General features: G+C 38.4%; 8 protein-coding genes across 15 annotated transcripts; 5 read left to right on the forward strand and 3 right to left on the reverse strand.

Moving 5' to 3' along the window:
• Positions 1–33,053: 33,053 nt before the first annotated feature.
• LOC131262521 (transcription factor Ken 1) lies at positions 33,054–41,830 on the forward strand. The gene is made up of 6 exons (XM_058264545.1): positions 33,054–33,063; positions 38,370–38,535; positions 38,616–38,827; positions 38,912–39,663; positions 39,733–39,994; positions 41,055–41,830. The coding sequence occupies exons 1-6, from the start codon at positions 33,054–33,056 to the stop codon at positions 41,828–41,830; spliced, it is 2,178 nt and encodes a 725-aa protein (XP_058120528.1).
• A 7,826-nt stretch (positions 41,831–49,656) lies between these two features.
• Positions 49,657–75,875, reverse strand: LOC131262528 (endophilin-A). 6 transcript variants are annotated; one of them, XM_058264557.1, is made up of 13 exons: positions 75,428–75,875; positions 61,428–61,752; positions 60,951–61,019; positions 60,778–60,880; positions 60,664–60,726; positions 59,384–59,517; positions 57,326–57,392; positions 56,712–56,812; positions 56,508–56,611; positions 55,795–56,444; positions 52,595–52,687; positions 51,179–51,303; positions 49,657–51,069 (listed from the first exon to the last, which is right to left on the reverse strand). In XM_058264557.1, the coding sequence occupies exons 2-13, from the start codon at positions 61,470–61,472 to the stop codon at positions 50,944–50,946; spliced, it is 1,680 nt and encodes a 559-aa protein (XP_058120540.1). In that variant the 5' UTR covers positions 61,473–61,752; positions 75,428–75,875; the 3' UTR covers positions 49,657–50,943. The 6 variants fall into 6 exon arrangements, with proteins under 6 accessions (XP_058120540.1, XP_058120539.1, XP_058120542.1 ...); XM_058264556.1 differs by having other exon boundaries at positions 60,664–60,880; positions 61,428–61,727; XM_058264559.1 differs by having other exon boundaries at positions 56,347–56,444; positions 60,664–60,880.
• Positions 75,876–81,508: 5,633 nt separating this feature from the next.
• Positions 81,509–83,910, forward strand: LOC131262522 (ATP-dependent RNA helicase Ddx1). Its single transcript, XM_058264546.1, has 2 exons — positions 81,509–81,638; positions 81,696–83,910. The coding sequence occupies exons 1-2, from the start codon at positions 81,623–81,625 to the stop codon at positions 83,747–83,749; spliced, it is 2,070 nt and encodes a 689-aa protein (XP_058120529.1). The 5' UTR covers positions 81,509–81,622; the 3' UTR covers positions 83,750–83,910.
• Positions 83,911–89,991: 6,081 nt separating this feature from the next.
• On the forward strand, positions 89,992–92,067 carry LOC131262530 (zinc finger protein 551-like). Its single transcript, XM_058264562.1, has 2 exons — positions 89,992–90,429; positions 90,511–92,067. The coding sequence occupies exons 1-2, from the start codon at positions 90,039–90,041 to the stop codon at positions 91,722–91,724; spliced, it is 1,605 nt and encodes a 534-aa protein (XP_058120545.1). The 5' UTR covers positions 89,992–90,038; the 3' UTR covers positions 91,725–92,067.
• On the forward strand, positions 90,183–93,924 carry LOC131262546 (alpha-tocopherol transfer protein-like). 2 transcript variants are annotated; one of them, XM_058264582.1, is made up of 4 exons: positions 90,183–90,324; positions 92,812–93,077; positions 93,143–93,518; positions 93,590–93,924. In XM_058264582.1, the coding sequence occupies exons 1-4, from the start codon at positions 90,316–90,318 to the stop codon at positions 93,857–93,859; spliced, it is 921 nt and encodes a 306-aa protein (XP_058120565.1). In that variant the 5' UTR covers positions 90,183–90,315; the 3' UTR covers positions 93,860–93,924. The 2 variants fall into 2 exon arrangements, with proteins under 2 accessions (XP_058120565.1, XP_058120564.1); XM_058264581.1 differs by having other exon boundaries at positions 90,209–90,324; positions 92,666–93,077.
• Positions 93,925–94,478: 554 nt separating this feature from the next.
• On the reverse strand, positions 94,479–96,072 carry LOC131262547 (alpha-tocopherol transfer protein-like). The gene is made up of 3 exons (XM_058264583.1): positions 95,746–96,072; positions 95,428–95,667; positions 94,479–95,175 (listed from the first exon to the last, which is right to left on the reverse strand). The coding sequence occupies exons 1-3, from the start codon at positions 96,045–96,047 to the stop codon at positions 94,791–94,793; spliced, it is 927 nt and encodes a 308-aa protein (XP_058120566.1). The 5' UTR covers positions 96,048–96,072; the 3' UTR covers positions 94,479–94,790.
• A 1,638-nt stretch (positions 96,073–97,710) lies between these two features.
• Positions 97,711–118,584, reverse strand: LOC131262517 (uncharacterized). Of its 2 annotated transcripts, none has more exons than XM_058264540.1 (7): positions 118,485–118,584; positions 117,718–117,865; positions 101,287–101,404; positions 101,000–101,190; positions 100,801–100,914; positions 100,185–100,364; positions 97,711–100,099 (listed from the first exon to the last, which is right to left on the reverse strand). In XM_058264540.1, the coding sequence occupies exons 2-7, from the start codon at positions 117,738–117,740 to the stop codon at positions 98,101–98,103; spliced, it is 2,625 nt and encodes an 874-aa protein (XP_058120523.1). In that variant the 5' UTR covers positions 117,741–117,865; positions 118,485–118,584; the 3' UTR covers positions 97,711–98,100. The 2 variants fall into 2 exon arrangements, with proteins under 2 accessions (XP_058120523.1, XP_058120522.1); XM_058264539.1 differs by having other exon boundaries at positions 101,000–101,193.
• A 4,638-nt stretch (positions 118,585–123,222) lies between these two features.
• LOC131264456 (uncharacterized) lies at positions 123,223–127,621 on the forward strand. Its single transcript, XM_058266757.1, has 5 exons — positions 123,223–123,325; positions 126,314–126,316; positions 126,391–126,540; positions 126,600–126,872; positions 126,936–127,621. The coding sequence occupies exons 1-5, from the start codon at positions 123,223–123,225 to the stop codon at positions 127,619–127,621; spliced, it is 1,215 nt and encodes a 404-aa protein (XP_058122740.1).
• Positions 127,622–141,409: the final 13,788 nt, after the last annotated feature.

The following is a 141,409-nucleotide window of genomic DNA, read 5'->3' on the forward strand; positions in this document are numbered from 1 at the left end:
GCCTACTTTGAAGGCCAGTTATTGTCGTGAGACTGTTTACTAAATAGTCCTACCTTTTTTCTTACGCGCTCTAGCTATGCCACCTACATGCGGACACGCATGATGGCCATGTGTCGCATAAGATCACGATTTCCATGAAGGCAAACATACCAGTAGTAACATTTCACGCAGTTCTCTCTCTCTCTCTCTCTCTCTCTCTCTCTCTCTCCCTCTCTCTCTCTCTCTCTCTCTCTCTCTCTCTCTCTCTCTCTCTCTTCTGCTGTCTTACATTATCACTATTTACCGACTTCCATCCACCGCTGCTAGGTGACCCTGAACGTTCCAATGAGGTTTATTGGGAAATCGCCCAACAACTAATCATTAACACACAGGGAAACTACTGTTACGATTCAGTTTTGTGTGTTTTTTTTCTTCATTTCATCGCGGCGATGAAAGCTGTGTTTAGGCCATTCAAGGTAACTATGTTGTCGTCTAGAGCTGCATGCTGTACTAAGCGAATAGCATAGGAGAAATAATACTGATCAAAATATGTGTCCTTTGGGTTGCACTATAATTGATCCTGGTCGTTTACTAAAGCCAAAAAACGGCTGCTTCCTTCCAATATAGTCGTCTGTAAGATGAACGGAATAAGAAGAGTAACCGGAAGGAGAAAGGGCTTGTGAGAAAAAAAGCGTTAGTAGGGGGACTGACAACTTAACGTACGCAGTGGAAGTTGATGTCGCAACGCCCCGATATTATTTGACGATGACTTCACACCGTTTCGTGGCTGACTAGCCTTGGTGGACATACTCTCCCTGCTAGCTTAAAGAAGAAGGATGGCACCGTTATCCGCAACATTCCCGAATGTAGTTAGTGATAACATAAGAAAGCACCAGTTCGACCAACGCCTTATCTAGCGCCATCGTTGTACGGGACGTTTATGCCTTCTCTGCTCCGTAAAATACTTACCCTACGGCTCGCGTACGCACTATCATCTTACGATGTGGAGGTGAGTTGTAGGTTATGTCTTTCAACTGGATCGTTGCTTGTTGCGTTTGCTCCCAAATATTTTACGCAAGACTTACGAGTAATCAGTATATCGTAGATAGGGACGTTGGTTTCACAAGGAAGGTGCTTGTGACGCCGTTTCGAATCACATAGGAAAACGTTGTTCTTTTATGATATGTACGTGGCCCATGGCCTTGGTTTTTCTAGAATTTTTTTTTATGTTGGTAACGTATTTCCAGACATACATATGTCTTTTAAGTGAGTTGTCGCCATTTCGTATAAAAAAGTGGATTACTAGAATATTGTGCATTGTGATTTAATTTCTTCTTTAACTTTTAAAAACTAATTAATGTGTTTTTTACATTGTCGTCCGATACCTCAGAAAAGGTCGGCGTCATTTAAATCACCCTTGTGTGAATAAATATTTCTCTAGCGACGTCGACGATTGTAAAACAGTTACGATTATGTAAACGTTTAACATAACCAATGTCGGTTGATTGTTACAATGAAGCAATGGGAAAATCTTTGTTCTTGTTTCTATTTTCCCCACCTGCTGGATTTGATCGCGCACTTTCGCACGATACGATTCCCAAGAAAAGGAGATGCTTTCCACTGAGATGTAATGGGCAATAATGCATCGAGATAGAGAGAGCGAGAGAGACATCATTGGAGGGTTTTGCAGCGATACGGGGCAGAAGAGCTACGTAGTGTGAAAGTGAAAACTACGATGCGCCACCGAAACCTGCTACAAATTATGTAACAAATTCCGAGTGCTACCTAACCGAGTCTATTCGTCGAACACCACGAACAGTTGTGATGTGCAACGCAAAGTGACAACTGGCCGTTTTCTTTCCATGCATCATCGCCGTCGTCGTCATCGTCGTGGCTGTCGTAATATCTCATTTTGCTCAGATGTGGTTTGGGACAGCTGTAAAGGACCATCGAAAAATTCAACATATGAAAGCGTACACTTGTTGGAGGCTTGTGCTGGTGTTCCATTTCACTTCGCTACGTAGTAGAGAATGCTTCATGCCAAACCTTGGAAAGCGGGATAATTTCTTATCGATATTTTTAGTATGTCACCCCTCGATTGATTAGGTCGACCACACATACCACGCATGAAGAAAGTGCTTCACACCTTCTTTGCCACGAACTCCCAACAACGCGGAACCGCCAGCATATTGTTATCAATGTAGAGCAGAAAGGCCAGACCTTTTTGTACTGGTTGACTTTGATCGAATGCATTTTTTTGGCCGTGCTTGGCATGTGATTAGGACCAATGATATGAAATTTCATTGTCTAGAAGAAAGTATTCACTAGCAGTGCATTGAAATGCGCACTCCTCTATAAGGTCTTTTTAACCATCGTAGGAATTAAAGCGGGTCCAACAACGGCAAAGCAACACAGCTAAGGCACCAACGCTTACACCACCAACACAGCTGTTGGTGAGTTGACCAACCGTCGACAACAACGACGCGAGGAGGATGGCAACGGTCACACCACAGTTGGCCATGTGGCGTAAAGTTGATGAATCGAAAGTGAAGCGATTATGCAACGAGCATAAATTTCAAGAGGGGTCTGCTTCCCTCCGTACAATACCATGATCTTCTCCCTTCATCCCCCATACAGTTGCACCCACCACCAGCATCAGCGCCGCTGGGAGACAGCGCCATCGTCGGTCTCCCTGGTCTCCTCCACCCGCTGCCCTCCTAACTGAATCACGCCTGAACTCCCACCCCCCGCATACTTTCCTCCAACCGTCCTCCATGTACCAAACAGCATCAGTGTCGATCGTTTGTCCACAGAAAACTATCACTTTTGCGCTCGCCGTCGATCTCACTATCGCTTGTTTCATTCCAACGATTGTCGCTTGTGTTCACTTACTCATCAACGATCGGCGATAAACCTTCCAACCCTACTCCATATTTCCCCTCGAGTATTCCATACCTTCATATTTGTGCCCTTCGATGGATTATACAAATGGTTCTCTCTCTTTCTCTCTCTCTCTCTCTTGCTCTCTCTCTCTCTCTCTCTCTCTCTCTCCCTTTCTCTCTATTGCTCTGTTGCTATCTGTTGCGCAGCTCTCATTCTCTCTGTGTTCGCTTGCTCTTACTTCCTCCTTTCACCACTTACTTCACGATCATGCTCGCGAGGAACGATCGCAACTCTCGACCGCAGCAGCAACAGCAGCAGCGCGTGTAGTGTTGCGCGATCGTCATCAATTCCACTAGTTTTCCCGTCAACCCAGAGGACAGAATGGAGCAGTGAAGTAATGCTTGTTGGAGCCTACAAGCTATTTGAAAGGCAGAGTGCAGGGTCGCCGTTTCGATTCAACTAGGTTAAACCATATTTGCTTGACTTCGTTTAGTCCAGCGTCCTGGGGTTGGCAAACTCGCCTCATGACGCAAATTCAACTCTTACCTGTTGTATTAAAATGGTATTTATGATTGGACTCCCTAGTTTGTTTGTTAAAAACCGGAACACTCAGTTTATTCAGTTGATATTCTGTTTACGCCGGTTTGTTATTCCTCTAAAGGGAACATAAAACAGAAATCAGTGGTAACATTCACAATTTTTTCATGTTCGGAAAAATAGGTGTAACGACGCGAAAGAACACGATCAATACATTTTGGCATGCTGCCTGTGTGTATTTTAAAAATTTTAAAATTAGGTAGTTTGCCTTAAAAATGAGGTTTTATATTGTTTTTATCAAACCTAAAAGAAATAGTAAGATTGTCAACCCCGTCAGTTTTTAATTATCTTTCTTTGGCTTTATACCCGTCGTAAGTTATTTTGTCCAAATAGTATTTCATAATATTTTCAAACTGGATTATTTTATTGTAATAAGGGCTGTAGAATTTGTAGTTAGCAAACCCTTTCTTTTTTCTCTAAAATTAGACCCTTGGTGATGTATGTTTTTTCTCCAATACGATGGCTTTTGCCGACCCCTGCACTATGGGTTGCTTTAGGATTTTAGACTTGGATCTATTTTGTGGTGTAAGTGTGTGTGTGTAGATTTTTTTCATCAAACAACTCAAACAATTGTTACAAGTCGCAATGGTGGCTTTTCTGTCCTCAATCCACCGCACTGTTTTGCTCTCACCCCCTCTACCGCTGGAACTAACCCAACATATTCAGCCTAGCAGCACGTGGGAGAGCTTGGGAAAGCAACGTTCAGCTTGTACGCGCACATCCCTAAGATACTTACCATGTTCCATTTATTCATTAGATCGTTCATTTAGCTTTTTGTCATAGGGAAAAAACTGTCAAACTTTGCATTTCTGTTGGCACCAGTGGAAACTCTACGGCTAACAAATATTTTTAATTTTTCATTCCTTTCGGTTTGTGAAGAATTTGAAATGCTGTCAAAAGACTCAATTTTCTTGCAACTATTTGAAAGCTTTCACCCATAGCGGCTTAGTTGTGAAACTGCTTGGACTGGGATGTTTATGTGTATGCGTTTGTGAGTGTGAAAGAGCAAGAACAAAGAAAGAGAGAGGTAGGAGAAGTGCGATTTCGTTTGCGCGTTTCTTTCGAAACGATCGCTCGTGTCGATTGCCGACCTTTCCGCCTTCTTGCTTCTAGCTGGCGTATGGTCCAGTCGGTCACGCATGACTGTTAGGGATGCGACTGGGCCCGTCAACTTTGTGTTCCTCTCCTTCGCGGTTTTCTTTGCCGATTCGTGACGATATTGCGGAATGTTTTCTTCTTTTTTTTCACTCTCGCTTTCACTCGAGAGCAGCCCCCATGGTCGCCAATGGCTAGTGTCGGCGCATGACTTCGCTCACACCGCATAATAGTATAAGGGTAACAGTAATAACGAAAGACATACAAACCCCTTCCGCGTGCGAGCCCACGACTTTCTGAAGGAAAAGCCTTGCGTAATCGAAATACATTTACGGTAGCGGTAGCGCCGGTTAGAAAATCGTCCCATGAGCGCCGGGGCTCACCACCTCGACGGCGTGGGTTCGAATCCCAACCGAGACCGGACCCTCCCCTGTACGAGAGGACTGACTATCCACGTACAACAGGGAAACAAGTCACGTAAGCCCTTAACGGGCAGTCATGACCAAGAGGTCGTTACGCCAAAAAGAAGAAGAAGAAGAAGAATCGAATACATCTTGGCAACTGTTTTACAGTCGACATCTCATCAAAGGCGTGCTTCTTATATTTATCCACTTAAAGCAGCAACTTGTTAAGCGATTGGAGAAAGAATCGCCTCCGGAAACATTGCCGAGTGTAAACATATTAATATTTGTGGCCAACATTAGCAGTACCACTTAAACTTTGGGAAACTTAAAAGTGGTCCACATAATTCCCTTCCACATGCAAACTTAAATGTGTTCCACATAAATCCATTGTACTTTTAAACCTTCGACGGTTAAGGTTGGGAATAGAACATGCACTAGTGTTCTATTATTGAATACGCATTATGTTTCAGCTGCTATAGAACCTTAAAATGCAAGCTGTGCATACATCGGTTCAAACATTTTCACTACCCGCGTTCGGTTGTTCAATTGCCGGCAGATATTTGTTCGTTAATGTTATCATATACCTTTGGCCAGTTGTACGTTAAAAGCATTTCTTCTATTGATAAGCCCCTAAAGCAACAGGATGAAGGTTCACTTGTGGCATCAGATAAGATAAATAATGGATGCCAACGACTACTCATTTCTTTTCGTTCCACAACAATACTACTGTTACCATTAAGTATGATTTAGGAAATAAGAATGTCAAAAGAATAAGCAAGGGTTAAATAAGTCAACCACCAATGGTCCTGCCCAGGAAAGCAGCGCGTGTTTCAGAAGTAGCCTGGTGTGCTTCAAATCCAATAAGCAGTCAACAGGCGCCAAATTTCATCTTGTGCAGTTGCTATTCTGTGTTTGCCCCGTTATTAATATTTAAAATTAAATTTCGCAAGTTGTTCACGGTTCAAAACTATCGCATAATCCGTGGCGAGAATTTCAGTCAAACCAGCGACATAAAACCCCACAGAAATTCGGTATGCTGCGAGGTAAGTAAGAAGAAATTGACCGATATTGTCGACGCAGACCTTGCGAACGTGCTTGTTTGTACTGTCAGGTTGGTGATCGGGAGCTCTGTTGGACATCTGTTGCACCAGCGGCTGATGGTTATATGTAGTTTATGCCGATGCACTGGGATAGTCTCGACCGAGAGATGATGCAACGCACGTGCAGCACGACAGGATGCGGTCAGAGGACAAATGTGGTCGTTTCGGTTGCGCATTCGAAAGTCGATGCATTTGTCATTTTTACCAACACTGCTTAGTGCACTAGTCCAATCCGGTACCTTGTCTGGCACCAGTAGTGCCAAGTTTGTACACAAAAAAAAGATATAATTATAATTTATATCTGGTGACGAATTCGTCCGTCAGCACTAGCATAAAGAATCAGTGAACGCATACGTGTAGACATACTTAAGAGATGTGGGGTTCGAGCCATAGGAACTACTTGAACGTTAGAACAGACACAGTGTTCCTTTTTACTTTTGGGCATAGCACTCCATTCCTTCTGTATATTACAATTATATAGCAGCATTTGTTCTACAATTAGATTTTTATCGAACACAGATTTAGTTGATCGAATAATATACAAGTTTATTATCTAAACCTGCCAAACTATTTCGTAAACAAAAACCATTGAATGCCTCGCACATTGTCATTGCATTGACATATAAGAACGTTCGTAGGGGTCCGCGACAGGCGAGCGGTAGCACCGTTTAGAAAATTGATCCATGAGCGGGGGCTCACCCCCTTGACGGCGTGGGTTCGAATCCCAACCGAGACCGGACCCTCCCCTGTACGAGAGGACTGACTATTCACGAACACATATAGGGTAAAAGGTCAGGAAAGCCCTTAACGGGGCCTGGCGTTCTTCTTGGCGTAATGACCAACAAGGTCGTACAAGAAGCATGTTTTTGTCTAAATAACTCTAAGTGGAAACGGGACTCGAACACGGGTTTACCAAGAGCGAAACCGTAGTCTTGCCGAGGAACAATGGCACAAGTTGAAAGTCGTAAGGAAATATCGCTACTTGAATGGTAAACGTTGATTTCGAAGAAAACTTTTATTTCGTACAATAATAGATTTTTTCCGAACGGGATTCGAACTCCAAACCCCTGATATCACTACGAGTACACCATTAATGAGGAGCGCTATGGCTATGTAAAAAAACTGAACCACCAACCTTTTTTATTGGTTATGATTACCGTAGAAGCACCATACTTGGCGCACTTTCTAATATTTTCTTCGATATTAGACTATTTCCAAAACATTTCAGCGTAAACTATGCAGTCAAATATTTGTTTATGTTTATACAATACATCCGCATCAAAACATGTTATCGGTTTTTAGTTATTGAATGTATATATGATTAAATGAAAAATTCCATCTCATAAGTGCGCCATTTTTTACCCGCGTTAGCAACGCTGCTAAGGAGTGTGTTCAACTGTTTCCAATAATTTATACGCAAAGGAAAAATTATTAGGGATTTCTTTTTATCAGAAACTGTTAGAATGTAAGTGTTTCCAATGAATCGTGGTTAGATTCGGCGCTTTTTGAGACATGTGTGCTAATTTGAAGCGAAAATATTTTGCGCCAAGTTTGGCTCACAGTGTTCCTAATTATTCAGCGTGGAGACTATGAATGTTTGCGCTGCTAGATATTTTTGAATCATAGAAGGCTTTGATGAATGAGATTATAAAAGTTCGCGATGAGATAGTTTTATTTCCACGAGAGAAGCCAAAGTCCGCTGCAAAAAAAGCGAGATTGTCTTTTTAATTGCTGTTGAAAAATGTTTCTATTATTTTAAGTTGACTTTTGAATAAAACTGTTGAAATTCATGAACTGCATCCAATTTGTTTTAAGTGCGCCAAGTTAGGAACACATCGCGCCAAGTAAGGAACATTGCAAAAACCATGCGTCAAGTTAGGAACATAATGTGCCACACAAAAATTTTCTGAAACTTGAAGAAATATCAATTTAAGAGTTTCTTACTTATTTTTCTTATATTCTATGGTAGTTAGGTAGTATTATTTGATCAAACATTGATTTTGTTATTCAACTTTTTATGCAGAATTTCCTTAACCGCGCCAAATATGGTACATCTACGGTATTTGAAATCTACGTATCAAAGTATGTTCAAATTAAAAATATTTCATAATATCTTTAAAATCAAGGATGAAAAAAAACTTTTCGAACTCCGGACCTGCGGAATAGCAACCATGCGTTCCGTGCAACTTTGCCCCCTAGACTATTGATAATAGTGGATTTTTGCGAAAAATTACAGCTATTTGTATGTTTGAAGGCAAACTGAATTTACCATAGTATTCTATGGAATCAAAATTAAACACTTTAGTGGCATTAATGTTGTCTCTCCCCGAACTTCGCCGGGGTATTTACATGAAAATGCCTCGTCGCTCAGGGAATCAAGTTACTTTTTTACGTATCTAGCCAAAGGATTAGTGGTGAGGGTATCAACAGTTTGTTGATGTGACCATTCTTTAAAAATACTAGCTCGAAACCCCGGCGAAGCTCGGGGAGGAAAAATGTGACTAAAGTTTTTATTCTTGGTTCATTTTCTATGCTACATTCAGATTGCCTACAGACATATAAGTAGCTGTGATATCACACGGTAATTTTCTTTCATCAATAGTCTAGGGGGCAAAGTGCATGGGTGTTGTTCCGGAGGATCGGAGTTCGAATCTAGGCTAAGAAAAACTTTTTTGTTGACGGTTGTAAAAAATTTTTTTCATAATTTTTTTTAGATATTTAAATTACTTTTTCAAATCTGATCATATTTTGTTACATAGATTTCAAATTATCATAACCATTATTAAATTAACAGCTTGGTGGTTCAATTTATTCACATAGCCATATATACCTGTATTTTCCCTATGCTATCCACTTGTACAACTGGTATACTGGTAGTGGTGCTCGAGCCTTGTATCAGAGGTTTGGTGTTCGAATCCCGAATGGGGAAATCTTTTATAGTACGAAATAAAATTTTTCTTCAAAATCTACGTTTGCCATTCAAGTAGCGATATTTCCTCACAATTTTTAACTTGTGCTATGGTTCCTCGGCAAGACTACGGCTTCGCTCTTGGTAAACCCGTGTTCGAGTCCCGTTTCCACTTAGAGTCAGATTGTAAAAAGCATGCTTCACGTGCACTGTAAAAATGTAGGGTTTATTGCCTCATCTCTTCACGGGACTTTGAAACTGAGATTTATAAAAATAAAGATTGAAAATGTTTGAACTATGTTCGTGTCGCTCCGATGACGTATTTTTATCATTTCACAATAATATTTCTGTTGCGGTTGCTCCTGCACAGGTTGTCTAGGATACGCACTACGATTTAGTCGCTGGGACCAACAAAACTGCCGAGGTGTGCAGTCTCTCGGTTGGTTTGTGATGCTGTTCATCATAACCGTCACTCATGTGCAGCTGGTGCAATGGATCGAAGCGACGTCCACAGCCTGTATCGCACACAATTTGAGAATTTAGGTCGAACGAGTTAGCAAACGATCGAATGGTAGCATACCCGATCGAATGGTAGCATACTATATATTTCAAGTTATGTTTTTAGTAAAAATTGAGAAATTTAACGTTATGTCTAAAACAATGTTTTTCTGCAGTTAATCTACTACATAGTTTAGCTTTTTTTATGTATGGAGTTCGGTGTACACTAAAAACTCGACCAATACTGAACCGTCGCTTCTGAAACTTTTCACACATTAAGTTTAAGTACTGCAGATGTTGTTGAAGGTTTGTTTGATCACTAGTTTTTGATTAAATTATCTAAATTTTACAATTTAAACTCAGTTTTAATAACACAAACAAAACAAGCATGTAAACAAATGTCAAGGTGTATCCAACATAGTTACCCTAAGGTTTATACATCACGGGGAAATTCATGAAATTTCATACATTTAAATATGCCGTTTTAAAACATTTTCAAAACTTCTCTTAATTTTGGTTGGTGCCTGCAAGCTTCTTCTTCTTCTTCTTCGCGTAACGACCTCTTTGGTCATGCCTGCCCGTTAAGGGCTTACGAGACTTGTTTCCCTGTTGTACGTGGATAGTCAGTCCTCTAGTACAGGGGAGGGTCCGGTCTCGGTTGGGATTCGAACCCACACCGTCGAGGTGGTGAGCCCCGGCGCTCATGGCCCGATTTTCTAACCAGCGCTACCGCTCGGCTAGAACCGCTACCTGCAAGCTACTTACAGTTGACACAAATTATTACCTACTTCTACAAAACTTACTCGAGAACCGGGCGATTTCCTCTAGATTGAATGTTTTTGAAGGTGTATTTCATCGTCGTTCTATTCGAGAATTCAACTGAGTAATCATATACCAACTAGTTTGGGTACAATACTTTTTTACGCGAAAGTGTAAGGTGTAAAGCTTACCAAAAAACCTCCAAGGTGAAATGTATATGCCTTCAAATAATCGCCTTATCAAAATTGGGCAAGGTGCGATAAGCGATTGAGGTTGTCATCTACAGTTTCGCAACTGGTTTTATTCATTTTTCTTTTTACGTTATTCTTTTTTCCTTTTACGATTACTATATTTTGTCCTTCATTGCCCTCCGTACCCCGTAATAGAATTCCGTAGTGAAAGAGTATGTCGATTGTCTAGCCAGATTGAACAGAGATCTCAATGCTGCTTTTTGGAAGAATGAAAAAAAAACGCTATTCAAAATTCAAATGTCAATGTTAAGATATTTATATAAATTTGGATGATCAAACCGCATGATAAAATAATTCAACAGGCACCGCTCGTTAAGTCTCGCAACTCATTCAAGAAAAGTTTCCCTAATTCGATCACTCTGTTCCACGCATTTCCATTTGATATAATACGATGAAGTGACTCTAACCGTGGGTCAAATTTACTACGTTAGAAATTGTTTGATCTGCGCCATTTATAGAATTGATCTATGACTTTTGAAAAAAAATTAGAAACTGCTATTTGCCTTTACCACTGTGTCGTGTGTGTTGCCACACTTTACTGTGCTGTATGTGTTGGGTAGCACAGTAACACATGACCCAACACTAGTCACAACGCTTTACGACCGGCGCGTTTGCAAAAGTTCCTCCGTATCTGCCCGCCCTGTTTAATCATTCTCTTTCAATCTTTTTCGAATTTACATACGAACAACGCGCCCTGTGAAAGCCAGATTTCCTTGCATCTATTTTGGCCCATCTTTCTGTATGGTCTGTTTATTAACAAAAATTATGGAAAACTACATCAAACTTATGATTGTTGTTGTGTTGTATAGGTGTGGGGCAATATGGCCCAAACACTTGATATGAAACACTTACATTACATAAAAATTTCCCAAATTTCGTATCAAGACTATTCGTTTCGGTTTTAGTTCGAATATTCGTTTCTATGAAACTGACATCATATGTTCAACATACGACATGTTGAAATCAACAATGCGTGGAGTATGAAGACGACATACGTCCAATTTTGATTTGCTTTATTTTTACTGTGCATCATGCCCCATGGACATTTTGAATGCTGGGGCATCTTACCGCCCCTGGGCCGGTGCATCTTGTCCTAATCTGTAGACCGTTCATTTTTTTTAAACATTTTGTAACATGTTAAGATTATTAAAACAGTTTTTCTTCGGGATTCGCTAAATAACATATTCACGAACTATAAAAATGCAAGGTTGATAGAAAAATATAATTTCGTCACGCAATGTATAAATAGTTGATTAAATAAATTAATAAACAATAGTTACAAAATTACACTAATTAGAGTAAATTTGTTTCCGCATTCCATTACTTAATTTATTTTTAAACGGCTTAATTCTGCTTAAAACAAGCCAGTGCATCTTAGCCCACCGGGGCAATCTGTACCACTTTCCCTTTCTAACGGAAAGAAATATTTTAGGGCGACGAATGTGTTGAAAACGAGAATGCCTAATTGTATGAACAATTCATTGAAGAATTAATACCAGTTCTATTCCCCTTCATTAACTATTACCGCTTGACTTCGTTGTGATTCCTTCGTACTGAAGGAAACGATTGGCTGAGCGTTTTGATTAGTAGACAGAAAACCCTCGTTTTTATTGTGAAACAAAAGCATCCATTGATCGTAGCAGGGAGGCAGAATATACCAAAGAGCATTGAATATCATTATATCTATTTGATCGTGATTTGCAAGATGCGGAAATATTCCTTAGCGTCAAAATTATACTACTATAGGGTTGTTTCTTATTAGCGTCCCGCCATCTTCTTCTTCTTCTTCTTGGCGTAACGACCTCTTGGTCATGCCTGCCCGTTAAGGGCTTACGAGACTTGTTTCCCTTTTGTACGTGGATAGTCAGTCCTCTCGTACAGGGGAGGGTCCGGTCTCGGTTGGGATTCGAACCCACGCCGTCGAGGTGGTGAGCCCCGGCGCTCATGGGCCGATGTTCTAACCGGCGCTACCGCTCGGCTGTCGCGGACCCCCGTCCCGCCATCGTTTTATGTGAATAAAAAAAATCCAAAGACGACGACGACACGTGCTTAGTGCGTACTAATCTTTTCATTGGCTCCTGTTGTTTAATTACAGTAAAAAAAAGGAATTTAATTTAAAAATAACATCTCTTATGAACGGTTTAAAGTTGCACGCAATAGCACACGTACGCATTAATATACATTCAGGAAAGGATTTGTTAGTAAACAAACATATGAGGCGCACACTTCAGGCGCGGTCATCACTAAATCGACCTTATTTTGGCTTTTTTAGATGCACAGAGAGAAGCCACGCATTCACGTCTCCTCAACAACTGTATGACACGGAAAACTGTACGTGTGTTTTGGAGGATCCCCCTATCGCTATCATTCCGAGAGTGTTAAGAATTTCGCAAAACATTACGCGCTTCCTCAAAAGATGGTCAGTCGTATTGATTACATATACCAGGATAAGCAGGAGTTTTTCTTCGATTACATGAGTATTTCTTTCAGCAGAGACACTTTAGTCAGCTTGTAATAAACTTAAACCTGTTCTAATGAACTACGACCATATTTCTGTGGGAAACATACGGTTTAAGGAAAAAGGGTGTTACACTAGGATTTGATCTGATACATCGAGCAGGAATGGTGTTCTATGAAAAAAATCTCATTGGTCATACACAAGTCACTGCTTTTATAAAATATACGTGAAGGAAAATTGATAACTGAATCATATAACTATTAGGTACTAGCGGATTTACCCGATTACAACCGGGAAGGAAATAACTGTAGACGAAAGACAGTTTCGTTCAGTATCTTTAGTTTTACGCTGTTAAGTTTTACTATTGTTGAATTCAGCAAAAAATTTAAATTTTTAGTATTTACTTAAGTCGACAGGTATTCATTTTTACATACAATTTGGATTAACTATCCAACTTTGCTTCTCCCTTAGTGTTTCCTTTTAAAATTATTCAGTTGAAGCAAGTATTAGAGATTTTTGATTTTTGATTTGATTGATTTTTGCCAATATTACTAAGTAAATAATTAAATGATTCATTTTAAAAATGTTAAAATTTATTAAACAAACTTATTTAGACTCAAAGTTCTTTTAAAAACAATTTTCCTAGTCTGGAATTCGTGGAAAAATGTCAACACGGTTCTGAAACTATCAATTTTATTTTATTATAATTGCCCACGAATTATCCGCCTAACGGTTAATCTGTTCCCTTAGCTTAATCGCTTTTCCTTAGCTTAATCGCGTAGAGATGATATCAATAAAACTGGCTTCAACAACAAATAACTACCCTTAAATTTAGTTTGTTGCACACCAGATCGGAAGATTTCGCGTGATGTAATAGTATGTAATGTCATTAAAATTACATATTGGAAGTGAGATCATTCGATTCAGAGACCATAAGAGCTACGAAATTAATACTCATTTAGTACTAAAATGACTTACAACAATAACAATTGTTAAAATTTGGTGTTGTACGAAAGCCAGGGTACCGTAACCTCATGATACGTACTCTTGTGCATGTGCACTCTTTTTTATTGCTGAAAATCTGTCTCATAACAGTAAGGTGGAAACATTTATTTTTTTCATGTATTATGTCGTGCTGGAGATCTGAAGTTTTAGGAAGGAAGAGAACCATAAGAATATTGAACATTTCACGCTTGAAAAATCTTCTCTTTTACATTAATGCATGACGTAAATTGGTTAGACGAATTTTGTGTGATTCGATGACATATCATAAAAATTTACGCTTTACATCACAGGCATTGGTTTGTTAAAAAAGGGAGAAAAAAAGAAATCTGAAATGAGATTGACCTGTCAAACTGTGACCATTCAATTAAATGACCCCTAATACTTCTAAAATGATACCCATATTGCAGTTTAACCATTGCTGAGGTAGGGGGGAGCCCCGCTTACCCCTTTTCATAGATAGATGAAATTTTATTACATGGTGGCTACATATTTAAGTAGCATGTACACACATTTTTGAGGTCCGCGACAGCCGAGCGGTATCGCCGGTTATAAAATCGGCCCATGAGCGCCGGGGCTCACCACCTCGACGGCGTGGGTTCGAATCCCAACCGAGACCGGACCCTCCCCTGTACTAGAGGACTGACTATGCACGTACAACAGGGAAACAAGTCTCGTAAGCCCCTAACGGGGCAGGCATGACCAAGAGGTCGTTACGCCAAGAAGAAGAAGAAGAAGTACACAAATTTTTATAAAATCCCGTTCCATAACTGTTGAATCGTTTTTATTTTTCATCAATTTAAGCGGTAGGTGTTGGAAAGGGGAGAGTGAAGTAGTAAACCAGCATAAGATGTTCGAAAGAATAAAAAAATAGCTACACTCCAGCCAAGTTTGGTACTGATCTACTTTTTTGATTTTGCATAATGCTGTTGCGTACATGTGCTAAGAAATAACACTTTTCGTTTTATCAATAGCTTTGCTATTGTTTTACTGAAGCGGAGGAAAGTTAAGGGAGTCTGGGGTCACATATAACATTACGAATATGGCCATTCGATTTAGAGATGACAAATACTGCGAAATTGATTCTCATATTTTCTCTTTGCATGTTAGATAGGGGGTGCCCATGGCGCAGCGGTAGCGCGAGGAAACACTACACCACAGGTGTGGTATCGAATCTCGAGTCTGGCACCCTCTGGTATTACGAACTGCTGACCACCGATCTATAATATACCGTCTTTTCGGTCACACAAAAAGTCTCTTCGGAGAGAGGCCTTGTCCCACTAGGGGATGTCTTGCCACAAAAAAAAGTTAGATAGGGGGGGAGGACTTCCGCTTCCCCTAGATAGATGAAATATTAACCCATCACATTTCCCTATGTAAGGAGTATCTGTATCAACTTTTGTGAAGATGCATTCAGTAATCGTTGAGCTATAATTGTTTTTCATTAATTTTAGAGGGATGGTGTTCAGGAAGAGTAGCGGAGTATGGATATATCAACAAACTAAGTTAAAAAAATCATCTTTGGAAAATTAGCTACCTTTCAGTCATGCTTGGTGCGACCCGGCCAAGTAAATTTTGCGTGATGCTATCACATACATATATATTTATACATATTTATATACAGACAACATATACATATAGAGGGTCCGCGACAGCCGAGCGGTAGCGCCGGTTAGAAAATCGGCCCATGAGCCCCGGGGCTCACCATCTCGACGGCGTGGGTTCGAATCCCAACCGAGACCGGACCCTCTCCCCTGTACTAGAGGACTGACTATCCACGTACAACAGGGAAACAAGTCTCGTAAGCCCTTAACGGGCAGGCATGACCAAGAGGTACAGACAACGTTAACTTTTATAATTATTAGATATTTCTCTTTATCAATAGAGCAATGATGTTTTTCAAACAGTTGAAATGATGACGGTTTTGACAGTATAAACAAACCAATATTATTTTCTTGATGACGCGTGATTTTTGGCGCAGCAATCAAAGGTTATAACCATAGTTATGCCATTTTGCTATAGGCAGTTTTTTTTGCTATCGATGGCGCAAGTACGTTTCAATGCGATGCTGTTGTCACATTGAGTTTTTTCACTTAACACGTTGACTGCCATGTCACCCAAAAGTGGGTGACAACAGAAATAAGTTCTAAAAAGTGTTTGGCCTATGCCCTATAGCCTAATGAAAATGTAACACAAATACCATTATAAGATAAATAACAAGTTTTTTGGGAAGCTAACTCTTTGCTTGACCTTCGATAACCGTCGGTTTAACAAATTTTATTAACAAATTTTATTATAAAAGATTGTACTAAAAAAGTGTGCTAAAAATGCTTGGCAGTTATCGAGTTAAGTGTCGTGATCTCCACGAATCATTACTCTTTTCCAATATATTTCAACTTCCAAATTCGACAATTTTTCCTCTCTTAATTCTTACAATCTCCAACCACTCTCGTCAAAATCAATCACAAGACTGATGGTTCAATCCATTTCGTTTTCCAATGTCTACTTTGTTCCATCTTTTTCAATATGCAGATCCATCTCGGTTCAGTAGTAGGCCATCGCTCTTCCAATTTTCATTGCCAACTATATAGCGAATGATTTCATTTTTAATTTTTTTTTCGTTTCCTCGCATTCGAAATTCGCTTGTTTATAATTTCGATTAATTCGTTCACTATTATTATACAATATATTCATCTAGCTCGGCTCAATCCCTACATTAAGGAATTGTAATTTTAACACGTTGCGTAATAAGCGTTTTTCGCACAATTTTTAGTACAATCTTTTTACTTAAAATTTGTTTATAATATTTGTTAAACCGATTGTTTTCTAAGGCCAAGTAAAAACTTAGCTTCCCAAATAACTTATTTTTAATATAACTATTATTTTTATGATGCATTTTCATTTATTTATGGGTCAAAAACTTTTTAGAACTAGTTACTGCTGTCACCCATATTTGGGTGACGCGGTACGGAACGTGTTAAATAAATAAACCTGTCTAAGGAGACTATAACATTTTTAGTTTGTTTTGCTAAAAACGCTTTGTACGCAACGTGTTAAGTAATTCTAAGTCTAAATATTAAGTTACTGAATTTGTGTTAACTGTGTATGGACGATTGTAGCAAACGTCGATACCGTAATTGCGTTGAATTTGATGCAACCTTACTTAGATTGTGATTGAGGAAGTGTAGTTATTCATGTTAGTGTCTACCTCTCAGATTTCAAGGCATTTTCTGTCCGTAAAAAAAGTACAACGCTAGGGGAAATCAATTGATCTCGTTTGAATACTGCTTGCGCATTGTTACCTTTTCATATGTTCCCTATAAAAAGAGATTTAGAAGGGGCAGAGTACCGACCGGAGTTGTTGACGGTTCCGTCGGTATTTTAGGGCAGTGGGGCAGCACTATTCACACCATAGTCGCTTACATAATGTCCACATGATAGGGCAGATGGTCGACAATTTAGGGAGAGGACCGCACCTTTACGGAAGCCGATGGATGGTAGCCATCTTGGCCTCTTCCTGCAACATCGTTCAGTATGTCAGCTTGCTCCAGCGCCGCGCCCTGCTTTATTTGCTAACGGGTGAGAACAATGAAACAAAAGACCCGCTCACAAAATATTCTAGTCCGTTTATGTGTGCTTCTAATCGCGAGATGATATATATTTTGTGCACATTCAAAGTTTTGCAATGGAATGAGCATTTCCTCCCGATGTGCCGAAAACAGTTGCAAAAGGGAGTTTTTACCGACATAGAGGCAACCAAATTTAAAGTGAACCAGAACGTAACACATTTTGCTTCTTCCAGGTAACAATTTGACCATGGGTATTTTGCTTTCCACGTCACTAGATACTAACAATCGAAGTTTACTAGTACTTGAAATGGTGTCGTCAAGATCATTGTAGGAATACAAACAAAGCAAATTGTATTTGGAACTGTTGATTTCCCTTCGAGTGAAATTGATGATTTGAAATTTGAAAATCTGGACCGAGAAAGCAAAATAATATTATTATGAAAAAGGACATCAATTATCATATTTCACAGAAAAAGGCTCTTTTACCATTTTTATTGTGTTAATATTAATTTATTCTAGTTGAATGTCAAGTCTGTGAGCGATTATATCAATATTTATTGAGCAATAAATCTACGAAGTTAAAATCTACGAAGCTGTCACTTTTTCAACCCAGAATGCTGAGAGCAGATAGTTCCTTCACATTGAAATATAAGGTTTATATTATTATGCTTTGTTCTATACTCATACGATTTGATGCAGTTTGTATGACAGAAGATTTTAGCATGCATTATTAAACGTCTTGGTGCAGGTTTACGTTATTTATGTACATACAGCTCATCTGAATTTCCAGCGGTAGATATGATGGTCTTCTTCAAATAGAAACAAAGTTTTGTATGTTTTGCCATTAAATCAATCACCATCAATCGTTTTATATGTATTTCATGTAAAAATTGTTCCAACCCAAAGTTTTTTCTAGACTGTAAATAGTTCCGAGCAGCAAAAGAGGGAAACAGGCAGTATTATTTTGAAAACGAAAAAATTGCCATTAAAAAAATTCCTCCTGTAAATGATTTTATTTTTTGCATTCAATCGAATAGAAACTTTGTGGTCCTTATTTAATCGTTTCTTTTTTTCCTTTTTCAGCATGAATCGCATCGAAGAAACATCCATTGCAAATGAATGCGCTAGCCTATCTATTACATGCCAAGCATATGCAGAGCATTAAACATCTCTGGCTGACTAGGTTATTTTTCTCCTGACTCCTGACAAAATTTCTACGACTGAATTGACATCTACATTCCCACCACCAATATTAGTTTTTGTGCGAAAAATTTGCAATATATGCAAGTAGGTATACAAACGTTCAAACCTAATCTCATAGATACAAAATATGAATATAATTCGGCGATGTTTTGCATTTTGTTCAGGGCGCTACAACCAAATAAGCTGATAGTGAGATTCAAGATCTTATACAATTCAACGCTTGTCACCGGAGCAGGAAAAACGGATATAAATGCTTGGAGGTACGTAATGTCATGTTTCATCCCGATGAACGGGTTTAAGGGTTTACTAGATTATTTTATGCCTTGGTATTGTACTATCTGAAAAATTATTGCTAGGTATCCTCACTGTTTCTCCTCAACATACATTGAAAATATTGACTCGATTGATTGATATGTTTATAAATAAGAAGATTTAAATAAACTTGTTGCTGTAAATGTTGCTACAACAAATATTGTTAGGAGAAACTGGACCTTTTCCTGTATTTCTCTGGTCTAGTATTCTTGGATGTCAATGCCAGACCTTGGGTATGGAACTAATTCGCGTCATTTTCTCTGCTTGTGCTGCTTAGACTATGAACTTCTGTTAGATTGCTTGGAAGCTCAGAAGAAATAGCTACATTATAAATAAAATAAAATAAATAAATTGCTCAGCTGAAATGGCAGAAAACATATGCCACGAATGAGTTTACGAGTACAAATGCTGTTAATGAAAGTGATCGTATGGTAGTGTAAAAGGATAAAACATACGTTTACAACAGTGTCATACGTGCTTAATAAAGAGCTAGAACTGCCAACCATTTCCTTAAACTGTTGACCCGCAGTTTAAGACAGATTGTGCAAACCGGAATTAAAAGTGCGAAACAAAAATTGAATTTCAGTTGTCAGTATTTGTATGAGAAAGGGTGACGATACAGGGAGTGAAAGAGACGATGCAGAAAATACTAGCATTCTTACCATGCCTTTCACATTCGTTCCCTGCATCATCGCCACGCTACCGAAAGCGTCTGTGGTGACGAGTTTGTTCCATTTGAACGATCTGTTCCCCCGCCAATGCCTCAACCAAGCACGAATGACAACGACGGCAACGGCACGAGCAACTACTCTCTACTCTGGTCACCTGGCGTCTCCACTGCAAACGCCACGGGACTTTATTCGAGTATTTCTTTTGCTAGAACCTCGTACCGGGTAACTAGTACATAAGCGAAGCGTACTAAGGTATTCAACCCATCCATGTCGTACCCTTCGCGCCTACTTCAGGTTCCAATTTTGTAATCGCAATTTCCTTTCTCTTTTCGATTGCGCTCGAAATCGCTCATGCACCCTTACACCCAAGCTCCTAATGTTCATGACCTTCTTGAAGCCTGCCACGCTCCTGTAGACTTTCCGTAGATCACGGGTGCTCTGTGCACAGGCACAAGTTGCTTACAAATGTTGATTGCAGGCTAATCAGCATCCAAATTCACTAATATAGGTGGACTGACGTGAAAAGTCCAAAGGAATCATACAGAGTGATTTGTGTGCACAAGAAGTGAGAATGTGTCACACAGACTGTGACATATTTTTGAAACACTGCGAAAACTGTTAAGGTGGATCCGAAATAGTTTTATCCAGACAAACAACAAAACCGTGGAATATTTTTGGTATCAGATATGAAATAGTAAAAATTTGGTATCAGATATGGAATATGAAAATCCTTGGTTGGATTAAAAAGAAAAGCTTATTTGTGTTTCCCTACGGCCGTATCCATCTTAATGAAAATAATACAGGTCGACCTTACGAATGGGGAATTAAAATTTTTACTCTTTGAAATCCGTGTCATCGGGGTTCATGTGATAGTCGTTCGTAGACACATGTTGGACGCCGCCACTAATTTAATAGTTAGCCAATAATCAACACAACATGAAAGACATGAACCTTTGCTTCAAGTTGTGCGATCAAACGTCGACACATTTCCGGTCTTACAATTTGACTGCACTCCTTCCATTACGCCTCGTTATCGAGCCTTGGTACAAGGCTAACATACAATCTGATACATTTTATTTCTTTAAAGTGGAAAAAACCGGAAGTGCACCAAAACAATTATTTTGGCTTGCTATCTGCTTCAGAGGCGTGGCATTTCGACGGAACATTCGCTCACGAGACGTCAAATGTCCTGAAGTTTTTCGAAAGTTTTCTAAATCACTTCAAATGTTCTATACCAGAAATACAGGTTTTGTAGCTATACTTTCGTTCGTTCGTGGACTTAGTTTGGCTTATGCACGTAGATACCGTTTCTAGTTTCTTCTTAGTTTCTAATAAATAAATACTGTTCTTCCACTATCCGATTTATGTTTTTTTTTTGTTAAACATATTTATGTTTCTCATACATTTAGATAAAACAAAACAAGCTGTTGTTTGTTATTTACAAATGTATGTTTTTTAATATGCTAGTATTAGGTGATTCACCCGATATCATCCGGGAAGACAACAAAATAGTCGAGAGAGTGTTTTCACTCAGTTGGGTGTAACCAAGTAAATTGCTTGGAGAAATGGAGAAAGCAATGTATAAGCAACTTGTTTATATCGTTCTCCTAAATATACGGATTAAACACAACAATCATAAAAATAATATCGTAACAATAACATCGTATTGCAAGCCAAGTAAATTGTCTTGTTTGCAGTACCAAATGAGATGTCATCACACCATATGGTATGATTGGCTGTCAATTTATTCGTTTTTTAACGCACACCACAGTGTTAATATGTTAATATGTATTGTTATTGGTAGGTTCACCCATGTTGTAAGTTCAACTGTCCTGCCTGCTGTATCTCACTGTCGACTTTTAGTTTTTATTAGCATTTCACGGCTGCACAGGTTTTGCTGCCTTCTGCTTTTATATATCTGTACATTCAACTTTTACTTTCAATCCGAAACCAGTTTGCGTGAGAAGTCAATTTATTCTGTTGCCTTTCATTTATTCTCATCGTTTCTGTTATTCTGTTATGTTTTTTCGTGTTATACAGTCCTACCAGTTTTTACATTTACCGTATGGTTCAGAGCCTAGTATAGTTTTGGAAATTTCAAAATGTTGAATAGTGGTGCTTATACCAATAGTGGTTGTATTGGAAAATATATATAATAGCTCTACGATGTAGTCAAAACAATAACGATCTTTGTGCTTGTGCGACATCTTCCTTGTTCTTCTACGGAGTGTTAAAAGATAAAACTTCTAAATCACTACAAAAACATTGCTCTATGAGACCAATACTTTGGTCTATGACTTACCAAACTTAACATTAACTTTGCTATTCTGTTTGTAATATGCTTCAAAAATAAATTAGAGTAAAAATATATTCAGTTTTGTTTTCTTTTTTTCTGTACTACCACCACTATGAGCACATGGTACCACAATTATAGGAACCATACTACTATTATAGGAACAACCGGCTAGAAAGAAAAAAAAAGTTTTTTTCGTATGTATTTTAATATACACTGTGAAAATGTATGCTTTCAGAAGAAAAATTGTCTTCTTCTTCTTGGCGTAACGACCTCTTGGTCATGCCTGCCCCCGTTAAGGGCTTACGAGACTTGTTTCCCTATTGTACGTGGATAGTCAGTCCTCTCGTACAGGGGAGGGTCCGGTACGTTTTTCGCATATACCGTACTTATATGTGGAACTCTAATATCTTCCCTGTATCTTAGGGGCCGCAAAGAGGCAGAAACATTTAGTTTTTCTAACAGTAATGGAGCGTCAATCTCGTTATTCAATTCTTTTGTTACGAACGAATTGATACTTTATACTTGCTAGTTACCTACCAACTTTATAATGTCAACTGTTACGATTCTGATTTCAACTGACAAAATTATAATAGACATGATCGCGTTATAAAATCAACTGATGCAGTTGGAATATCTTGTGCTGCAGTTAGAATAAATACTGCTACTGTTATGATACCATCTGAAAACCCCTGTAATATTGAATAACGATCAAGATAATATTTATTTTCGAATTTAGTGAACCCGATTGGTGAACCCGATACGCCGATTTGTCTATAGTGTATCTATTAAAACTACGGAAAATGGCGCCCCAGTAACAAAGATTAATTCTAGTATCGAGCGAAAGAGTAAGAGTTTGGATATTAAACACAGTTTGAAAATATTTATTGGGGAATCTTGGTCATTGTCAAAGTAAGAAACGAAGGCATGAATTTTTATATTTCGATTGAGGCCCGCGTAAGCGGCAATTAACATGAACGAGTTGTGCCTGAAGAACTGCTATGGATAAATCTTAAATAATCTATAAACACACGTGTTCATCGATATCTTACCAATTACTACTCCACGCTCATTAAAATGTTTCCTTTAATAAGAACTATTCAATTCGATAGTTACAAACTACAAGGAACAATCCGAGATTATTAATGTATTTTAAATAGATAGATTTGCTGATAAAGAAGTTCCTTTGATGAAGCTGATGTGTTTTACTTGTTTTGTATGTGCATCTCCGAGGCTGCCTTGTGATTGCCAACATAAACTCTAAACCACTGTTGAGCTTAGATACAACGTTTCGTTTTAATGAGATGAAATAATTTCTGTAAAATAAAAGATCGCCGATCATGCCCCCTTGTGTAACAACTGTATTAGGTCATACTCACCCTAAGGTTTTGGTAAATATTTGAATTCGTATTGCTCGCGAGTGGAAATTACACTTTTATGAACATTATAGTGTACATAAACAAACAATTAATTAATACTGTTAATAATCCAATAGGTTTCTCTTTATAGATCGACTATGACTTTACCAGCCCAATTTATAAACATATCTCCCGATTCATTTTGCTTAAAATTAATTCAGTGAAATAAAAGTGCCTCGGCTTACTGTAACGCATCTTTGATTTAATCGTTTACGTTTAACCGTTGACATAACAGTAAAAACTTACTTCTCATATTTGTTTTGATGATGTCGTTGACAGGATTAATTACTAATAGAGTTGTGTAATTCAGAATCAAATTTTTGAATCTAAATGATTTTTTGCGTTTTAGAGATTCATGAATCTTTCAATGAGAGATTTATGAATCCTACAGATTTATCAACTAATGAAAATTGATGTGCAAAAAATGAGTAGAGAGACTCCTCTTTTTTGTCGTATGATCCACGCCAATGCAAGAATCATGGAGATTCGTGAAAGATACATGAAAGATTTGTGAATATTCATTTAGGTTTCGAAATATACATTAACATATCCAGTTTCGATTCATGATTCCATCTGAATGAATCTTAGGTGAAAGATTCATATGAATAAATCCCGCCAAAAGATTCATAAGGCACAACGCAATTTACTACCAAACAGCATCCAGGAATTAATTCCGAACTTCTAATACTTGCACTCTGTTCATAGCTAGCGAAGGCAGAATATTTCTGTTTGAAAACTTGTCCTCTGCTAGGTAATTTCGACCTACCCTATATTTTCCAATGAATTTACCCACCCCTGTAGGGCTGCCAGTACCTTCCTTGGCGTTATTGTTGTAGGTCGTTCTCTGTTACATAACGCACGCCACCTCTCCAGGGAAGCATGCATGCAACGCGCACTCGGTAAATGGCAACTTGTTTTTTCCCCTCCAGCAGCACATTCACTCACTGGCGTACAAGCTTGCTCCCGCATTTGTGGGTCGCATGGACGACGAAGGGGGTGCGGCCTCGGTCGACGGGGTATCCGAAGGCAACAAGGGAGTGTAAGACTCCACAGTTGGGAGATGTAGGGAATGCGAGAAAATCAGAGAGTTGGCAGTCGAGTTCAAGAGAAGCCGGCCGAGATGAAATGCTAAGGGTTGCTGCAGTATATGTTACTAGTTGGTAACGGCACATAGTACAACCAGTGTAGGTTGGCACTCCTACGTACCAAAACTAATGCCTAATGGATGCAACTTTTGTCATTTTTTTTTAAAGTTTTTTTTTCGTTACGATTCTTTGAGCGGGTGTACTGTATCTCGGTTGCCTCTGATTAACTTAAGGCTGCTTTCGTCTTTTTAATTCCCTTTTATGTGGAATCGAATGGCATCACGTCGCTTCACGAGCGAACAGCTGAATATATGCAAGACATAGAGATAGAATAGGAACGGAGGAAAGAGGTAAAGAAACAAATAAATTTCCGCTATAGTCATTTCAACCACTGGTGTGATTACGCTTCGATGCAATGCTATTGGAAACGGCTTCGATTCCTTCCACTAAAAAATCGGTTTGAAATTCTAATTAATTTTCAACTTCGTGTCACGTTCGACGACTTGTTGTTGCGCGAAAAAGGCGCGAGATGCGAATCTGAAAGTTCATTTTTTGAATATAGACGGGAAGGAATCAAACGACAAAGAATATTGAATAGCTAATGCGGCTGGGGGTGGCAAAAACAATTCTCTATGCGCAACAGCATCCCGCCCGAGTGAGTGGCTTTTTTCGAATTGACAATTCAATGAGTTTTGCAAATGATTGCTGAATGTTTTATTTTTTATTTTTTATAGGTCCGGTAGTTAAATACCGAGATTGAACTTCGAAACTACCCTGGAAGTTGAAATGGTTCATTAGCATTTCTACTATTGTGCTCTTTTCGTTTGTCGTAACTTTAGATTATTTAGAAACAATTTCTTAGATCAGTAGTCTCGAAAGGGTGGTTTTCGATCGCACTTACTACTGATTAACTGAGAAAAAGTTTATTACGGGTACATGCAGGTGTGCCATTGGAGATGCACCAAATATCGCATTGTTCTGTGACTCATGTGCTATAAAGTTACTAAAAACTGATGCCAGGCATAAACAAACAGTCATAGAACATAACAGAAATAACATCAAATACCAAAAACTTTTGAAAATTTGTTTATTTGTTTATTTAGAGTGTAAACTCAACGGACAGATAAAGTCCCAATGAGTAATTAAATCTATCTTAAACGCGACAAAACAAAATACATACTTCTTATACAAAATTTGGGTCCGTTGTCAGGCGCATCTTAAAAGTATTAATGTTATCACAAAAATTGAAGGCGTAGTAAGCTCTATTGAAAGTGTAGCTCATAGCGGTCATTGGAGCGAACTGGCCATAGCGCGTACTATTGGCGGTTGTTCTTAGGACTTCCGAGGTGCGGAGCTGTCTAGAGGGAGCATTAAAGTTAATTAGTTCCAGAAGATTGGGGGCGTCAATCTCACCCTGAATCAGTTTGCCAATAAAAACTGCCTGTTGTACTAGTCGTCGTTTTTTTGAAGTTTGTAGTCCTAGAAGTAGGCAGCGCGAGTTATAAGAAGGTATTGAATCTGAATCTCGCCAAGGGAGCGATCGTATTGCCAACCTTGTGAACCTTTTCTGAATCATTTCAATTCTATCGTGCCAATAGTTAAAGTGCGGGAACCAAATTACACTATTGAATTCTAGACTAGAGCGAACTAAGCTAACATATAACGTTTTGAGACACATTGGGTCATCGAACTCTTTGGCGTTCCTAATGACAATAGTTCAGCAAACCACGTATTGAACCTGGAATAAGTGTTGCTTGGCCGACAAAATTATGACCGATTTTAAAACTCTCTTTTTGCACAAGCTTCGTAGAAAGATAAACAAAGAAGATGTGATAAGCCAAATTCATTGGCTATTCTAAATACTCTAAAATTGACCGCAAAGGCAGACAAGTGTTCTTTTTTCAGGTGTGGTACTTACCGATTTGCACACTGTATATTTAAAATCGTCCAGATTATTCTAAAAAGTGCTCAAGACAAAGTGGCACTCAGGAGTGTTTGGTGAATTTAGCATTTAAAGTAGCATTGAACCAAACAATCAAATGTGGATTGGAAATAGTTTTCATTAATACCTTGTTGTCTGTATATGTGTTTGCTTTGAAAAAAGTATGAAAAGCGACAAAAATATTAAGAATCAGAAGACTGTGGCGAATGGTCGTTATTATGTGAATTATGTGAAATATTTGCCCCAACGTTACTTCTTTGAATCCAAAACATCTAACAACATTTCGAATCCGCTATACAAACTCCAGTAACTGAGTGGTTCCATTAGACAGTACGATTGAGTGAAGCGAGCGCGAAAGCGAGATGCACTGTTCTGATGCTTTTCTGATGCTAGGCTTAGATAGCAATATACGTAGCAGCAAATGCGAAAGCGAGATGCACTGTTCTGACACTTTTCTTACACTTAGATAGCAATATAGCAACGAACGAGCGAAGCGAGCGCGAAAGCGAGATGCACTGCAGCATATCGGTTTTCCCACGCGTTCTGCTTTTGCTAAGAATACTAAGGATGAAGGGGAAATTTTTGTTGCGCTCTGATCGGGTGAACGATTTGATGATCGAGTTTTTGGTAGTCGAGAGGTTACTTTGATTAACGATGGTTACTTTGCCGGAAAATAAAACAAAGCAAAGCGGAAATCTGCAGTCATAGTTCGATTCAAAGTTTGTAATAGGGTGGAAATGAAACGATTTCGTGATTATGGAACCATTTTTTTTCAAACATTGCATTTACTTTTGGGAAAGGTGGTGCTTCAACGTGATGAAAATAACAAGCGCAGAATAAAATTAAATTAATTAAATTAATAAAAATAAAACTACATCCATAAGGTTGGGCCCTGTAAATTGGCCGTGTTACCGGGCCCTGTAAACGGAACCTGTCAACGGGCCGTATTACCGGGCCATGTAAACGGGTCCTGTAACCGGGCCCTGTAAACTTGCGGTGTTACCGGGCCATGTAAACGGGCCCTGTAAACATACACTGTAACCGGGTCCTGTAACTGGATCGTGAAACCGGGCCGTTTTACCTAGTCTTATTATAAAAAATCCTTAACGTCACGCTGCAAATCCTAACGCTGCTCCTACTTGGATAAAGTGACGCACTAAAATCGATGCAAAACCACATATTTGTATGGAAATTCTCTAAACGCTCATCCCATTGCATTGCATTGATCGCCATAGCAATCAGTTTGCTTGGGGAAAATGGAAGGATCGCTATAGCAACCACACTTGACCTGGGGAAACGCGCTCTATATTTTGGAAAATAAAAAGAATAACCACGGAAAATGAAAAGAATGTGTTCTATTGATCAGACATATCAAGGAAACACCGGATGAATCTTTCAACATGATTCTAAAAAATGTGCACCAAATCCGTGTTCAATATGCACGGGCAACCTGGTTCAGCTCGATTCAATCACTTTTGCTGTGTTTTCGAAAGGTTCAAACAAGCGCGAAAGGTCACAAAAAAGAAGAAAAAACACTTAAAAATAAGCACATATGACATAGATTTCGCACAAAACACTATCACTGAAACAAAAACACAGTCACAAAAAACTCACCAAACACTAATTCTATTGCATTATATTTTTAAATTCAACGGTTTTTAAATTGAGATCGTTAAAAGAGCACAATTGCACAGGTCCAATGACGGGAATTTTAAATCGCGTTCAATTGAACATGCGTTCCACAGTGGCCTGGAACTTTACACGAACGAATGAAAGAAAGTGGTATTTGGTAGGCACTTTGAAGCAAATATATTTTTTTTATTCAGTTGGTTTGTTATGGGACAGTGGGACAACCATTCTGTCCGTATGGCTTGATTAGTACCATTTTATCAACAGCGGGAGTCAGAAAATCACAGGAGAACATTATATTTCTCGCCTGATTTTAAAGTTGATCACATTTTTCCTTGAAATGATTGTACATAATTTTTTCAAACAAAATTAAGCACGGTATTTAAAATATGCAATGGTCTGCAGATTATCTTACTCATACCGCATTTACAAAATGGGCGAAATTAGTAGGAATCGATAACATATCCTTCATTGAAAGAAGAGGGTCTCATACTTCATTGAAATAGGTTACATTAGACTGTTACGTATGGCTTGGTGACAGCTTCTGAGTTTTAACCGGGTTACAACACAATCCTTAGGTCAAGCTTCTAATGCCATAAGCCCATGGAGCAAAGCTTCCTATTGGGACAATGCTCTTCCAACCGGCATGAGGTTTTGAGGAGATGCAGCGTTTGATCTATTGAATCTACCATGTTCACTTTATTAGATCTTCTAAATTATGCAAAATTAAAATTGTTCCTTTGCAATTAACCTGTATTTCCCGGGTACCCCATATCTACCGGGACTATTTGTCGACACATTAGACAATTCATGGTGCTTGGCAAATAACAGGCATTGGCCTGTTATTTTTCTTTGACTGAATTTGGCTGTATGATAGTCAGAAAATTATTGTATCCGGACAATGTAAAACACATCCCTCAAGTAAAGTCTGCAGTGATCAAAAATTCTTCTGTTTGGCCCGATAAATGTTTCATTACCATTCGGCCATGCCGGGATTTAGATTAGCCTCTCATAGTTTAATACAGGTTAAATCTTCTAACTGAGTTAAGGCTTTGATTTACTGAATTTGCCACAATTTTACCAGATTCTAATGCAAATTCTTTCATCAACATGGGCCCGTGTAACCGGGCCTTTATACCTTTTTTTTATGTGACACGATATCCTCTAGTGGGACAAGGCCTCTCTCCAAAGAGAGTTTGTGTGCCCGAAAGACGGTATATTATAGATCGGTGGTCAGCCGTTCGTAATACCGGAGGGTGCCAGACTCGAGATTCGATCCCACACCTGTGGTGTGGTGTTTCCTCGCGCTACCGCTGCGCCATGGGCCTTTATACCTAGTATCATATAAAATTTCCTGCAAGTGATCAGCGATACGAGCCGTATCATCAGCCGAACGAGGACAATTTTGTCTCCATTGTGGTCCAGAAAGTAAGTTTCCTAAATTCCCGTCTTGGACGTTAAGCATTCATGAAGTCGAAAGAGTCATGAAAACAGAAGGCAAGAAAGATGGCTAGATTCGAAGTAGAACGCAAACATACTGATGAAGAAAAGGAAAAAGCCCAGACGAGAGTTAGACCAGACCAGTCAGAAAAAAAGACTCGCAAGGAACTAATTTTTCGCATATAAAAAAAGGAATCAAGAAGAGGGAAAGGAAAAGGATTTAAATTTGAGGTTGGCGAACATGAAAAAGAAAGAACCGATTGGAGAAGCGAAAGATAATTGAAGAAAACCGAAAAAAAACGTTTGAAAGTGATCACCGACAGTGAGGATTCGTACGGCGCACGGTCCTGAGGATTGAGAGCCGCGCGAGGACGGCCTTAGTCGGTCGTTTCGTTCGGATCTGTCAACCAGGTCACTGTCTGCAGCGATGGTGCGAGGCATTCTTTGCGCAATGAAACCAAAGCAGCGAATGAAGAAAGGGGGGAAGAAAAACAAAGAAAAACGGCAGCCACATAGAGAATGTATGACCTTGAAAAGTTTATGTATACCGCGAAAGTCTGGTGCAGATTTCAACGTGCGTGCGTATATATGACTATGTGTGTGTTGATTTTTGCATGAACAAGAGAAGACGGACGAGGAGGATCGATCTGATGGATAGGGGTTTGTGTACGTTGCACGTTGCAGCCTTAATGCCTGCACGTTGGAGTTCTTGGGATGGAGAACATGCGAAAGGATCAGCTTGCTGTCGAAATGGTGATGAAAATAAAGAATCCGTGACAGAATAAAGTAATCACCGAATGCGATTGTTATGTCAAACTATTTAAAATTGTTTTAACGGGTAAAATACAAACGTATTGTTGTTTTATGTGTTTAAAGCCTTCTTTAATCATACTATTTTTTGTAGTAAGTGGTTGTATGCCATTGCCTTCGACGTATGACTACGATGACTTATCAATTTGATCATATGTTTAGGTTAGCCGGTGGAACTCTATCGTACCCGAAAACTTACCTTTTAGCATGAGTTTTTTTATATATTCGATTAATATGTTGCTTTCAATCGAAATATGACAATATCTTTTAATACATTAAGGTTAAAAAATGTTGATAAAAATGTGCTCAGCAAAAGTCAGGATCTAAATATTCTGTGGTGTCTTATATTCTGTGGTGTCTTATATTCTGTGGTGTCTTATCAAAGGCTTTAAAAGAACAGAAAATAAAGAATGCAGAGATTGCAAGTGATAACTGTGGTGGTAAAACGAAGCAATGGTATGTTTTTTGGCGCTCAGAATCTCCAGTCTGGGTTGAGCGAATTTCATAGTCTGGCAAGTTTCAATCATAAGAACACAAGGGTCCACCGTAACTAATCGCATTGAATGCTATCCCGAAAAAATGATGCATGGCTTGTTGTACAAAAAAGAAAACCGCGAACGAGCGAAAGCCAGCGATGGAGCTGGATGGTCAAGAAGGGTGAAGAAGCGAGGAAACCAGAGATGAAAAGATGATCGTGTGTGTAATGAACGTATAAACCGGTTAATAGGTTACCACAGGATTGACTTGCATTCGACCTGATGACGATTTCTCCGCCGCGCCTACAGACTCCTTGGGACAGACGAGGCTGTCTAATCGCAGCACGGAATCGAAGGAAAACTCTATTCCCTTCCCTTCGTCAGCTGAAGTGGTCCATTTCAAGGGCCCACACTGGTGTGCGTGATAAAACCATAAGAAAGGAAATCGCAAATTCACGCGGTCCAGGGAAATGCGCTAGCCGATAAAAAAGTGGTGCCCTTTTCCTGTCCCGTGTGAGACGTCACGTGTGTGTGTGAGTATGTGTGTGCACGCGCGCGCGTATGTGTGTGTAAGCGTGTGCGCGACTTTGTGTGTGCGACTGTGTGTATCGATACTTCACTAAAGGGGTACGCGGTAGCCGTATTCGGCGAGTGTGACCTTGAACGATTCACTTTGCAATGTAGGTTTACGAGCATCAAAACCAATCTGGTTTGCTTTCGGTTGCCTGTTGGTGAAAAAAGAAATGACTCCGTTAAAAGGGAGCATAAATAAAAAAGGAAAGCTTCCAACAGTTCATGCAGATCTCATCACTCACACACGAAACAACGTCACAGTAAACGGTGGACGGTTTGTTAGAAAGAGTTCGGTTAGCCGAAAATTAAGGTGAAAGGACGTCGTTTACGAAGCCGCAAGCAAAGCCAGGATACGGAAAAGAGCCGTGAGCTGTTTCCGATGGAGCTTGGTCAAGGCAAGGTTATAGCGCCATTTAAAACAAAAATGTGCAAAACGTTTCAATTTATTTACAAATGAATAGTTCAAATTCAATACATAATATATCAAGTCAAAAAGTAGTTGTAGAGTCTTAAATTAACCTCTTTTAAATTCGGGGAAAAGTGTTAGGTTTTGATACGAGGTTTTACAATGACTGACGAAGACAGTTAATAAACAATTTAACAAATAAACAATCACGCCTAGCAATCTCGCCTGTCTTTCGTGATAATTTTACATGGATCTTGGACAATGGATTTAAAAATTTAAAATTTGATAGGTTTTACAAACAAAGTTAAACGGTGTTTCTAATACTATGCACCAAAAAAGCTGATATTAGATACTCACACATCTTTCAAGATTATCGTGCGAAAGCTTTGTGCTTTTCTCTAGTATGCGTATGCGTATTTTTATCAATCCTGATTTGCGGCTTAAACTACTGTTTATAAAATTCAATTTAGTTAGTTGTCCTCAATATGCAGAATGTAGCTTCAATCCTCCTTTATTGACACCTAATCAATAATTATGTCAACGTTTCTAGGTTACCACAGAAAATAAAATCTACATTTGTACACCACCACCATTATTTGTGTTCTGAATGATTTAAATGTTTATGTCGGTCATATCTAATTATTTTTAAAAAAAACGTTAGTTCAGTCGGATGATTTTCTTATCATCGCTGTTTTTCCAGCTGGGAGTTGGTAATGAGTTTGCATCGTCATACAATCCACGAATCGTTTTTTAAATGTCTGTACCTTTCATTCGTTTCTGTAAAAATGATTGCTCATCAAAACAACATTTTAACTTAAGCTCCCCACAGAGTACAGGGCAAAACTGTAACTGGAAAGGCACTCAAATAGGTTTATAGAAAGCTAAGTTTGCATACTCATCAAAAATAGTCAACAGTTCCTTCACCTTTGGACAAACTGTTGTGGAGCAAAACTGTGTGATTGTTTTTCATTGTGTTAGCTTTAATTTTTCCCGCCTACCAGAATGACGCCGCATGGGTGCAGCATTACATATTAAATAATTATGTAGAAAATAGTTCAGAATGAAAAAAAATTAGAAGTTAAAAATTAAATGTGCAAACTTGTACAAATAAAACGTTCATATACATAATGTGTTCGTCAATCGTAGACATACTATTAATGGATATTCGTGATATTTGTTATTTTTGTAATGGGCCTTTCAATTAACACAACATATGATTAATAAAGACAGTAAAGAGCGAAAACAAATGTCTACACCTGACAAAAGGTGAGGTAAGAGCTATTAATCTAGAAATGGTTGGTAGTGTTGTATCACAGTTCGGATGACCCATCTGGAACTGGACAGAAGAATGATAGATGCCCGAAACAAGCTGAAAATATTCGTTACGCAGAAATGCATTTCCCTCTTCTTCAAAGGGCAGATTGGTGTGATGTACTCAACGCAGGCATGGGGCTTAACTCTATGCGACATGGGATTGAGTGAATCGCTCCGCGGAGGATCGTGGAAGCAGACACACACGAATAGAAGCATGACACAGACGCCGAAAAAAGCGCAATATCGGCCGTCTCGTTTTGATCAATTTCGTCTTACGAGGGTACAATATGACCTTGGACTTGACTCGGCGGTCCGTGCACACATAGGCGTTTGTATATGTGTGCCCCTCTTGCGTTTCACCCTTCACTGATTCTTTTCCTATCCCCGTTGTCCGCAAACAGGCTTAGAGATGGCCAAAAGCCGGTTACGTGTTCGAAGACATTACGATTTCCACTTTCATTTCCAGTCACTGGCTGCAGTGCGTCAACTGCTTACTCCTTTTTTTTGCTAGTTCGTGTAACGCCATTATCTTAATTTTCAATTTTTTCTCTCTAGCTCTTTTCTCACAAATTGATTAATAAATCTTTGAAGATTCGAATCATACACGAATCTTTCGAAACATTAATAAATCTTTCATGTATCTTTATAATTTTTGCATGGTATTGGATCGAGCGACAACAAAACTGGGGGATCTTCCCTTAGAATTTCAGTGACCCTTCTTGGCGCAACGCCTGTCTCCGTTAAGGGCTTACAGCTATTTCCTTTTGTGTACGTTGATAGTCAGTCCTCTCGTTCAGGGGAGGATTCGGTCTCGGTTGGGATTTGAACCCACGTCGCGAATCCGTTGTTTTTTAACATTATAATTTTGAGCTACGGTTTTGAGTTATGTTTCTCTCAAGTTACCCGGTTTAAATGGCGGTATTGTCAATAAACCACAGTAACTGTCCTACGAGAAAAGCCTAGTACCTCTAAAAATGGCCGGGTCCATCTAAAAAAATTAGCAGGTTTGATCTTTATTTTCTTGTTAACACGTTAATGGGAAAGCTCTATTCGAAATGCAACCTAACGAATACATTATACAAAATTGTATAACAATAAATAAATCAATAAACATGCATCAAATGTATGTGGGGTTGAAGTGTGTTGAATTACTATTACTCAGTATGTCTGGTCAGGACAATTAATACACTACAAAGAAAAAACCAAAAAAACAAAAACCAAGACATTAACGCACAGATCTGCCTAGCTGTAGTACGGCGTTATTCCCAGGTCTAATACAAAATTTAATTGCGAATAAATAGACCAACTGTTAAATTAATGTTTTTCAAATACTTTTGCTTAACCGTGTAAATTGAGTTTTAAGGGGAAGTTGGTTGATTTTCGGGGGAAATTTTCGTATACCGGAACATGGGCAACATCGAATTGATTGATGGCAGGTTTAAGTTTGATATACCCAATCTCGATGTTAAATGGGAATGAAACATAGGTTCTAGGGGTGGTATTACACTATACGTATCCATGCTTCTAAACAGTCTGTTTTCGAGAGCTTTAAACATGGTGGAGTGACGAACTTTGCGTTTCGCCCCTATGTCCAACGGTGATTTAAAAAAATTAACATTCATGGTAAAAATATCATGGCAACTGAAGAACTGGAAACAGGAAGTCAACTGGCTATGAAAAATATATTTTAAAATGAAAGTAACTTGATTCATGTGATGTATATTTTTCCATTTTTAAATATCAAACGTCTGTCATCTTTTGATACAACATTTCTCAGAGTAAATCAATTAAACCCCTTTTTTTAAATCAAATTTGGACCACCAAAGTTTGTGAGCCATGCCAACTACCTTTGCATACAGTCAATCGCAATATTGAGCATGCATCCAAATGAGCACTGGATTTTCTTCTCCAACTCGCTCAAACATTGACCTAATTTATTTTTTAAACGTAGTTTTTAGCAAATTTTTTGTTTTTCTATTACTTGTTTGAAATTTTTATAATAAAATGATAAGTGAAGAAGGGCTATCTTCATCATCGCAAAATTGAGCATACAGCTCTGTGTACATCACAACCTAAGGGCCAAATTGGGATCAAATAAAAAATAAACACATTTAGTTAGTATTTTGTATGACTATCTTTGGGACCCAATACTGCCTGCATCCGTTCTGGCATCGATTCCACTAATCTAACTACTCCATATGCCCTGCAAAGCCATTTTCAGTTCTCTTTTGTACCTTGGCGTTAGTCGATCGTTGTTTTTCGACTGATGCTTTGATAAGCATCCTAAATGTGCCATGGGGTTGAAGCCCATTGATCTGGGGAAGTGATTTGAGTCAGTTAGGCATTATACGACACCAGTACCACACGACGTATCAACTGAAGTTTGTATCGTTGTCTTATTGGAGACAGTGCTTACAAAGTAAGATGATTTTTTACGATAGGCTAATGTACGATGGGGGACCCAAAAGTAACGGGAATCGAGTTGTAGGGAGAAGAGGGAGGAAAGGGGATCGGGTTCAATTTTTTTTTTTAAATCTTAACATGTTCTTGATCAGTATGCAAAGTTTAGTTTCTGTGAGTGCATCCGCTAGTCTTTGAGATTTTTTGCAGTGTAACGGTTTTAGTGTTTTCGGCGATTTTGTGAGATGGCCAAGTGGAACTGAGGCCAACCTCGTTCTGGGCGCCCCCCAATTTCAAAAACGGACGAAAATGTTCCAAAAATCAACAATCTTGTTCAGAATTTGTTCCTCCACGATGGAAAAATCGGTGACATGTCATTTTTGGTCAAAAACTGCCTCACGGACAGCGCTTTGTGGGCAGGTGCTGTTTTCCCTCAACATCTTCAAATCTGCCGGGTGGATTTTTTAAGTTTATCCTCCATTATCGATAAACAAATTCTAAATAAGATTGTTGATTTTTGGAACATTTTCGTCCGTTTTTGAAGTTGTTTCAGAATGTTTCAGATTGTTTAAATAACCCATTTTGTCCACGATGGTTTCGCTAAATTACATTGTTTAAGTTCTACCAACTGCCATTGAACTTTATAGTACAACAACGCTTCCTTCAGTGTGATTGACTGTTAGGGCCAAATCGTGAATCTCTGGCATCGAATCAGAACTATTTTGACGTCACAATATGCTTCATTTACAAAACACAGTTTCTTCATCATGTTCACTTTTCGAAAAACAGGTTTTTTTGAAGTAATACAACCCAGCAAAGTGTTCATGTGAGCAATTCCCCAGTTGATGTTAGGACTGACGTGCCTTCTAAGAGTGTCAAGTAATTTCTAGACCTGTTTTTGAATTCTTTGCAAGGATTCATTCTTAGTTTTCAAGGTATTCCTCGTTCGTCGACTGTTATAAAAATAAATTTCGTCCTTTGTTGGTAAGGTTTTTAAGTGTCCCTTCATTTTTCACTTTTCCTCCTCTAGCAGTATTGTACATTGTATTGTTCATTTTACCGCTAGTTCTAATCCCCATAACAACTTTCTGAGGGAAAACATATCAATATCCTTGGTACCAGTTGTAATGACCATTTAGGTCCCATTTGGGTCAAAAAACATGCCAAAGTGCTTAATTTGTAGACTGTTCAGTCTCCTAGATGCGCATACTACTGAACAAGTATTGTTTGGCACATTCTTAAGTTCCCGAAACCTTAAGTTGTTAAAACCTGTCTTTTTTTACATATTATTTTTTTATAAAAAAATTTAGGAACAAACAGTAAAAAAGCAATTTGTAATCTTCATTTATACAACCAATAAGCTACAAAGGTGAATTTAAAAGACTTAAGAAGATCCAATTTTCCTTAGATGCATGCTCAATTTTGCGGCCGACTATATTTGACAGTTCTGGTAGCAGCAACATGGCGCTGCCAAACGCATTTCATCAGCCGTCCTCACGTAGGTCCATGGTCACATCCATGGCCATGGCTTTTGACTCAATAACTACATTTTGAAAGCGTAAATCAGTTCCCGTCGAAGTAAGGGCACCATGCGGCCATGACTTGAACGTGATTTTGAAAGTCTGTGACATTCATAAATACGATTTTCTCGTCATCATGGACATCCCTACATTAGTTTGTTGGCCTATTTTCACCTCAAAATTCAAGTGGAATTGCATAGGTTTGGTGTCTCGGTGTATAATGGGAATCAAAGAACTATTAAATTATTCTCAAATCCTTGACGACGAGCACACAAAGGTTTTCTTTTAGCGAAGGTTAGCTCCTCCACTTCGTTCACAAGAGGGCTTCCAATTCCGTAAGCGGTCGTAAGCCAAATGTGAACGACACGTTGAATTTCAATTCCTGTCGCCAAAAAACGCACCACCCGCACCCACTTTCCAAAAACGAAGCTTGGGTTGTTCAATCATGCGACCTTGGTTGCGAGGGCAAGGATTACGATAAACATACCCTACCACCTGCTCATTGCACTAGGAAATAGCACTATGTTACAATGTTGGAATCATCCTGATACGTCTTTTTGATTTTGTTATTTTGTTTTTTTTCCTTTCGTTTCCCTACGATCACATCGAATGCGTTTAGTTGGTGAGTGATAATATATCAGGATACTCTAACGATGGAAGGTGTCAAATGCATAGATGTGTACGCTATGTACTCCACAAGGGAGAATGCATTCATTTGTCTGGAGACATCAACGACGTAGTGAAGGAATCTCTTTAAATCTCACACAATTGTTTCTTCGTTGCATTTATTAACACAAAAAAATTTCTACAGCGTTATGTCGTTTGAAAATAAGTTTTGTTCAATTGTCAAAATTGAAAGTATGTTTCAAAGGTAGACTGACCTAATAAAACATTTCTCTATCTAATACGATCGATCCAAATGAACTGATAAAGTCCCTTTTTTGTATTCAGACCCAATCTTAAACTTAACAAAAAATTAGCATAGATTTTTACTTCTATCAGTCAGAAACTTCTGGAACATCAATATTAATGCCTTTTCTTCATTTCAATACTCGTAAGAGATGGATATGGCTTGAATGTTAAAATTAATTTATTATCCCTTCTTATTAGTGCAGATCACTTTGGTTCCACCTAAAATAATTAGTGTAGAGGACCATTCTACTACCATTCTTCATATCTAACTACGTCTATTTGGTGTTCGTTGTTGCAAGTCGAACACTAAAAGCCTTCACGAGGGGTAAATTATAATATCTCTTTAATGTTGACAGGACATTGTCGAGTGTAGAATATTCCTATTACAAGGACATTAACCTGTGCGATATGAGGCTTCAATTTCACGACTAATGAAGTACAATTTCTCTTGTCGTCCTACAGTTAGGATGCTGATGCTGCACTATAGCAAACATGGCGAGTGTATACTCCAAGAGATCGGTGCAGCATTTCGCGGGGAGCATGCGACAGATCTTTTACTCATCTGTGATGGCAAGGAGACGGTACGAGCCCACAAATTGGTACTGGCTGCTGCCAGCCCTCTGATAAGGTAATGTATAGTCGCGATTCCCTTAACTTTTCTTCAAGCACAGCACCATTGTAATTCAAGCTACCCTTTTGTAATTGTAGAATGATATTGGAAGAGACACCTGTACTGGAAGGTGAAACCACGGTGTACTTTCCGGACGTGCAGGTGTGTTATTTTCGGCTCCTGCTGGACTTCCTGTACTCCGGACAAGTATATGTGCCGGCCAACGAAGTACACCACTTACAAGATCTCCTAGCTCTACTTCAAATCAAGCCCAGCATTTGGAAGAATAGCGATTGCAGCAATGATTCCGGTAAACAGTTGCCTTTAGATAGTTCATTTCTATTTCTATATTTCTGTAGTATCTATGTGTAACGTACCATGTTTGCCGTTTTAGAGTCGCAAAAATCAGAACCCCTCGTTGATATCAACCGAAATGAGGGTATCACTGCATTGGATCACCGGCGAAGGCGTGCGAGTAGTCAGGAGGGTCTGGTTCAAACGAGGAGCGACAGTCCGACAAGCCGATCGAAAGTGAGTGTCAAAAGCGAGCGTAATTCGGCGGGTAGCTCGGATGATGGAGGTGACCGCGAGGACACCGACTATATGGACGAAGTCGAGGAAGCCATCATCAAAAGCAACAACAACTTGCAACATGTTGGGCACCCGGACCAAGATGAAGGCGATGGAGGGGGAAGTACTGAAGGGGGAAGAGGTGATATAGCTAGTGGCGAAACGAGTGCATCTAGAGGCATCGCAGAGGAAGCAGGCAGTACGACTGGTGAAGCACGGAGTGAGTCAAGTAGTAGAGGTGGCGGAGATGCTACTCTACAATCGTCCCGAACGGCTGGCGTTGATCGCAAAAGTCCTTCAACGAGGCATAGCAGTGGAAGTGTATGCGAGCCGTACGCGGACGACGACGAAGACTTTGAGCTGGATGTAGAAGATCGCGAGTTAGTCGACGAGGCCTGCAGTACGGAAGTGACCAGTCGAACACCAACCAGTGGAGGTGGTACAGAATCGTTACAAAGTCGCAGGCGCAGCTCTTCCGATCCGGTCAATTTATCCATTGTGAAGCAACAACAGCAAGAAGTCGACTCAGACGATGCTAATATCGACGTTGAAACGATAGGCAATGCACCAACAAAGGTAAGGTCAAGCAATTTGAACAGCTAAATCGTCAGCTCATCTAATACTTTCTGTTTGACACGCAACCAGAATCTTCTTCCACCGCGGTATTTGGATCCATTTCGTACCAAGCGGAAAGCGTATTACATACAATCAGATAGTGAATCGCTGAAGCCACTGGACCACGAACTACTGCACGGCTCTCCGGACAACTATGTCGTGACACCCCATAGAAAACGACGGCCCGGATTTCACAACTCGCCGGCCCAAAACCCGCCCTTCGTTCCAAGCTACCTCGAGGACCTGCGCTCACGCAAATGCTTCTTGGCGGCACCACCATCGTTCTTGGCAGGTAAGTAACACGGGACGACCACCATCCGGCCATGATATACATTTTGTTTCGATAGAATACCAAATTTTGGGTAGAAATCGTTGTTGTACCAATTTTTTTTCATATCCTAAAGTAAATAAGTTTATCATTTTATATCCCTTACGTAAGCCCGTAATTAGGCATACACGAAATACCTTAAGATTTAAAAAATCTGTCTATGCATTTTGGTACTGTCCATACGACATGACGACCCATGTTGTCAAATAAACGCACAACTAAAATAGATCATGATATTTTCTAAAGAATTTTTAAAACTCCTGTTTCCTCAAAATAGTATAAATTTATTTTATTATTTAAAATTTGGTCGTATATATTCAGCGATTCCCACACGAAACGCAAACACTTCATAAAAAGAAGAAAAAGTAACAGCTTCGAGGCGAACAACGTGAGGTTTCACTTTGTGTTTTTGGTACACATGTATGGTTCGCTCGAAGGGTATAAACTAATATTTAGTTTACTGTTTGAAAACTTCACTTTTGATATGGTTTTTTTTGCTCGATAATAAATAGTTTAATATTGTTGGAAGGAAAGGAAGCGAAACTTTTTCTAAGCTATAAAACAGATAACAGAGATCATAAAAGATTTGAAAAAATCTTTTAACTTTAAATATATTTCAAATTTCATAAACATCCTGGGCCAAGAAAACATAAAATCCAGCCAATATCAATCGTAACAGAATTTCAAAGGAAGAAGCACTGCAGACGCTTATGATCAATATGATGATTGATCTTCCTTGGAGAATATTTTATACTCTTTTACTTTGCTTAAACTTATCACGGAAATGATAACAATAATTCAAAGTTTTCTGCCAAAACTACGGATCTTAATAAACCTAGTATTGAATCAGTTTTATGTTTTTTGTTTTTTTTTTCTACAAAAAAACTCCACTAAAATTATCGTAACTATCAAATTCTTATCTTTTGGATAAGGATCAACTATGAAAATTATTGGATACAATGCATAACTAGTTTTCCGCGACGGAATTTTCGCTTTTAAATTAGGATTCGTTTTTTTTTGTCAGAAACAAGACCCGGATCGCCTGGATCGACAAGACCCACCGATATTACGGCGCTCGGCAACAGCCTGTCGTCCAGTACCAATAACAACAATAACAATACCAGCAGCACCAATAACAACCGGATACGTCCTCCTAGCGTGGATAATAAATTGGCAGTGGCGCCGTTTGTTTACCCATGGGCACCAGCGGCTTTAGCCGGGCTACCGAGCGGTCCATCGGACTTGTTGGCTGTTCCATATCTGCATGCCGCCAGCGCCAATACGGACACCAGTCCGGCCGAATTGATTCAACAAATGAAGAACTTCGAGAGCACTCAGGCTGAGGCGGTCTTGAGTGCACGATCAGGTGGTGGAAGTGGAGCTTGTGGTGGCAGCGGGGGAAGTGCGACTAGTGGATTAGGTGGTTCAGGATCGAGTTCGGCCAGCACGGGCGTCGGTAGTGGCGGTGGATTGGGGAGTGGTAATGCACCGGTGCGCGAGTATCGGTGTGAGTATTGCGGCAAGCAGTTCGGAATGTCCTGGAACTTGAAGACGCACTTGCGAGTCCATACGGGTGAAAAGCCGTTCGCTTGTAGGCTTTGTGTGGCCATGTTCAAACAGAAGGCGCACCTACTGAAGCATCTTTGTTCGGTACACCGGAACATCATCAACTCACCGGAGGCAGGTGGACGCTACACTTGTTGTTTCTGTACCTTATATTTTGAGACGCTGCAAGAACTGGTGCGCCATCTTTCTGGTCACCACAACAACCTGCTACTTAGTAAAAACCTCCATGAATGATACGCGGTGCTGCCACCTAACCTCGATAGTCTTCCAGGACAGGCCACGATCGAGTCGGAAGAAAGCTTTCTGCTGCAATACTACCAGCAACATCAACACCGGCTTGAGCTGTTTGCTTCACTTTAACCATCCACCCATTATAACTCACGGAATAAATCACCATTACCATAGTACAGTTTCATAGCTTTAGGATCTTATCCTTCACGTTGACGAGATACTATTAAAGGAGGGGGAGGAGTTCCAAATCCCTTTAGAGCAGACGCAGGAGTATTAAACAAGCGCAAATACTTATACAATCCCCGATAAAGTCCATAACTAACGTATTTACTCCGCTTAAGCCGAAACGTCCTGATCAGTGACTGATGATGTCGAGTTTTGCTTTGATTTTCCACAGGAAAATTGAACTTTACAAAACTTGCAATCGTTCGTCAAAACATTAGGAGCGTTCTGATACGTTCTTTTATTCTTCCTCGTTCTTAGAAATCGTCTAAAACTTAATATGCATCAATCATTTTCTACACATGAACAAACTCCCATATTGCTACTCATCAATGTCGTGGTTAAATTGTAGAATCATATAACGAAGCGGTCCTGACCACCTCCGTTTGTGTGCCAACTAGGTATACCCGGAGCGACCGTTTGTTAAATATTTGGGATACTAGTGTATACGCTCCGTCTGTTGTACTTGAGAATATAAGCTAGAAGAAAATGAAAACTCGATACTTAATACTCACTTACTTGTGCCAAATTTGTCCCATTTTGCACCCACTGCGTGTGTCTTCCTTGTGCAGCAGCATAATCACGGAAGCAAAGTAATGAAAAAGCGTCAAACACATGTGGTCTGTTTCACCGATAAGTTCCTTTTGTTGTTTTATTCATGTCTTGATTGCATTCTTGTACTTTTTTTTTAAAAGTTCTGTCATCTTGTAAAGGGGTTGCATTTAATAAATTGTAAGTGCTTTTAGTTGGCTTTCAGACTGTCATTAAATACATGACTACAGCTATCAGCGCAGTCTATAGGAGAGTATTTGCCATGCTTCGCCTGGACCAAAATAGCTAGATATTGGTGGTGCTCACTTTTACAGCAGGGGCAGTGTCATATAGGACTCGTCCATGTATCTTTTCTTTTGCAGAACAAGCAATTCTATTTACAAAACCATATAAGGCCCATCGGTGTCCAACGGTGGTCCTTTCAAGAAGCACACATGTTCATATTAAAATTGCCACTTATTGGTCAAATTTGTGTTTAAATTTGAAACACATTAACCCATAATAAATGAAAGCAACTTTCATTCCAACAGCTAATAATTGATTTTTGTATGTTTCATCAGTCTCTCTATTTACCCCTGCTTGTTCATATCGCTTCTGGATCATTTTCCGAGGTTTTCGGGCATAGTTATTTAACAAGTACTTACTGTTTGTACAATTGTGTTGTAAGCAGAAAAAATAAAAGAGAAGCACAAAAAAGGAAATCCACATTACTAAACAACAATTTGATACACTGTACTAATTTTTGACACAAATCACATGTGTTTGGGTCCGAAATAAGCAGTCCAGACAGTTTTTGACAGCAGGCAGAGCTAAGTGATATGCCGTTCGATCTAAGATAGCTAAGTACAATTATAGTTAGCAATAAGCACAACGTTCATAAAAAAAGTCCCGAAAATGGAAATAATTATTTTGAACATATAAAAAAAAACGGAAATGAAAAAGCACATTGTACTGTTCAATGTCTAGACAATGAACAAACAGCAATACTTAAAATACCAATTGAAAGCACATTTGCGAAGGAGAATGGTTAATGAATGATTTGTTGTTAGTTAACAGATGGTACAAATTAAAAATGTAGGGCAATTAATAAACACTAGTAAATGAATCCTTTAGCAGAACAGTGCTATGAATTCGCTGCATTGAGATCGTACCGAAGACAACCATAAAAAATCTCATACACTATCATTCCACTCTTAAGTGTGAAACAAGACAAGGGAAGATATGCTTTGAAAAGCTGGTGAAATCCGTCTGTTGAAAAGGAAAAAGGAAGCGAATTACTTCTCGAGAAACATTACAACAAGAGCACATCGTGCTACGGATATACTCTAAGTCGTGTGGATGGAAAACAAGACAAACTAAAGACAACAACTGCGTGTTAAACCAGCACAGTTATAATATTTCTTTCCTTCTGCTGCACTGTTAAACCGATGGTTTGATTGAATCGATATTAGATAAATAGTTGAATAAAAAAGACATGGTCCTCCCTGAGGACTTAATGGAGAACGCAAGTTATGAAAATCGTAAGATGAGTGATGAATGCGTACTCTACTTATTTTATGTTATTTTTACTGTCACATAAAACTAGGAAAATTAATTAATTTCTGGTAGCTTTGACAATAGCATTGCGTGTACTTAAGTTGTAACATAATAATTAATACTAAATTAATTAAAAATACTTTCCAATAATTTTAACTTCCCTACATCAATGTAAAATGAGGAGGGTTTTCTTATAGGAACATTCTTACAACTGCAAATTGTGCAACATTTTGTAGTCAGTAAAGAGACCGAAACTGTTTCATTATTATGTCCAAGTTAGTTACATAGCAGTAGAATTGAATTAGTAGATGGGTTGAACACAAAACTCTATCACATGAGTTAAACAAGACACTCCTGTAAGACAATAACATTAATTTTGATCCAACCGACTCAACGTCATTGAATGTCCTGCAACTGAATTAGCAAGAGACGCGGGAAGCTTGAAGCCAAAAAACAGAAAAAAAACATTATGGAACGCCATGAACTAAGTAAATGAGTTCATGATATTTAGATACCTAACATGATTGAAAATGACATTAAAATGAAATACTTCATCAAACACTCTTACGAGCACCATGGTGCGCTGCAGATGATGAATTCTCCACTGCCTCACAAAAGAAATTCACTTTTCACTTTGACCTAGAGATGCATAGTAGCGCGTAAGCAATTCCCGTCATTCCTTAACGCACTAACATGGTACTGTGAAAGATACTGTAAAAGGATAAATAAATAACATTATAAACTTAGAAAGCAAACAAAGCACAAGAGAAACCGCTTGAAAAAATAAATTGTAATATATAAATATACATACAAATATACATATAGAATGTAATTCACCGTCCCAATAATGGTGAAATGAACGGAACAGTAATTTTACTATTCATTGCAAGGATGTGTTCAGTATAGTATATACCTAACTATATGTCAGACGATAGTTTTCGCTAAATTCTGCTTATATTACTGTACACTTTGGACTCTTTGTTCCCTTGATTGGAAAACCTTAGTACACCTATAATAATTTTCTCGCTTTTAAATCAAATTTTCATTTTATATCTTAATTATGAGAGATCCACACAAACAAACCATTGTCTATAGTTGAAATAGGCCGTTGCTGTAAATATTAAGATACAAACGAGAAGGAAAACATGCCGGATGTGTAGAAATGTATTATTTAATAAATGCTTAATGAATCAAGATACTACCCGTTTTTAATTGACCGTAATTTTGTGGAATAAAACGAAGGAAGAATAAACAATGCAAAAACAAAAGCGTGGAACCGTATACGGAACTGTTTCGTTAAATGATGGATAAAAAAAAAAGATCGACAAGGATCATGAATGCAGCTCATTTTAAATTTTTTCGATATTCATAAAGACGAACGTACCAGCTCAAATCTCTTTAATTAATTGAAAAATAAATGTTTTCTTAAAGTGCACTCTGGTTGTTGCTTTTGGGCATCAATTGTAAATTTTATTTTTATTTAAATTCTTAACTGAGTAAAACACTTGGGCTCGTTTAAAGACTCCGTGTTAGCTTTTCAACGTCTTCGACATTTTCAACATCTTTAGACTGTGCTCTAGGCGGTGTAAGAGTGTCAAGTGTATCTTCCTTTGCGTGTCTTATAATTCCTATACTTGCCACATGCCCAGAATATTACGTCATCTCCTTCAGTAACAAGAAACAAGATTTTCTCTTCAAGCATTACAGGGGCCATTCCTGTTGCACTCCTAGACGCCATTTGCTATGACGTGTCGATCTAATTTATGTACTGTGAAGTAAATATTGGATCTATTTATTATTTCCACGACTGGACAGGAATTCAGGGACATGAATGGCCACACACCACCGACTTACAACTACACACAGAAGTAATTATCATGGATTTATCGCAACCCCACTTTAGATATTGGATACCCACTTTGTTCTTTAACCGGACATCAAGCCATCGTACATGGAGAGAAGAATATACTGTATATATCATCTAAATACAATTTTGCATGCAGGATATTTTTAAAATCATTTTTAAATCTGCATTAAAACCTATGGTTTGAATGGCAGGCTTTTGACCGTAATTCCTTTTGTATACTCTTTTTTGGAGAAAATCAAATGCGGCTAGTTTTGTAGACGATCGTTTACCATATTGAATAAAACTATCTTGTTTGAAACACTATAAACTAGACTTTGTATGGAGAAATTTGAAGCACATTTAATGTTGTGATGTTAATCTGTGTGTATAATGAAAGATTATCTGCCTGTTATGCAAAATTGTACTGTGTTCGTTTACAGTTGTGGTTTTTCATTTCCCATTGCAATTTATTAGTGTACCCTAACTCTCGCATTGTTAAACACATTTACTGTTATGTGTATTTATCTGACTAGAATTTCGAATGAAGTTTCTTGGGTTCTGCTATAGTATATATTTATTTTATGATTACATTAATAAACTTTTTTTTTGTTTATTTTAGTTTAGCTTTTTATTCATTACTTTGCATTCATTTGATTTAACAACTATGTATTGTCATTTAAGATATTTGAAAGAATTTCAAATTTTGTATGATTCCTCACAAGAATTTAATAAGGGAAATTTTGTAACTCAAATAATGAAAACATCTTTTCAAATGATAATTAAACGTAAACGTAATCAAACGCAAACAAATTAAACGCATTCCGAGAACTTTGTTGTATTGAAATGTATATGTACAAGGCTTTAAGTTCTCATCTTTCAACAAAGCTGCACGTTTTTAAAATACCTTTCTGTTAAATTGAATCAAATAGGAAATAGTTCTGGAGCTTGGAAATTTAATGGCATCTGTTTCCAGGTATAATGTGCCTTGCCTAGGCCAGTGTATAATGCCACCGAACTACGGTAGAGTCACGATATTTTGCTAAGCCAATAGGCCGATTTGCTTACAAAGCTTTAAGGTATCCGGATCATCTGTAGTGTGTATTAGTGTTAGTGGTTTAGGACCAAAAATAATTTATCTTGTTTGTTTTTATTTTGATAACAAACGTAAATGAACTAATGTACGAGGGGGACCCAAAAGTAACGGGAATCGGGTTGTAGGGAGAAGAGGGGGGAAAGGAGATCGGGTTCAATATTTTTTTTTTAAATCTTAACATGTTCTTGATCAGTATGCAAAGTTTAGTTTCTGTGAGTGCATCCGCTAGTCTTTGAGATTTTTTTCAGTGTAACGGTTTTAGTGTTTTCGGCGATTTTGTGAGATGGCCAAGTGGAACTGAGGGCAACCTCGTTCTGGGCGCCCCGTGAGATGGCCAAGTGGAACTGAGGGCAACCTCGTTTCTGGGGAACGAACTTCAAAACGGACGAAAATGTTATAAAAATCAATAATCTTAGTTAGAATTTGTTTATCCATAATGGAGGATAAACTTAAAAAATCCACCCGGCAGATTTGAAGATGTTGAGGGAAAACAGCAGGAAGAAAACGGCGGATACGTGGCGAGACTGGTTCTTCCACGGAACTGAGACCACGACACGCACCTGCCCACAAAGCGCTGTCCGTGAGGCAGTTTTTGACCAAAAATGACATGACACTGATTTTTCCATCGTGGAGGAACAAATTCTGAACAAGATTGTTGATTTTTGGAACATTTTCGTCCGTTTTTGAAGTTGGGGGGCGCCCAGAACGAGGTTGGCCTCAGTTCCACTTGGCCATCTGACAAAATCGCCGAAAACACTAAAACCGTTACACTGCAAAAAATCTCAAAGACTAGCGTATGCACTCACACAAACTAAACTTTGCATACTGATCAAGAACATGTTAAGATTTAAAAAAAAATATTGAACCCGATCCCCTTTCCCCCCTCTTCTCCCTACAACACAATTCCCGTTACTTTTGGGTCCCCCCTCGTATTTGCTTCAATGGCTAATTACTCTAATTTAAATACGCAGGTGCATTGTACTCCACCGGTTCACGTTGACCCACTTTCTCGCAAGATACAAACGATTTAACAAGCCAAACTTAACATGTTGATCAAGTATTAGTAAAACTATCTAAAAAGTATGTAAATGTTCCTTCATTTCGTTTGATTCTGTCGTACCATGATAATAAAATGGATTGTTCATGCGGTAAGTACATGTTTTATAGGCAAGGGGGTGTGTGATTTGATAGGGATGCAACACGCAAAATAATTAAAACTGTGTATATGAAAAGCCTATATGCAAACTAGTTATTTTGCAGTTGTTTGATAATACTAATTTTCGTTCCAACAAAACCATCCTAATATCCAAACACAATTCCAAAATAACTGATAATCATGTTTACCTAAAGCATTCTTGTTTCCTTCCTGTTAACTGGTGACTGAGGACTGTCATTTAAGTAGAAATAATGACTGCAAAGTGGAATATATGGACATGTTTGTAAAAAATGGGTAACAAATAGTGCACCACTGGCAAATTAAATAATTATAAGAAACAGTAAAACGATTACAAATTATGCACGAAACCGATTGCAAATAGTGAGATGCGTTAAAGAATATGTAAGTACTGGTTGTACAATACATACTAACACAGAATATCTTGCGACGGTCATGTACGGGACTCGACGAGTGCATCTTTTATTTTAAAACGTAGATAAATTCTGTTTTTACTGATTGTGATAATGCTGCAACGTATTAGTATTTGAAGCTACAAACCGTCCAACCTATTTAAACTTAATTAAAAACTATTATAGCATCGTTGGTAAAAACCTGATATATAGCTATCTATGTATAGACATGTTATCAGATTAACCTAATTAAAAATAACAAACACGAAAACGCAGACTGAAATTCAGGCGCTATGGTGAGGCTGTGTTTTGCTTATTGCTCGTAAATGAATCGTAAAATATATCCCAATATACATTTCTGCTCACCGTCTCTATGTTCATCAATTTTTCATGCTGTTTTTTACACTTCCGTACCGTACTTTTACGTACTTCTTATTCCACTGCAAGTGGTACAATTGCTAGGCACAATCCATCTAATTGTTAGAAATTCGAATGTTTGTACCTTGCAACAATCAAAATCGTTGATTTCATGAATGACCGTGTTCTAAAGATAGTCTAATAATGAACCAAATGACATAAAGTTAGCTTGTGTTGTGAAACAAATGAATGAAATATCTCCAAAATTATATCTGCTAGTCAGATGGGGAACCTGAAGCAATATGTACCCGACTAACTAACATAGCAAAATAACCAATTCCTATGATAATTTCTTTAGTATGTGTTGTATGTGGGACAAAACAGGTCTTTTAACATTACATTAATGTCCAACGACTTTTATTACTCTTTTGGAAGCTTTTTAAACTTTGTAGAATCATTTTCATTTTGATCATTATACCCTGACAAAGATTTTCCGAAATATTTATTATTTCAACATAATACACAGGTATTTTTGTTTCATGAAATAGACAGTTTTTACACAAATGGATTCGCAATGTTGTGCACTGAGACTCCGGTGTAAGATAAGATGGAGTAAACACGGAAAAATAAATTATTCATTTCATTTCAAATTCAAGGTAAACTTTAGTTCCAATTTGGCCTGGATTGTATTGCAGTTTTATTGTATTGTATTATAACAAGTAGTAAACTACATACTTTACAGCATCGAAATTTATTGGCAATTTGCCCAAGTCTGAAACATGAACGAGACGCAAAAATGCATAATACAAAAAGTTTGTTGAAGGTAACAAATTGACGTGCTTGCATATGAAACAGTGAAAGTGCATATTACCCCAAGCTTCGCTGTACTTAAATATGGCAACATGAGTTATTCGGCCTGATAAAGACTGATAATATCGAAACTCTCAAACAAAGATGTACCGAATGTTTCAAATATGCAAACGATATCGTTTTCTGATATACTACTCAGTTATTCTACGCTCTGTCATATCGCACTATTTCAGTCTCAGACACTGCCCCTTTTTGTGTGTCTAGGATAATTCAGGTAGAGGAAAATTAGAGTTTATCAGAAATATCGCCAAAAGAATATTTAAAAAGGAGAAACAGGTTTTTTGTTTTTTTTTGCAGAGTTTTTGTGAAACACAAGAAGCTAAACTGTGAGACTTATTAGTGAAAAAACATTTTTTTCATGCCATCTACGTCGAGAATAAGCTACAATTATTAAATTTATGAATTTAAGAATGTAGAACAACGACCGTTGCTAAAACCTACTAAAGTTACAATCAGTCCTTCAAATCTTTAAATACATGTTACATGTGGATTCGACTCTTTCAAAACGCTTTTCTTGGGATACATGTTACTGCATTAATCGTTTTCTTGCTTGATTTTATTTTTGTTCCACATATCGTTCAGTTGCATAATGGTTTACTCATGAACTACTGGAGTACTTTTTACACACACTGCTTTCCATTGTGTTGCCCTATAACCTTGCCGATCAATGCATATATATGAAGAATGTGCATAGTTGGTTTATTATTTGAATGAACAATCCTTTGATAGGTTCTAAAGAAGACGAAAATTATACGAGCAGAGTATTTTTTTACGTTTTAATTAATCAACTGTGTTTATCTAACATACCTCCCTGCTAAACTTACGTTCGTTTTAGGTTGATTTAAACCAATTTCAAATAAAAATCTTTATACCACTTATCTTGTCACTGTTGCACTGCTTCAAATTAATTCTTTTCGCTGCTATTAGATATTTTTTTCCTTTAGTTCCATATTCTCTTTCTATATTAGTTTCATGCTATTTGTGTTTCATTATTTTAACATTGTCATTTAATTAACTCCCTAATTGTTGAATATCGACACCTTCGCGAATGTGTGTCCATTTTGGGAGATCACCTTAGTTGTTGGGCAGTGGCACGGTTATTTGTACGTACGACTGTGGGAAGTAACCAGTTCTTCCATTCAAACTGCCTTCAAACCAATTCTCGTCGACACGCTGAATCAATGTTATGACATCGTTTTCCTGTAATGACAATAAAATGATCAACATCAGAAATCGGAAAGATTGTTCGTATGTAGGAAGGAACACCAAAAGGAAAATGTTTGAAAATGATTTTGGCGAGACAATTTACCTTGAAGCCCAATTCTCCTGGATTTTCTGGCTCAAAGTCATACAGTGCCGTGCAACATGGTTGCGTTTGCTTTGCTGGCATCGGTGTTCTTGCAGGAGATCGCATTGGCGAGGGTAATGGCGATGCTAAACGGTACAAATAAAATATAAATAACGTTTCTATTAAATTACTCTTTAGAAATATACGTTTAAATCCTATTATTACTAAAGAATTATCAACATTAACTGTACACCATTTCTTATTAACATCGACTAACATCACACCTTTAACATTTTAGTTCTTCGAAACATCCACCATCTAGTTTGATTACAGAATACTTACACTAATTAGAAAAAGGTAAGACTATGTGGAATATGGGAACAAAACTAGTAAGCCATTACTTCCGAAAGTAGAATAAAAGCAACATTTTGTGGTTGGAAAAAGGTGGGAGTAGATTAGTTCAGTCCCACCCGAAACACAAAGCAGGTTAAACCAATTTTATGATATTGATGCAATGCGACTTAAAAATTCCTATTATATGAAAAAATATACAACTGAACAAACACAATCTAATAAAAATATGAGAAATTAAAAAAATTAAAAAAAATAATTTTTCAGGCACACATACATACTGTTGAATCTGAATGCAAATCATGCCACACTCTGGATGCAATAAGTTACAAGCCACACTCTTAAGAACAAAACAGAAAACAATCATAGGCATAGACTTGAATAACTTCTTTCCGAATAAGCTTATATGTGCAACGTAACCATCTCATCTGGAACATGCTATAAAAAATATGTATGAATGTAACATGAGAAAAGGCAAGTCAGGCACATGGCTCGAACTTCTGGATTCTTAATCTACTCTATATCTCTAGTCCTCACTCAAAAAGCATCACAAGAGGTAGTTATGAATACTCAAACCACCCTTTTAAACCATGTGATGAGTTCCGCACATATCTTATTCCGGGAAATAGCTTAATTACTATTTTATAAAGAATGGTATATACATGATACTTTCTGCTGCCAAAAACTAGTTAAAACTAAAATAAGAATATAAGTGTGGCCTGAAGGTTATGTGAAAAAAATGCTACACAATTGCATTTCGTATGTACAGTTTGCCAAAGAACTTAATGTTTTTAAACTATTTAATAGTGAACCTTTTTAAGTACTTCAATCTTAAAAGTGGCAATAAAACATCTAACAATGCGCTATCAAAGTACTGCATGTAGAAACGTGCTTAGTGCGTTTAGTTTGTCAATTCATTTGAAATCGTAAAACATTCAAAAGTATGAATAAACACTAAAACATAAATAACAACGATCACACTTTAAATCGAAAAGTTTATGTTGGATTTTATTTTTTAAATGTTGTGATTAAATAGCAAGCTAATTTTGCCAAGATTTTGATTGGAATGAGTTTTTTTTCTTTTACCATTCGTAGAACGCGCCTGCGATTGACCGTTACCCAAAAGTTCCAGATGTGTCGGTTTATTGACCGGCGAACTGAGATGTGATGACGAACCGCCTAGCAATAAGTAGGTAATACAAATAGCAAGAGACATTGATATAAACGAATAACAAACATTTCATAATATTGCCAGTTTGAGAGAGAGAGAGAGAGAGAGAGAGAGAGAGAGAGAGAGAGAGAGAGAGAGAGAGAGAGAGAGAGAGAGAGAGAGAGAGAGAGAGAGAGAGAGAGAGAGAGAGAGAGAGAGAGATAGAGATATGGAGAGTGATAAGAGCATCGTAATTAAAAGAACGTATTTAAACAATCATTCAGAGAAATACACAAATTATACATTTCCTCTTACTGGCTTTATCCGACTTTTATATATATATTATATATTTAAAATTAAAAGTATCTTTCAAACATAGTGCCAAAAACGGGTTTTCAGCATTCAGAAAGACGATTCATATCACTTGATATAACAGTTTAAAACATGTTAAATAAGAGAAAATACAAGACATAATTGATGAAACACTGTTAGTTACATAAAAAGTGAAGGTTATAAAGATTTTGTGAAAATTAACTCGCGATCGTTTAATGTCCTCGAGTGTATGTACATGTATTAAACGTTGTAGAGATTAAAAATCAAAACGTTATTTAATTTAAGGCATTCTCATATTTAACGATGAAAGCGCATAGCTTAAATCAATCACTGATTTCAATCATAAAAATCAAGAAAGAAAATTTAGAATGATTATTGTAAAGTTTTCAGGAAAAACCAATGTATTCCAAAAAGTAACCCAATATTGAGAGTATAAATAAGTTCATACAGCATTCAGTCGGAATTACCAATTTTGGTTGAAAAATGTGTAATTTTTTCTTGGTTCAAAACGGAGGGAAATCTTTGTTCAATGGAGCAATTTTTATAGCACATCCAGGAGGGTAGAACTTCCCGAGCTTTGTAATAAAGATTTTACAGCTGGGCTCACCAAACAGTATTTTCTTCCCGCCATGGATAAAATGAGAAGGATCTACTTTTTATCGCCATTCATAATTTGATACAAAAAAAAATCCCTTTTTTTGAAACGCTCAAGAACGTTCTCCATCTTTTGCAACCAGAATTCTAGCCGTAAACCATGTAAACACAAGAGTTTAATAACTTTAGGGCACATGCTTTTAATAAGGCACATGCAAATGCTTGCAAAAAGAGCACAGCCACCGTATTTTTCAATGTTTTTTTAAATAAAATTGACAAAGTCTCCAGTCTTCACTAACAAAAATGTTATTTTCTAAGCATAAAGAAACAGAACCTTTCACGCTTTAGTGAAAGGCAGTGTTCAAAATGAGACTTACTGGATTAACCCCTTTACAGTTTTGCCCGAGCCCGACTCGGGCAAGCGAATGGAATTTGTACTGCTGCGCCCGAACCTGGCTCGGGCAGTTTTTTGTCGCACGTTTTGTTTCTACTTTCGTTGCGTGTCGTTTATTTCGAGTGCAGTGGCTTCGAAAAAAAAGTTCTTATGGGTTTTAAATCTTTTATTCATACATTTGACACTAATCGATGCAATTGAGCCAAAGTTTTGCTTATTATCGACAAATTATTGCTGATAATAATCACAAATAATGCATATGCAACTGAACATAATTTAATAAAACTCAAAAAATTTGTTGGAAAATATAATTTTTTCTTCGCTTCTAGATCAATTTTTTGAGCCATTTTCTCAACTTGACAGGACTGTGAAGGGGTTAATCAATCCCTGAACACACTAGTGCCGACATCAGATAACGAAACCACGCAAACTTATTTATACTCTTTTTATAATACCACACACAAATTCTAACGAAAAGGACGAATGTTGGTGTACATGAAACAAGCTTAAACATCTACATAAATGTTATGTTGTATTAAATTTTGTAGCCAATTCCCATCACCAGCATGATCAGATTGTTGCAGTTTATTTGTCGATTAATACCTCAGTTTATCTAGTTAATACCTCAGAATTATCAATTATTAAAAGTGGATCGCAAAGATTTAGTTCGAGCACCGCATAGCCTGCTTACCTTTAAATAATCTTTATGATATTGTATGGGAACTGTTGATTCATGCAGGATGAGAAAAATGCTATGTAACCCATGTCATACAGACCCCAAAAAAAAACCCATTTTATACAGACTCAGATATGCTCCAATACAACCACACCTTATCTGTTTCTATTCTGTCTGTGTGTAATTCTGTTTGATAGAAGCCGATGGAAGTTAGCGCTGATTGCATCGTAGTCCGCATTGCACTGCCCATACTCGCATATGAGTCCCATTTGCAAAATCACCATTTTGAGAAAATAACGATTGAACATTTTTACATTAGAAATTGTTTTGTTGTTATTAGTGATACAAAATACATGATTGGTTGATCACAACTATTGTATTGTAACATAAACATTTCGCTGAGAATGGCATTTTATATAAAATACACGTTTTTAATATTAAAATGGTGAAAACAAACTATATGGGACACGATGTGCGGGTACTTTCGAAGGCGAAAGCAAAAGTACTCGCATCTCAGTCCCATCCTGTAGCATACTTTGTTTACCTTGCTCGTCAAAACGTGATGTTCGGGTTTTCATTCCATACGGATATTTGCACTTCAACAGTATATAATTCGTTAAAAACACTTGAATTACAACCATTTGTTGATTATTTTAATTACTTTATATTACAAAATTGTTGAAGTTTCAATAACTAGGACTTTTCTTTAATTGAAGCTAAGTATTATTATATGGGACTGTTATGTGGGTACTTTCAATATAGCACGCAGTCAATTGGGTATTTTTTTTTACATTAGCATGCACAAAATGGCCACTTTGAGATTTTTTTTTGAAAATATATTGAAAATGAACATTAGTCATGGGGCTAACTCAAAAGTGATGAAAAGTCAAATCGGACTGATATTCGAGTATGGGCAGTGCATGTCTTGTTGATTTTCTAAAGACCACCACCGAGCTTTTTCCAAACGATTATAAGCACATAAACCCCAAGGTAGAAATTTTTCATTGTATTTGGAACAAATCACATCAAGCCTTATAAATTATAAATTGTGAAGATGGGAACCGATCCATCTATTCATAGAAACAAAAATGCATAATATAACTTAGTAAAATAAATTATAATGAAACAAAAAATATCACCTGACCAAGGATCACTGTAGTTGTTGTTAGCAAACATTATGGTGCTATGATTTGCGGTACTGTACACGGTACTGTTACTGGTTTTATGACTAAACCGATTATTTTCGCTGCTAGTAGTTGTGGTAGACCTGGCTTTGCTAGTCCCACGAGTACTACCACCGTCTCCAACAGCTCCAACGGTTGGTTGGTCCCATGCATTTAACCAGCTGTCCACGGATGACCCGCTAGAAGGTGGAAGCATATCTAAACCAGCGGGAGATCCAGTGACAACGTGAGCAGCGCCACTACCACTTTCGCCACTACCACCACCGCGAATGCTGCCTACGTCTTTGTAGCCATAAGCAAATCCACTGCTACCGCTGACGGTTCCACCGCTTCGCGTTGACGCTAAGCTCTGCTGGGATCCGTACAGTCTATTTCGGTTAAAATTACTGTTGTTGTTGTTGGTTTGATTGGCAAGGTGGTTTTTGTTATTGGACAGATTTTGCTGGGAACTGTACATGTGATGATGGGAATTGTTCAACCTGTTGGGATTAAATAAATGTGGCCCACCGTTCATTCCATCCTGCGATCCAAGAATTTCGATGTTTAGGTCAGCAAGCGTCTTGGGGACGAATTCAGATTTTGGCCTTGCTGCAGCTTCCTCGCGTCTGAGTGAAAGTAAAATAATGATAATCAGAATTACAAACATAAAATAATGTGTCCAGACTTACTTTTCGTTTAATGTTTCCACTAACACTTTCAGTATTTCAGAACACTGCGAATGATAATCCAGCATACCCTCGGCAAATGTTACCAACTGTGAGACTTGCTCGACCTATCAGGGCATATTCAAATAAGCAGATATAAATTATTAATCAGATAATAGTCTTTGGAATGTTTGGAAGGTACATGAAAATGTTAAGAGGAATACTTACATCATTCTCGAGCAAGTTGTACATTCCAACCTGTGCGAGCTGTAGCGATTCAGCAAACTTCTCTTCTGCGCTCCTGATTTCATCATCTGTAATTTGAGATCCTATCGATTAGTATATTTGAAAGCATCGTTTTCAGATGATAAACAAATAAACGTGAAGATCATCCAATAGATGACAATACGATGTATGCAAAAACATTATTCAATCGATACAAAAAAAGGAAAAAGAGGAACGAATACAACCAGCCAGTGTCCAAAATACCAAAAAAGCAGATGAGACGGAGGTTCCGGAAATCAGAAACGATGGTGGTGCAAGGGTGGTGCAGGAACATTCAGTCAAATGCCACGTAACGTAACAATCAGAATAGGAAAAATTGAAAATAAAAAAGCATTAACAAAAAATTTAAATATTATTTTCACGCTATAACTAATATTTAATAAATAAATAAATAAATAAATAAATAAATAAATAAATAAAACACTTTATATTGAGTATTTCAAAACGATAAAAAATGAACTAAGAGCTACTAAATCTAATTTAAATGCTATCTTTACAATTAATTTACGATTTGTCTCATAGATGTATAACTATAAATTGTATAACTATAAACTTACCCTTGGCTTGGCGTCGTTTCTTACAATCGAAATCAAGACGTCTTCCTTGGAGTTTTTTGCGATGATGCTGTTTATTCATTGGAGCAATATATAAAATGAACAAAACAATATTTTATTAGAAAACAAAACACACGAAGCTGCTTTTAGATCAACAGATTAATTTTTATATCCTATCGCTAATTATGAACTATTAACACGTCTATGAATACACAAGTTAAATGCGCTGTGTTCTTTCATTGCCAAATAACATATAATAAAATATAACTAACTAGCTCGACGCACTGGCGATGCTCGGTAAAGAAGGGATTGAGAAAAGAATTATGGTTTTTACTCTTTACTTGATAGTTATGCTTTAATTTAGTAGTTGCAATTGCATATATAAACCCTGTTGTATAGCTTTCGTGGATATACCTTGACATATGTGAACATGCTTGTTTTTTTTTGTGTTCTTGTAAATTGTGTTTTCAATTCAAAATTTAAAAATTGTTTTTTTCAAAATTTAGATGATTTTATCAAAAAATAATGTTCAAACAAATCCTCAACAACATCTGTAGTTCGCAAACTTAATGTGCGGAAAGTTTCAGAATCCACGGTACAGTATTGGTCGAGTTTTTAGTGTAAACAAAACTCCATACGAGAAAAAGCTAAAATATAGAATAGATATAGAGACTGGTTTGCACATAATCACATTTTTGAAACATCTTGAATTTGCTTATTATTTAAAAAAATAAAAATTTACTTTTTATTGCGCATGTAATGGGAATATGAGGTACAAGTAAGACACTTGTATTCACAGTGAAACTTTGCCCATAATCTCTGAGGTACCCTCTCGGCGACAAGGGTTCTATCCCAACTGAGACATACTACCTACGACTGAGCATCCATGTACATAAAGCTGATAAGGCCATTTATGAGTAGACATGACCTAAAAAGGTCGTTCTGTCAAAGACGAAGAAATCAAATGGTTTAGAATTGTGGTTTCCAAACAGTTTCTGCACCTCAACCGATGAGTGGTGTTGGTCTGGGATTCATAGGCTAAGATGTCACATCTAGGTTTTCCGTTATCATGCTTATAACATGGACCCGACCCACCAACCGAGCCTGATAGTATTGTTTAGCCGAACGACACTGAGATGTAAAATATTTGTTTATGTTAGTACAACACATCCGCATCAAAATTTATGTTTTATTTTTTGTTACCCAATGTAGACAAAAACAAATGAAAAATGTCATCCCACAAGTGCGCCGCATTAACAACGCTGCTAAGGAATGGAAGAGACTTTTTCTTCTTGGCGTAACGACCTCTTGGTCATGCCTGCCCGTTAAGGGCTTACGAGACTTGTTTCCCTGTTGTACGTGGATAGTCAGTCCTCTCGTACAGGGGAGGGTCCGGTCTCGGTTGGGATTCGAGAACCCACGCCGTCGAGTTGGTGAGCCTCAGCGCTCATGGGCCGATTTTCAGACCGGCGCTACCGCTCGGCTGTCGCGGACCCCGATCGATGAGACTGTTTCCATCAATTTTTACTAAATTTATCAAGCTAGATAATTTTTTTAAATTTATTAAGCTAGCTCGTAAAGCAAAGAAAGTCGCTGTAGTTTGTTTGAAAGCAAAGTCCGCTGCAAAAAATGCTAAATTGATTACTTGATTGGTGTTGAAATGTATTCAAGTTGATCATTGAATACTGTTGAATAAAGCTGTTGAATTTAATTAACTACATCCATTTTGTTTTAAGTGCGCCAAATAAGAAACACTTTGCGCCAAATAAGGCACATTGCAAAAACCATGCACCAAGTTAGGAACATGATGTGTCACACAAAGAGTTTCTGAAACTTGATGAAATATTAATTTTTTAGTTTCTTACCTATTTTACTTATATTCTATGGAAGTAGTTAGGCTATGGCTATGGCAAAAAATAGTATGATTTGACCGAACATTGATTTTGTTATTCAACTTTTTATGCACAATTTGCTTAACTGCGCCAAGTATGCATCAACGGTACTAATGTTATTCTATTTTCTTTATTCTAACCCTAGTAACATCCAACAACACATTCTTACCATCACTTCCTTAAGGTCCTTTGTTTGCAAATGATGGAGCGGTTCGAGGAAGTTTTGTTTGATGTTATCATCAAGCGAATACTTCACATCAGCCATCTGCTTAAGCGAATCTCCCATTTCTACAAGCGCCGATGCTGCATAGGTTGGAAAACAGGCGATTACAGTGACGTCGCGTTGGATAGTTGGGTATTATTTGTAGCATAAATCAGCAAACGATGCAGTGAGCCGCCCGTAAAGAACATTAGATCCACAGCAATGTTGCAGGGAGGATTAAAATTGCGTAGAAATAAAAAAACTGTATTAGTTGGTTTATTAAATTGTAGGATATAAGTTTTTTTTAATAAAAATTATCAATGGAATAGTTTTTATCAGTGGTACCAGGTAAACACAATTGTTTATCTATATAGTATTTAAAGTAAATACATGAACATAGAGTGTAGCGAAGAAAAGAGCGAAAAAGACTTAATTGTATGAATCGAATAGAAGCCATGTAACCAAAATGCGTGGTGGAACGAACATATTATCGTATAATTTTTCCGGTTTTACGATAAAATTCTATGTTAACTACTGCTAATATTGAAGAGAAAACGATTGTGAAAATAGCATAAACCTGTTCTTGTTTCACGAAGTCTAACTTAAAAAACGAGCTGCATATATGTTTCCTGATGCCAAGAAATAAAAACATAATGATTTATTATTTTTAATATGCATGTTTTAAACGAGTCGTTCGAGTGATAAATTATTTCACAAAAAAATAACACATCAATATCAATGAATTGTTGAGCGCTTTGGAATGCATTTGTTATGTTGAACAAAATTACTGATTCATATGTTTGAAGTATAAATACAATCTAAGCTAAGGAAGTGTGGAAAAGGTAACGATTGCAAGCAATGCAGGTTAAGATCGATTTTAAAACAAAATATGTTATGCCTTTTTTTATTGAACTGTAATGTGGGCATACAAATGGCAATAGAAAATAAGATTTGGAAAATTAAAGAATATTATTCCTTGGTATTACCACATTCGTCTGTCGTTAGGTATATCAGTGTATTTATTGAATGAATATTGCAGTAATCAAAATTCGATTCGTTGTCCGAATGCATTTAGCTAACAATAACAGTAAAAAGAACTATTCAATTGCATATAACATCACTGAAATATATGTGATGATCATAGTATTGAAAATATCAAACAAAATAAAAAAAAATCATCTAACATTAGTCATCTTTAAAAAATAGGTAGTGCAATAAATATATTCATCAAATAAGTGTGTACTTACCGAATATGCTATCCTCACCGAGCTTTTTACCGTATGTCAGCATGCAGTCCGCCAATATACCTTCTGGTTGTGGATAAGTATTACTTTTAGCCTGACCTGATAGTTTAGAAATACCTTTGACCGCTGCCATCTTCGCTCTTGCTGTCGGGTTAGGTTGTAGGTACTCTTTGGTCTTGGCTTGCAACTCTTCCACTAACTCGACGGTGACATCCGTTTTCTGCAGTGAGTAAAAGATTGATTAAGGATACAGGGCTTTTATCACGCTAGAAATGTTTATTACAACTTACTCGCTCCATCTCCATAAAATCCAAATCCAGCTTGGTGCCTTCTGCACCTCCCATCTTTTCTGTAACATACTGAAAAGTAACGTTTCAAAACAGCGAGGTAGCTTGAGAACATGAGTATAAGACACAATGAACTAAAGCACTAAGACTCGAGAATGTTTTTCATGCATAACAATTTAACAAAAAAAAACGAATGTTATATTGCTTTAAAAGAATCTGAGTTTCAATGCTCATTCAAACTAATCCTCACGCCTTTGATTTGCCCCAATAGTACATTTGACCCCAATTGTGCATCATTTATAAGTAATAAGAAACTATTGCATCAGCAATAATTAATTGATATTGAGTACATGTATTCACTAAATATTTAAAAAGAATGGACTATGGATTACAAAGACACTGTCTAACTGTAATAATAAACATAAATTAAGTAAAAATAATAAAAACAGAAACTTCAAATTTATCGGACACACACATTACCTGATTTGCTTTATTGATTTGCTTTTTAAGGCCCGCAAATGCCATGTTGTCGCCTTTGGAGAAAATGGTGAAAGCTTTAAAATTTCCCGGGGTTCACAAAAAAATATTCCTCCTCTTTAAATCTTCACGCTAACCACACGCGCTGCAAATGCTTCACTATTTGAACACCACTTTTTATGTAGATTTTTCTATTCTTTTCCGAAATTAAAAGGCGTTCACTAGTAAAGGTTGATATTCAATCAATTTCACTAACACTTCCCGGAAAGTGCAATCTGATGTTTAATATTAACACTTTGTAACCTGATGGAATAAAATGTTTGTGAATCTAGAACACAGTCCAACATTTGTTTAAATTGAAGCAGAGTTAAATAGGTAGTACAGCACGGTTTAGCTAAAAACAATATGCACAATTCATTTCGTAGTATTCGTAGGTATCCGTTTAAAAATAGGCAGCAAATAGGTGTTGGCCCAGGATCCAGCAACATGAAAGAAAGTATAAAGAAGAAATGTCAAGTCACGGATCAGTATGAATCGGAGCAGATAGTGTTGTTCTTTTGTTTAAAATATATTTATAATGTAAGATTTGAAGCTAATTATGTAAAGGATCTTTTCCTTATAATCAGTTGGTGCTTGAATTTTCCCATGAACCCGCTATAAACTCCCCTTAATATAAATATATCTTTATCGAAAATATACCCACAGCAAACTATTTGTGCTGCGTTTGATGGTGTTGGAATGGAAAACGTAACTTTTCCTAAAACAAGAGGGTTTTTATAGAACATATAGCTTTCACTCAGGCAAGAAAGACAATTTTCTAAACTGATTTTAATCCTTGTATCACATCGATGAAATTCGCAAAACCTAAAAGTTCACTTTAGATTGGAGGAGTTGAATTTATAGTTTATAGAAGTTGCAGAAAATACAAGTGCACTCGACTCGCGACTGGACTGTGTTCTCTTCTAGACTGTAAATGGAGAAGCTTCGTTGCTCACTACTATCTAAAAAGTATGCGCTCCACTGGGACTAGAAGACGAAAAGCTTCGTTATAAACAGGAAAACGTAGGATGAAAAGCTTTTTTGAGAGCTAGGAGTAATACTAACTCTTATAACAAAAACCTTTGTCCCTTTTCCTTTAACGCCTAAATTTTATGTTTCTTTTCTCTTTCTCTATCCGTCAATCCTTTCTCTCTCCTTCTCATTTTCGAACATTCGTTTTTCCTTACTCTCACTAACTCTCTTTCGATTTCTTTGACGACCTCTTCTCATCATGGCCAAATCGCACTTAAAAAAAGGCAACATTATTTTTATTTTTTTAAAATTATTACAATAACTACTCTCATACCGTTTATATTTTTTTGAAGAATAAATAACAGGGTCTTTAGAAAATATTTGCACCGAATTGCCTGCTATAAAAACTCAATCTCAAGACAAATGCACATTGGTTTGATACGAAACTGGTAGGCAAAACCACCAACAGGTTATAAAACTTATACCTAAGAATATAACATAATGCACATAAAACTTTTTGGGAGCATCCTAAAACACATTTTTTTTCACCATGTCACGTGATACTTTATTTTCATCTAGTATCTGCTTCAAGTGTATTAAATTATTCATTCACGCACTAGCTGAACAACGACACAGAAGAGACAAAAAATCTATGAAGAAATAATCAGTTATGGAAAACGATGGCTATTGGAAATACACAGCTAAAACAAGCGGTTTTACAAACCCAGTTTAATTTACGTTATCTAGATGCTGTTTGATGATTTGCAGAGTATTTGCTTTACGATTAACTTCAACTGGACGACGAAACACGATTGACAAGCATTTGGAATATGCTACACCATCATCCGTTTCGTCATTCAATAGCGGCACGCCTGCGCGTTTGTATCTTGAGTTGTAAAGCATGGAAAATTAGGCCAAACAGCATTCCCCTATCGTATAATGCAGCAAGAACTCTTTATAGTAAATGTTGTTGGTAAACGCTCACTGAATAACGAAAATCACAAGTTTTATTCTTTCATGCGTCTTTTTGCGCGACGCCTTTTCCATTTTAGTATATGCAACAGTATACTTCCAATACTATTCCAACGACAATCTGTAAAACTGATTGGAACAACTTCCTTTCAATCCCGACTAGGAGAGTTTTATCAGCCATGTCTCGGAGGCGTGCTGGTATTGGTAGTTTGTATGATATGTATACTCGCAGCTTGGACCGAGTCCTGACCCTGACACAGAACAGTGAACGAGTTTCTTCAGGCTTTAAAATGGCCAATTGTTTGCAAGTATCCTGATCTACGTTACTAGCAGGTTTCAATCCGTACCTTGTTTAACCATCAATTTGATATTTTCCTCACTTATCTGCGTTAATTACCGTGTTTTGTCGCGTTTTTTATCTTTTAGTGCTTTATTGCTACATTACATATTATAATATTTTTAAAACTATGTCAATGCTTACGCCAAAATGGCTTTGCCTTGGATGGATGTAATTGTACAAGATGATACCAGAAGTCACATCGTCCGCATCTCAGATGGCTCTTGCACTTTTGGAAGTGTAAGCATACCATTAGCACAACCCATTAGTATAAGGTAAAGGACTTGAGTGTTTCCACCCACCTTCAACAGACTCCATGGGACGTTAGCCATGGTCATTCTCATAAGTGCTCGAGATTTCTTATTTTACCTTGGCTATTCTATTATATGTTGTATTAGGTGAAGGTGGATGGAAAACTATCAAGTTCCTTTGCTACCACCAAGGGACTGCGCCATATGGAGGTGGAAACTACGGGGATGATCTTCTGTAAGTCAATCTAGACCCTGGCATACGCTGATGATATTGATATTATTGCTAGAAGATTATCCTATGTAGCAGAAGCATACCAAAGGATCGAGCAAGCGGCGAATCGGTCTGCAGATTAACGAGGGAAAAAAACCAATGGTGGCACCACCATCATCTCGCATTAAACATTAGTAAAACACACTACATGGTGATGTCGAGGAGGGAGTGGATCGGCCAGCTTTCTATTGCCATCGACACGGAACCAATTGACCGAGTCTCCCAGGTTAAATATTTGGGAGTCATTATTGACGACGGACTTACATTCAGTGCACATATTGATGGGCTCATCGTTAAAGTGGCAACGAAGTGTGGTGTGATAAGTAGACTGGGGAACAACCTAAATTTTTTTGGGAAAGTTATTATCTCACTACATTTTAAGCAATTATATCATCACATCTAATTTTTGTCCATCAATATTGTCCCTCGGCAATCGTACGCAGCTCAAAAGATTGCAAAAAGTGCAAAATTGGGCGTGATTTGCATTCCCTCTCCTAGTGCTGCGATCACGAGCGAGCGCTGCGAGTGAAACTTGACAGCTCGATCGTAGTTGTTTTGGGTTTTAGTGCGAACACAGTGATAAATTTTCAGTGAAATAACTTGACGAAATTGCACGTGAAAACGTTATGTTTTCATACCAAATATGAAAAGAACGCATGTAGGCGACGACATCATTTGGAAGTGGTGAAATAATAAAGAACATCTTTCTTGAACAAACATGATTTGTGGGATGCGATGGCGTACGCTAAGGATTGTGAAAGATTGTAATATGATGCATACCCACTGAAAGTCTAGAATGTTTTGTAACAATAAATGATCGTTTTTTTTGCGCATACGCGCGCATCTTTACGTTATTCTGTACTTTATATGTGAAGCTTATAGTTTATCACCTACTAGGCGTCTCCATCATGCCATATGCAGCATCATGTGTGGTAAGAAATATATGAAATTCTCATTCAATGAAATATAGATCGATGATCGTATCGTAAAAATGTGAAGCAGGGTAAGTGGTTGAACATCACGTAAAAGGGGAAAGACAAGCCAAGTCAATGGCAAAGAATGAAATTTGGTTGGTTTGCTTTGAATGTATTAGGTCGCTTTTTCTTGTTCTACAGCTCACAAACCGATCTTTTTATACCCCAAATTCCTCGGAATAATGTGCCCTACACTAAAATTTTGTTCTGTTTGTACCCTTACCTATAAAAGTTGAAGTTAATTTTCAAGAGTTGGTGAATCACACTGCGTGTAGATTAATTGAAAAGCAAAAGGCAGAAATCTTGCGGCACCTTTCATCTTCTTTGTGTGATTCACTAAGCGTCGTATTATTGCGCTCGTGGGGCATTGACGGATCTAGTGGAGACAGCATTTACAATCAACTGTTTCATGGCTCCGGAAAAAATACTGCATCAGACAGTGATTTACTAGTATCGGCATTAACGCCTATCCGGCATTCGTTCATTAGTTCATCATCTGGATAAACTTGATGCCCCAAAGTGTTAGGTTTCGCAGGCCAATTGTAATCGAGTTTGAGAAAGAGAGAGCAAGTTATATGGCGGTAAACTATTCATTTTATACGAGTTTAATTGATGGAAAATTTTTGGCACCGACACTCTGACTATGCAAACATGTTGTTTGTGGTGCAAAACCAACAGAAATGAGCACTTAGAAAATGGATTTATTTCAAATCCTGAGAATTTATCTTATGGAATATCTCCACTTGAATTTAAAAAATCGAAGGTTACTAAAAATTATAAAAACATATACAATGATCGAAAAAAATATATTGGAACAGATGTACAAGGAATTTGGTGTTAAAGTAGATGAACCAAGGCAAGTTGGTGGAAATAGTACGACAGGGAATGTTTGTCGTTGGGCTTTTTCAAACATAGAAAAACTGAGCGATATTTTGCAAATAGAAACACAACTTATAGAAAGGTTTCGAAATATTTTAATAGCTATCAACTGTTCACAGCCTTTAAATCCAAAAACTGTTAGTCTACATCGCAAAGATACATACATCATTACAATTGGCACAAAATGCCTTCTACTGTCCATAAAGTTCTTGCGCGAGTAGTTGAAATCATTGTAAATGCCCCAGCTCCATTGGGATCTTAACAGAGGAAGCAACAGAAGGTAGAAATAAAATATAAAGAAGGGATAGAAGAGAACATGCCCGTAAAATGTTACGAGAATTCAATATTAAAGACATTTTTATGAGAGCATTACAATCATGCGATTCATACATTTCAACAATATCTCTGGCTAAATCGTTGAAAAATAAGAAAAAATCCCATACCCAGACGCAGTAAAAACATTTTTCGTAGATTACAGCTCCTTAAATAGTAACAATCCCTTGCCAATTCAAAACCAAGAAGATGATGGTACAAGTTCAGAATATTCAAATAGTAGCTCTTCGTTAGGCGACGTTATGTCCGCGTTAGATGCTTTGAATATCAATTATTTTCTAGATGACAATGTTTTGAATGATAGTTTGTAGTAAATCTAGTTTGTTTTATATTAAACTAAAAAAAATCTTTGAGCTAATATAAAAAGAAAGATTGAAAAAATAATGCACCCATAGAAAATTCCAAAAATATGTGGTTTTTGCAGCGCCACCTGGCGGGATTGTCCAGAAACATCATAATTTCGTGTAATATAATAGTATTACACGATATTACAATGAAAAAATTGCAAAACATTTGATTCCGAATTTTATCCCGGCAATTTGCTCTTTTCGCTCCATAGTGCGCCGGTCTGAATTGTAGTTCGGAACCCTGTAGCGGGCAATGTGAGGCGGGCAAAACATACAGAGCGGGGAAAGGAGAGGAATAGCGACAAAAAGGGATACCTAGCGCCCGAGAGTTTGATCCGAGGAGAACGCGATAAGCGATAAGGACTGATAAGCCAGTTACGAACAATCATTAGCGAATAAAAGACTGGTTTTTTTAACCTCTGTTCACCAATTTGGACTTGTTAAAATTCGGTTTTAGTTCTAAAATATTTCGTTCGCAACTCACGTTGAGTAGCCTCAACAATACTAATATTCAAACTCCTGAGGGACTTGTTACCGGGGTACTTTGGAGAAAGAGTAGTTAGGGGTTTTGACGTTCACCGGTACAACACTCGTAGGGCTCATGATCCCAGGATGTCGAACTTTTCTACAGTATTTGCCAGGAATTCACTATTTTGTAAAGGAATGGTACAATGGCAATGGTACAACGGCATTCCAAGAGAGAATGACGAGGCTGCAAACGTTCGCGAATTCAAGCGCCTGTGTGCCGTGTACGTTAAGCAGGTTGTTAAGTAGAACCCAGTAGCATGTGAAATGTCTTGTACCTGTGTATCGTCAAAACTTAATATTTGTAAGCACTGCACTTGTCATCACGATCTCACAGATGATGATGATGAGATTTTTGTTTTGCAAATTTAAATGTAAATAAAAAAATAAATGGAACACCATACCTTTGAGACGCGCGAGCGTAAAAGTGGAAATTTGAAGTTGATCTTTCTGTAGGAACTATATTATTCGCTCTTGTGCAATCACGTGGCAGGCGCCTCGAATTCATCCATTGATGATTTTTTCGACGCGACCAACTGTTTCACGGATAAGGTTTGCTTAATTTGCAAATCCTGGAAAGTGGTAACTCACCTCCATATGTTGAACAAGGGAGATACCGGCTACACGAATAGGAGAGAATATATTTAGGCCGTGCACTCCGGAGAGTGGTTCCACGATTTCTATCTTTTGGAAGTTATGCTAACCGCTGTACGCAAGGAAAAGAGAGCTGACTGGTCTATTTCGTGAATGGTAACTTTGATCCCACCACTTCCTGATTTGCTTAGTTTATAATAAATATCTTATGATAACTCCGCCATTCTCAAACCTGTGTTGGGATAAGAGGTGGGACTCATCATCACCAGCATCCATCAGCGGCCCTGCCAATAACTGCCGATAGCCTACGCGAGAGTGACGTACAAGTAGGTAAACGCACTTTTGAAACCATCCAAAATTTCACCTATGTGGAGTCAAAGGTCAGCACCGACATCAACATTGAAGATGACATTCGCTCTAGGGTGCTGGCAGCCAACCGGTCATATTCTTCTTCTTGGCGTAACGACCTCTTGGTCATGCCTGCCACATGAAGGGTGTCCAAGACTTTTTCCCTTTGAGTTAGCCCCATGACTAATGTTCATTTTCAATATACTACTGTGTCCAAAAAGTAAGGTGACTTTGGTGCTCAAACTGAGCGCGTCAAAGGTATTGGTGGATTGTTATTTTTTTATTGTTGCTATATGTGTTTTTGATTTTTACAGCAAATTTCATGTAAAAATATTCATCAGGATAGGAGATATGATTTGTTTTGTAGCCTACTACACGTATGACCCTCGTTTGGCTAGTTTTTTGGTCCTGGCTTATTCGTGGCACGGTATTTATTCGATTGATTGATTGTTTTACAGTCTGGAGCATAGTTACAAGTCTCGTCTACAGTAATAATGCACTTCGTCTTGTCAATTTAGTCGGATAGCGCTGTTTCACCCACTTCAACGCAACACCTTTTTCAAAAAAATTCAACGATTTTGGTACCAGTCGAGTTCCAGGCCCAAAACCTCCTCTAAAATGGTATTTACTGATACTTTCGATATTTCAATATCATCGGTGAAGTCTCTAATCATCAATCGACGATTATTTAACATTGATTCCTTAAAATTTTGAACGTGAGCTTTGTCGAATGACGAATCGTTGAGGATGATGTGTGATGTGGACATTTTGGCCATTGTGGCCATGGCGGCCATTTTGGAATTCACTAAACATTTACTGACATTACTGCATCGCCAAAAGCTATTTCAACGAATCCGCAGCTAAAAATTAGATACGCATACAAAATTTTAAGTAAATTCTTTGCTCCCCAAATGTGCCCAGGGTCGGGTCAACGAGGGTCATACGTGTAGTAGGCCACAAAAAAAATCATATCTCCTATCCTGATGAATATTTTTACATGAAATTTGCTGAAGAAGTCAAAAACACATATTTCAACAATTCAAAAATAACAATCCGCCAATACCTTGGACGCGCACAGTTTGCGTACCAAAGTCACCTTACTTTTTGGACTCAGTAGTATTTTCCAAAAAAAATCTCAAAGTGGCCATTTAGTGCTAATGTGAAAAAAATACCCAATTGACTGCGTCCCATATTGAAAGTACCCGCATAACAGTCCCAAATATGATTCTTTTGCTTAAATTTAAGAAAGGTCCTAGTTATTGAAACTGCAACAATTGTGTAATATAAAGTAATTAAAATAATCAACAAATGGTTGTAATTCAAGTGTTTTTAACGAATTATACACTGTTGAAGTGCAAATATCCGAATGGAATGAAAACCCGAACATCGACGTTTTGACGAGCAAGGTAAACAAAGTATGCTATAGGATGGGACTGATATGCGAGTACTTTTGCTTTCGCCTTCGAAAGTACCTGCATATCGTGTCCCATCTAGTTTATTTTCACCATTTTAATATTAAAAACGTAAATTTTATATAAATTGTCATTCTCTGCGAAATGTTTATGTTACAATACAATAGTTGTGATCAACCAATTATGTATTTTGTATCACTAATAACAACAAAACAATTTCTAATGTAAAAATGTTCAATGTTATTTTCTCAAAATGGTGATTTTGCAAATGGGACTCATATGCGAGTATGGGCAGTATACCGGACATACATAGTCACATAGGCTGGCGTCAATGCTTTTCCGCGTCAGGTTTTGACAGGCGAAAATGTATGGGATTTGCAAGCTGTCGCACGGTTTTATCGTACGATAAAATCAAAATCGTTTGATGGATGCATCCGATTTTATCTGTCACCAAAGTTGGATTTTATAAACTCGGAGTCGTGGTTTTTATCTAAGAAAAATAATAAAATTCATTTAATCTTCTTAGAATTTGAAAAATTACAGAAATATTGGCGGACCTGATCTCCGATAAAATTTCGTGCGACAAAGCACTGACACCAGCCATATGCCTCCGAGACATGGATTTTGTCCAAATCTGAACCCTCTTAGCCGTGTTCGAGAGGAAGATGCTCAGGAGAATTTTTGGCCCCGTATGTGAGGAGGGACAATGAAGGAGCCGATATAATGCCGAGCTCTACGAGCTGTACGGAGACCTCACTGTCATGCAGCGAATTAGACTGTCCCCAAGGATAGAGGAGGCGTGGTAGGCATAAATTGAGGTAGAAGGATGGCGTAGACGAAGTTGCCAGTAAAGCCGGGATACGGAATTGGACCAGTGTAGCAAGCGATCTTGAGCAGTTTCGGATGGAGCTTCGTCAGGCCAAGACCGCTTAGCGGTTGTAGCGCCACATAAGTAAGTAAGTACTCTCCGTTACAACAGTGGTGAAAAATAATCATTTTCCGCAGCGCGCTAAAACACATTAGGGCTTATTACGATTCTCGAACAACTCTCTCATCACACGAAAACCGCCGACTCGAACGTTACTGGCCGTCCACACGACATCGTAGCGTTGCGATTTTGACATACCATCGTAGTGTCAACTATTTTTTATGGCCGTGGCTAAGGCCTCTCGACCATCATTTACACTACGACGGAGTGCCAAAATCGCTACGCTACGATGCCTAGTGGACGCTGCCTTAGAGCAAATTGCATTAAGGGCACGGTAAACGAAGCGTAATCGCTGGTCTCTCGTGTATCGTCGATATTCAGGCCAAGCGTCATCTTTGCTTTGTTTATGTTTTGCAATTTGGTAAAAATGGCAACATTTCTTGAAGCTACTGCTATTATTTTGTTGTTTATTGTTAAAAATACAAAAACTACGCTAAATAATCATATAAATTTGATAAATAATTACGATGAATGAACTATTGATTCGTTTGTTTACGTACTGACAAGATTACGCATGCGATTATAGGGTAGGTGAGCCAAAATTCTTTTTGACAGATGGACCAGCAGAATAACACGATTACGCTAGCGATTACGCTTCGTTTCCCGTCCCCTTTATGGTCACTTGTTCGAGTCGATGAAAGTTTCATCGATTTTTTTCCAATCGCAACTGTCTTTAAAGCGAATACCTTCGCATTATGAAAACGCCATATTTTACTTCAAGTATATTTTATGTATCGGAATTTACTATTGGAACTGCCGTGAGGTCTCTTCGATTGAACTTTTTGGCACTTTCCGTAGCACTAGACTTACGGATAAAAATTTGTCGAATTCGAGATCCCGTTCGAGAACCGTAATGCAATTTTTCCAAAATTGTTCGACAGATTACTTTGATCGACAAAAAAGTTCTCGAACGGGAGCCGAACGGAAACTCGAAGATGAGGCATAATGCAAATGTGACGTTCGAGTCGGAAATTCTCGAACGTTCGAGTCTCGTAAGGCCCTTTTATTTGACAAAATATATTTGTTCTGTTTGCTTTTGCAATTTATTGTCACGTTTGGGCTATTCAAAAAACATTCTCTTGATCTCATTAATTCAGGTTTTTGAAACATTGCTGATTGTCACAATTTACAGCTTCGTTTACCAACCTGTGTCTGTAATTTCATTGGGAAAGCTCTCATAGTTCATCAGATTATCTCATGTCCACCGACATCTGTCGGCGTGATGTGGATCAATGGTGAGTAAGACTTGTATTTTCATAGATTGGAAACGGTGAGCAGCAAGCGCAGTGAAGACATGCAATCATTTACTACAATCTGACGAAATCATACCACGTTTATTTAAATATATTTTGCTATTCAACACTATTGAGCTTCTTGTTAGTGAGTTAAGATAAGTAAAAGTGAATAATTACTACAGAAAACTGATCGGTAATTTCATTTAGAATGTTTTAGTAGTTCGTCAGCTTTGTTTTCCTGCACTATTATTTATATAATTCCCTATAAAAATAAAAGTGTAAATCATGATTGTTAAGTTAAAAACACACTGATATTCAGTATCCTATTGGAGGCCAAATCAACCTATATTACGATTTGGCCCGCAAACCTATTTTGGAAGGTAATGCGGCCCGTGAGGTCAACTGAGTTTGACATCATTGCCTTATACCGTTACATCGAGCTAAGCTGGGAACGCAACGCAGCGATATCTGTCGGGAAATGTGCGGAATGCTCGACCACATTAAAACACTTTTTAAGTCAATACATACATACAATATAAAACAAAAACAAGAAGCAACTTTATCTTTTTCGTTATCCGAGTTAAAACCAAGACTTCGAAGAAATCACAAAACATAGATAAGATAAATACTTTCAAGTTTTTCCTAATAGAGCATGCTCATGCACGGGTAAAATTGTAGAGAAAATGTTCGTAGTTTTTTTATTATTTCAATAGTAATTCGAAAAACATCTTCTATCTTCTTCTTGGCGTAACGACCTTGTTGGTCATGCCTGCCCGTTAAGGGCTTACGAGATTTGTTTCCCTGTTGTACGTGGATAGTCAGTCCTCTCGTACAGGGGAGGGTCCGGTCTCGGTTGGCATTCGAACCCACGCCGTCGAGGTGGTGAGCCTCGGAGCTCATGGGCCGATTTTCTAACCGGCGCTACCGCTCGGCTGTCGCGGACCCCCGCGACATCTTCTATCTTCTATACCATAAATTCTGCAGTATCTCTCTCCGAATAGAATTACAATGACAAAATAAAAGGGTGGGGTGGGGGGAGGGGGGACCAACGGACTCGAGATTTGAGCCCACGCCCCTTTGGCGTGGTGTTTCTTCGCGCTACTGCCTACATGAGCACCTCCCGTTTAACACAGTTCAACTACTGGAAAACCACTTACCACTAGTGTTGGGTCGTGTGCTACTGTGCTACCCAACACACACAGCACAGTAAAGTGTGGCAACACACACGACACAGAAAAAAATTGTGGTAGCACAGTAAAGTTTTACCAAATAATACAGTCATAACGTTATACCAATAATTTGTATTAACCGTACTTTGGTTCCTTGGTGTACCAATTCCATAACTAACATAAGATAGGAATAAGTTTTCCAGTCTTTGGAATTTTGAACATCGTTATTACATAATCCAAACATTATTATTTGTATAAAAAAACTGCCACCATACGGAAAAAGGCTACAATTGAAGCGCGATAGGCACAAACATACATGAAATAAAAACGAAAAGAATCTAAAATTCCAAAAACAGGATTTTCGAATAGATCAGCTTTTAACAATTAATAATTTTTTATGAGGAACACATTTCAAACACTGGCTTTAATTGCTTATGGATTATATTATACACCTTATCCGTGTTGTTCCTTAGAAACTGTGTACTAATTTTGTATTGTTCATCTCTGGGATACTTTTGCATCCTTTTGTGATGTTTTTACGCGCAGAGTTACAACACTCTGTACACACTTTTTGAATCGAACATTTTGACCACACTGACCATTTTGAATCTTAAAGGTGTTGCTGAATAAATAGAGACGTTGTATGACTGTATGACACTTTACTGTGCTACCACAAATGCACAACACAGTAAATTGTGTGTGGTACCACAGTATGGCACATTGAAAAGTGTTACTTGACCCAACACTAGTTACCACTAATCTTTTGCGAAAAGAGAACTTAATCAATCCTCATGCAATATCTAATAATTCTGAACAGTGGAGTTTAACACGTTAAGCACTACGTCGGTCCCGTGGGGCCGACAGTGTTCTCTCTCGTAAGCCGACGTCGGTCTGCTCGGACCGACAGAGCCCGTTAGGTAGGCCGGTGTTTCTACGAATTGCTGGCAGAAAGGAAAGCAGTGCAATTTGCGCATAGTGCTTAACGTGTTAAATAATTTATACTTGACTCGTTTAACACAAGTGTCATCGGATTTTTAATTTCAGTAGGTCGTTTATTATCTGGTATTGGATTAACTGGCAGGCTGACTAATCGTGGATCTAAAACTTCGCAACCGTATTGTATCGATTGACTATTTTTCGATCCAAATAAGTTTTTTTGGATGTAATCGGCACATCTTAAACACAAATTACTGGCTTACTAAAATGAAATATTACGTCCTCCACTAACTTGGCATTATCAAACTAACACGTTGAGTGCCATGTCACCCAAAATTGGATGGCAGCAGAAATCATCACCCCTAAATAAATGAAAATACAACATAAAAATTCTAGTAATATTTAATATCAATTTTTTAAGAAGCTAAGTTTTTGCTTAGCCTTCAAAAATCGTTGGTTTAATAAATGTTTTAAGCAAATTTTATTAAAAAAGATTGTACTAATAAAGTGTGCTAAAAACACTTGGCAGTCGACGTGTTATTATCCAAATTTTATAGTTATGAATTCACTGTAACTGGCCGTCCACACGGCATCGTAGCGTCGATTTTGACACTCCATCGTAGTGTCAACTTTTTTTTATGGCCGTGGCTAAGGCCTCTCGACCAACATTTACACTACGACGGAGTGTCATAATCGCTACGCTACGATGCCGTGTGGACGCTGCCTAACATGACGAGGTCAATATGAAATGATACATCCTTACTAGTTCCGTTTACTGTGCTTTAGTATTGCAATTTTCACCAAACATACTGACATTTCACTCTCGCTCCAAATCGCACCGTAAAGCAATAGTATTGACCTTGAAAAAGTGAACGTGTGTGCGTGAAGAAGACTGTCAGTTGAGTTGGACCGACAAAACTTCAAGAATTCTTGAAATACAACTACCGTCTCAATGAATAACGAAAACCAACATGAAACTATATTAGTATAGTATCTTTAATAACGGGCAAAACCTTCAAGATAAAGCCCACTCTAAAAATCTATGTAGTTACCAATCAAAACTCGTTGTAGAAATCGGCTAAACTATAAATCAATGTGATCGCTGCCACCACTCCTTTTCATTTAGTTCCAAAGGCCATGTCCCAAATTGCAAAACATTGTCGATCGATATTCTTATCCGGAGCGTCAGCTTGTCAGCGTGTGGCGACAAAAATAACAGTGTAAAAGAGGGTGTATTAATTTCCCAGATTATCATTAGTTGTATTTCTGCTGCGTCGACCACGATCTTTTGATATTTAAAAAAACAAAGAAAAGCCATATAAAACATGAGTAACACAACCTTAAATTAGGCTGAATTCATATTCACTTGTGATTCTGTTCTGTTCGAAGAATTTCAAAGAAAGCTGTATTTCGGTACTTACGGTTTCCACAAAGATTTTCGTTTCAATTTCAACGCAGGAGGTAAATCTTCTTAGCAGGGAATAAAGTTTATCCAGAATAGGATTGGTGTTCCAATTTTAAGTTACGCGACTGGCACCACCCATTTAGTCTAGCAAACAGACTAAAAATTACACTGAATAATCGCTTATGACCGGGAAGATAACAGCACACAAATCAAGCAAAGTACGGAGCAGAAACACGTAAGCATATGTCGAAAAGACGACTTTAAGACCTTTTGCACAGCAACATAAACAGCACGCACTAGTTAATATTAATTGTAATTTTAACCAATAAAGCTTAAGCTTTACAATGAAGACACACAATTGGAACGCTGGGGTATACTTCCTGCGAACACCAATATTAGATCAAGAGACGCGTTGTTTTCCTTAACGAACGAAACTGTTTTTCCTAGCTGTGAGACCAATGCCAATTTGTAGATCAAAGCATACTGTGACCTACAGGGATACATTTACGTGGTAAACTCAAAACGAAGAGATTTTGACAATCAATGATGCCGGATATCACGGTGCCAAGCAAGGTGTATAAAATAGAAGGTGAAGTCGTCCAGTGTTAAATGACATTTCATGACTTGACATTACACTTCTGGGGTATTCACGAGGGTTTTGAGGGGGGGCATCGGAAAAGGATTGGGCTTTTGAAACAACTCTTCTCAAATATGGCACCCCTTCCAAAGCGACATAAAGTCACCTTCTATATTTATACACCTTGGGTGCCAAGGTTACTGGAACGTAAAAACCAAAGACAATTAACAGACAGGTCGGGTCAAAGCTGTTTTTTGCTCCGCCATTGTTGTGACAGTTGGTTAAAAAAGTGTTTTCAAAAAATTCCAGCTTACTTGAGGGAGATCTCCGCCAAAATCTTCGCGAAACAGGTAGTTGGTAATTCTAGATCACAGTATCCATGGTCTTGCGGATAGAAACTGCTTTTCTGTGTGAAATCATGTGATATAGATCCTTTTGCTCGCTGTAATTGCCGAAATTAAGTGTGTTGGTCTGGCTTATACGCAGCCTTCCTCCAGAACATATTTCGAACGCCTAAATTCGTTGTTCAGTTGATGAAACATACCAAATTTGAAGTTTTACCCCATTTTCTTCGCTGTTCGTGAGAAGGAAACAAAATTTTAACCAACTGTCAAAAATTTTTCCACGGTTTTCGGCTCGTTACATGGTATGCTTCGACCTGTCTGTTAATTGTCTTTGGTAAAAACTCTTGCACACATGAACAATTGAGGGTATTATGATCCGGTTCCGCGTTATTGCTCTAAAGTTTCCGCATATTTGCTCGAATAGCAACCTGGGTATTTATACAAGTATTCCAAGGTAAATAAATATATAGTTTTTAACAATTTTCGAGCACTTTGATTTTTAATCAATTTTCAAAACGATCGAGTTATTGGTGTGATTTATAGTTTGGCTAAATGGCTAAATAAATCGAAGTGACTTGTCAAAATACAACGTTAATATGAAAAGTGCATCCTGAATTATCATGTTCTTCGTAAATACCAAGATCTATAGAAGCCACATATGCCTCGGAAACATACGGTCTATAGAGATCCATCGACCAGGAGGTGCTTGAAACTGCTTGACGATAACGACGAGCGCCGTTTCGTGTCCGCGCATCGACTCGACACGTAGGTAGCGTCGTTTTGGATCGTCGAGACGGCCAGCCATTTTTTCGCTTTTTTCAAAGTGTTGTTTACCTTTTGTATGGGCCAGCGTCGAGAAGATTATCGTTTCCGCGCTCCCAATCGTGATACCCTCATAAGTTTACGTCAAAATCTTCGCGGTTCGTGTATCCGCGTTTTGCGGTACCAATCCTGTCGCCAGTCAATGCAAGCGCAAAGTTTCTGACAGTCTATGCATGCGTCAGTCTCTGCTGTTTTTGTTTTTGTTATCAGTTAACTTAAAAAGCTTCCTTCGAAGCAAACAAGATCTCATCTTCAGTTCACACAAAAAGTAAAATATGCATCCATCACATTATCGCCTTATGCATTTGCACCGGGTGCCACATTGGCGAAAAAAAACTGCCAAGTACCCTTTAAATCCAACGGAAATGTAATTTAGTTTCATCACAGGCAGAGACGAATGACCAAGGAGGTCAAAGTCTCTGAAATAAAAAAGAAAAAGTTTCATCACAGGGAAATAAATCTCAAAATAAAAATTCTAGCTATAAAATGACAAAATATTACCGTAACTACAAAATATACAAGTAAATTTATCACCGTATGTCCGTTTATTTTGTTTTTGAGATTTGTTATATTTACATTTATTTCTTTTTCGTCTTCTTCTTCTGGCGCATTTGAGTTGGCGGTTAGCTGCCAAAAACTTTGCGGGTACAGTTTTCAGCTCACAGATTTTGACGTAAGCTTTTTTTTGACGTAAACTTTTCGGCTGTTCCCCTCTTTGCGCCGAAAACTTTTTGAGTTTGCGGCTCGTGTGGCGGGGGTCAAAAGCGTTCTCTTTTGGGGCGTATCGCAAGTGTAAACAAAATTGATTTACACTTCTTTTCAGAAGTCGTTTTACACCTAGATTGCATAGGAAATCTGCTGCAAAAGAAGGGGTAAAAGAATTCTGAAAAGAAGAGCGGGCAGTTGTGAAGAGAATTCTTTTACCCCAAAATAACGCCAAAATTTCTCGTTGACCCGGTGTACAAAAACTTGCATGCAATCACTGAACGCCATACATTAGAATTACTGAACGCCATATACTTGAATCACTGAACGCCAAGCAATAGAAGTCTTTTTGATATATGGCGTTCAGTAATTCGAAAAATGAGGGGAAGAAACTCACTCCCCTTCTGTTATGGGTTACCCCTCCTCGTTCCTCCCTTCCCACATTTTTCCCCATACCCTCCGGGTCTACCAATGCCCACGAGGGAAATGTCATCCGAAAAACATGTGTAAACAACAACTATTTTGGAATTTACCTTTAGGTTCCCCGGTGTACAAAAACTTGCATGCAATTACTGAACGCCATACATTAGAATTACTGAACGCCATATACTTGAATCACTGAACGCCAAGCAAAAGGAGTCTTTTTGATATATCCCCGGAGTACAAAAACTTGTATGCAATCACTGAACGCCATACATTAGAATTACTGAACGCCATACGCTTGAATTACTGAACGCCAAGCAATACGAGTCCCCCGGTGTACAAAAACTTGTATGCAATCACTGAACGCCATACATTAGAATTACTGAACGCCATATGCTTGAATTACTGAACGCCAAGCAATAGGAGTCTTTTTGATATATGGCGTTCAGTAATTCGAAAAATGAGAGGAAAGAACTCACTCTCCTTCTTTTATGGGTTACCCCTCCTCGTTTCTCCCTTCCCACATTTTTCCCCATACCCTCCGGGTCACCCATTGCCCACGAGGGAAATGTCATCCGAAAATGTAAACAACAACTATTTTGGAATTTACCTTTAGGTTATGTTACCGTTTTATTAATTTAATTTCTCGTTTTACACTTCACTGGCACTACTCCTAGGTCTACTTCTGGCAAAACCTGCAAAAGAAGAAAGACTATATCACTTATTATGTACAATTATGCACAATATAAAGATGGAATACTTATCTTCTTTCCATTGCCAGCATCAAGTGGAAGAGCGTTGACAATAATGAAGCACGATCGATTTTCATCTGCTTTACATGTTAAAATGAAAGCAAACACTTTATTAACCAATCTTATCTATTAACGAGCTTGGTTAGATTGAAAACACAACTATTTTTCACACTTATATTTTCACTGCACTCGACGCACGCCAAGTGCTGCTGGCAGCTATCAACACTGAATTAGAGTTGGAATGTCGGAGCTGGATCGTATGAATTCATTTGCTCCCTATTGGAAATTTTTTAATCCGACCGTAAATTTAGTTTTATTGGCTCCTCATATTGCATTATGAAGATTCATTGTGCATAAAGATTGACCCACTCGTTGGTAAGTGGCAATTGACTAGCATGCAGACAATTTGATGAAAGCTGTTCGCTCCGGAGCAATCATTTACCGGTAACAAATTGTTTGAAAGCTTGTAATTACAGAAGCTGTGAAATAATATAGCCGCCTTATTACCAGCTCCTTGCTCACACGGGACAGGTAGACTAGTAGTAATCAATTGCCAATTTCAGGCCTTAATACGTACTTGCCTGAGCGATCAATTTATCTTTCCGACGCACGAGCCAACTATAAAAAGTAGTATTTGATCGAGCAGCGAATATAATTCTAATATTCGTTTTGCCCGTGACTTAATAAGCAGCATAAAATAATGAATAAATGAATAAAGATTATGGTGTTATAATACCATATTTTTTTTATCGACCAAAGGACTCGCTCCTGTGCTGGATCGGATGCGAAGATGTCATTCTTTTCTGGAGCTATCCCATCACTACACTGATTTGTCTTTATGGCCTTATCACACTGGTCACCAATGGTGGCTTTGCAAAGCCACCTAACTGTCAAAATTTAGTTTTGGCATCCAGTTTGACACAATGGTGCCTCTTGGTAGTGTGATAAGGCAGGCCACCTGGGAGTGGGAGTTTATATAATTCTCTTTCGGTTCATGCGGTTTTCGGCAGTTTAAGATTAAAATACCGAAATTTTATAATCTTATTATGCTTATAATTGATTATTAATAAAATTAAAAAACATGAATTACTTTCAAATCAAGCTTAGCATGCCAGATACAGCAAAATCCACACAATGACAGCTCGGTGATACGGGTAAGCCCATTCACCAACGGACCCCCAGCCACTCCAATGTCATTCGTTTTCGATGGTCGTTTGACAATCCAGTGCTTTTTCCATGCCACCATTGGTGACCAGTGTGATAAGGCCATTAGACAGCAGGAATGCTGACGGCTACTATGGAAAAATACGATGGTCAAAAATAAATCTAATTGGTGAGCAAAAAACGTGTTTGCGAAAAAATAAACCATAAAAAAATATTTTTGATTGGATACTATTTATTTGTAAGTGCGTCCGGTTGTATATATTAATCAATCGCACTAAAAATCGGCAGTAACATGGTCAAAAAATATCCGGAAAAAAACTTTGACCAGATGTTAATCAAACCTTCCTACTGTGGCAAATGTAGTTAGGATTCGAGGGGAGTGAGAGATATTTGAACCATGGATGCCATAGGGGGTGAAGCAGGAAGACGGTGGGTGAAGAGTAGCTAGCAGTTGTGTGCAAGCAGCAGTTTGTGGGGTAGGGTGGGTAAAACAGTCAGTGAAACGGGTGGAAATTGTGAGCAAGCACTCATTTTGTACCGCGGGGTGGGTAAAAGTAAATACAGTCTGTTCTCGAGTTACGCGGTTCTCGACTTACGCGGATTCGGAGATACGCGGTTTTCAAAATTTGACAGTAGATTGGGTTTATTACATCGATTTAAATTCCTGAGATGTACAACCACACGAATAAATATGTAAATTACACATTTGCATAACTTACGCTTTTTATTTCGTTTGTTGCAATTTATGTTGTTTGAATACGCTTGCATTGCATACATATTAATGATCAAAGAAAAATTTTGAATATTCTATGATACATGTACACAAGAGCTCGATCTCTTAACTTCTAGTATAAACTATGTGTCAAGCAATATTCGAGATACGCGGAAATTCGAGATACGCGGATTTCCCTGGTCCCCATTATCCGCGTAACTCGGGAACAGACTGTAGCAGATTATAAATTATTATAAAGATTATTAAGACCATAAAACACATAAAAAAGGAGTTTTCCAGGTGGGCTAAAACTGATACACAGGTGGGCCAAAATACAAGCAAAGCGGGCCAAAATAGCGACAAAAAGTGTGTTCGGAAATTGATAATTTTTCAGTGAAAACATCAAATAAACTCAAAAATATGAGTTTTAATTCATGCTTAGATAGCTAATCTACATTATCATGCCCAGTTTATCATGATATGATCGGTACAATTAACGCAACGATTTATTTTGTGGTGACCCTTCCCTAAGTGGGCCAAAATGAGTACCTACCAAGGTTTCTCGATTCGAGTGCCTGCAGTGTATGTCAATTTACTGTGTTTTTGGGAACCTGCACACTTTGAGTTGCTTTGCATAGGTGCAATCGGTATCATCGCTTATGTAGAATTAATCATCAAGCAAGCGGCATTATCTAGCCATAACCTCGCAGAAATGACAGCTTTCGAAGGTAAATTTTCATTTAAACTCCCCTGTATACTTGAGCTAAGCTTCAATGTGTTCACAGAATTTGGAGTAATGCCAGAGATCGGCAAGGCAATCGACGAAATGGAGTGGATGCTTCCTACCGACGTTCAAGCCGAAGCAATCCCGTTGATCCTCGGTGGTGGTGACGTTCTTATGGCAGCCGAAACTGGTAGCGGTAAAACTGGAGCTTTCTGTTTACCAATTCTGCAAATCGTCTGGGAAACTTTGCGTGACATAAAGGATGGCAAAGTGGGAAAAGCGGTATTTTCTAAAGGACAACCGTGGACCTTTTCTTACTCCGATCGAGGTAACGCAATGGCCATTACGCCGGATGGTCTGCGATGCCAGTCTCGCGAGTTTAAAGAGTGGCATGGCTCTCGATGTACTACCGGAGTTCAAGGAAAAGGTAAGTACTATTACGAAGCGACAGTCACCGATGAAGGACTATGCCGAATGGGTTGGTCAACTGAGCTTGCAAGCCTTGATCTTGGAACTGACCGTTTCGGTTTCGGATTTGGTGGGACTGGCAAAAAGTCCAACTGCAAGCAGTTTGATAACTACGGTGAGGCTTTTGGAAAGCAGGACGTCATTGGTTGTATGCTTAACTTGGACGGCGGGGAAATAGGATTCACAAAAAATGGTGTTTATCTTGGTACAGCATTCAAAATACCGGGTGAAATTTTGAATTCATCTTTTTATCCAGCGGTGGTACTGAAAAACGCTGAAATCGCGTTCAATTTTGGTCAAACAGAGTTCAAATACCCGATTCCAGAGAACTATCAAGCGATATGCAAGGTGCCCAAAGAAAAAATGGTGTTCAATCCGAATACTGCTCCGTTGGGTAGTCCGGCTGGTGATACAGCCAAACCGAAGCCAAACGATCCCCAAGCCATCGTCATAGAACCATCGCGTGAATTAGCGGAGCAGACATTTAATCAAATAAAAAAGTTTAAAAAGTACCTAAAAGATCCCGAGGTTCGTGAGTTGCTGCTAATTGGCGGTGTAAATGTTCGTGAACAAATGGAGACCTTGCAACGTGGAGTGGACATAATCGTGGCCACTCCAGGAAGGCTTGAGGACCTAATAGGCGGTGGCTATGTGCTTCTCAACAGTTGCCGATTTTTCGTTTTGGACGAAGCAGATGGACTATTGAAGCAGGGTTACTCTGATATGATTGATCGCCTTCATAAGCAAATACCAAAAATAACAGCGGATGGCAGACGGTTGCAAATGGTGGTCTGTAGTGCAACACTGCACTCATTCGAGGTGAAAAAGATGGCTGAAAAACTGATGCATTTTCCGACATGGGTCGATCTGAAGGGGGAGGATTCTGTTCCAGATACTGTGCATCATGTTGTATGCGTAGTTGACCCTCAAAAGGACACCAGTTGGCAGACGATGCGAAGTCACATTCAAACAGATGGTGTTCATGCTGCTGATAACGTTCGACCTGGTTCAAATACTGCAGAAACACTTTCGGAGGCCGTCAAAATGCTTAAAGGTGAATATGCTTTGAAAGCGATTGAGGAACACAATATGGATCGAGCAATAATTTTCTGCCGTACTAAGCTGGACTGTGACAATATGGAGCGCTATTTACGTCAAGTTGGAGGCCAAAAGTACTCTTGCGTTTGCTTACATAGTGATCGTGTTCCTAAGGAACGAAAAGTCAACTTGGAGAAATTCAAAAACAAGGAAGTAAAATTTCTTATCTGCACAGATGTGGCTGCCAGAGGATTAGATGTTTCAGGATTACCGTTTATCATTAACATCACGTTGCCGGACGAAAAGTCTAACTACGTTCACCGTATCGGACGTGTGGGGCGTGCCGAACGAATGGGCCTAGCGTTTTCATTAGTTTCCTCGGTACCGGAGAAAGTATGGTACCATGGACAGTGGTGTCCTTCTCGTGGTAAAAACTGCAGGAATACAGACCTTACTGACGTCAAAGGATGCTGTATGTGGTATGACGAAAAAATGTATCTTGCTGAAATCGAGGACCATTTGACCGTTACTATCCCGCAAATAGACAAAGATATGAAGGTACCGTTGAATGAGTTCGATGGGAAAGTCACTTACGGTGAAAACGTGTGAATACAGGAAGCGGTTACAAAGACCATGTTGATCAACTTGGTCCGGTAGTAAGAGATTTAGCACTGCTAGAACGCGAAGCACAAAAATTGTATCTAAAGAAAATGATTTTGTAATCACAAGTTCCAATGCATTTAAATAAATACAAATTTATTGAAAACTGTGCCTTTCATCTTAAATTTATCATCCTTTCTGAGAGTGGAGATTCAGACTGTTACGGGGATTCAGACGATTTTGTATCCACTCTGCTCAATGCATACGCTAACGCGTTCCCAAATGAGTTTACATAAAGTGGGCAAACTTGGGACAACATTGCGTATGGTGTTTCATAGCACCCGGTTTTCGTGTTTTCTTTATTTTTATCATCGTATTCATCTCCGACTATCTGTAAACCTCCCGAAAATACCTTCACGCATAAGCGCTGGCCTCCTAGAGTAGTGATATTAAAGAAAGACTCTGAGGCTGATGGTTGCAGCACATGCGAGACAAAAGCTTCTTTAACATGCATTGCTATGTCCTTTATGATAGCGTTGGCTTCTTGTACCCAATCAATGACGTTTCTATCGCAGTATTGAGAATATTGATTTGGATAATCCATTTTCTTTTTCGTAATGACTTCCGTAGCGCATGGAAATCTGGAATAGAATGTTGAGTGTTAATTTGAAGTCGCTGTAGTGAACTTTTAGTTGCCTGGATGCGAACTTTTTCAGGACCACACATATCCAGACATATCTAAACTACTCACAAAGTCGGGGTTTCGTGGTATCGGGCTACTGATCAATGCTTTTATTTGTTTATATCTACTCAATCTGCAACCGCGTGACCACATTAAGCGTACCATACCAAAAACTTGGTACGGTCGAGCTCCAGCGTACCATACCAAATGCAACCCAGCACATCTGGGTTGGCTGGTTTGACACTTGAAGCGTACCAGTTTTTTGGTATGGTACGCCTAATGTAGTCACGCGGCAAGGTCTGGCTTTAAAGACCGATTGACTCAATTTACAATACAGGGTTGAGGAGTTTGAATGGTTTTTACTGCACTTGGCTTCTGCTTGTGTCCGTGTACCCAAGAAGAAAAATATCTCTAGTTCGAGTTGTCAAATGCATTTACATTGTATGGTTTGAGTTCAACTTACATGCAATCTAATGGAAGACGTCAGTTTGAAATATTTTCGTCAATCCGGTTTCAAATCGAAACACCAAAGCATAGTCTATCATCTCTTTCTATTTCTCATTCTCGACTGTTCTATCTTGAGCTAGGTCTAACAAATGGCGGAAACTTTGAATAGTGGACTGTTGTGAACAAGTGCTTTGCTTCTTTCGACGACTCGAAATTTTCTATTTGTTTACTGCATCAAATTAACCTTCAGGTCTACGACCAAAAATACCTACGTTAACATACGACCGCCTACCCGGGTAGGCCATACGTTTTGTATGGGGGTTTGCATTTTGCTGTGCTTCAAAGCTAATATCTTTTGTTCTAGATGCCGTAGTGAGTTGAAATTTTCAGTAATGATACTTAAGAATGTTTTCTAACACATCCCATTCAAATAATATTATTAAAAATTCAATAAGTAAGTAATTTTTTCATTCAAATATATTTTAACCCATAGATCTACAATCGCCAACTCTGTAAACCATACATTTTCAATAAGTTATTGTGTTTGTTTATACTTCTTAAGTTTCTGGTGAAGTAACTTCTTGGTGCCTTCAACATTTTTGCTTATAAATTGAAATTTCAACGATGTAGAAATATTTTTCTATTAAATTTTACGTTTTGGAAATGTTCATGTTCCTCAGTAAATTCAGTGGCATATCTGGAGGAAATTCTTCATTATACATTGTTACAACTGATATTTAAGCCTTAACATTTTAAAACTTAGCTCATATACATAAATTCGATCGTTTTGTTTCAAACGATAACAGTTTCTTTTGTATTTAATTCAACCCGTTGCATCATGATTTTCTTGCAATTAATAAATTATTATTTTGTGTAGCAAATTATGAAAGTTCACCTAGAATGCTTTCGTTGCCGCTGTGTGGTCCAAAATGTAGCATAATTTGCATATTTGTACATCGTCTTCGAGTTTATCTCATTACTAATTGTTCGAGGAGTTCGAGGAGTAAAACAGTCTTTCATAGTGTGTCTTAGATAAATTTGGATTGTTTTCAATATAAATATAAAAAGAAAAACCCGAGGGGCACCTCCTTTCACCTACTGGTGGTTTGTCTTGGTACAGAAAAATATAAACTCTCGTACAAAACGTATGACTTACCCGGGTAGGCGGTTGTAGATTTAAGGGGTATAAATAGAAAAATGGTGTAAAAAAATACTTAGAATAAAAATAAAAAGTCGGTTTTCGGCAGAATGATAGAGAACATGTTGCTTGAGGCATTCCAGGAATTTCGAGTCGATATAACTGTTCAATTCGAAGTAATTGCAAAATAAAAGGGCAAAACTTACCCAGGTAGGCGGTTGTAGATCTGAAGGTTAAGAAATCATGATGCCTTAATATTTTCGTCGTTTGAAACAAACCGGAGCATTGTACCGGTTAGTAAATCGACGTGAAGGCAAATAAGATGTGTTGAAAACGAAGCAGCTTCTGTATACGAAGGGCCACAAATGATAGGTAAGCCAAAGATTTAGCTGAATCTCAAATATATGATAATATGAAAGCGCAATTTGTTCATAAACTTTTTTGTTACATGTTTCAGTCCCTGAAGAAATATGCGAAGCTACAGAGAGTAAACTGATTTGTATAGCTACTGGTCATGACGAAAACAAATGTACATTTATCCCATTACTCCATACACTTGTAAATTGAATGCAACAGATTAAGAAAAATAAAGTCAACCAGATACTTATAATATAATGGTTTAATTATTAGCGAAAGTGAATTATTGGAGACTTCTTATAACATAATTTCAAAGCAAACTTTTACGATTACGACACGATGATTTTCTTATGTCCTTCATATGAACCCTCTTACTAGCATAACGTAATTTTTTAGGAAGAATTTTGTTACATATTCTTTTTGAATCGCTACTAGTTCAGATGCCTAGATCCTTCTAAATAATTCTATTATGTTTTTAAAAACTCATAGTTCTATTTTGTTGGGTCCTGTTTTTGTTAATCCAGTCCAACTTACTAAAGGGAGAAACTCTCTATCAAAAATTAAATCTATAGTCTCGTGCATTAAGTTGACTCTATCCGTTGTAGTTAAATTAGCTTCTAACCATTCGATCACTTTGTTGAGGTAATTTTCATTTTCTAGTAATTTTTCTCTTTCATGCAGATATTCGGAAGACTTAATTATTTTAAAATCGAAGTTTGGTCGCCGTTGTATCCCTGCACCCGGTTTCACCATATCTACTAGAAGCTTTATTTGTGTTTCCTGGCGTTTTAGAGTCCGCTGAATGTCACGGATTACTATTGCAAAACCGTCAAATGCTGTTAAAATTTTATCTAGTTTAGCTTCTAGTCGATCCAATGGGTCATTTTCTTCGTTGTGCTCATAAGTTTCTGAAATAGTTAACCAACAGTTCAATCTACAATATCATACAAATATTCTCAATGTTTTACCATTTTTTCGATGAGCGGCGTTGGAAGTCGATACAACAGTGGTTCTTATGGTATTGTGGCTCGGTTTCCAATTGTGCTAAAAAAGTATTATATCCTTATCAAATCAACCCTGTAGAATACTTGTGTTTCAATAAAATTTAAAGATGAATTTCCACTAACCTTTCGCTATTGTACCTTCCGTATAAACTACTGGATCGCTTTTGTTGACCACGGTTGTAGGTTTAGGAGCAACGGGTGGTTACAGCGTAGCTGGCAAAGACGAGCCTTGAATGAAAAATTATTATAATTACTTGCACACATTCTAGTTCAATAATACTTTTAATGCTTCCAGTTACCATTTGCTGCTGGATGACCCGTGAAATTCAGTAGACGCAATTGGCTTGGCTTGATCACGAATGCAGGTTTTGGTGCAACTGGTGGTTTCATCGCCGATGATGTTGAGGAACCTTAAATAAAAATTAATATAATCACTTGCACACATTCTTCTTGTATGTTGTATTTAACGCTTCGAATTACTACTTGGTTTTGAAGAATCCGAAACTGTAATTCCTTGCGATCGGCATTGCTAAACGTTTACTTCAGATAAAACTCGTTTGTGGGGCAATTGATCCATGGCACAGTTTGAAACAAAAAACACAGTTTTAATGTAGCCCGTCAGCGAAGTCGGCCTAGCTACTTACGAAAACACGACGGTTCAACTGATCACAATGCAGCCTGCAGTAATGGGTTCTAATCCTGCTCCGGTAAGTACGAAACACTTTCATGTAAATAAACATTTGAGTAATAACTAACATATACCACTTACCAGTAGTAACACACACATTTGTAAATCACAGCACATCTGATAATAACCGACGGTAACATACGATGGAAAAAAGTGCGTAGTTGGAGCTGGCAATTCTTTTTTTTTTTTTTTCATACAGTGCTGCCAGAGACGATCAAAAATTTTGACAGCGGGCAGTTCGAATAAGCGCTGCTGCTCGAGTGGGTTGTGACCATTAGTTCGAATTCAACTTAGAGGTCACAAACACCTCAAATAGCAGGGTTTTTTCCTCTTGGGTAGTTACATACTACATACAATCAAGCGGGATTTAAGTGCATTTCGTGTAAATTTCAATCTGGTTTAGGAGGTTCTTATTTCCCGGTTGACAGAAATTGACATTGTTGCTGGTACTATCAAGGTGATAAATATAGAAGGTGACTTTATGTCGCTTTGGAAGGGGTGCCATATTTGAGAAGAGTTATGTCAAAAGCCCAATCCTTTTCCGATACCCCCCCTCAAAACCCATATGAATACACCAGAAGTGTTATGTCAAGTCATGAAATGTCATTTTACACTGGACGACTTCACCTTCTAATTTATACACCTTGGGTACTATGTAGTTCCAGCAAGAGTCCCAGCAATCTGCCATGGAAAAACTTGCTGGTACTACATGACAGCTGCAAAAAATTTGAATTTTTGTCAACCGGGTAAGTAATTTCTTTATTTGTCGTTTAACTTCTTCTACTTTGTTTTTCGTACTTTTTGCTATAGAATTGAATAAATAAAAGAACAACATTAAAACAACGATTAAAAATAATGAATTGCTATGGGCTGAAATACGGTAGTAATGCGTCTTCACATTAACGCAACCACCGCAATAATGTCGTTAATCGCTCTATGCACGTGTCAGCATGAGTAAAGGTCCATTGGATTTCGGTTCATGGAAATGAGCCAGAGCCTTTGCGTTAATTTTCGGCATTCACATTATTGAAACAAACAGAACCGTACAGCGATTGCTACTAATTTCAAACTTGATATTTGAAACCGAATTTAAATCTGGAGACCTCTACATTGCTCAGCAATCAGCTGTGCCAATAACATAGAAAACTCAGAGCACATGGGCCTATTACGAGACTCGAAAGCGAAAAGATACCTTCGCATTATGAAAACGCCATATTTTACTTCAAGTGTATCTTATGTATCGTAATTTACTATTGGAACTCCCGTGAGGTCTCTTCGATTGAACTTTTTGGCACTTTCCGTAGCACTAGACCACTACGGATAAAAATTTGTCGTATTCGAGATCCCGTTCGAGAACCGTAATGCAATTTTTCCCAAATTGTTCGACAGATTACTTTGATCGACAAAACAGTTCTCGAACGGGAGCCGAACGGAAACTCGAAGATGAGGCATAATGCAAATGTTCCGTTCGAGACGGAAATTCTCGAACGTTCGAGTCTCGTAATAGGCCCTATAGGTCCAATAAGAATGAAGGAGATAGCACATTTGAGGCATGCTCTTTTTGCACACAGCAGAAAGCATTGAAAGAGAATCCTAAACACGCATACAATGCATATGCCTTCCGCTTCACGCACACCATCAACCGGTTTTTATTCCGCGTTAACCACAAATGCATGACCCAATGAGGAAGACAGAGTCAGGGCATAGCATCAATAGCAGCTATCTCGATCTTGTTTACAGTAGAGGGTCGTGGCGATGGGATTCTCCCTACCCCTCGCCTGTAAAATGAACTGATTCGAGCAAAACCGTTCGCAGGGTTTGTCCTACTTCCCGTATCCAAAACTGCTTGTTTTGTTTTTACCGATCTTGACATAATTCCAACAGAAATGTCAGTCAGGTAAAATAATTTACCTTTCAAATGCATGTGTCGTGCGCACATTCAAGTCCAGTGTTATTGTTTTGGGTTTTTACTGCGACTTAAAATGGAATTATCTCTAGCTACATTTGCGGAGAAATACCATATTATCTGTCGATTTTGTCTTTCAGACAAAGGCTGCTTACCAATATTTCTATCAGATAACATCTTCAACGATAAATTACAGTGTGGTTTTGATATCATAGCGTCAAAGGTTGACGAAAGTGACGGGCTTCCAAACAACATCTGCAGTAGCTGTTTGAAGTGCATCGAGAGTTACATTAGTTTTGAAGTAAAATGTAGTAAATCTTACGAAATTTTGGAACAAGTCTTTGTGCTATTATATGGAAAAGGTAAAGATGAAGAAGAGTCTTTGGAAATATTGATGGAAGCAGATTCCTGCTCAATTTCTGAACATATCTCGAATGATGAGCATTTTTCAGTGGAACTAATCGAAGGTATGGATAATGCTATTAAAAAACTGTATCAATAGCAAGAAAATATTTCCTGGATTTAATTGAATGAATTATTCATTTTAGCACAAAACAATAGCAGAGTTAATGAGCAAGGCACCGAAATGTTGGAGGAATCTGAAAACGAAAGACAAGATGAACAGTTGGAAACTGGGGAGAATTGCATCGTTGATCATGAAGATGAAGTTCAACATCTAGAGATGTATGAGGACGATGAGGAGGACAATGAATTGTACCAAGAACTAGAGAAGGAAATCATATCGAATGACCGTAACAAAGGAGAAATCGACGAAAGTGAAAATATCTTACTTCTCGTAAACGAACATGCAGAATCAGTAGAGCATTTATCCGATGAACAAAAGCAAATGTTTCTCACAGCAGCTAATGCCAAGATCAAAGACTGGGTTCATCGTGGCGTACGAAGGATTCCCGTTGTAGAGTGTACATTTTGTAACAAAACGTATCGTGGAAGAAACACACTCCGGAAGCACTTGAAGCTACACTTTAACATCAAAAATTATAACTGTCGCCACTGTACCCGAAGCTTCTCAGATCGTTCATCATTGCGTTTGCATGAAATTAGACACTCGGCAGTAAAATCATTCAATTGTGAACATTGTGAACGTTCATATTATAGTTTATCCGAGTTAAAACAGCATTACGTTCTGCAGCATGAAGAAAGAAAATTTGCTTGCACCATATGTCTTGCCAAATTTCCCTTAAAGTCGATCCTGAACGATCACTCCTTGGTTCACAAACCAGAACGACCGTATGTTTGTAATATTTGTGGGTGTTCTTTTAAACGCAATCGCAATCTTGTGCGTCACCTAACAAATCATAACGATGGAAATGTTAGACAAAAAGTAAATAGTTGTTTGTTGCGAAAACCGATCAGTTGTTGGCATTGCTCGCTGTTTTTTGAGATCCCTTCCGAATTACTAAATCATATTGTTGTGCAACACCCTGAAAAGTATGAACAAACGAAGAAGGGAAGGCACTGCTGCCCATACTGTAACTTTTTATTCGAATCCTTGGATAAGTGTCTGATGCATCAAAACAAACACTTTGTCCTACCAGTCAATACTACTGGCGGAAAAATATACGAATGCGGCGAATGTGGACGACAGCTTCGTTATAAATCATTGGCACAGAAGCATTTGCTATCACACAATACTAAGAAGGTTTTTGAATGTCCGTATGAAGGATGTGGCAAAAAATACAAACATAAGATATTTTATTCACGTCATATGCGAGACGTTCATAATTCAGCAATCGAATGAGTAATAAGAAGTATTTTAAAAAACATCATGTAAATCATCGATCGACTACCGATTCTTTCCCACGTAAGTGCGTATACACATCAATACTTGCGATAAAACAGCCTAACAAAACATAGAGAAGCTCAAAATTCTATGAGGAAAAACAAAAGCTGCGTCTGAAAAACGGGTTTCCTAATCTTCTGGATATCTTCGGGTCTACTAATCTGGATTGTACAACCAGGGTGAAAATGTATAATAATTCAGCTGAGCGCTAAAAGACCTGTGAGGCTATGAAATCCAAGGACATCCGTTTGTTAAGATGAACATGTTTTTGTAATAAATGACCAAACAAAAACTCGACGATCGTTAATTGAAATCGTTTTATTACCGCGGCACTACACGTACCATACAAAAAAAAACTGATACAGCCAAGTGACAGCGTACCATCCCAAATACAACCCACAACTTCTGGGTAGCAGCGTACCATACCAAAAACGGTTTTCGACACATGACCGTACCAGTTTTTGGTATGGTACGCTGTAATGTAGTTCCTCGGAGAAGTGCTGGGTTGCCTGTACGCTGTCTCTCGAATCAAATATAAAGGGAAATCACAAATTTAAGTTGCAGGATCTAATGTTCTTTAAGAATCGACTGAGTCGGTGTTATTTAAAATTATGTATTTAGTACTAGATCCATCTCATCGCAGTGCTGCAGTTCATAAGAGAAGGGCATGTCTCAGCTTATCAAATTCTTCTATGTCGTCGTACAATCTATTTCATCTCCTAGGCGTTCTTACAGCGTGTTCAAAATTAGCCAGATATTGCAGTGCAGGTGACTTACATGAACAATAGCCTATTAGCCACCTTCAACGAATGATCGAAATCGTCACAATCAATGATCTATCAACGATAGCGACGGTTTATTCGGGAGCACGTTATCTATTTATTAGGGTGTATTTGTAGGTGTTTGGGGCTGAACGACGAGCTTATGGCTCGGCACTTATGAAAGTATTATTTGAAGTTCGACTGACCTAGGGTATCGTTGGGCGGATTGCGTACACCGTCTTACTAAAATGTCTCAAATTCGTCCCGTGTCCTCGCTATTGAAGGAAGTAGCTGAACGGGAACTCAACGAAGATGAATCTCAGATCGAGAGTCATCTGTCAGTAATTCGAACGTGGCTTGCTGAACGTGGACTACAGTGCGAAATAGTTGATGATCAGTTTTTGATAGCCTTCCTCCGTGGGTGCAAGTTCAGTTTAGAAAAGGTGAAGAAAAAAATACTTCTGTTTCATGAGATCCGTTACCAGTTACCGCAAGTAATTCAAAATCGTGACCCAGAGGATGAGAAGACCATCAAAGTTATACGTATGGGGTGAGGATATGGCTCCACTCCGCAACCTCTCTTTTTAGGATTATTATTATATTTTTAATTTACAGCGTTGCTGTGCCTCTCCCTAGCACAACAAAGCCCACCGATCCAAAGCTGTTTATCATTCGAGTTGGACATTTCAACACCGAGCAATGCAGTTTTGCAGACGTTATGAAAGTCGGAACTATGATCAACGATATTCTGATGCGTGAAGACGACCAGATGGTAATTTGCGGCATGACCCTTGTAATAGATCTCAAAGGGGTCTCTGCTGGTCACTTGATGCAATTAGAAATAGAACTTTTACGAAAAATCGCCATTCTGAACCAAGATGCTTCACCGCTTCGAATGCAGGGAATTCACATACTGAACCCACCAACAGGGGCTAATATTGCATTAAATATCTTTAACGGGCTTCTTTCGGAAAAAAATCGCCATAAAAGAGTAAGTGTTAGCAGCATTTGTAGCGCTTTAACATTATTCTCATATCGTCTCTCATATATCTTTTCTTACAGATTTTTTCTCATGACAACGGCCTTAAGTCATTACATCAGCATTTTTCGCCTGAACTGCTTCCAAAAGAATATGGAGGTAATCTAGAGTCAATTGACAATATTGTAAAGCAGTGGGAGAATAAGCTGAAAGATAATCGTTTATATCTGCTGGAAATGGCTGCAATGAGCTCAAAAAAAGTTTCATCATCTTCTGGTACAACTGCGATCAATTGCTCCATGGAAGATTCTTTTGGAACTGACGGAAGCTTTAGGAAGCTTAGTTTTGACTGAATACAAACATTTTCCCTATTCTAACATTGCAAATGAAATACTAGAAACCTGAAAATAAACTTACAACAAACATAGTAATTCAAGGACTTTGTTCATTCAATCTTATGATTTAAAAGAAAATGTCGCATGCTGTCCATGCCTCAAAGCGGAAACTACTCTACTATCCTTTGTTGATTTTTCTTTACCAGATTTGATTCTTTAAACTAGCTTAGCGATTAATATTCCAAGCAGTTTGAAGTTCAGCGGGACCCAGGCTTCCCTGGTCTCTCTTACTAGTTGTGCATGAATCCAGAAAAAATGTGACTATACTTTAAGGTAATAGTTCCAACAAGCTAATCTAATTAGTGTTTTTTTTATCATACATATTTTAATTTTGTTCAGGTTTTTAAGTATTACCAGAGGCCTCTGTTGGTTGGCAGACAAAGCAGTTGCTTGTTTGAATAAAGTTGCGCTTGAAAATGTTGGACACTGCATTTAGGCATGTTTAAAAAGGTACCCGTCACTGTCATTATCGTTAAAAAATGAACATTCAAACCTGTTTATTCCAAGCACAATGTGTGTATTTATTGCTCGAAAGATTAAAACGATTTGATCGAGGATAATATAGCCGGTATCGCTTCATTTAGCTTTATTTAATATTTGTCTCTAGATAAAAAAAGAGGTTAGAGAAAAAATATTACAATTTGGATAAGTCTAGGAAATTAAGTTTTTTAAATTATTGCGTGTATGATATTGTAATTTTTTTTAACACAAGTGTCATATTTTCTCAAACAGAACCTCACTATGCAAAAATTGGCAGTTTCCGGTAGTTGGACGAGATAAGTTTGAATTATACTTTTGGTTTTGCTTTGTGCCCGAAACTGTAAAAACCAATATTCGGTATGATTATTAAGTGCGTACGTTCTCTTCATTGGGCAACATGTGTTGAATTCTAATCAAATTCAAGCGTGCGGAACGAACCATCCACCCCAAACAATGTGCTTGCATTTTTGGGTTTACCAGGTCGTTTACGTTCGTCGTTTCGGAATTTCGCGTCTTCGGCGAAAAAGTCGCGGTTAATAATTAGCGTTTTACTCCAGTCTGCAATGATGTCTTCAAGTCGTCCACCACTACCACCATATTCTTCGGGAAGATATTTCTTCGGAACGAATTTGTGCAGGGCTTCGAATGATTCGTGCACTTGAATGCGGTCCTGAATTTTTTTGCTCAAAAATCCATGGAAAAGTTTGTAGAGAGCGTCGAAGCCAGACGATGGGTTTATGAAATGTATGCCTTTCGTGCGGATTGGGAAAGCCTCAATAACAGAGGTCATTTTTCTGAAAAAGGAAAGATTAGCAGTGAAAATCGAGTTTAAAAAAATATATCTGTTTTCCTAAGAGATCGCAAAACATTAGATCAGTTACAAAGCGACCGCTATTAGATATCTGATTCTAATGGACATAGTTGTACGATAGTATAGTATTTGATGCTTTGAGTAGATAAGAAACATTGGTAACAAATATTATGCCAAAGATTACATCATATTATTTCTATTCATTTTCTCCTCTGCACAAACTTTCAATACGTACTTAATAAATGTCGGACTGAACTGTGACATGCAGGCAAAAGTTAGACCTCTTAAGTCGACCAACACCATGTGGCCAGCAATGATGGAAGTGTCGTCATTTACGAGCAATACATCGGTGATCATGTAGCATACTTTCATCACATCTATAATGGAATGCTTTGAAGCGTCGTATGCACCCATCCGCACTAACATAAGTCTCGGCCCATCAGCATCCAATGTGTGTGGTAGAGGAAGGTTAACACTGATATAAAAGCAACAAAATGTAAAATTATAGCAATGGGTATGATTAGATGGTAGGATGGTAAAGATTTGTACTCACCCGAAGGACATGTAATTCCGTAGCGTTTCGTTTATCGGGTCTCGATTGTCGAAAAACTCTGGTATGGCTGTTTTTACTGTGTAATAATTGTCAAGTTTTTCCTTCGTCTTCTCGAGACTATACTTACATCCTCGTAAGAAATTTACCAAGAACTGGTCATCGGTACGAGGATTAAGATGAGGTTGTTTGGCTATCCAGGATCTCAATGCTGCCAGATCATCTACCATGCGGTGTGGCACCTCGTTCAGCTCAAATCTTGCCTTTTCTGCCAGCTCGGGTGCCAGTGGTCTCAATGCAGTCATTTTTTCTGTTTTCCTATCTTGCAAGTATGTAGCGAGTGATCTAATCCAGCAAAAACGATGAAACAGTAAGACACATGTTGCTTGGTGACAGCCTTTCGACTGCAAAAGCAGCTGTTTGTAGCTTATCATACGAGGGTGAGAAAACTTAGCAATGTCTAACTGCTCCTAAGCAGGTGCATATGATAAGAAGAGGCAGCACTGCGATAATGGCACCCGCTTAAGATACCTTATCATATATCTGTAATGATCATTTTTTCCTGCTACATGCTAGCATACATACACATTCACAAACGATATTACGAGTTACTGGTCTTGAACTCTGTAACCTTAGTATTCTAATAAACCCTTTACGACAAATACTATATGAACAAAGGTACGCGTGACTTCAGCAAAAGGTATTTTTTCCCAAAGCAATAGTTAAATGCTATCGTTAATATTGGTCAAACAATGAAGAAGCATCAGCAATAGGCAATTTATAAATTTATGCAATGGCGACCGCCTCATGTACATTTAAATGCTTTTTATCACTCGACATGACTAAGTAGGAGCATATTGCAGAATCCTTCTCTCCTTAAACACGAAAACCACCAACAGTGAAGGTTAAAATACAATAATAGATCTTCATAACGGTAAGTCAGTTGTATACCCAACTAAGAAGAACGCAAATATTTCTTTTGCCTTGTGTATTGTAATAGCATGCAAATATGTTATTACAATGAGAGCTAATTTTTAGCCAGGGTGTTTTGAATCATACCCCTAAGTGTTCTTGTTTTACAGTTTTGTAGATGCAACTTCTATTGAATTCTTTAGTCAAGCTCTACAAACTTTGTCCATGGATGATCGATTGTACCGCTAACAACGTTGGCACTGAGCAAATCTTTTATCCACCATTTCAATGATCCAAGAGGTTACTAAAAAGCCCCACTTACCACCAAGTGAATTTTGCGATATCAACATGAGCTAACTTCCAGTATGTATGAACGTGTATACACACGAAAGGTTATGTACACGTACGATAATGGCAACGGTCTGCACGAAACTGTTGGACTGAGTGAAAAATGAACCTAATTCGACGCAACTCCTCAATATACGTTCAAATCGTTATCTCTCCATTTTGAATACGGGCGTGACACAGCAAGTAACACTTCTTCAAATGGTTATTATCAGCGCTGCTGAACAGTAAAACAACCGGAGCTCAGGGTGCTAGACGAAACTATAGTAAGATAACAGGCCACGTCATGGTGTATTGACGCTGGATGATAAGTACCGGTTTGGTGTTGGGGTGTTGTATGTCCTGTGTTCAGTGAATGAATTGAAAATGGATAACCGGTAAAAGCGGTTAATTCAATTTTTGTTTGTTGAAACGACCGGCTTTGGTCGTGTTTGCCCATTAGTCGCGAATCCCTTTAATAATACTTACAAGACGTAAGTTTGAAGCCTCGTGTTAAAAGCAGAAGATGATTCTAGTGTAAATCGTTTTCAGAGTGTATATCATATCTGTAAATATAATTGCTAAGAGTTTTGATTGTGAGTAATAGAAAGGAAAATAAGCAGGAGAATAGTTAATCTATCTAACAACAATTTTTTTGATGGTTTCGATTGCTTATCTAATTCTCCAAAGAGCTCATATTCCCCTAGTATTAAATTTTTGAATTAAAACCAATTACAGCTGAAAGAAACCTTTTTTCAGGATGTCTTTATTAGGTAAGATAAAAGATTCTTATAGAGTAATTATTTGCTCCTAAAACTAAGAACCTTGTGTACAACAATTTTACGTTGAAATGTTTCAGTAAACACAAAACAAAACTCCATTTAATAATCAGTTCAAATAAAATAGAAACCACCTCATTCTCTTATTTTGTGATAACCTATTATTTCTAGACTTTCGCCTAGGAAAAGTGATGTCTTTCCTCCACTACCCATAACTGTTTCTTGATTTTAATCATCATCGATTGACTGAGAACGTCTAATATTATCAGGAAATGGAAAAGTAACATGTCTTAACTAATGAATATTGCACAACATTATTAATTAATACAACTACAAGCTAGGATCAGTACAATCCTGAAGGCAAGTCAGTTACTTTCGAGCCTCCAATATTGCTTTGACAACGGTTTGTTTCGCGTGTTATTCCAGTAGCGTGCGTGTTGCAGGACATCGGTGTTACGCCTGTGTTAGGACGTAGCTTAAAGTTATAGTTTCCGGAGAGTTTGCTGACGACGGCACTGCTTGCGGGATTCGGAGGCCCTGTTGTTGCGGCGATGCGCGATTTCGCGTACGCATTAGCTTTGATTAAACGTTGTTCATTAGTCATCACAATATCTATCATTGAATCAACACCATATGTACCCATGCGATCCAAATTTTTTGTGACTTGTTTAGCCTCCAATGCCGCAGTGATGTCTGGCTTGGGATACTTTCCTGTACCGTTCATGTCGGTCATGAAAAAAACTCCATTAAATTGTTGCGGAGCAGTGGGTTGAGGAGGTTGCCTTTCGAATTCCAACGATTGAACCCGTAAAAAACGTGTCTCCATGTCCCGCGCGTCCATAATGACGTTAAGTATGGCCCGGTTGGAGTCTTTTGTCGGTGTTAGGCATGGATGTGCCATGTGATGGGCGGTTGCTTCCCGCGAAGTCGAATTAATGACGTCCGGACCGGGAAGGATAGTTTGCTCAGAATTCCCTGCAATTACACCACTGGGTGACCCGTTGTTGGCAAATGGTGGAAGGCGCTCGTTGGTTCTTGCGTTCTCTTCATCTTCAAAGAAATCGCCTTTTAACCCCCCATTTACAACCATCAGATCATAGGCAGATCTTTCACCTTCGGAGGAGTTCGAGATCAGGTGAGCTAACGATCGCGTCTTCCGAGGTGGCTGCGGAAGCAAGTTCACCGGCACTATTTCATGCTCGTTTGTGATCTCTAAGCTGAACAGCATTTGATCGGGTTTATTATCCAACTGTCGGAAGAGAATTTCGTTTTGATCGGAAATTTCACGCTCCGCGTCATTTACAATGTTCTGCAACTCTTCGATTACGTCCTCAATCGTCGCGTTTGTGTCATCTTCGGCCACTCCTCCACTATGCTCATGCATGGGAGCTGCGTTTTTCTGCGTCAATGCGATACTGAACTTGTGTGAGCTCGCATTTGAATCATCGTCCTTGGCCGGGAATAAGCGCGGTGGCTCCGGTGTAGACGACTGTCCAGTCTCCGAACTGCTTATCCCTTCGTCGTCGTTCTCTGAGGTATTATTTAGTTTCTCCTGTGGGGGGACCTGACGAGGCAAGGCCACTGGTCGGTTTTCTAGATTGCAAACACTCGATAGTTCGAGCCTGTTAGAGCAACCACTGACGTTGCTAGACTTAGCACCGACACCTTTCAGGCGGAGAACTTCTCTCTGTAACTCCGCACATCGCTCCTGCAATCGTCGCTCAATCGTAGTTAGAACTGTTTTCTCTTCGTGTAAAATTTGTACACGGCGTTCCAGAATAACTAATCGACTACGCACTTGTTCAGCAGATTGAGCCTGTTGCTGTAGCTGCTCGATGTCGATGCGTATGGAATCCCAACGTTTCACCTCGCCACGAAGCAGCTCCATCCAAGGCGAAGATGACGATATGGTCTTACACATCTGCGATGCATCTAGTCCTGCTTGAAATAATTCGGCCTGCAGATAGAGCCTCGTTTGGGTGCTCTCTGCGCTCTCGAGGAATGTGTTGATGAATCGCATCCCAATTGCCTGTAGCTCACCGGAGCCACCACCACTGTTGAGCATACCCACGAGCAATCGAAATCGAACAGGCTCGGCGCAACGCAGCCGCAGTGTTGAGAGCGCTTCCGAAACCGCCGTGTGGCCTTGCATCTGGCTACGTTGTGTGCCGTCGCATACTGTCGATTTGTCGCAAGCAATCGTTAGCAACTGTAGAGCGACAATACGCGAACGTATGCCCGTTCCAGTGGCTGCGGCAGCTAATGGAAGCAGTCCGATCGGTGTGGTACCCAATCGTACTCCTGCTTCAGGGCTTCTCAGACAGCAGATGCTTAGGCATTGTCTGTGGAAGAAAGGACAGACGATCATTATTACCATTATAATATTACGGGCAAAAAGAGCAATGTCAAATCAATGACGAAACGTACAAGCAAGCTAGTTCATCCAGCAGAGCGCGACGTTGGTAGGACTGATTATTCCGGACTAATCCCCCATGAAGCGTTGTCGTACCATTCATCGGAGCACTTTGACTGAGCTGAACTGCTCTCAGCACTTCCAACAGTAAACTGACACCATCCAGTGGGCTTGACACAAATTCTTGCACAAAGCTGTAAGAAGTTTGATGAAAGAAAAACTGTATGAAAAGGATTTGTACAATGTCGTGTGGCATGATCAAATTTCGGCTACGGAAGAAATTTCACCTAAAACCGTTAAGAGGTCTCGAATTCTTTAACAAAAGCAAGAGATATTTTTCCCACCACTGATGGCCTTAAAAATTGAATCTACTAAAGAAACAGGTCAATATCGTAAAATCTGTTGATTCACCTTCATGCTTTCGTTTAATGGTATACATATTTATATCATGCAAATGAACGCAAGTCATACAAAAACGTGTACGCGCTTGTTGCAGGGTAACCTTCAGTGATATCGAATCTAAGAAATCTGAAAAACCAACCAGAGGAATTGGGAAACTGCCCTGTTTGGGAAACTGATTTGCTAAGATATATTGAAGAAATATGTCATGATTCCGCCGTTGATACGTACCTAGGGAACGAGGCTCGAAGATCTGCCCGCAATTTCGTCAGTAAATCGGTCACAGAGCCGAACTGACGGAGTGTCATTTCACCGTCCATTTCCGGCAGCGTAGGTATAGGCAAACTATAGGCAATTGAAGACAGAAAATTTTAATTAACATTATCTTTGACTGGTACGCCTGGGGCTTATTCGAAGGTTCATCTCTTACCGGTAATCCGAGTTTTTAGAGGGCAAGGTTTGTGATCGATCATTGTCAGCTAATTTTTCGTAACTCCCCGAGTCCTCGCTACTTAATGTATCGTAAATTGATTTAAAATTCCCGTTTGATCCCCGTCGACCGTACTTTTTGAGTGATATAACGTAGTCCTCCGGATTAAACACAGGAGGACGCTGATTTTCCTGCTGACAAATAAAATAAACAAAACATTTCAATACCAATGATACTCCTGTTTCAAGTTTGGCATGTATTTGTAATACTAATTTATATAGATTTACCTTGACATTTGAAGTCCAGCTCATAGGCGCATCGTTAACGTCCTGTGACCCAAGCTGCGAACTAAGTGGATTTTTACTACCGTTTGGAGTCATTTGATACAAAGAATACGAAGAATCACTGTTGCCATAACGTGTCAACGATCAATCCATGTAGAAAATAAAATAACAAAAAAGTATGTTAGCGAGGAAAGTTACAAAGTTAAAAATTTGTTGTGAAATGCAAATACGTTTTTTTCAAATAGTGAATTTAAAAATATTAAAAAATCAATATTAAACGTTCACCGCCACGTCATCCAAAAGTGGGTGACAGCATCAGTTAGTTCTAAAAAGTTTTTGACCCATAAATAAATAGATGAAAATGCAACGTGGAACCTATAGTAATTGTTAGGACTAGGTCCTAATGAGCGCGGATAAAAAAGGAATCGAAAAGGATTTGTAGGTACGCTTACTGGAGCGAACCCAAAAATGTTGCCTTTATTTCCATTAATGCTTTATCGCTACTGACGATTTTTGCCCCGACTTCCCTTATTTATAAATTCGACCCGGAGGCGATGGCCGACCTCAAGGGTCACCGATCCCTTCCCGATCGATCGGAGTTCCCTTTTTCGGTGTTGTCATCATCTGCTCGGGTTATCTTTTCTGAGCCGAATGACAGCTGGCGTTAGGAATGAAAACTGTTCCTAAGAACCCCGCTACACGAGCCGCAAACTCAAAAAGTTTTCGGCGCAAAGAGGGGAAGAGCCGAAAAGATTACGTAAAAAACTTTTCAGCTCTGTGAGCTGAAAACTGCACCCGCAAAGTTTTTGGCAGCTAACCGCAAACTCAAATGCGCCAGAAGAAGAAGACGAAAAAGAAATAAATGTAAACATAACAAATCTCAAAAACAAAATAAACGGACATACGGTGATAAGTTTACGTGTTTCTTTTGTAGTTACGGTAATATTTTGTCATTTTATAGCTAGAATTTTTAATTTGACATTTATTTCCCTGTGATGAAACTTTTTTTTTATTTCAGAAACTTAGACCTCGGTCATTCGTCTCTGCCTGTGATGAAACTAAATTACATTTCCGTTGGATTTTAAGGCTACTAGGCAGTTTTTTTTCGGCAATGTGGCACCCGGTGCAAATGCATAAGGCGATAATGTGATGGATGCATATTTTACTTTTTGTGTGAACTGAAGATGAGATCTTGGTTGCTTCGAAGGAAGCTTTTTGAGTTAACTGATAACAAAAATAAAAACAGCAGAGACTGACGCATGCATAGACTGTCAGAAACTTTGCGCTTTGCGGTACTAGTTGATACTGAACATATTTGACACTAGTTGATACTGAATTTTTGTGAGAAATAAACGTTTTCCGGTCAAGGAATCTATACTCTTCTAACGTTAGTAAAAATAGCACACCAATCGTCTATGCGAAAGCACATTAAAAAAGCAATTACCAAAATTTAAGTAGATACTCCAGTAAAATTTGTTATGGTATCAAAGGTATACCATCCAATTACCTATAGAACACCAACTTTAAACATACCTAGAGTTGGCAGTACAACACCTGCGTGTGTTGGATTTTATTTCCGATTTCCCGTTCGTTATTTGGAGCAAATTTTCTTGGTTGGTGCCAATGGCCTCCAACGGAAATGAGTGTCGGCACCACACAAAATCTTACAATCATCGCGTTTTCGTGTGCCATACCACAACGATTTCAAGCTTTGGATGTATTTATGGTAGGTATATATTGGAGCTGATCGTCTGTCTCAGCCACCAATACAGTCGATGTCATTCACACTTGTGTTGTCTAATGTTGAAAATTCAGTTCGAGAATTATACGTAAAATATTTTAAACTGCGGCAGGAAAATTTGATACTTATTATAACGGTATATTAATTTTTCTTCAGATCAACAAAACTTGTGCTTTACACATTAATAATATACATCCGAATGTAATTTTTATAGTAATTCAAGATATAAGTCAAGTATACTAATAACAATATTTTTATTTATACCTTTTCAGCAAGGAAGTAATAATATTCGTAACAAATAACACAAGGTTCTTTTTCTCGAAGAAGGTAATTAATTCTCCAAAAAATACAGTGCTTCAATTTGCTCTACCCGTAAATTTTTTAACTAAAATATGTACAAACTTAGGTACTCGGGAAATCTTAAAACCGTTGACCCACCAACTAGAAACATTGACAATGCCTTAAACAAAGAATGCATTTACGATTGAAATTCAAGTTGTCCTATTTTTATTGTAAGAGACTGTGAGGAATGATTGATGACGAAAACCGAAAAGCCAGAGGTTCGCTATGGACTTGTTAAATATTATTAAAGCTAAATTGGATATAGATGCTGTGAACTTGCCAAGTTTCTGTGAGAAAATGGCGATAGACTTGAGAACTTCCTACATATTTATGTTGGCTTTCTACAACCGGAAGCTACGAAGTGAAACTAAATTTTTTTTTATCATAACTTTGCTAAACGTCTGCACTTGTCGCGAAGCATTTTCAAATATGACCGACAGGTTCCACAGTTTTTATGCTTTTCTTCAGAAATACTGTACAAACTTTACTTATTTTCAACAACTTATTCATACGCAAGGAAATTAACGTTACAGTACATCAAGAAACTGTAACTGTACATATGCTGTTATGTCTGTACATATGCAGTAGATTTCTTATACGAAGTAAACCCGTTCCATGTTAGATGCCTAGCAACAAACTATACTATACTATAAAAATTAGCATTTGAACCGACAAATTAAGTCATTGAATTCATAAAAATCTGAGGACCGTCAATTCTACGAGGTTATACTAATATCACCACCTCGATGGCGTGGGTTCAAATCCCAACCGAGACCGGACCCTCCCTCCCCTGTACGAGAGGACTGACTATCGACGTACACATAGGGTAAAAAGGCATGACCAACAAGGTCATTACGCCTAGAAGAAGAAGAAGTTGGAAAACTAGGAATTTATCAAATTGAAGGAATAAATAATTCAAACTAGGAAATTCAATTATGCATGCAGGAAATGCAGTCCCTTATCGCATAATAAATAAATAGGAAATGCAATTTTGTATGAAAAATTGGATCTACGGAGCAGCGTATTAAAATGTTAAGCCTTTTAAAATGATGGCAACGTGTTACGCAGTCATCATCGGGGGATTCTTTCATAAAAGCATTTAGAGAGTTTAATAAGATTAAGAACTCATTATCTTAGAACTTATTATTATCATATTTCATCACTTTATTAACAAATGCTCAGAACCTTTCCTTGGAAAAAATATATGTTTTTGTTAATTTCTACTGAAACGGGGTGATCAGCCGATAGTTTCATGATGGTAGGTCCTGGCCGACACCAATGTTCCGGTTTTAGGAGGCACAACCTCATAGCTATCCACTCGAGAAAAGTTACTACCTTATTCGAAACACGTGTTTGTCAAGAAAACATTATTTACATTAAAGAAAAAATCTAGTAAACTTGAAAACATATTTCTCATACAATTTTCTTTTGGATTCTTCCACTGATTTACTGATTTTATTTCATCATCAACATTTAATCGCCCAACATATCATCATTACACACTGAAGTCAATAGAACGTAGGATTTATCACCCTGGTACGTAGAATTCAGATAAACTTTCTACTAAACTCACACTTTCCGGATTTCAGCTCGTGAAATGGTTTTCAACTGCTTAAACATCTTATAGCCAATGTATTTTGAGGTTCCGGTATAAACACATTGAACAGCACAATGTTGGTGATACATTTCTTCAATTGGCCAAGCAAATGTCTGGAACAACAAAGCGATGTGTAACTGCTAAGAAGCCGTCGGTCACTGTTGAACTGAATTCACCTACGATCCCTCTTTGGGCAATGTTAGAAATCATTGTTTCTCATATACGTTAACCTCAATAATAAGCACATGGCCGTTCTACACTCTCTCTTTTGCATATTGTTTGCACACATTACACAACCAGCAAATCGATCAAATTGGGTTTTTCTTCAGAATGAATCTTTGAATTAAAAAAGCATTTCACATCTAAACTGGTCCAGCATCGCACTGAACCGCACCTCTTGGCGCAAACCTTTAAGAGCACCCCACTTTCAAGCAAAACTGCAAGCAATTACCATTTGTACATGTAGATGTACAGCATGTACAGCATGTATTTCAATTGTGTTAAACTACGTGTATTTTAAAATAATATCAATATTTTTTAAATAAATGTTACTTTGCTTCATATTTTATTATTCTACTTGACAAAATTAAATACGTTTCTCACGAATTCTTCAATATTTAAATACTGTTGTAACATTTTTGCATTTAAAGAAATTTTAAACATGGTCAAAAAATGGGTTGATACTTTATATCAAGTTCCAAGCAACTACATTTCAAAGCAAGTACATCACAATTTTCACAGTTTTATTTTATGAAAAGTGCCTTTTCATAACATATTGTAATAGATTTTAAAGACAATGACAAGAAAAAAAAACTATTTGTTTTTCAATTTTCTAGCTTTATACTATATTTGAAATTTATCAACTTATTTTGGCTTATATTTGCTACCTATATTAAATTTCACGTAAAAACGGCAACGCAAATATTTATTAACGATGAAGCCATAGAACACTTTAAGGGTTATATACTCAAAATACAGTCCAATTTTAACGCTCTAATGGTGAATAAATGGCAAGCTCTATTTAAGCCAGAACAGAGATTCCTTCATTGAAGGTTGACGAAAGAAAACGCATTTCGCTTCAAATTCAACAATTGAGGTCATCATGATTGCTGAGATGAAAACGACGGTACCTGTCAGTTTTCTCGACGCTGTCCTGTAAAAAAGGTAAACAAAACTTTGTAAAAAGCGAAAAATTGGCTGGCAATGTCGATATCTTCTCGGCGATCCAAAACGACGCCACTTAAAGTCCTTATAGCAATAACTATCTTGTGAGTATGATATGAGCAATGCCTGCCAAGGTAATACCAAAGCAATACTTGACAACCTCTGTTTTTCTGCCAAAATAGCTTGCCTTGGCATTGCTGATGTGTGAAGTATCACCGCAAGTTGTCGACGACAACATTGTTTTAAATTTTATTCTATACTCATTTTTTCATTAAAAATAAACAACACCAGTTGTGTTTGAATGCGAATGGTTGTTTACGCTTAGTAGACTGGTTTGTTTACCTTTTCTGTACTAGAAAATATTGAATTGTCAAATGTTGGCGAGGTTGCAACCAAAAATTTTTGGTTGAGCAAGATTTGGTTGCAAATTTTTCCGACAGATGGCAATACCATAGAATCTGCATATTCGCAGTGAAAGTTGGCGCCAACATTGTTCATATATGCAAGAGCTTTTACCCCGCGTCCACACGGCATAGTAGCGTAGCGATTTTGACACTCCGTCGTAGTGTAAATGTTGGTCGAGAGGCCTTAGTCACGGCCATAAAAAATAGTTGACACTACGACGGAGTGTCAAAATCGCTACGCTACGATGCCGTGTGGACGCGGCCTTACGCGTCGAGACGATGCGCGGAAACGAAACGACGCGGCTAACCATTTTTTCGTTTTTTTTCCAAAGTGTTGTTTACCTTTTGCTTAGGGCAGCGTCGAGAAAACTGAAAGGTACCGATGTTTTCGGTCCTTCCAATCATGATGACCTCAAATGTTTCAAGTCGACAAAAAGTCTATAAGTTCTTGCACACATTGCCAATGTTGGCGCCAACTTTCACTGCCAATATGCAGATTCTATGGTATCGCCATCTGTCGGAAAAGTTTGCAACCAAATCTTGCTCAACCAAAAAATTTTGGTTGCAACCTCGCCAATGTTTGACAATTCAATATTACCTAGTACAGAAATGGTAAACAAACCAGTACACCAAGCGTAAACAACCATTCGCATTCAAACACAACTGGTGTTGTTTATTTTTAATGTAAAAACGGGTATAGAATGAAATTTAAAACAATGTTGTCGTCGCCAACTTGTCGACAACTTGCGCTGATACTTCACAAATGAGCAATGCCAAGGTAAGCTATTCTGACAGAAAAACAGAGGTTGTCAAGTATTGCTTTGGTATTACCTTAGCAGGCATTGCTAAGGTGTGCAAGAGTTTTATGGGAGAAATTTGTGTATGACCCAATACAAATGGCCTTTCAAAAACAGAAACGTTGATGATGAAAATAATGCTAACAATGTTCTGTATTATTCTGTAGCTATAAAATAGCATACTCGACAAAAGTTAAAAAATAATTATTTTCACAAAATATCTTCGATATGCAATTAAAAAAACACATAAAACTAGCCTCGCCCCGCTGGGAGTTGTTTGTTATTGTATTTTAAAACCCAAATACTAATGACCTTCAACTGTTCTCTCACAATTTGCTGACCATTGAAAAGTATTGTTCATAACGTCAAGAAGAATCATTCATCTTGAGATGACAATCTATTAATATTTTAGCCTATAATTTTTCAAATATCTTAAGGCACGGCTCATTGGTGGCGATTTCAATTTGTTATGCCAATTACCAGAAGCAGTAGTTTCTTTGGTTGGTAAGGCTATTGGGGCCGTAACTTTTATCGTCATTCACATCGTGAAGCATAGATTTTACATAAGCGACATGGTTATCTAAATGAGAGGCAAACAGATTTGAAACACAATTCCACAACCAATCGAATTGAAAATTATCGTTTTTAAGACCAAAAAATAATAACTTCATGCTTTTTCTTTCTACAATGAGAAGGGAACTATCAAAGCGTCTCCTACCAATCCACTGATACACTATACGTAATTTCAAAGTGAAAGAAAATAAGAGAAAAACATAAATTGGTTCGTAGTGTGCAACGTTGGTTAATTATCATTCGATTACAGCTGCATTGCATTTGCGAGGAGAAACCTTCGGTTCGATTTCGAGAAATAATTATCATTATGAATATTGCTTCACTGGTGTGGGGTTTCATTCCATTTGAGTGATAGTGGATTTGTAAGAAATCTTTTCTTTTGGTTTGCTGTCAATTATAGCGTTACGTGTAAACAACGTTCCTAGTATAATCGTTACCTTTTTTCTTGATTATGCCACATTTTGTTGTGTTAAAACTATATGTGAAAAGTATAGGAAGTTTTTTCCACAAATCAAATTTTTTGGCACATTTTTACTTAACAAATAGAAAAGCATTTAAAATGGAAATGATATCCTTCATTGCATTTTTCGCACTATTTTCAACGTCCGTAGTCGATGCATAGGCCTATTTTGTAGACATACATTGCGAATACAAAATACAGAGTTCTGCTGGTTTGACACCAAAAGTGTATGTTTCTGTTGTCTTTGGGATTTTACTTAAATTTTTCCTTGGCTTGGTCGTGCACTATACAAACGTTTCACATAATGTTTGGCCTACAAAGGCTGTTGAAGATAAGTGACCACAGACATAGATGCAGCTAATGCTAGAAATAACGTCCACACTTAAAATAATTGTGCTGTGCATTAGCATTTCATGGGAAAGTCTTTTCCCGGATATCGGCCTGGGGAATGTGAACGGACACTGTTGACATTATGCCCACAAACATTTCTTTTAATCTGTACCTATATGTAACAAATCGAAGACTGGCCAGCAATAACGTTGTGTATATACCACACTGGGGGTCCGCGACAACCGAGCGGTAGCGCCGGTTAGAAAATCGGCCCATGAGCGCCGGGGCTCACCACCTCGACGGCGTGGGTTCGAATCCCAACCGAGACCGGACCCTCCCCTGTACGAGAGGACTGACTATCCACGTACAACAGGGAAACAAGTCTCGTAAGCCCTTAACGGGGCAGGCATGACCAAGTGGTCGTTACGCCAAGAAGAAGAAGAAGATATACAACACTGAATTTTAAAAATTTACTGCACATCCTTCTTTACATGCACATTGGGGCTTTGCATAAACATTCCCACACAACACATTTTGTATGTTAATCCAAAAACAACTTTATGTTTAGTCGTATATGTTTCTAAGTCGGCATCATATAGGACTTACGATATACATTAGCCGTACATTGCTTGTTCATTTATACGTATGCATAAAGCAAATTGTATTACATTCTTAATCGGCATCATATGCAACAAAGAATATACATTGCTCGTACATTGTCTATGCATAATGCGATTCCGATTCGAAACATACTGATTTGAAATTATATTCGTACAACTTTCTACGACTTCGTGTAGTGTGGGTTGATTTGGTTTTTGATACGCAACGATTCAAAGTTCAAATTTATTGCATCGTTGCACACGTGGAATTATAATGAATCACTAAAATGTGAAGTCCTATTTAGAATTAAATTTTTTTAAACATTTGAAATAATTTTAAGCAAATGATTATACTATTGCTTCATTGATCACAACCAGAAGCGGATCAATCCGTTCGGGGGCCCCAAGCGGTTGGATAAACGGGGCCCTCCAGACATTTCCATTGCTCTAAGTGTTTCTATACTTATGGCCAAAATTGGACTTATTTTTTACAACAGATAGCAATCCTTTATACATATTTTTAGCAATCCTTTATACACGTAAAGGACGCATATTTGCTTATTTTATGAAATCAGACATTAGATCTTCATTATCTGAAAATAATCACTCTGAATTAAATTTTTATTTTTTTAATTTAAAGGGTTTTTAAATCGCTCTCAAATTATCAAATCTTTTTATCAATTTTAACAGCGATGACGAATACATTTTAAATTATTTTTTTGCTGGTGGACCGTAAATTGAGAGCATTTGAAGTCAAACGGACATTATTAGATGAGAAAGAAGATTCATGAAAACATATTCTGGCAAGGTTTTATATGAAAATTAACAATGGTTAAGCAATATCAAAATACATCTGTACTAACTTTGATCAAGTATGTGTACCGCTGCGAGAATAAATAAAATTGGTAGTTACTTTTGCGGTCTGGGGTTTTCATCACGGGGCCCCCTTAAGCTCGGGGCCCCCCGCGGCCGCTCAGTCCGCTCATAGGTAGATCCGCCTCTGATCACAACACAAGTAGGAGGAATTTAAAAGGAACGGTAATTCCTTTGCCTCGCACCCTGCATCATGGCAACACAATCTTCCGCCCAAATGGAAAACTACGGTTGAATCAACCCGGCATAAGCCATCCGTTAGTCCCCAAAAACCGTTAGTTGCTCGCATTGTTGCTGATTACTGACCATTAGTCAAGAATTTCTTCCCTTTCCCCCTTTCCTGTAAAAGAAAGACAAAACGCACACACGCGGAACACCGGTCATACGCAAACCAACGCATTTATGGGGAAAGTGGAGCAATATTTAACAGTAGGGAAAAAGGCACACACTTGGGTTTAGTAGCATTATGCATCAATCGTATGAGTTACTTTTACTGAGAAAATGAGATACATGGGCTCTGAAACCATGCTAAATTTCCACATTTTACAAACTGAAAAGGATATAGATGTTTTAATGTGGGATCGGTGTATTAGATCGAACAAGTGCCTAAAAACATAATACAAATACCAAAGCTCTTGGGTAAACAATAGAGCTTATCCATAATTGTTGTATTTTTTATTCCTGTGAAATTCAATAAAAGAGCATAGTTTTGCTTATAATACTATCGCTCCCATTCATTTAATCACAGATGCTTGTTGTAAGTTTGTCTGATGCCTTTCAAAAAATGCTTTGATTTCATAGAAACCAAAAGTCAAGTGACTTCGTTACACAAATCGCATCCACCACCAGCCAAAAACAAACAATCCAATAATTTCTCAACTTCATTTACCAAAAACCCTCGATGGTGATCTTATCGATATCGAGCCGTAGGAGAAAAACTCATGTATGATTACTGTACACATCTTTTGAACGTATTGCAAGTAAACCGGTTATGCAATGCAAAAACGAGGTACCGTAGAAGCACCATAGTTGGCGCAGGTCCAAACTTGGCGCACTTTTAAATATTTTCTTCGATATTAGACTATTTCCAAAACATTTCAGCCTAAAATATGCAGTCAAATATTTGTTTATGTTTGTACAATAGATCCGCATCAAAACATGTTATTGGTTTTTTGTTATTGAATGTATATATAATTAAATGAAAAATTCCATCCCACAAGTGCGCCATTTTTTACCCGCGATAGCAACGCTGCTAAGGAGTGGGTTCAACTTTTTCCAATAATGTAAAGGCAAAACAAATGTTTTTAATGTTTTTTTTAACCGAAACTGTTAAAATGTAAGTATTTCCAATGAATCGTGGTTAGATTCGGCGCTTTTTGAGATATTTATGCTAATTTGAAGCGAAAATATTTTGCGCCAAGTTTGGCTCACAGTGTCCCTCCTAATTATTCACCGTGGAGACTATGAATGTTTGCGCTGCTAGATATTTTTGAATCAAAGAAGGCTTTGATGAATGAGATTATAAAAGTTCGCGATGAGATAGTTTTATTTCCACGAGAGAAGCCAAAGTCCGCTGCAAAAAAAGCGAGATTGTCTTTTTAATTGCTGTTGAAAAATGTTTCTATTATTTTAAGTTGACTTTTGAATAAAACTGTTGAAATTCATGAACTGCATCCAATTTGTTTTAAGTGCGCCTAGTTAGGAACACATCGCGCCAAGTAAGGAACACTGCAAAACCCATGCGCCAAGTTAGGAACACATTGTGCCACACAAAGAGTTTCTGAAACTTGAAGAAATATTAATTTAAGAGTTTCTAGCTTATTATTCTTATATTTTATGGTAGTTAGGCTAGCACTGTGCAAAAAATGGTATGATTTGACCGAACATTCATTTTGTTATTCAACTTTTTATGCAGAATTTCCTTAACTGCTCCAAATATGGTACATCTACGGTATAGCGGTGTAGAGAAACTATTGTTGTGCTTTCGAAAGTGTTAAGCGACTCACCATTACTCGCTGTGCGCAATGGTAGCATGTGAAACAAAAAAAAAGTATAATGAGAAAAAGCGATACTGGTTATTAAAGCTCGTACCGCAAGAGATGTTTGTGCGAGTTATTCTCTTAAGCGACGGCTAGACACAGCGGTATTCGCACGAATATTCCCGCCGTCCCGCGGGAATCGCGCTGGACGACGGGAAACTCCATATGAAAAAAACGGATTTCGTTCCCGCTATGTTTAAAAAACGCGAAACTACGACCCGGCGGGAACGGACGCATTTGCTTAATTGAAACGTTTCATGAAAAGTTTCATTCGCTTGCTACAACAACGTCGGTATGGGCAACGTATATGGATGCGGCCGATGTTGTTGGAGAGAAACCAAAATGCGAGTAGTCTTCGACGCAAAATTTTGGAGGAGGAACTCAACAACACCATTCATAAACTTTATATTTGATAATGACTCACAATTCCACTTTTACCTGCCGCCAATTTAGATCACGTAAACAAACTAAAACGTAAACAAAGCTTCACTTTGACAGATCGGGCGAATAAGCTCGTTCCCGCTGGATATTCTGTCGAATCTGGGCTACTTTTTCCCGTTCCCGCCACCTGGAATTCCAGGCGTGTTTAAACGGCGGTTTACAGCTGTAGATTTTTCTCTTTAAATTAATTTTAACTCTCTTGAAAAACATCATTCAATAAAGGCAACCTTGCAGAAACTTTTTGATTATTTTGAATTATGTTTTAAGCGTTGTACACAACGATAACATGCATTACGTGTTCTGGTTTCTCTCGTAATTAACTGTGTATAGCCATTTCTTTTATCAAAATCGATTTTTCGAACCGACAGTTTAGTTTCATGTTTTAGAGTCTCCAAGACTGAAAACTTGTTTAGCTAACTTTGTTTAAATCATAATTAAAATTTGTTGTATGATTTTCTTCAGACAGTTGTAACTAGGTTTACAGAAAAAAATATAAAGAAGTTCTACTGAGCACGATAGAAAAGTCATCAAGTTTTGAATAAAACTTATTATTTCGACTTAAAAATACATCTTTCTTCCTTTTTTGCGACTAACTTCCTCACACACAATCGCTTGGCAGTTTCCTGTCATTTGGGTAAGTATCTAGTAAGCATATAAAAATCATTCTTCAAACAGGAAGCAATAGAGCAATATTACAGCGTTTTACAGCGTAGAACATCAAAAATGCTAGCCTACTGTAAAGTATTTGATGTTGAATCGTCGAACCTCCATATGGCAACACAAATGGGTAAGTAGACAATTCATCACTTTCTGGCTAGCATTTTTGATGTTCTACATACCCTGCCGGGATTTCTAGATGAGATGTAAAACGCTGTATAAGCTCATCATTAGTGGTCTTTCATGTGTATCTTATGTTACATCGTTCGCTCTTACGATACATGTTTAGATTCTTTCTAACCCACTTACAAAACTTTCACTTGATGTTTTGCATCTGAACAAAGCAACTATTTTTCTCGTTGAATGATGAATTGAAGAAAGTCTGTAGAATGTGTTGCGTATTTGATCGTTAGCGCATCTAAACAGAATGTTTATTAGTAACAGATTATGGCTGGCGAAATTAAATTAAATTGTCATGAACATATAGCGACATGGATCAGGCTGCTAATGAGGGTGAATAGTGTTTTTATTAACTTATTTAATTCAAATCCGAGAGTCCGCGACAGCCGAGCGGTAGCGCCAGTTAGAAAATCGGCCCATGAGCGCCGGGGCTCATCATCTCGACGGCATGGGTTCGAATCCCAACCAAGAACCATCCACCCACGAGAGAATTGACTATCCACGCCCCACGTACACATGGGGAAAAAGTCTCGTAATCCTTTAACGGGCAGGCATGACCAACAAACAAGGTAATTAAGCCAAGAAGAAGAATTCAAATCAATAATAATCATGATCAAGTCCCATCGATCTTCAATGAACAGTGAGAAACTTAGATGAAAAAATGATAAATTGTAAACACGCATGGTTTCTATACAAATATTCTAAAGCAGTTTAATGTACGTATTCAAACTGGAAATAAATCATATATTGCACCCAAGGTTTCCTGTCTATCGATATAGCAACTGCTGGACAAATTTGTTCGCGTTTGGATATTTGATATCGCGAACGCTAAAAGATGAACGCTTTCGATCGATCACTGCAATGAACCAGTCAATAGCGAGTTGCTCATTTTTGGTACACTAAAAAATCAACACAAATTTACAATATCTAGCAGTGTATCTAGCGGTGCATGCTTTTCAATTGGTTTCATCTGTTTACCAAAAAATCGTTTTTTATTTTTTATTCGAATATTTGCCATCCTGTTCAAAAGAGGTGATTGACCTAGCTACCGCATAAAGACAACTATTCCTCTTACGGGATTGTTGAAGTTGAATCAACGCGTAGCAAACAAATCAAAAAACACGTTAATTACCGTACGGCAGCGTATGAATAATCAGCGTACGACGTAAGTATTTGATTGGAATTGAAAATTCCCATTCAGCGACTCAAACGATATTCCAGTACATGTTCCAACAAAGATTATTCTGACGGTGTGAAACAAAAGTCCCAGCTTCCGGTAGGAAGCATAATTGTGTTGTTTTAGACCTATCGGACATGGTTCGCTGAGTAACAGTTCTACGCTCGGCTGTCCATTCTAAGATAATAAATTGCTGTAAAGTAGTTCTGCTTTATACGCGATCTTATCATTAATATTCTTTTCCCACTATTGTGTTTCCTCTATCGAGATCGCAACTTCACACAACTTACATGTGAGCGTACCGTAACCTTGATTCCTGCAGTTTAGTCTTTTTGAATGCGCAAAAAAGGGGTGGTTGAATTTTTGTATGCTTGACTCTTTGGGGAATTTCATTCCATTAAAAATGATGTATCAGTGCGTTTTAAAACACGTTAGGTACACATTACTAACTGCAGAAAATTTTAAGATTACAAAGATTCATTAAATATGAACCATCCACTTGTGAACACCATGTTAGTTTTTTTTTATTTAGATTTCTTAACACTAGAACTACCGGACCAGTCATGTTTACTGGTCAGGTACCTTTTTAATCAGATTTATTTTTTAATGTTGAACAATTCTACCAAATGTTTATGCATGACTTTCACACTTCCAATCTTTATTGTTAAATATAAAAAATAAAAATTTCCTTGTTAATATTGAACATAAATCGCGGTCAAGTTTCAAGCTTCAAGAGATTGCTTATCATCCCACTGTTTTCCATGCACAATTCACAGCCGTTAATATAATATTCAGCATTACTTATGCTTGGTAAAAAATCGAAAATACAAATAAATAAATATACTAATACTATAATCAAAATTGAAAAATTACATTAAGGTGTATGATCGACAATGAAGCTATTTAAACAATAGTTTAATTCAAAACCCAACTACGGGGACCTATTTGAGTAGCTAGTTAGTAAATGTATATAACATGTTACACTCCTATCTTATTAGCAATATGCAGCAATCTTCTAGAGGACATTAAATTTCTCCTACTTCCTACCTTCCCAAAGGAAGCGGTTCATAACATAACGGAACCTACATACTTCACCTAAATGTGGACTACTCATTCATCGAATCCGGAAGCGGCTCTTGGTATCCATATGAGGTTGACTCTGTTCAACTGATCTTCATCTGCCCCAACCACAATCCACAATCCTGTTTTTCTTCAAACACCACAATTCTCTATTCAAGATATATCCATACCAGCTTTGTTTTGGAACTTTGGTTTGGAAGAACCTGTTTGTTTCTAGTTCTTCTCAATAAGTTTCTAGTTCTTCTCAACACTGAAAATAAGTTTAATCAACCTTATCAAATAGTTGTTCAACTATACTAGAACCTAAGTAAGTTTGCTTGAAAGGGTATATCTTTTTTCATATTTATTTTGCTTCCACGTAGAATCCTTAATTCCAACAAAATCTCAGGGACACGTTTTATGTGAATTTTTATAAAGATTTTCAAAGCAGCCGTGAGCACATGTTATTACCATGGAAACTGTCATGTGTTATTTATACAATAGAAAAGGCATGAAAAAACTTGGGCGATAAAAAAATATTTTTAGACTATGTTGCGTGGTGCACAGGTACAAAGCGTGATTTAATTATTTGATTATTTTACTCTCTTACAATATAGGGAGAAATATCAAAAATGCAGAATAAGCATAAACGTTTATGAATAATATTTAAATGATTTGAATTTGATTTTGGTCCCCATCTCGTTCACAAAACGTTTTTCGCTTCACTACAATTTCCATTTTTATCATAACAATTTATACTCATGGTAGATCTTTTTTTCATTTCCCTTTTTTACTGGACAATAAGTTAGTTAAGCTTCTATCATTTTCTTCTAATATTCCCATGAAAATATTCGAATTGTGCCGATGTATCCAACGAGCGTCTGTACGCCAATGTAATCGTTTTGAAAACGAGAGTATGGCTACTGTACCAACTTGCAACAATGCATACCTATCTGTTCCCTTCACTTTGTGCGGAAGCATAAGAAAATACCTTCATCATAGGAGAAAAGGCGCATAGTGCATTCCCTTTGTTTGTTTGTCTTCCTCTTCCTATAGCTTCTGTTTATTTAGTTTTTTACTTTTCGCTGTCTAAAGTAGACATAGTATAAAAAAATTGCACATGAAGAATGAAAAATAAAATGAAAACAAAATAAGCATTAGAAATAGCATCAAGAATAGATACGTACCTTACAAGACCGTATCAATTGTACGATGAGTTATTGATGCTTATTTTTGAAAAAAATCGTACAAGCCAATACCTTCTCTCATAACAGTTAACCATGTAGGAAACACTTTCCCTAATGAACCGCCAGCAATTGGTTGCAATTCGCGGTGGTTAAAGCCATTGCTCGAGTGCGTTTCACGTCAACATGTTGCGGAGTTCATTTCTCTTTGAAGCATTTCCAAAACAGGCTTTGATCTATGTATAGCAACGTATGGCAAAAAATCAACCTGATGCAAAATAATGTAGTTTTACCCTTCAATTCGAAATCCGCAGTAGGGGTGAAAATTGGCCTTTCTAGTACACATCTGGTCGGTTAACTGGTACACCCTTTCATTAATTATTCAAATTTAGACCCAGCTCTCTTCTACCATTGTTAACAATCCTTTAAATTAATTTAACGTATCGCTTTTCCCGATCACAACACATTGATAGAGTAATATCGGTAAAAAGGCTGGAGGTGTAAAAGTCGGTAGATTTCTATTTATCTAAACTTCTTAATGTTAGAAAGCCGTAGCTTCATCAAGCACAGTTCAAAAATCGCTTGGAAAATACGTTCTGAAGTGTAAAAAACAAAATTGCAGGTTTTTGTTTTGAATTAAAATTAGAGAAAATATTATAATAACATTCGGTCGGTTCAGTTGTTCTTAATTTCGTAATTAAATTGTTAATGAAAACTCATTAAGCTGAAACGTTTTATTTATAACTATGTATAGAAGGTACTTAGGCTGAAACAAAAAACATGAAATAAAAAAAACCCTGCTACCTATATAACTTACCTTGTTTTGCTGCCAACTTGCATCTTTATGGTATGCGTAGGTAAAGGTTCAAATTGATGTAAGGTGGTTCATCCTCTTTTAATTATATAGCTGCTTTCTAGGCTCAATGATTAAGAATAACAACTACCGTTGTTAGTTTTATGAATATCTATGTTAGAAGAAAAAAAGCAACATAATTGTCCACACAATTGTGTGAAACGCAAAATCACTAGAGCTTAGCAAATAGTATTCAACCGGGAAGGCCTGACTTTTGACGAAAGCAATAAAAAATGGACACGAAGGTTAGTTTTGGAATACATTATACCGGAAAACTATACAATTGCACACACGTTCACTTGGAAACTAACTTCCGTCTCACAAAGTCCATCCGCAGGCTCTTAAAATAAGCCCACGGCAAAATACGTCGGCAAAAATTTAACGAACCAAACCACCGATGGCCTCATTCAAAGCCTCACCACTCCACTTCGTTGCTTCACATAACGGTTTTAATCCATCGATGGAATAGCTATGTGCTTCAACACCATTTCCATTTCCAGGCAGCTCATCCATGGAGTATCCTCCGCGGTCCACGACCGATGCATTTATTTTGAAAACATAAGAAAATGTACGATTTCTTAACTTTTCACTTAATTAAAAAATAATTCACTGTTCCTCCACATTCATTATGTTTAACACCAATTGTAAGAACCAGATAGCATATGATAATGTGGTGTTTAAGAACACTCAGATGCTTTATTTGAAATTGTACGAAGTATAAATCTTCTTACGTTCACCACACTTTATCGATACACAGCTGATGGTAGATCTATAGACTGACTTTCTCTTTGCAGCAGCTAACGCAACGTTCGACATGCGCAAATAAAACACTGCGCAATGACTGCGTAGCGCCAGCACAAACGTAAAAGCGCTGACCCGAGCTTTTACCGTTACTCTGAGAAAAATGAGAAACCCTCTTACCGTTTCGATGACCTCTATTCGAACAGCCCGCGATGCCGCTTAGAGTCAATTAACCGTTTCAGGTTTAATAGCGGATTTCGCCTGAGTTTTGAGAGAGACATCGCCAAAGCAGCGAAAAAGAGCGTCGTTTCATGCAATGCGCTAGTGGTGGGTAATTCAAACCTGAACCTGTGAATAAAACCGCTCTCAGAGCTCTCTACTATGGGCTCAGCGACTAGAGTCGATATGAGCAAAAATTGAGGTTATTACCCTGTGAACGGTTTTGCTCGAATCAGTTCATTTTACAGGCGAGGGGTAGGGAGAATCCTACCTCCGCGACCTACTACGGGCAAGAAGAAGATAGCTGCTATAGATGCTATGCCCTGACTTTTTCTTCCTCATTGGGTCGTGCATTTGCGGTTAAAGCTGGCCGTAAACGTTGCGAACTTGTTCGCGCGAACAATTTGACAACCAGGCATTGCCTATGTTAAGGAAAGGAAAGGAAGATATCCTCTTATATCTTCCTTTCCTTTCCTTAACATAGCCAATGCCTGGTTGTCAAATTGTTCGCACGAACAAGTTCGCAACGTTTACGGCCAGCTTAACGCGGAATAAAAACCGGTTGATGGTCTGCGTGGTGTGTATACAGGTATTCCAAGGTATATATATATATATATATATATATATATCCCGGTTGACAGAAATTGACATAGTTACTGGTAGTGATGAGTTCTCGGAACCGCACCCACCACTCGGAACCGCTTCCGAGCATCTATAAACCGGCTCCGATTCCGGCTTAGTAAAACACACGGTTCCGTACGGAGCCGGCTCCGGCCGGCTCCGGACGGCTCCGGACGGCTCCGACGGTTCCGGACAGTTCCGGCTGCCGACTAGCGGCTCCGGACGGCTCCGGACGGCTCCGATTGACTCCGGACGGCTCCGGACAGCTCCGACGGCTCCGACGGCTCGGACGGCTCCGGACGGTTCCGGCTGCCGACTAGCGGCTCCGGACGGCTCCGACGGTTCCGGACGGCTCCGGGCGGTTCCGAGCTCGGAGTATTGCACCGTCCGGAACCGTCGGTATCGTCCGGAATCGTCGAAGCCGGCTGACCATCGGAATCGTTGGTGCAAAAATGAATTGAAATCCCCTAAAGGTTCAAATCGTCCATAAGTTGATTAATTAAAAAAGTGCTTGTGTAGAAGTCTTCATAGAAACTTTTCAATAAAAGGAGAAAATAATTTGTAAATTTGAAAACTAGAAAAAAACACTTCTTTGCGAAAACTTTTTTTTTATTTATTTATTATTGGTTCGCGTTGGGGGTCCGCGACAGCCGAGCGGTAGCGCCGGTTAGAAAATCGGCCCATTAGCGCCGGGGCTCACCACTTCGACGGCGTGGGTTCGAATCCCAACCGAGACCGGACCCTCCCCTCCCCCCCGAGAGGACTGACTATCCACGTACAACAGGGAAACAAGTCTTGTAAGCCCTTAACGGGGCAGGCATGACCAACAAGGTCGTTACGCCAAGAAGAAGAAGATTGGTTCGCGTTATCTGGCGTAGTTTGCCTTCATAACAAAACATAAATATAAATAAAACGTGGTAAAGTAAACCTAGGGATCGTCAAACAACTTGTCTTTAACAATTGCCAACCTGGTTAACCGTAATATTAATATCAACTAGATTACTTATAGAATTATATGCCTCCATCATTTGTGTGAAAGGGTCACTAGTGCTATGTACTGTGGATCTGTATTCTACTCGTAATAGTTGTCTGGGTCGTAACTGTCTACTTGGAGCTAGAAGGTTGATTTTGCTTAAAATGAACGGGGCGTCTATGGTTCCTGATACACTGTTTTCAGGGCCAGTTCGTCCGCATCAAGCTGCTATAATGTTAAGTGTGATTGTGTGTGTGATTCAGACGTAAGCCTGTTTCACGCTTCCCAGACGGCACCGTCGCGTAACGCGACGTCGCCTGACAGGCGCAGAACTCCATGCAAAAAAAAACCTAGCGCGATTCGCGCGACATCGCGCAAGGTTTTTTTTATATGGAGTTCAGCTCCTGTCTGGCGACGTCGCGCTGTAGTGTGGATCCCGAGTTTCGTTTTTCAGTCATTATGTTACCGGATTTTCAAAAAATGCGTTCGCATAGAGCCGATGTTGCTGGAATGCTTATATACTGTTTGGCGAAAGTGTACAAAATGTGATATGTTGATTTTCGCGTTGATTAGCGCGATTCGCGCGACATCGCGCAAGGTTTTTTTTATATGGAGTTCAGCTCCTGTCTGGCGACGTCGCGCTGTAGTGTGGATCCCGAGTTTCGTTTTTCAGTCATTATGTTACCGGATTTTCAAAAAATGCGTTCGCATAGAGCCGATGTTGCTGGAATGCTTATATACTGTTTGGCGAAAGTGTACAAAATGTGATATGTTGATTTTCGCTCATTCCACCAATGAAGGGCATCTTCATTTAATTTTAAATTATTTTCTGCTATGTATCGATCTAATTCATTAGCTGCAAGAATCATAGGACTACACCTTGGGGTTCCTCTTTTTACTTTTCGTATTAAAGGTTCCCAAATATCATCATCACTATCTAATAATTCGATTTCTTCTACAATTGTGTTTTCTGACTGAGGCTGAAGTGGAATCATCTTCTCTATTAATCTGTCATAGGTACTTTCGAATTCCTCAATGTTTCCCAAAAACCAAAAGTATCGTTTTGATACTAGTTGAACAAACAGTAACGAGTTTTGTAGATGGGAAAAATATTTCCCTTGGTCGTGAAAGGGTTAATATAACTGACAAAATATTCGCATTGGTTACTTATCATGCTTCTAATATATAAACATTGTGTATCTATCTTGTGGGGCACATACATTGAATTTAGTCGTACAACAGGCACACGAAAAATCTATCAAAAGTATTATAGATAATGCCAAGAATGTGGTAATTCTTTTCAAAAAAAGTTCTAAAGCAGCTCAGATGCTGCTTGAAATGCAAACTAATTTAAATTGTCCTATTTTGAAATTAAAACAAGATTGTCACACGCGCTGGAATTCTACGTTTGATATGCTTGACCGTTTAAATAAAAATAGAGCTCCACTAGTTTCATGCTTAGATTTTGGAAAATATAAAAAATATCGAAGGATGCGCCTTTGATCTCTTTTTCACTACGGAAGACGGAAAAGCCAGACGATTTTTTGGCTTTTGTAGCTTTAATAAAGTTTCACATAGGCAAGCTGGTTGCTTTCTTTTTTTATCTTCGAACCACCTAGAGCACCGTTAAAGACAATTTGTCTTTAACAGCACCCATAGTGGAGCTAGTACCAATAGTGGTTGTAGTGGAATAAAATCCTAGCTCGAGAGTGTTAAAAAGATGAACCATCTCATTCCGTAATATATAAGCTCCAAAATTCATATTTTCTAAACAGGTTGTCCCAACATGCTGCATTCCTTAAGAATCTATAACCAATATCATGATTTCCTTAAGGCTATAATCACTACAAAATCCAATATTATTGATTTATACGAACTTAGTGCATTTTAGCATAATTTTATTATATTTTTATAGTTTTTACTACAGTGCCACTATAGGCACAAAAACCCAAGTTGTTCCTATAGTAGCCATAGATTTTTTAACAAGTATATTTTAGTTTTATTCCGGGTTTGGCCAATATAATCAGGTAAATTTAGTGATTTTATTTTGTTTCTACAAAATAAACAAAGCGGAACTGGAGAGAAGGCTCAGCAGAAGAAGCAGAGAAAAGAAAAAAGTATATAAAAGTACTATAAAGTATATACGAGCTCGTACTATAGTTTTAGCTGTAATATTCAGAGCATTTTTTATGAATTAAAATTGGACATATTTCGGTAAAACAATACAGTCTTGTCAATGACAACGCATTGGTCAAGGAGTATTTTACCGTTCTGTTTGCAATATCCTTCAAAAATAAGTCATAGTCAAAATATATTCAAGTTTTTCGTACTACCACCACTATAGGAACACGATACCACAACTATAGGAACCATACCACCATAATAGGAGCAACCGACTAGGAAGAAAAATACGCTTTTTTTCGTGTATTTTGTATGGTTTACGGTGAAAATTGATGTTTTCCAGAAGCAAGTCATGTTTCGATCATAATTGAGTCAAATATGTAGAATATTGTGTTCTTAACACTCATAAATTACACCTAATTGGTATTTACAGTACTAAGTGCACCACTATTGGTACAGTTACCCTACATGTTGATTGAACCATACTTGGTTAAGTATAGTAACCAGCATTTAATAAAGTATTTATTTTAAGAACTGTAAGGTAAGGTGGGGCAGGACGCGCCCCTTAAGCGAAAAACATTATTTTCTTCCATTCCTTTCATTAAAAAGTCTCTAATTTTCATAGTTAGATAAATAAACATCTTGTTTATGTATGAAAAATATCAAACACTATATCAAACTAATCAATTTCATATTAAATAAGATTTTCGAAGGGCCTTTCAATTTTTAGCTACGTTGACAATAGTGGGGCAAGATGGCCCAGCCGGTGGGGCAGGACGCGCCACTACGTAAACATGGGGCAAGATGGCCTAAAACAGACAGGAGATGGACCAAGGTTGCTTGTTGAAAGGTTAGTCTATGCAGAGACACTAGTAAACAGTCCGATACTGAGCCCAGGTAACCCACATTGGATTGAATTTTGTGGTGTACCATTCAAAAGACAGTTTGGGTATAAATTCGTTGCTGAATTCCGAACAATTATTGAATATTTTCACGGATCTGTTTTTGGCCTTTTATACAAACCGCCTTAGTACAACTTTTACAATTACATCAACCTTGCAGGTAGCACTTCTGACAGAGTCAAAATTTGACGTTTTGTAATCCAGTTGATCTGTGGTTTGAAAACACAGTTGAACATCATAAAAAATTAACACAAATTTCATATGAAGAACTAAAAACTATTCGTTTCTTATGAAACTCACATGGCATGTTTAATATTAGACTTATTTAAATCAACAATGCGTTGATAATGGAGGCACCGTGCGACTTGCTCTTGTTTTAATGGTGCGTCCTGCCCCATTGTTTTCATTTGGAATGCTAGGGCGTCTTGCCCCACCTAGGCCGGCGCATCTTGCCCCACTCTGAGGATCGTCCGTTTTATGTAATTTATTCAAAACTTTGAGAATTTTAAAACAGTTTCTCTTCGGTATTCGTTAAATACCATTATCAGGTAGTAAAAGAAGGCCTCGGTGTTTAAAAAATATAATATCAAAGCATGCCATACCTTACATAAAAGTGGCAAAATATTAGATCATTTAGAGTCAATTTGGTTTTTTCTCGTTTTCTTTTTGAAATGGTTATTTCGTGCAGTGAAATTTACATAGGCTGTAGTAGATACGTTGATGAACATATTCTATTACTTAAATTATTTTTAAATGGCTTAATTCAGCGTAAAACAGGCCGGGGCATCTTGCCCCACCGGCGCGTCTTGCCCCACCTTCCCCTACCTAGACATGGAAATCGTTTTCGCAAAGAAGTGTTTTTATCTAGTTTCCAAATTTACAAATTATTTTCTCCTTTTATTGAAAATTTTCTATGAAGACTTCTATACAAGCACTTTTTTAATTAATCAACTCATGGACGATTTGAACCTTTAGGGGATTTCAATTCATTTTTGCACCAACGATTCCGACGGTCAACCGCCCCTGGAACACTGCGCTTCGGGGCTGCCGCTGCATATTCACCGCATACTCGTATGCATGAGCGGGGAATATGCAGCGAACCACGAAGATAAAAACCGAAGTTGCCACGACAAAAACGAAAAATGGAGGCCCCTTTCGGGGCTCTCGCTCTTTTTCTCTTCTCTTCCTTCTACACATTCTCATGTCTCGAGCTGTTACGCGGAATTGAACCGCGTTGTTTCCACTCCGGTCTCTGCGCACCTTCCGCAAGACCGTCGCTCTTTGTTGAGAACGGTGTGCTAAAGGCCCAATATATATCTACTGCGTAGCCATTTGTATGGACTGTATGGGAATGCATCGGTATACGCTCAACCCGCTCTAGCCATTTAAACCTCTCGCGGAGCGAATTCATATGGCCACCGCGTTTCGGTTTTTGCTCTTCATTTAGCGATCGCTTGCGCTGCGTACGTATGCATGAATGACCGCTCGCGCTGGGTATACCCGTACGTCCGTATTCGACCGCGCTGGGTATTCGACTGGTCTACGATTGCTCGCGCTGGGTTTTCGATCGCTCGCGCTGGGTCTTCGAAGACCCGATCGCGCAGGGCATTTAAACTTCGTACTCCGTATTGCATTGCGCATGCGCACTTTGATGCACAAACCTCGATTTTTCAGTTCGGATCGGCTGCCGCGGCAACAGATGGGCGTGGTAAGGAGAGATTTCTGGCAGTGGCGGGACGGGGGAATTTCTGCGTTGGTGTAAAAGAGACAAGAATATCACCATCTCGCTCTTGCCCATTGAATTCCCTATCTCGACCCGAAGCTTGTGGCGCTTGGGGCGCATGCGCACTTGATGACTTCACACATGAGGGTTCGGCTAGCCAATCACAAACCTCGATTTTTCAGTTCGGATCGGCTGCCGCGGCAGCAGATGGGTGCGGTAAGGAGAGATTTCTGGCGGTGGCGGGACGGGGAAATTTCTGCGTTGGTGTAAAAGAGACAAGGATATCACCATCTCGCTCTTGCCCATTGATTTCCAGCCTCAACCCGATGCTTGTGGCGCTTGGGTACGCTCCGAGCTTTTTTCCGAAGCTTTGCCAATTCCTACAAGGCAAGAAGGTGAAACCAATATGGGGCCAGCTAAAAGGCCACTTTTTCACTATGGTGAGAAAGCTTTCACCAGTGAGATTTTGTAGCAGTGGGTAGTGCACGACCGCTATTCTGCCCCAAAAAACGCTCGGTTTGCGGATAGTGGTTGATACTAAAACCAAAGGAGTAAAGTGCAGAGTGAAAGGTGTTCGCGTTGGAGACGACTGACGCTAAGTACCTTCGCGCTTGATCGGACAATTCCACTTCGTTACACAGACAGTTAGAAACATGGAATTACTTAGACCAAATATTGACTGTTTTTGGTCTTTGTCAAAAGTATAAAATAAAGAATTCGAACGTTGCGAACTTGTTCGCGCGAACAATTTGACAACCAGGCATTGCCTATGTTTACGAAAGGAAAGGAAGATATAAGAGGATATCTTCCTTTCCTTTCCTTAACATAGGCAGTGCATGGTTGTCAAATTGTTCGCGCGTACAAGTTCGCTACGTCTCCGGCTTGCTTAATACCACAGTTTGACCATTATACATCGATCGATGTAATCAACTACATTTAATAAACACAATGACACTCTTTCAAAAACATGAGTTCGAATCTTTCACGTGTGCCGTTGGCCACACAAAAACACATTTTCTATGACGTATGAATGTTTCCAGACATTATCAAACGGACAAGGCAGGGTTTGTTTTCAAATAAAGTTATAGACAATAATATGCATTCATAAAACTTTTTTTCAATTATTCGGGAAAATAGTCGATAAGGTTTATAAGCCAGCCATGTAACTAATTTTAGCGTTACTTCTTTCTAGACCTCCAATTTAATTCGAGATGATTTCAATTTTGATAGCACTTCTAACAATCTGTGGCTCCATTGCAGGACGTAAGTACAGCTATGCTACAGTAATTTTCGATCGATTTATAGCAAGCTACATCTCTGATTGTTTGGAAAAACAGAATGTACGATCAACATTAAAACTGATCTAGCTTATCCAGAGCCGGTTTTTATAAGGAACAATAAACTCTGGCTTCCTCAACAAGGCCAACTAAAGTGGGCTGCAGCCGAATCGAACGTTATAGCGTGTCCCAAGACAACTATTAAAAACAGTAGGTTCATGGAGAATGATATCTTCATCATTTTGATTAATTACTGGTTTTATTCACAGCAATATCAGAAACTGCAATGCTAACCTGTATCTCTGGCAATCAATATCTGCTGAATGGCCTTCCAGTTAATATATCAAGCGTAGTTTGTTCTAAGGTTGTAACAGGAGATCATTTATTCACTGATCAAAAATGTGGCGACGCCGGAACCGTGCGTCAAATTGGTTTCGATATCAGTGGTATTGGATTTATTCCACATTTCATCATTTGTTATAATGCGTCTACCGCTTCAGTTATTTATACAAGTCACACTATTTACGGAGATTCAATTGCTGGTGAGTACTATACAGAACTCACCTTAAGAATTAGCACGATAATAAACGGTTTCATCATTACAGCTGGCATTGTAGAGTCTTACAGACCATCTTTTAAAGTTGCTGGTGTACCAAGTATTGTGACGGTTGATAGTTCATACACATCGAAATCACAGCTGGCACGCCTTACGGAATTACTTGGGTCAGCCACGCAAGCAGCAAATTATATCAACAGTGCCTCGTACCTGGCTCGCGGGCACATGACTCCGGATGCCGATGGTATTTTCAGAACATGGCAATGGGCTACTTATTTTTACGTCAATGCTGCACCACAGTGGCAGAAAGTAAATGGTGGAAATTGGTTGACCATTGAAAAGTATGCTCGATCCATCGCTGAACTATTGCAGCAGGATATAATAGTTTACACCGGAACACATGGTATTTTAACCCTGCCTCACATCAACGGCTCTCAGGTGCCTATTACACTAAGTCCCAATGGGATAGCAGTTCCCAAATGGTCATGGAAGATCATAAAGTCTCCTTTGTCGAATGCTGCAGTCGCATTTATTACAAGCAACGATCCATATCGAACTTCAATGCAGTCTGATGAGTTTCTATGTCCTGATATTTGCCGGCAATATGGTTGGTATAGCGCGGCATTTGATACATTTTCTAAAGGTTTCACATATTGCTGTAGCGTAGACAGCTTCAAGGCAGTCGTCAGAAATATCCCGGATGAAGTAAATGCAATTAATATACTAGCGCTTTGAATCAAAACAAAACACGATGAATAAACAAATAGTTTTGCAATGTGACTGACTTTTCAATTTCAATATATCTCTTTGAAACAACATTTGCGACCAAGAGGGAATTTTGACAAACTTATACAAGTGAAGGTGTTTCAACCCTCAGGTCTACAATCGCCCAAACGGGTATGTTTTGCCCTTCTGTTTAGCAAATACTTCAAACTAAACTGTCACATCGAATCGAAATTCCCGGAATGCCTCAAGCAACATGTTTTCTATCGTTCTGCCGAAAACCAAAATTATTTTATTTTATTGTTATTTTAAGTTCTGTTTTACAGCATTTTTCGATTTACACACCCTTTAAATCTGCAACTGCCTACCCGGATAATACCCTTATTAGACAAGGACGTTATCCATCATCTTTGTCCAGAATTTTACTGCCAAACGCGTTTGGCAGATGCATTCCTTCCTCAAAATCGTAACCGGGCACGACCGGTTCCGATTTTCTTTCGACTGAAATTTTTAGGTCAAGGTGGCGAATTGCTCACTTTTTGCTCTATAGGTTGCAACAGATTTTGTTCGTTACTCCAATTTGAACAATACGCTAAATTCAAACATTATAACGATGAAATAACTGTAACCGCGTGACCACATTAGGCGTACCCGGGGGTGCAGACGACGTGTGCGCGTTCTTCGGGTCCGAAGAACGCGCAGACGAAGTGCGCGGGTTAGCGAAACTCCTCCCCGAAAAAAACTCCTGCAGCGAGAGTGAGCAGCAATATACTGCATTCCTTTGCAACCGTACAGGAAGCAACGTAAAATCTGAGCTGCACTCCGGATTTTAGGATGTTTACGCACACAATCTTACCGGGCCGCTACACGAACCGCAAACTCCAACCGCGAACTCAAAAACCGTATAAGTTTACGTCAAAATCTTTGCGGTTCGTGTAGCCGCGTTTTGTGGTACCAATTCTGTGAGCCACGCTACACGAGCCGCAAACTCAAAAACTTTGCGGCGCAAAGAGGTTTTTGTTTTTGATTTTTCAGTTAACACAAAAATCTTCCTTCAAAGCAAACAAGATCTTATTTCAATTCACACAAAAAGTAAAAGATGGATAATCTGTTGATGAGTGAAGTGTGGCTAACTACCCTATCGCGGGTCATCGAGTTGAGTACCCAAAACTTGCAACAACGCAACAGGCGTATTGTGCGGAGGCAAGAAGATGGCAACCGTTTGCTGGACAATACTGTAGCAGAGCAAGCAAATGAAACTATAATTAACTTTCTTCGCATGAAGAAGGAAGATTTTGATGTTCTCAAGTTACATAAAAAGTGGTAGGATAAAATATTTTAATCTTTATCATTAAACTTTTTGAAACTTTTGGATAAAATCAGTTGGTGGGCCGGACATTGCCGAACCCTGATCGATAGTGAATTTATAATTGATATTCTAGCTATAAAATGACAAAATATTACCCTTAACTACAAAAGAAACACGTAAATTTATCATCATATGTTCGTTTATTTTGTTTTTGAGATTTGTTATGTTTACATTTATTTCTTTGCGGTTAGCTGCCAAAAACTTCGCGGGTGCAGTTTTCAGCTCACGGAGCTGAAAAGTTTCTGACGCAAACTTTTCGGTTGTTCCCCTCTTCGCGCCGCAAAGTTTTTGAGTTTGCGGGTCGTGTAGCGGGACTCTTAAAAACGCCTTACATCCCTAGATGCGCAGCTTTGGGTTTTCTCTAGTCGGTTAGCCATGGTGAAATTTTAATTATTTTGGTAGCTGTTATTTCTTGTAGAGCCAACAGACCAATGAAAAACATTTTAAGAAAAGGGCATTTGAAAGCGTTATCGAAAAACATAAGCACTGTCATGAGTTCATTGCAGTAAAATAAAAATAATTGGGCTCATGACATTATGGTTGGAGGACAATACCGAGAGGTTGAGCCCTTCAGACATTCGTGCAACCAATCTTCTCAAATGCCCTGTTTTCATATCACTTTCAGAGGACTTTTTGTATGAGCCCGAAACGGCTGGCCTACATTACTGGAACTACAAGTTGGATCGCCTCAGCTTTTCATGTATATTACTTAGATGATAGTGGGTACAAAAATGAATAAATTTTGAAGTTGATATAGATACACAGATAAAAGTATTCATTAGAATACCAATCAAACAGGTTTTCCGATACAGAAATTGTATGGTCGGTAACTGTAAATCAATATAAATGTGTTTTATTCCCTGATTCTATTGTTTTCTCGTTAATGAACGGAATTTATAAGTTTATTACGAATGTTTGTTTTGGTTATCCTACATCGCAAGATAGCGCTATTTTTACCAATTATATCGTTCTGTATGACCTAGCGGCTGATACAAAACTGAGGCATTTTGCTCTAGCGTTAGTCTAGTTTGGTGTGAGCCGTTTCGTACTCATACAAAAAGTCCTCTGAAGGTCATGTCAAAATAAGGCAGACTTGCAACTTGAGACCCACGGGAGTACGAGAGGCCATTCAAAAGTTTGCATACACCGTCAGATTACAACAGCAAACAGCAACTTTAGCGCCAAAAAAGAAACAATTGTAATACTCATTCCTTTCCGGGTCCTCCAACAGTAACAGAAAATCTTGCCTGCAGCGGAAGTGAGGAAGCAATGGAAAAGACGAAGGTTACCGAAACCGGCCCGAAAGGTTCCGAACAATTTTTTTCACTACCACTGCTTTGATTTGTGTACGTACACGAAACACCGAACTCATTGCGTCCCCCTTTTTCATATAATCATTTTTGTTCTTTCTTCTCTCTCGAAACTGTTTCATCGGCATTTTTCTCAGTACTTCGTTCTTTTTGCATGTGCCGAACATACATCGGAGGAAGATGGAAGAACAAAAATTGCATTGGATAAAGAGAGAAGTAACGATTTCGGCATTTCATGTACGTACACAAATCAAAGCAGTGGTAGTGAAAAAAATTGCTCGGAACCTTTCGCGCCGGTTTCGGCAACCTTCGTGTTATTCATTGCCTACCAGAAGAGCGACAGGATAAGAAAATGTTCGGGTTTTCGGAGTTCCCATTCCCGCTGCTGCCAGTTTTTTTCTGTTACTGTTGGAGGAGCAGGAAAGGAAAGAGTATTATAATTGTTTCTCATGATATGTCGCTAAATTATGGGCCTCCTAGTATGTCCCTTTCTTAGAAAGTTCATTAAAAAGATACCGTAGTCGGCCTTTCGTACCCCAAGGGGTCTTAATTCGAAGTGCGACTTTGCAGTTGGCACGTGATGTGTTGGAACCGTTGTGTTATAGCACCGCGGCTATTATTTTGCTTCTATGAGTTTAGAAGAGCGCCTATTTTCGTTAGCTCTTTAAAATGTCCTAGCTACAAAACGTTTGTTCTTAAGACTGCAACAGTTTTAGACAAAAGATTTACATGACATAAAATTTATATTTCTTGAATCCCTACGCAGTGTTGCTTATAATACTCAGAAGACAGCATTCATCATAGAACGGAACCATATTCCTCAGCTGCGCGAGTCTTAATGGAACTGCAGTTGTCCGTCACTGAGAACATCGGTCAGAGGTTACCGAATCAAGCAGCCTTCTTCTAGCAACAGTCGAAGCTCAGCGGGCAGCATTGCCAGGCTCGGCTTGAATTTGCTCACTAAGGTGTAGTCCATTAGCGAAATGTGCTGTTCAGTGATGAACTCAAGGTATGACATATGTGAGACAGCTCCGGAACAAGCTATATGACCTACGATTTGAGCTATCCGTCGGCACAGTTTGTATATCATGATCTAGGACTGCTTTACGGGTTAGAGTGTAGGACCTTTACCTTTACCTTTAGCTAAGCGGCTTTGACGAAATTTAATGAAATATGCACTATAAGCCGTGCAATGGGAAATACAGAGGCTCAAAAATGAGAAATGGATGTGGTGTACAACTTGTGTCCAACATTGTAGTTCTTCATGAGAAAACAGCAACCAAAATGATTAAATATCCTTCATGGTCAAACAATTGAAGAAAAACCAAAGATGTGCATCTAGGGATGTACGTTACTCATAAGGTAGTATGCGTAAATATTCCAAATTTACCTTGCCTCCTGTACGCAAAGGAAAGCAGTATATTGCTGCTCACTCTCGCTGCAGTAGTTTTTTTCGCATTTTGCCGAAGCTAATCCGCACACCTCGTCTGCGCGTTAGCCGCGCCCGAAGAACGCGCAGACGACGTGTGCACACCCCTTACCATACCAAAAACTTGGTACGGTCGAGCTCCAGCGTACCATACCAAATGCAACCCAGCACTTCTGGGTTGGCTGACGATGGTGTGCTCGAAAGAGCTCGATGAAGTGCTCGCCTTTTCATATTGGTAAGAACTTGTCGAGCAATTATCAGTTAATTTGTGAAGAGCATCTCCAAAAAGTTAATTGATAGAAAAAAAATAGCATATTTTAGAATCATAATGGAGTTTAAAACTGTTATTATTATTTTTCCGTACCATAATATTGTTGAAACACGATAACTTTACTCCATGGATGAAAATAATGCGCTGCAACTGTCGTTCCAACCAGGCGTTAACAAACAAAAATACTCGCTCTCTTTTCATCGTTTTTTTTTTTTATAATAATTGATACGATGTATTTGCTTAAAACTTCAACCCGCACTGTTGGTCATAGTTCTTAATCCAACAACTATTTTGTTTTGAAAGAAGTTATGCAGCATTCAATACGTTGATAAAAATATTCTCATGTTTTCTAAGTCGTGAAACAATATGGTAAAACGAATCTTATTGTTTTTATTTGCCTGTAATTACTATCTGTAACCGTAAACTGCTGGATTCAGTTTGAATACATAAGGTGAGCAGGACAAAGTATAGAGTTGGAGTGAGAGGTTTCGTGACTACACTTGCATCGCTCGATTCTGACAGAAAAATCGGTTTTTGACACTAGGAGCGTACCAGTTTTTTGGTATGGTACGCCTAATGTAGTCACGCGGAAACACTAAATTGGTAGAACTTTGCGTTGTTACACGAGCGGACATCATTTTTATGTCAAACGCCCTGCCAGAGCCTACGTTGAAAGTAAAAGTCTGGGCAAAGATGACAGATAAAATCCTCGTCTAATAAGGGCATAAGCCATAAGGTTCATCCAGACGACAGCAATGTTTCTCGGCAATGTTGACGTTTACCGTATTCGTACACGATTTCGTTGACTGTATGTGTGTGCCAAGCAACATTGCCGAACGAATTGACGAGCTATCCATGGGTCGATGGATAAGCTGGAAACATTGACGAGCAATGTTGACAGCGATCCGTTTGGCATTCAACAAGGTAACGAAGCTAAGCTATATCCTGTACGAACCTTAAGTAAATTATTAATTAGAACGAGTCAGTTTAATTTGGGCAAGTGTTGGTTCAGTTTTACTATCATGCCACTAATTAAATTCACTTTTGTGATGTTAACTAGTTACCATATGTTGTTACTTTCTATTGATACATATTTTACAAGATACAGTCGGACGTCGATTATCCGGGGCCGGATTAACCGGGGGGCGGATTATCCGGGTGTCTTGCAACTGACAACTGCACAACCGGGTTGAAATATTTCCATGAATTTCAGGTTTGTTCACAAAATGTTTTAGCAATAATGTGTCAAATAAAATTTGTCGGATCAAAATAGCAATAAAAACTACCATAGAAAAATAATTCAACCATTTTTTATGATTAATCCACTAACTGGAACTGGTTAAAAGTGAACTAGCCGAGACTCAAACCAGGTATTAACGAATTTTACGTATATGTTCGATTATCCGTGGAATTCGATTATCCGTGGATCTCCCGGTCCCGACACCCCCGGATAATCGACGTTCACCTGTAACTATATGCCATGAAAAATGTTTAGAAACCTTGAACATTGTTGGAAACATTGATGAACATTGATTGCCATCGTCTGGACAGAATCCGCCATTTTTGCACATGGCTGACAACCATGTTTGAATGTGTGCGAAAGATTGACGAAAAGATTGCCATCGTCTGGATGAACCTATACGTTTTGTATACGCCCAGTCTCCCGAACACGTGCTTTTTCGATAAGCTTGTCGGCCGGGTTTCATTAAAAACTCGGCGGCCGGGTTTTATTAAAAACTCGGCGGCCGAAAAAACCGGCGTTGGCGGCCGAGAAAGGTGTCGGTTTTCAAGCGCTTCGGCGTGTCCCTTTGAAAAAGTTCTTATTAGAAGCCAAAAAATTGATTCTCTTTGACTACCGTACGGCAACGTTGCCACTTTTACGTGTGGGTTGCTCGCTCTTTGTGTTTGCCTCGCGTATTATTTCTCCGTTACTCAGGGTCCACACTACAGCGCGACGTCCCGTCACAAAACGCGACGTCGCCTGACAGGCGGCCGAACTCCATACAAAAAAAATGTCGCACAAATCGCGCTAGTGTAGAAACCAGTGTTGTAAACTGTCGACATTTTTTTTTATATTCGCTGTAGCCTACTTGTCGAAATCATTGTTTATGAACGACAGTGAATTTGATCATGAAACGAATTATGGATTTGTGACATGAATCGTCTAAGACTATCACCGTAGTAGCATATGAATGTCAACGACATTCAATGATACGACATTCATTTGCTGTAGTTACCGCCATCGAATCCTCGTTCAAATGAATGTCTTGTGAATGTCAATTTTTCGTATGCAATGCAAATCACTTTTATCGATAGTCAAATTTAATTTCGTAGAGTCAAACAACCGTTACATATAAAAATAACTTATAAAAACGGTTTTTAACACGTTAACCGCCATGTCAGCCCCTGGGGACTGACAGTGAAGTTTCCGTTCACGCCACGTCCGTCACGTCGGTCCATCAGTGTCGGTCTGCCAGTGTCGGTCCGCCAGTGTCAGTCCACCAGTGTGCTTCATTTTCATGCACTCTCTTCATTTCTTTCTGTCCACTTCATTTCGTTTTACCGCTGCGCGGTTAACGTGTTAATCACAACACACATATTTTTCTATTTCAAAAAGAAAACCTTTAACACTATCGCTGGAAACGCACAAAGAATGAGACCAAAACAATCGTGTGACAGGTTTTACTGAATGTTGGATGGTATTCGTATGCTAACTTGATCATTTGAATCCCTGAAAAATTAGTGTCATAGGATTTCACCAAGAAAATGTCGTCGTATCAAATGACATTTTTTGACGTGACGGTCAAGTGAATGAACGAAATTTGAATGTAGAGCTTCAAGCAGAATGAATGTCAGCAATTGAATGTCAATGAACATCACCGTTCTCAACACTGGTAGAAACAGCGAAAAACGCGACGTCGCGCTAGCTCTTGTCAAATGTCAATTCGAAACGAAAACAAGCCGATAGCTGGATAAAACATAAACAAACCGAAATACAAACGCAAAAACAACGAGCAAGATTCTCCACGAAACATCGGATTTTTCGTTGTACTACTTATTTCTAGCCTTCACAAATGTAATTCAGGTATCAAACTCCGTTTTAATTGATATTTTTACCAAAGGGTTTTCGGGTGCCGAAACGTAAACAAACTGCTCTTCAACAAGTAGGAGATGATGTGGAAATCTATACTTCCTACGCACGATGGAGCGAAGCCGGGATAAAAATCAAAAATTCATTTTTGGATTTCAGAAAAATGAAATATGTTTTCTTAAACTACAAGATGAAACTAAGAAATGACCCAAAAACTAGAGCCTTTATTCTTCCAGATTCTGAGAAACAGCCTGTCAAAGTCAAGATTTGTGAAAATATTGCGTGAAAAATTGAAAAAAATCCATCAACTTTGAAGGTCTATAACTCCTATAATAATGGCCGGAACCAAATTTCAAGCACGGTTTTGGAAAGGTATATTATCCTGCTTTAAAATTGATGACAGTTTAAGTAAATTGGAATTGAATGTCACAAAATATTAAGAATTGTTTCGTAAAACTCTTAGAAAATTTTTCAATTTTCTGTTTTTAACCTTCCGCCATCGCTAAGGATTGTAAAAGATTGTAATATGTTTCATACCCACTCATAGTCTAGAATGTTTTGTTACAATAAATGATGGTTTTTTTTGCATATACGCGCGAACTTTACCTGTTTTTTTGAACTTCGTATGTGAAGCTTATAGTTTATCACCTACTAGGCGTCTCCATCATGCCATATGCTGCATCATGTGTGGTGAGAAATATTTGAATTTCTCATTCAATGAAAAATGTGAAGCAGGGTAGTGGTTGAACATCACGTAAAAGGGGAAAGACAAGCCAAGTCACTGGCAAAGAATGAAATTTGGTTTGGTTTGCTTTGAATGTATCAAGTCGCTTTTACTTGTTCTACAGCTCACAAACCCATCTTTTTATACCCAAAATTCCTCGGAATAATGTACCCTACACTAACTCTTCATTCTATTTGTACTCTTACACATCATATACGTTTTGATATCATAAACATTTTGAAAAACAGTGTTTCTTGCAAGGAAAACATTAGGTATGCGTTAGAGTTCATTGAAAGTAAAGTAAACGAAACTGCCCAACTGACGGTGACATGCAACATTGCCCCGTGTCCCCACATTTCAACCCCCTTAAGTCCAGTACTGTCAGCTTTCTCTTGCACACTTTATCTTCCCACTCGTTCTAATGATGAACCGATGTGCTAAGGGGAAAGTCACATCTGTCCTTTCACATCTTCCCTTTCAGTCTGACACATTACAATAGCGGAACCGATCGTGTAGCATTCCAATACTGCACAGTAATCCGTGTGTGTGTTGGTGCACTTCATGTCGGTCAATCATGTACAGAATAAAAAAGGGCGTTTGTATGAATGCCATCACGCACCGACTGTCAATCGCGACGCGGTGAACTTTTCAGTCTTCAAAACATCTAGCGCCAGAACAGGCGTGTTGAAAAGTGTAAAGTGTTTTTCCAAAGTTCATGGTGCCCAATGGGAAACTTAAAGGAGAAAAGCGCATCCATCAACAAGTCCGCGACGGCGTCAGCTCATGGAAGATCTGGTCCGTAAAACGGATCAGAAGTTTGATCGTTTGGAAGGATCTTGGAATCGGTAAGTAAACAGTGTGATAGAGCAACATCATGACCGTTAAAACAGCGATTCGTTAATTCATTTCCTTTGTTTGTTTCGTTCAACAGAAATAACAACGGAGGAAGAAGCCGCCCTTAGTGTTCCGGGAGAGAAGAGTGTAGAAGAAGAATCCAAATTTAATAAAGAATATACATTTCCGCGTCGACGGATTGCGCAGAACACAACACTGTTTTCTCATTTGATATCCGAAACGCATTATATAAATGTGTGGATGCCAATATGGTGAAATAACACGCACACCTTCATAACCCCCTGTTTGACACTAACACCACCATAAAATAACCGATTGAATGTTGCACCCCACCCCCTTTTTTGGTGCAACACTTTGTCTTGTTATCCATCAAAAAAATTAACTAACAACATGGTAAAAATATGTTAACAAGATAAAATCCGCCAGTTGGGTGGGTTACTTTTGAAACGGGACGTCGCGCTGCAGTGTGAACCCCGAGTTACACGTATTTTTGCTTCTCTTCCGACAGTCATGACTCTGCATTGCTAGGGAATAGACGTGCTCTCCTTCCACTCTAGAATCATGCGTCGTGCTTGTGGTGCGCTGTTGGATCCAACGACTCGACTCTAGTCTCGATGTTCCGTTCAATCCCTAGTAGCAATTTTGAGTGGCAAATGTGTTTCCGTCTCACTCCAGCTCACGGTCGAGCCTACAGCGCTACCTACCGTCGCTACCGCAACTCATCTCCCTCGTCCATCAATTGACCCGATCTATGAAAAGTTCTTGCCCCCCTACGTTTCCTTCCTATCCCGCGCCTATCGATGAGATTGGCGTCGGCTGTTCGTCGTCGATTCATCTTCGCCCCATTGATCTGCACTTCCTACCCCACCCTAGAATGAATCGTTCGTCAAACCGAACTGTTATGCGTTTTGCCCCTCTACCGTTTCGTCCCTATCCCGCGCCTATCGAAGAGATTGTCGTCGGCTGTTCGTTGTCGATTTACCTTCGCCCCATTGATCCGCACTTCCGACCCCGCCCTAGCATGATTCGTTCGTGCGACTTTTGTTGTTCTCGATACCTTTTCACGGTAACCAACACACTTTTTTTTATCAATTCGCTGCGTGTTGCTTCTTTGTTTTTTTTCAGGAAATCAGTTGATAATGAAAATTGTCTGAAGAATGAAATTAGGTCAAGACCATGGGAACGTTTACTTAACGCTCGAGGAACCGGAAAGTTTGCACGGATTGAACGAACTTTCCCAAAATAAAATTTAACATAGAATAGTTAACTTTATTTGCTAACGCTTTGATTCAATGAGGCTGCTCGAACCGCGACAGTAAAGATTTTTAAGTTATAAAAAAGATCCAAGGATGCAGCTTCGGCCTCTTTGCTTCGGCCTTTTTCCACAATTTGTAAACCCACATACATTTTTTGGCCTTTGTTTGAATAACCATTCTGCGCCTTTTCGAACACTTGATTGGCGAACATAAATATCACTTATAAGACAAACAATTTTTCTAAATACTAAATTGTTCATTTACTTTTGTTGCGTTTAAATTGCAGAGGTTTTGGAATAAAAACGAATTACCAATTTTGTATTCTTGTCAGTTCAAACTTATCTTTTCGTGCGATGCTTCTTTATCTTAAATATGATTTGAAAAATATTAAAAAAAATACTTTTCTGAAAGTAAAGTGAAATAAAGATCTAAATAAATATAAGTGAAATTAAGATCTCGTCGAAACTAGAGTATGTTTTGTATGTAGTAAAATAATATGTCATAATCAGAATTCAGAATTTTTAACTATGCAAATTGAGATAGGCGAAATGAGTTAGGCTGAAGGTAAGGTAATTTTAGAAACCGACCAAAACGAGAAATAACAACTTGACTATTTAGTTTTTTTTACTCACACTCTTTATGGCATCTTGTTTTTAATTGACCCTGTCTGTATAGTCGGTCTATTGTGTGATATATTTTTTTAAATATACGTCAAGCATTTCCAAACTTAGATGCTTCTTATACGACGTACTAATCAATTAAAAAATTTCAAATATTATACAACAAGCACATTTCGCGTTTATGTCTGTAATCATTTTTAAAGTTTGATATCGTAATAATCATAATTTATTTTGGGCGTGACCTGCAAAAAAACTTGCTTCCCTGGGAATGGAAAAGTCAGCTGAATGATTGCGATGGAATGCAATGATCCCGAGGAATGGACGACGATATGAACCCGATGATCCGCAGTGCATTATTTGTAACATAATAGCATGTCTGTAAAGATGTGAATTATAAACATACATCACCATACCCAAAATAAAGGTCAAAAATTAAAAGCCAACCCGGCGCCAACGACGTCGATGGTCTTTTTAATTCTAAACAACCTCCAAATGAAACAGCTATTCATTATTCCCTTGCACACTATCCGTAGTATGAAAACAAAGAGCTTTTTAAATCGCCTGCGGAATCGTTTGCAGCAGCGACACGAACAAAAGAGTGCAAAAGCGATCACTAGACAATTGGATGCACAACCAAAAAAAAGCAGAAGCACACGCGTACACTTCGCTGCTTCAAAAAATTTGTCTGTTCCAAATTGTCATCGAACGATACTGGACAGCTTGTAAGTGGCACTTTTTCCAACCACGCGATGGCCTCATGGTAGTGTGCAAGAAGCTCTAACGGGGACACCTCGGGATCGAGACAGCTTTGTGTAAGTATCAATAAAAATTATGAATCATTCTCACATTTGCAGCCCTAACAAAAAATCACATTCATAAAAAATATCAACCAGGCAACTAAACAGCCCGAATCGACCAGAGACGGTGTGGGGAGCGAGAACAACAAGCTCAACCGTGAACCAGGTAGAAAAAAGAAGAAGGCCTGCGGGAAGTAGCGGGTAGAGCAAAAGCCAAAAGCCTCCTGCGAATCACTTTTTTTTTTGCTCCGGTTGCCGAACGCCGGGCGATCGGCGCCGAAGCTGCGCTCGGCGACCATTCGGGAAAAACTCTTCGAACGGTCTGCCGCGTTCGAAGATTTGCTTCATTCTTATTGGAGAGAGTGAGAATCCAATAGGAAAGTCACTCATTTTTGCTAGTAGGGATGCCATGCCTGGGATCTGAAAGTAAATAGTCGGTAATGTCTGGGCTATTCCTTGCCTCGAAAACGGACACGTTATAAATCAAATATGAATCGATGCTATGTGACGTGCCGTTCGCTTCGTGAACGCATTGCGAATGAAGAACGTTCATTCTTTAATGTATTTTGACCACTATGAATTGAGGATCATACATTTTTCCACAAAATAGGGTTTTTTTTGACCGACATATTTTTATTTGAAAAATCGTTTGCGCATCATCTCGTAACTTTCTGAAGCCGATGGCTCATCTGGGACCTTATGAAGATGATTTAAGGTCCTTACACACGAACGGTAGCTGGAACGATCTTGCTGTCTTCCACAAAATGTTAGTTCGAAACAATACGAAAGTTTTTTACTCGTACAGGTTGGCTCTAAGCCCGTTCTTTCCACCTTGAATCCGCTCAAAAGTTAAAATGTGTAACTAACTAAAATTCAAATATCCGAGCATGTTATATATTATGGATTTATGTTCATCGATCTGCAACAGAATTACAAGTAGCAAAAAGATAACAAATTAGAGCAAAACCTAAATGATGGACATCCAGAGGTGCATGAAGAATAGAAAATAACATACGCTTATGGACGCGGTGCGTGGGGACGCAGCGTGTGTGTGTGTGGCGCGGTGCAAGTTCTACGCGTTGAAACGCACACGCTCTCAGCTCGCCGTGCACCGCACACACTCTCATGTCTACCCACGTACGAGTGGAAGCAAGAGGGAATGCGAGATTAGAGCGAGAGATCCGAGCCAGTGGCCGAAAATTTTAGGCCGGGATACTGTAGGAATCGAACATAGGGTAACAGAAAGATAAGGAATAGTTAAAGTAAAAAGAAAGAAGAGCGTAATGGATATCAGGCATATCAGGCAAGATCGCAAACGAAATCAGGCGAAAAGCAGGGTGACAGAAAATACGAATCAGGCGAATTAGCGAGAGAAGTGAAAAAGAAAGAGAGAGATTAGGAACACGCGAGCCCAACTTGGGCTCGTCACCCCGTTGACAGAGTCTCTTACGCTCTCTCGATTTCATCACGTCATCCCTTTCCAACACTCGAAAAAAAATTGTCTTTCTCCCTTTTCTGGGTGTTAGTTTTTGGACACGATCAGTTTTGCTCTAGTACACCAAGTGCACTCTCGGTTGCAAGTCAACTTTGAGCGAATCTGTAAAAGCAGCCAGGATTGTAAACAACACGGGAAATGTTATCCGATGTTGTTCTTCAACAAATTTAGTTATTCCACATCTTCAAAGGTAGTGTTTTGTATTGTTAAAAGTTTATTCAAGTAGTGAAGTGTGAAAGAAGTGATTGTCAGGCGGCACAAACAGCAGCTGATGTATGAATTGGACCACGGCGAAGATGAGGCTTCGAAGCAGAATGAAGGCCTTTCTGCACCACCAGGGATGGAATGGCGATCGTGGTAAAACTAACGGATAAGTATTTAAACAACTTCAGCAGTAAAATATTAATATTGTATTGTATTTGATTGTTTTAATAAATTGTCATCCTCGCGATTTTATAAGATACCAAAAACACATGCTTTTATTTGACAAGAAAGAAATGGGGTGGGAGAAGAAACAGCAGAGAGCAAGCGAAGCGTGAGCGAGGAAGCACAGAGAGCGATGACGTCACAGCGTGCATTCTCT

The sequence above is a fragment of the Anopheles coustani genome, chromosome 2 (assembly GCF_943734705.1).
Source record: "Anopheles coustani chromosome 2, idAnoCousDA_361_x.2, whole genome shotgun sequence".
In the NCBI taxonomy this organism is placed as follows: domain Eukaryota; kingdom Metazoa; phylum Arthropoda; class Insecta; order Diptera; family Culicidae; genus Anopheles; species Anopheles coustani.

What these genes read in the sequence shown, in the direction of transcription:
- LOC131262521 (XM_058264545.1), top strand. An exon ending in CGATTGCAGCAATGATTCCG is followed by an intron (nt 38,828 to 38,911) that starts GTAAACAGTTGC and finishes TTGCCGTTTTAG; the next exon opens with AGTCGCAAAAATCAGAACCC. An exon ending in ACCACCATCGTTCTTGGCAG is followed by an intron (nt 39,995 to 41,054) that starts GTAAGTAACACG and finishes TTTTTTTGTCAG; the next exon opens with AAACAAGACCCGGATCGCCT.
- LOC131262528 (XM_058264556.1), bottom strand. Translation starts at nt 61,472, where the DNA reads ATGGCATTTGCGGGCCTTAAAAAGCAAATCAATAAAGCAAATCAG. An exon ending in CGGTGAGGATAGCATATTCG is followed by an intron (nt 59,518 to 60,663) that starts GTAAGTACACAC and finishes CAACCTATGCAG; the next exon opens with CATCGGCGCTTGTAGAAATG. An exon ending in CTACAGTGATCCTTGGTCAG is followed by an intron (nt 52,688 to 55,794) that starts GTGATATTTTTT and finishes ACTTATTGCTAG; the next exon opens with GCGGTTCGTCATCACATCTC.
- LOC131262530 (XM_058264562.1), top strand. Translation starts at nt 90,039, where the DNA reads ATGGAATTATCTCTAGCTACATTTGCGGAGAAATACCATATTATCTGT. An exon ending in TTCAGTGGAACTAATCGAAG is followed by an intron (nt 90,430 to 90,510) that starts GTATGGATAATG and finishes TATTCATTTTAG; the next exon opens with CACAAAACAATAGCAGAGTT.
- LOC131262546 (XM_058264581.1), top strand. Translation starts at nt 92,776, where the DNA reads ATGTCTCAAATTCGTCCCGTGTCCTCGCTATTGAAGGAAGTAGCTGAA. An exon ending in ATCAAAGTTATACGTATGGG is followed by an intron (nt 93,078 to 93,142) that starts GTGAGGATATGG and finishes TTTAATTTACAG; the next exon opens with CGTTGCTGTGCCTCTCCCTA. An exon ending in AAAAAAATCGCCATAAAAGA is followed by an intron (nt 93,519 to 93,589) that starts GTAAGTGTTAGC and finishes CTTTTCTTACAG; the next exon opens with ATTTTTTCTCATGACAACGG.
- LOC131262547 (XM_058264583.1), bottom strand. Translation starts at nt 96,047, where the DNA reads ATGACTGCATTGAGACCACTGGCACCCGAGCTGGCAGAAAAGGCAAGA. An exon ending in CGGAATTACATGTCCTTCGG is followed by an intron (nt 95,668 to 95,745) that starts GTGAGTACAAAT and finishes CTTTTATATCAG; the next exon opens with TGTTAACCTTCCTCTACCAC. An exon ending in TTCAGTCCGACATTTATTAA is followed by an intron (nt 95,176 to 95,427) that starts GTACGTATTGAA and finishes TTCCTTTTTCAG; the next exon opens with AAAAATGACCTCTGTTATTG.
- LOC131262517 (XM_058264539.1), bottom strand. Translation starts at nt 117,740, where the DNA reads ATGCAAGTTGGCAGCAAAACAAG. An exon ending in GCTGGACTTCAAATGTCAAG is followed by an intron (nt 101,194 to 101,286) that starts GTAAATCTATAT and finishes TTTATTTGTCAG; the next exon opens with CAGGAAAATCAGCGTCCTCC. An exon ending in CTTCGAGCCTCGTTCCCTAG is followed by an intron (nt 100,365 to 100,800) that starts GTACGTATCAAC and finishes AACTTCTTACAG; the next exon opens with CTTTGTGCAAGAATTTGTGT.
- LOC131264456 (XM_058266757.1), top strand. Translation starts at nt 123,223, where the DNA reads ATGGGGCAAGATGGCCTAAAACAGACAGGAGATGGACCAAGGTTGCTT. An exon ending in CAAGACAACTATTAAAAACA is followed by an intron (nt 126,541 to 126,599) that starts GTAGGTTCATGG and finishes TTTTATTCACAG; the next exon opens with CAATATCAGAAACTGCAATG. An exon ending in TTACGGAGATTCAATTGCTG is followed by an intron (nt 126,873 to 126,935) that starts GTGAGTACTATA and finishes TCATCATTACAG; the next exon opens with CTGGCATTGTAGAGTCTTAC.